The 139,544-nt window shown below is 34.2% G+C and overlaps 10 protein-coding genes and 2 long non-coding RNA genes across 16 annotated transcripts; 7 read left to right on the top strand and 5 right to left on the bottom strand.

The window, feature by feature from the left end:
* Window positions 1-6,108: 6,108 nt before the first annotated feature.
* Window positions 6,109-25,866, bottom strand: LOC101222230 (spindle and kinetochore-associated protein 1 homolog). The gene is made up of 10 exons (XM_004139578.3): window positions 25,709-25,866; window positions 23,184-23,327; window positions 22,966-23,090; window positions 16,370-16,485; window positions 16,172-16,250; window positions 15,458-15,522; window positions 10,092-10,197; window positions 9,971-10,000; window positions 7,342-7,455; window positions 6,109-6,700 (listed from the first exon to the last, which is right to left on the bottom strand). Exons 2-10 carry the CDS (start codon window positions 23,278-23,280, stop codon window positions 6,623-6,625), a joined length of 810 nt encoding a protein of 269 aa, XP_004139626.1. The 5' UTR covers window positions 23,281-23,327; window positions 25,709-25,866; the 3' UTR covers window positions 6,109-6,622.
* Window positions 25,867-29,616: 3,750 nt separating this feature from the next.
* LOC101222466 lies at window positions 29,617-31,213 on the bottom strand. Its single transcript, XM_011660889.2, has one exon. The coding sequence runs from the start codon at window positions 30,794-30,796 to the stop codon at window positions 29,729-29,731; it is 1,068 nt and encodes a 355-aa protein (XP_011659191.1). The 5' UTR covers window positions 30,797-31,213; the 3' UTR covers window positions 29,617-29,728.
* A 13,178-nt stretch (window positions 31,214-44,391) lies between these two features.
* On the top strand, window positions 44,392-47,802 carry LOC101222706 (pentatricopeptide repeat-containing protein At5g48730, chloroplastic). Its single transcript, XM_004139580.3, has 3 exons — window positions 44,392-44,884; window positions 46,038-46,444; window positions 46,840-47,802. The coding sequence occupies exons 1-3, from the start codon at window positions 44,465-44,467 to the stop codon at window positions 47,546-47,548; spliced, it is 1,536 nt and encodes a 511-aa protein (XP_004139628.2). The 5' UTR covers window positions 44,392-44,464; the 3' UTR covers window positions 47,549-47,802.
* Window positions 47,803-56,340: 8,538 nt separating this feature from the next.
* On the top strand, window positions 56,341-57,947 carry LOC116405007. The gene is made up of 3 exons (XR_004218059.1): window positions 56,341-56,909; window positions 57,003-57,130; window positions 57,884-57,947. It is a non-coding gene; the product is annotated as an uncharacterized LOC116405007 (long non-coding RNA).
* Window positions 57,948-61,702: 3,755 nt separating this feature from the next.
* LOC101221686 (chromatin modification-related protein EAF1 B) lies at window positions 61,703-79,438 on the top strand. The gene is made up of 23 exons (XM_011660888.2): window positions 61,703-62,034; window positions 64,966-65,122; window positions 65,234-65,288; window positions 65,412-65,509; window positions 65,609-67,055; window positions 67,166-67,285; window positions 67,437-67,592; window positions 68,895-69,083; window positions 69,314-69,394; window positions 69,700-69,757; window positions 69,856-70,334; window positions 70,449-70,502; window positions 71,230-71,287; window positions 71,369-71,565; window positions 71,657-71,710; window positions 71,793-71,873; window positions 72,085-72,222; window positions 72,350-72,466; window positions 74,570-74,658; window positions 74,832-75,044; window positions 75,154-75,526; window positions 76,500-78,231; window positions 78,811-79,438. Exons 2-22 carry the CDS (start codon window positions 65,034-65,036, stop codon window positions 78,147-78,149), a joined length of 5,796 nt encoding a protein of 1,931 aa, XP_011659190.1. The 5' UTR covers window positions 61,703-62,034; window positions 64,966-65,033; the 3' UTR covers window positions 78,150-78,231; window positions 78,811-79,438.
* A 3,032-nt stretch (window positions 79,439-82,470) lies between these two features.
* LOC101222941 lies at window positions 82,471-83,406 on the bottom strand. Its single transcript, XM_031889232.1, has 2 exons — window positions 82,917-83,406; window positions 82,471-82,655 (listed from the first exon to the last, which is right to left on the bottom strand). Exons 1-2 carry the CDS (start codon window positions 83,404-83,406, stop codon window positions 82,471-82,473), a joined length of 675 nt encoding a protein of 224 aa, XP_031745092.1.
* Window positions 83,407-85,720: 2,314 nt separating this feature from the next.
* On the bottom strand, window positions 85,721-88,671 carry LOC116405146. The gene is made up of 2 exons (XR_004218253.1): window positions 87,619-88,671; window positions 85,721-86,242 (listed from the first exon to the last, which is right to left on the bottom strand). It is a non-coding gene; the product is annotated as an uncharacterized LOC116405146 (long non-coding RNA).
* Window positions 88,672-89,037: 366 nt separating this feature from the next.
* Window positions 89,038-97,231, top strand: LOC101223175 (accelerated cell death 11). 4 transcript variants are annotated; one of them, XM_031888889.1, is made up of 5 exons: window positions 89,038-89,056; window positions 90,876-90,950; window positions 91,195-91,425; window positions 92,730-92,902; window positions 96,692-97,231. In XM_031888889.1, exons 3-5 carry the CDS (start codon window positions 91,237-91,239, stop codon window positions 96,942-96,944), a joined length of 615 nt encoding a protein of 204 aa, XP_031744749.1. In that variant the 5' UTR covers window positions 89,038-89,056; window positions 90,876-90,950; window positions 91,195-91,236; the 3' UTR covers window positions 96,945-97,231. The 4 variants fall into 4 exon arrangements, with proteins under 4 accessions (XP_031744749.1, XP_031744750.1, XP_011659189.1 ...); XM_031888890.1 differs by lacking the exon at window positions 89,038-89,056 and adding an exon at window positions 90,343-90,793 and having other exon boundaries at window positions 91,117-91,425; XM_011660887.2 differs by lacking the exon at window positions 89,038-89,056 and adding an exon at window positions 90,344-90,793.
* Window positions 97,232-98,726: 1,495 nt separating this feature from the next.
* Window positions 98,727-105,908, bottom strand: LOC101202907 (ankyrin repeat and SAM domain-containing protein 6). The gene is made up of 6 exons (XM_004139583.3): window positions 105,529-105,908; window positions 104,180-104,241; window positions 103,812-104,077; window positions 100,691-100,765; window positions 100,535-100,597; window positions 98,727-99,167 (listed from the first exon to the last, which is right to left on the bottom strand). Exons 1-6 carry the CDS (start codon window positions 105,633-105,635, stop codon window positions 99,123-99,125), a joined length of 618 nt encoding a protein of 205 aa, XP_004139631.1. The 5' UTR covers window positions 105,636-105,908; the 3' UTR covers window positions 98,727-99,122.
* Window positions 105,909-110,044: 4,136 nt separating this feature from the next.
* On the top strand, window positions 110,045-111,697 carry LOC101203142. The gene is made up of 4 exons (XM_004139584.3): window positions 110,045-110,493; window positions 110,683-110,817; window positions 111,060-111,176; window positions 111,296-111,697. The coding sequence occupies exons 1-4, from the start codon at window positions 110,190-110,192 to the stop codon at window positions 111,439-111,441; spliced, it is 702 nt and encodes a 233-aa protein (XP_004139632.1). The 5' UTR covers window positions 110,045-110,189; the 3' UTR covers window positions 111,442-111,697.
* An 8,515-nt stretch (window positions 111,698-120,212) lies between these two features.
* LOC101221913 (GPI transamidase component PIG-T) lies at window positions 120,213-126,697 on the top strand. The gene is made up of 6 exons (XM_011660886.2): window positions 120,213-120,577; window positions 120,687-120,941; window positions 122,470-123,732; window positions 125,261-125,407; window positions 125,507-125,687; window positions 126,240-126,697. Exons 2-6 carry the CDS (start codon window positions 120,705-120,707, stop codon window positions 126,419-126,421), a joined length of 2,010 nt encoding a protein of 669 aa, XP_011659188.1. The 5' UTR covers window positions 120,213-120,577; window positions 120,687-120,704; the 3' UTR covers window positions 126,422-126,697.
* A 6,539-nt stretch (window positions 126,698-133,236) lies between these two features.
* Window positions 133,237-137,454, top strand: LOC101203388 (probable myosin-binding protein 5). 2 transcript variants are annotated; one of them, XM_011660883.2, is made up of 3 exons: window positions 133,237-134,395; window positions 135,085-136,258; window positions 137,196-137,454. In XM_011660883.2, the coding sequence occupies exons 1-2, from the start codon at window positions 133,813-133,815 to the stop codon at window positions 135,951-135,953; spliced, it is 1,452 nt and encodes a 483-aa protein (XP_011659185.1). In that variant the 5' UTR covers window positions 133,237-133,812; the 3' UTR covers window positions 135,954-136,258; window positions 137,196-137,454. The 2 variants fall into 2 exon arrangements, with proteins under 2 accessions (XP_011659185.1, XP_004139633.1); XM_004139585.3 differs by having other exon boundaries at window positions 136,961-137,454.
* The last annotated feature ends 2,090 nt before the right edge of the window (window positions 137,455-139,544 follow it).

Genomic DNA, 139,544 nt, shown 5'->3' with positions numbered 1-139,544 from the left:
GAGTTCAGATGTGAGTCTTTAGTGGAGTGTACACACAGATAACGAATATTGTTTGTTTTGGCCTACATGCTTTTGTTTTGGCCTCTTTTTTCTCTAACTCAACCACATCAAGATGAACTTCAGGATTAGATGTTACAGTAAACTCAGATAATTTTTGACGAAGTAAGTCGTCTTCAACTTTGTCAACTCTGTCATTCTTTACCACAACAATAGGCCTTATTTCTATAGGTACACAAACCTTCTTCAAATTTTGGTCTCGTAAATTCAACTTTTGAGTCAATGTACATAAGTACTCAACTGATTGATTTAATTCAACCAAACTTTTTCAAAAAGATTTTGCACTCATGACTGTTGGAACTTGTTCTTTAGGCAAGTAAATGGATTGTTGTGTGTTAACCAACTCACCATGCAAAGTCTTTCAAAATTGAGCATCATACTTATAGGCAACCCAACAATTTTTGTCTTGATACAACATTCTCTCTAACCAAAAAGGATTTCACACACTCAACTCACTATTTGTTCACTCGGGAACACTCATGTTTGCATACAAAAGGTAGGCTATTTGGGAAAGTAGCTAAATTATGATATTTGGCAGGTCTATGCAATCTTTGAAATAGTGAGCTATTCAATATAAGCAAGACAAGATAATTATGAAGCTAACAACAAAAAGAACAAAAAAATGAAAGGTTCAAACAAATATGGAAGAACGAAATTTTCATATGAAACTAAACACAAAAACTGATTTGCAAATAGAAAGGTTTTAAGAAACGAATTTGACAAACTACCCTTCTTGGAAGTTGAAGATAAGAAGTTGATCTAAAGGATCTCTTTCGAGTGTAGGTTTCAGTAGTCATCTTCTATGCACTTGAATTCATGAACAACAAAGTTCAACATGAAATCTCTCACACAACATTTTTTTTTTTTTACGAATTTTCAAAATGATCACATTTCACATTGGAGGAAATTAAACTAGAAGACCTTGAAGAAAAGACATTTGTAGATCAGACTGGATCAAAAGCATTGAAGAAGACGAAAGTCACATTTTTTTAAAGATTATGGAAATTAAGAGAACATAATGAAATGGAAAGATATACCCGATCTAGAGCCAAAAGCTCTGATACCAAAGGATATGAAATCCATGAGCATTAGATCTAAGAACCATGTTAAACAACCAGGCTCAAAAGAACACAACCCCAACAGTCCCAAAACCAACTTGATTTCAACCCCTAAGATAAGCTAGATACAGATTGCTTAGATGATCTAAGAAATCAAGGATCGAACAAAGTTTTGAAACTTTCATCAACCCTCGATCTCCAAAGCACTCCACAAGTAAGAAAGACCAATCCTCACTTGATTACTCCAAATATTCCTGCATTATATCACAAGAACACACAAGAACAAAATTTTACGTTCTAGAATTTTCAGATTTCAATCATCCAAATTCTTCTTTTTAAAAATGTGGAACTTACAACCCTATTTATACAAATTAAAATATGAAATAAAAGGTCAGAACATTTAATTTTATGATCTTTCAACTATCATAATAAATGAAAACACATATACATAATTTCTTAAACATTTAATATTATGATTTTTGGGTTGCCAAAATAACTCTTCAACTTCCAACCATTGCATCTCTTCAACACGATCATTTGATTAAATTCTGGTTGCTTGATTCATATCAACTTACTCATACTCAAATTGGTTTTGAAAGTTTAGAAATTGTGTCTAGTTTGTGAGAGAGGTCTGCTGTTCAATTTGGATGATTGAAATCTGATTAGGTGAGGATGTCATTTTCCAAAAGAATTTGAGCAAGGTGCAGTTCTAGAGGGTTACATAATTCGCTTCTTGAAATTTTCCTTCAAAAATTTGAGATCAAGGAAGCTTGAGAGGAATCTCACAACACCACGATTGCTAAAGTGACAGTGAGTAACACCACGATTTTCAAAGGCTATTTATTAAACATGATTTCAAGCTCCACAAGCAATAGCTTGTGAGTAACATACTAATTTCAAAGTTATTTATTAAACATGGTTTCAAGCTTTACAAGCAATAACGTGTAAAAATGATTTATGAACATGATTTCCATGTTATTAACAAGTTATGATTTGTGATAAATGCTTATAAACTGTAATTCAAGTTACACCATGTTTTAATGATTTCATGATCAAGTTCAAGGGAATGTTTTCATGTTTTCAAATGATTTCTCCATGTCGAATATTTCATGAGACTTATTGTATACATGTGGTTAATTCCGTACTAATGATAGGGTTGACGAGCCTATAGTTTATGGGTCATCAGAAAGGGTATATTTTTTATGCCTTAAAGGAGGAGGGTTAACTACCCAACGACCGTTCTATTTTCGGACAAACGAGTAAATACTGCATGTGGCTATGGACGACTCTCTTCGAAAAACTATGAAAATGTTTCAAGATTCATGTTATGAAATGATTGTTTACTGATAAATGTATTTAAGCTTTGATTTTACATTAAAATATTAATGAAAAATTGATTCATAAAACTGTTGCTCACGAAGTCTTTTGACTTACTCTTTCAAAATATTTTCCCTCTTTCTAAGTACAGATTGTAGATCTCCATGTACTAAAAATACTACTGTCAGGCTAGCTTAATTTTCAATTAGGAAAATAAAGAGATTACTTCAAAGTATTACTCTGTTTAGTTAAAATATATATATTTCATGTTTTATACATTTATGAAAAGATTTTCCAGATGGGCTACACTACGATTTAAAAGTATTTCAAGTTTGTGACTTTCATAGGCAAATGTTTCATCTTTATTAAATTAAGTCTTTCGCTGTCAACTAATTTAACTTACATTATTAAAAGACTACCATTGTTCAAGATTTTCAAGCTTTCATGTCATGTGTCAGTTGAAGTTGTTCTGGAGTTTAATGGTTTTGGCTGACATCACGCCACATCTCAGACCAAGCAAGTAGGTGCATGGGGTGGGGTGTGACATGGTGGAAAGGCTACTCATTCCTATTAACTCCCTAAGGGTTCCACCCCACCTCTTTAGGTGAGTGGTTGGTCCACTTAGGCCTCTAGTGGCTAGTCCATTTAGACGTCTAGCCTTCTTTCATGGTAAAGATGGAGTTCCTTTTATAGGTAAATTTATGTGAGAAATCTAATATTCTGAACATGTCAGCGCCGAAACTTGTCCATCTTGTCAAGTTATCTTAACTCCATCTACCGCTTTTGTCTTGTAGCAAATCTCTTCTCACATTTTGATGTGGTCTTCTCGTCTGGTTTTCACGAGTTCCTCTACGATTAGCCAACTTCTTCTTTTGTTGATAATCCTACATTTAGACACTAAAAATAGGGTAAAGTAGGCATATGATAATCTTGCGTTTAGACACTAAAAATGGGATAAAGCAGACATATCGCTTAAGTAAAGTTTATTTCTAAATATTTATACATTTACAACACAAGCTACGCGTTTTGACACTCTTATCATGCATTTTGGTCCCATTATTCTACCTAAAAGTCCATAATAACTTGTATTTATACAAGTTATATCAGTCTCCTTACTCTCAAAGATGATTCTTGTGGGATACTCTTCCTTGATCGTTTGCTGTAAAGACAACCTTCACAAAATTGATCTGGATGTCTGACATATGGCAACCTTTTCACCATGTCCTTCCTAGCTAATAGTCTCAAGTCATCAAAGTTCAAATGCCTAAATCTCAAATGTCAAATTCAATTTGGATATTTGAAACATGACTTTAAACATTTAGCAATCATATTGTCATGATTATCTCTTATCAAAATACTATAATCCTTCGTCAAAATATTATAGCTTTTCCCTAAGAGTTGTCCCAAACTCAAAATGTTGTTCTTCATATGAGACACACATAATAAACATTAGAGATAAAATCATGTTTCTCATTCGTCAAATTGATCAAATATTTTACCTTTTCCTTTAACTAGAATTTTTGTGGCATCACCAAATACGATATCTCGACCAACAAATTCATCAAGCTCCACGAACATCGATTTACTTCCACACATGTGATTGCTCACCACTATTGAGATACCATGCATTGTTTTCACATGTTTTTACACCTTTGCATGTTGGAAGCAATTATGAATCACCATTTTCTTCGTTTTTCTCAACATAACTTGCATTGTCTTCAACTTTATTTATGCATTTCCAAGAATAATGGCTGAACTTATGAAAATTATAACAGTTAACCTGTCTTTTGTCATACCTCCTGTCATTATTGGACTTTTCTCCTTTAGACCTCAAATAATGTTGTCTTCCACAACCTCTTAATGAATTTGAGTTTGAATTACTCTCATCAAATTTTCTTTGATCATAGTTTCCTCGATCTCGAGCTTTGAAATCAACATGTCCACGATTGCCACCACGTCCTCGACCTCAATTGCCTTTTTCTAGGTTGTCTTTCCTTGTCTTTTAACTTCAAATTGTTGAAAAAGTTGTTCAGTCGTTTGCTTGTTCTTCTTAAGAAGCTTCTCTTCATGCACTTGTAGAAAATCAATAAGTTGATCAATAGATATTGTACTCATATCATTTGATTCTTCAATAGCTATGACGATGAAATTGAACGTTTCATCCAATGAGCACAATATCTTTTCTACTACTTGCTCATCACTTATTGTCTCACCATATCTTTTCGTTTCATTTACTATTGCTATCAATCTTAAAGTACAATATGCATTTATTAACTCTTAACTCGATCTACTTCTTTATACGTATTCTTCAAAATTTATCATGCTTGATGTGCAGTAGTTGTCGATCTAGAAATTTTTTCAAAATTTGAATCATCAATGACTTAATGAATGATGGTGAGAGCCTTTTGATCTTTTTTCCTTGTATTTTGTAATTCTCATTCAGTTTGACTCAAAGTCGGATAACTTTTTGGTTCTTCATAACCATTATTAACAATTTCTCAAACATCTTAAGGACCAAGTAGAGCTTTGATTTAAATACACCAACTGCTATAATTTTCTTTTGTAAGTTGATGCACTTGAAAGGGACTAAATTATTGTTAGCCATTTGGAAAAACAATTTTTTAAAAGTCCAAACTCAAGCTCTGATACCACTATGGGAAGTGTATGATGAACATCCCAAACTAATAATCATCAAATAAAATATTTGAGAGAAAAAAAAAAAAAAAACTTATTGGAAGACTTTGAACTTCTTTTCTGTGTATTCTATTTCACACGTGGACTAAAATACAACATACCAATCCTATTAATAGAGTTCTCTAAACTTATATAACTTCACATAACAATTAATTTTCTACTTAATTCATCATCGTATCTAATTTAAACAATCCTGCCAAACTATATATCAATTAATTATATATAATTTTAACATATCTTAATTTTGTAAGTAACTTATTTCAATTAATTAAAACATGTTTTAACTTTTCAACAAATACACATGCTGCAGTTTAAAAAGGTTTGAACTTTGAGATTAAGTGTTTATTTATGTAAAATATTAAATAATTGTTTAATTTAGATATCACTCTATATAACTTAATAAATATAAGACATCAAATTATCATCTTGAAACGTTAATAAATCAAATTATCATCTTAAAAGTTCTTTTATCTCCTTCTTTTATTTGATCTTTTTGTTCATGCACTAAATTTTGTTAATAAAAAATAGTTATTATATTTAAAATGATCATGGTTTGATGTTGGATTTCATGTATATTGAAACTTAATTTTAGTGTGTATTTTCAAATCTCCCATATTAGTTTACATACCTCTTCGTCAATTACTGCAAAATCTTTTTGTCCGTCTAGATTTTGAAATTCTTTTGTAACCAATTACACTAAATGTTAAATTCGGTTGTCTAAATTTAAAATCCAAAGTTTAAAAACTAAACTTGAAATTTAAAATTACACAGACTAAAGTTGAACTAGTTTTAAAGTATCAATCAATATGATATATGAACTTCATAATAAAATTATGGCTTCAGTTGTATGATAAAAGTCCCATTAATTAATTTATTCTATACACCCTCAAGTTTTCAACTCTAATTTCTAATCTTCTTACAGCAATTATTTTGATCCTTACAATTCTATCAATTTTCACTCATCACCTACTAAAAGTCCACATTAATAAATAGATTCAAACTCTTGTCAACTATTTGTTGAAAGAAAAACATCTTCACAGCAGCCTCTGTTTTCTTTGGCTTTTCGCCAAAACTACCCATTCTTTAGAATTTGCTTTCAAATTACATAAGTATGTCCCGAAAACTTCAGTATCTTAGAACTCTAATCTTAACGGCACAAGAATGTAGGTACAAACGTTGGCCTAATTGAAAAGAAGTCACGTTGAAAATCTAAGCAGAAATAAGCTCCTTGCAACTGATTACAAGCAACCATTAAACTATAGAGATAACAACCTCTCGCTTCGATTTGAGAATTTTTTTGATGATAATCAAAGACAGGCCATATAACTCAGCATTCTAAGATTGTCTAACCTTCTCCAAAACAATCGGTTGTACTCATCTGCTGACAAATCCTTGAGAAATGGATTGCTGGAATTGTACAGTGGATTCTCTTCTACAGGCTATACTCTGTTGATGCAAGACTCGGTAGTCTTGTGTCCACCTAAATCCTAGGTTGTTTATGATGGTTTTAATAATAAGATTACTCGCTGATGTCCAATCCGAGTCTCGCTTATGCGTCCAAGGTGACGTAAGACCTGTAAGGGTAGAAAAGTTGATATATTTTAATCTGCACTGTATATCCTAGGTTCATTATTATATGAAATCGTAAATGAAACCATTGTTTCAAACATTGACAGGAAGTATTATACCAGTCATAGTATACACAAAGACCTTATTGATATCCATGTTCTTTTTAGTTTTATGTTATGAAAAATTAAGTTTATAGACGCTACTTCTACCTATAACTTTCTTGTTTTATTAGATAATTTTTAAACCGTTTTATAAATAAATAAAAATAAAAAAAAACCAAAATTTTAAAACTATAAAAAGTAATATTCAAAAACTTAATTATGTTTTTTTATTTGAATTAGAATTCAAATCCACTTTTAAAGACGATGAAAAACTTAAGGTGTGTGTGTGTGTATATGTATATATATGTATATGTGTATATGGATATGTGTGTATATGTGTGTGTGTATTTTTATATGTATACGTGTGTATATATCTATATATATGTGCATAATTGAGAGGAAACAAGTATAATTTTAAAAAACTAAAAAGAATGGTTGTCAAATAGAAACAAAACTATGAGTTAGATGAATGAACTTTTGGTATTATCTCCAAAATAGCAATGAATCTATGATGGCTGAGAGCTAATTATATTTAACAAACTTACAGTTAGAATGGCCTTTCCAGTATTGTCAAGTTTCAATGAAGGTCCTTTCATGTCTGTTTCAAGAAAGAAATATTTTCCTTTCACTGCATTGGTTGTTGCAATATCTCTTAGCTCCTGCATGTATCAGAAATAAAAACATGGTATCTTGAAGAAATGGACAAGGAGGAAAAGAAGAAAAACATGGTTTCAGGTCCCTGACACCGTGTGGTTATCCATAGGAATCCCCAGTTTGACCAGATTGGAGAACAATGTTGATATTTTTTCTTTTTTTTCTTTTTTGTTTTTGAAAGGAAATAACACTTTTCAATCATATGGTGGAAAGAACAATGTTGATATTTACTTCTATTAATTTAACCACTTTTTTGGCCCTTTTTATAATTTTATTTGCTATTGTTATTTCAACTTTGAAACTCTAACCCCTTCATTTCTTCCCATCCTACATTTTTGTGTATTTTCTTTTTTCCCCTTTTTTTTCATTCTTTAAACTTTGTTTCTACACTTTTCACGTGCCAGAAGAGATTTGAGGACTAAGAGGGATATTACTACCAGCTGCCACCTGCTGTCGCCCATTTGCCAATTGCCAAACAGTATTATTGTTTGCTTTCTCCGACTCACCAAGCACCATTACTGTCGCTCGCCAGGCATCTGCATCTTCTACTTATTTCCATCACATATTGCTGTGTTTACATTCACCAACATCATTTGACCCCATCAACCACTGGTTGTCACTCAGTATGGTGCTGAAGGAATTTTCTCCCCATGAAATACCACACGATCAAGGATTTCCCATCAAATTAGAAACAAATTCCTGCCCTGGGCTAGAATTTGCAACCATCCACAGGCACAAGGATAGGAATCCTTTTGTCGTTGGGAGTGGGTCAGGGCCGTGATTTTGGACAAACAATTGGCTTACGTTGTGCAGATTAGTCCCGTCAAGGGTGAGGTGACAATACTAAAAGGTAGTGATAGGGGTGTTGTAAGACAGCTCAAACATGCTTCCCCACGCACTTAATTAAGTCTAAACCTTGATGACGTTTTCGTATGGTGAGAATGCCTCAACTGTTTATTTTTATGCAACCCTTAGAGAATCATGCAGACCTACCTGGTCCATGCTATCTCTTCTGTCGTTCTCTCTTTTCAATTGAATCAATCACCCCAAACACTTAAAAAAGTGCTGCATTTAAGGGCCCCGTTGGGACTAATTTAGAGAGAATTCAAAGTGATTATGAGAGCCTTTGGCAGAACTTCACGACAGGAAATGTTTTTAGAGAGCAAGGATAGGGATGGGGAAACCTTTCTCATCCTCCTACCACCAATTGAAAAAGTCATTCATAAGCTCTAGCCCAGCTAGGTCTAGTCCGGCGCAAAACAGAGTAAGTTGGCCATATGTGATTTGACCAATCAGCACCGTAGCCACAAGTGAACCAAATACTGACTTGAGGCCATCCAATGCAATGTAATCATCCTTAATCTAGCATAACGCTTAAAGTGACAAGAGGGGTGCTACCACCCTACTATGATTACTTAGCTACACCACCGTAGTAACCTCACCCAACCACATGCAAAGCACCATCAAGTAGCTGGTCTTTAATGGTGCTGCTCCAAGCCCCATCTCTGTATAAAGAGCATTGAATAAAAGCAGAGGTACACTCTCCACCACATCGAAACATTGTACAGACTTGAATACTTGAGCATGTTGAAGAAAATGGCACAAATGAAACTAAAACAATCACTTGTAAGAAAGAACCTTTTATCAAGAATGTACACAGATTGACATTTTTTAGAGAATACTTTCCCTTCTCGAAACTCACACTCACTTTTCACTCTAAGTTTATCTAACTCGCTTTCTTTGCTTTCTTTCTTCCCATAGTCATGAGGATCCTGAAGCCCAAAGTAAAAGAATCTCCCTGGGTTCTTAGATTCTACAAATACTCTAGATGTTTCTATGGATTGTCCTTATCTAAAAGAATTCTACATGATGCCTAAAGAAACCCAAAGATATTTCTATATTTTTCTATGAGATGTTTATTTACAATCTTCTAGATAAACCTAGAAGTTTCTAATATTTAAAGTTAAGCTATATGTGTAAATATTTCGTGAATTTTCTAAAATTGTTAGTGTTTGCCTTAAACTTTTAGAGGGTGCCTACAAATATAAAACCAGACTAATATCTAACCCTAATATTTTACAGGCAACTCTTCATCATGATCTTTGTTGCTACCTCCACCATCCCCACCCCATCTCCAAGACTGGTATGCACACGATCAAACAACTCGTTACTCCTCCAAAATAATGCTCCGCTTTACAGTTTTTTCCTCCATACAACTTTGCCAAATTGATACAGAGAGATTCCCAAGTTCTCGAGTAAAATGGGCAAAATATTTCATTTTCTGGATGGCATCTACTTGAAACTCAGGCAGAACAGCCATCTGATTCTACAAGTTCCTTTGATGTTTTACCTTTAAATAATATTTTAATATTTGTAAATAAATTATGCAACATCTTCAGTAGCAAGTCTGCCTAGAACCTACATGCCTACAGTAAGTTTTGCAAGCATCAATGCAAAAACGAAGCAGAAACGAAGAAGCAAATAAAAAGAGATGTGGAAAAAAATTGTTAGTGAACTTACCAGGGCCTTTTCCCAAAGGTTCTCTGCCAGCTTTAGAAAAAGTAGTCATTGTCAGCATATAACTTATAAGTGAAATGGTGGTTATCAATATGCTTTTTAAATGAGAGAATTTGACACTAACTTTTTTTTTGGGGATGCCAATAAGTTGGGCATTTGCTTCTGCATATGTTGCCATGTCATAAACAGCAGCATTGACCTTGTCAACTGTTAACCTTCCTCTCATATATCTGTGGTTGGTGAGACTTAGTAAATAAACCAAGGATTACAGGCAACTTTACAGGGAAAACATAAGCTAAAGACATTTGCAATAATCTTGTATCTTTGATATTTGAGTTTTTCCTGCTCTATTTAATGCACTTCAAACACCAAATTACCGGTCATGAAAATTATTTTAAGGTTATATAACACAAAATGTCCCTTGCGTGGGTTTCACTTTTGCCCGTTCAGAAAGTTTCAACTTTACCTTTAATATTTCATTTGTTTCATAAAAATCGTTTTTAACGTTAGGAATCTCCATTAAACTGACCAAAAGAAAATAAAAGAGCGAGAATAAAAGTATAACTGTAGAAAGATAGGATCAAAATCGAAACCAGCCATATGTATTTGGAACATTTTGTACAATTTATTGAAAACAATAAACATGAAACCAAAGCTTACGTGGAAACTGGAGAACAGGAAGAAAAACCAGGAAGTTTTTAGTTCTATTATTTTTCTGATGAATGAATACAATAGGTACAAAGAGGGAGAATAAATAGAATATAATAAGGAGTGAAAAGGGAAACAATTTAGGAAATAGGGAAAATCTTTCATATTCTTTCCAAAAGTATTCTAAGGGTCGAGCCCACTAATTCTAACACTCTCCCTCAAGCTGGGATGTAAATATCAATAAGGCCCAACTTGCTAACACAAAAGTTGAAGTTTGGTTTGAGAAGCCGTTTGGTGAGAACATTAGTGAACGGTTGGCTCGAAGGAATGTACGGAATGCATGTGCTCCCATTGTCGAGTCTTTCTTTGATGAAATGCCGATCAATCTCAACATGTTTAGTTTTATCATATTGTACTGGGTTGTTAGCAATACTAATACCAGTTTTATTATCACAAAACAACTTCAATGGTGTCTCACATTCCTGATGAAGAATTGACAAGAATTTTTGGAGCCAAATTTCCTCACATATTCCCAAACTCATAGTTGTGTCTTCGGCCTCAACGCTGCTCCTGGCCACTACACGTTGCTTTTTACTCCTCCAAGTTACAAAATTGCCCCAAACGAAGGTACAATAACCGAAGGTCCTGCCTCAATGGCTAAATTATAGATCCTACACAGTTCGAATCAGTGTATGCCTCAAATGTCTTTCTATTTATCTTTCTATATATCAACCCTTTATAGGTGTCGTTTTCAAATATCTCAGAATTTTGTTGACAGCTTCCAAGTGTTCCTCATAGGGAACATGCATAAATTGGCTGACAACACTCACAGCAAAGGAAATATTGGTTAAGTAAATCAATTTACCCATAAGACACTGATATTGTTCTTTCTAAACTGGAACGTGGTCATCAGAGTTTCCTAGTTTACAATGAATTCAATAGGAATGTTGGAATGTCAGCAAGACAACATCCCAACATACTTGTCTCAATTAGCAAATCAAGGGTGTAGTTTCTTTGAGACACGGAGATGCCTTCTTTAGATCTGACCACCTCCATTCCAAGGAAATATTTCAGATTTTCCAAATCCTTGATTTCAAATTCATCACCTAATTTTTTGCTTTAGTTGACTAATTTCTGCCTAATCATCTCCATACAAAACAATGTCAGCCACATAAACTATCAAAACTGCAATCTTCCCTGTCTTAGAAACCTTTGTAAATAAAGTATGGTCAGAATGTCCCTAACTGTACCCTTGGGACTTGACAAAAGTAGTAAACCTATCAAACCATGCTCCGAGTGACTGTTTTAGACCATATAGAAATTTCTGGAGTTTACATATCTACTGACCAAACTGGGCTTCAAATCCAGGCGAGGGGCTCATGTAGACTTCCTCCCCTAGGTTTCCATTCAAAAAGACATTGTTAACATCTAGCTGGTATAGAGGGCAATCTTGGTTCACAGCAATAGATAGCAAGACTCTCATAGTGTTCATCTTAGCAACTGGAGAAAAGGTTTCTGAATAATCAACACCATAGGTTTGAGTAAATCCCTTTGCAACTAACCTTGTCTTGTGTCTGTCAAGTGTTCCATCTGCTTTGTATTTGAGAGAACACTCATTTGCATCCCACTGTTTTATGTCCCTTAGGCAGAGAACAAATCTCCCAAGTTTTATTCTTTTCAAGAGCCTTCATCTCTTCCATGACAACATTCTTCCATTCAGGATACTCTAAAGCAGTGTAGATACTTTTCGATATTATGGTAAATTCAAGGCTTGTTGTAAATGCTCTGAACTATGAAGAGAGATATCATAGGAAACCTAGTTACAAATGGGATGTTTAGTACAGGACATGGTACCTTTTCTTGGAGGAATGGAATGTCAAGAGAGGGATAATACTCATCAAGTTTTCCTATATGAGCTTATTCAGCTTCATTATTACTGGTTCATGCTCTAACCTCAGTCTCATCACCACTGTTCTTTTCTTTCACATTTTCAAGAATAATGACACCAAACATGTGATTCTCACTCATCTCTTATTATCAGTACAAGGTTCAATAAGGTTTTCCATCCCTTGATCTCGAGGAGGTTCAGAGTCTAGGACTGGAGCCGGCGATTGACTAGTAGAGGGCACAACTTCCTTTCTCAAGTTCCTTCAGTAATATGTTTTCCAGGGAACTTGGTTTGTGGGTAGGACAATGAGATGAGGATTGAAGTCAGACACAGTACTAGGAGTAGGTTCGATAAACACAAGGTACAGTTAGACTCTTCACTCACTCTTCCCTGAAAATGGCTAACGGGAAAGTAGGGTCGGTCCTCACAAAAAGTAACATCCATAGTAACAAAGTATTTCTTGGACAGGGGATGAAAACATTTATAACCGCGCTAATGAAGGGGATACTCGACAAACACACATGCCTGAGCCGGAGGGATAAATTTGGTCTAATTAGGGCCGAAATTATGGACATAAGTGGTACACCCAAACACACGAAGGGGAACCTTTGAAATTAAACGAGAAGACATTCTATTGATTAAGTAAGCTATTGTAAGAATAACATCTCCCCACAAGTATGGAAGGAAAGGAAGTAGATAGCATAAGAGAATGGGATACTTCCAGAAGATGACGGTTTTTTCGCTCAACCACCCCATTTTGTTGAGGAGTACAGGCACACAAGTTTTGGTGAACCCCTTGGAGGCTAAGAATTCACTAAGGTTATGGTTTGGAATTCTCGACAGTTATCACTCCAAAGAATTGCAATTTGTGTATGAAATTGTATTTCAATGGAGTGATAGAAGTTTTGGAAAATAGAGGAAACCTCATATTTATTGGCGATAAGGTAGACACAGGTAAGAGACGGGTATGATCATCAATGAAAGTTACAAACCACCGTTTCCCATATGAGGTGGTGACCTTGGAAGGACCCCAAACGTCACTATGTATAAGGGTAAATGGTCGTGTGGGTTTATATGGTTGTGAGGGAAAAGAAACCCGATGTTGTTTTGCCCGAATACACACATCACAATATAACAAGGAGACATCGATTTTAGAAAATACATGGGAAAACAAATATTTCATATAAGTAAAGTTCATAGTGATCCAACCGAAAATGCCACAACATAAAGTCATGTTCAGAAGTGCTAAAATAGGAAGACAATAAACTAGTCGTAGAAATAATACTAATACTACTACATGAGGTATCCTCATCAAGAATGTACAGTCCCTTGCTGTACCGAGTAGTGCCCGTCCTCCCTGAATGAGTCCTTAAAACAAACAGATTCAAGTAAGAAAGTAGCTTTACAGTGTAGCTCATGGGTGATCTTACTAATAGATAACAAATAGTAAGAAAGCTTAGGCACATGCAAAACATTTTGAAGAGAGAAACTGTCAAAGAGAACTATTTGTCCTTTGCCAACAATCGAGGCTAAAGAGCCATCGGCTATCCAGATTTTCTCATTACTGGCACATGGGATATAAGAGACAAAGTGCTATGAAAAACCTGTTAAATGATTTGTGACCCCTGATTCCAAAATCCCGAGATTCTTCCCATCAACACTAATAAGGCCAAGGGATTGAGGCATACTTGACTAAGCAATGGCACCTAGAAGAGGAGGGCTGGTCTAGCTAGTAGTAGGTAGGGTCAGTTGACTGAGAGGTGCTAGCGGTCTCTCTAACATCGGTATCCGAGTTCTGTTACTCGTTGGAGGAACGTTCGTTACCTCTTGGGAACCATATTAGTTATATAATTGCACTGCTCACATATGAGGATTGGTTTTCCACTATTCTTCTCTTTATCATGGGTCAAGAATCGAGCATTAAAGGCAACAAGATTAGTTATATAATTTGAAGGTACATTAGGGAGTGAAGTTACCGGGTTCTTTGAATACATTGGTAGAGCGGTCGATTTAGACTGGGCCAAGGATACACCAACTTCAAAAGCAGCTCTGCTGTAGATTTGGTTGATCCTGGAACCACAAACATATGGCTGTTGTAAAGGGTCAAATGACACCGACGCGTGGAGAGAAGGATTTCATGGTTGTCCATAACTAGAGGGTGTCGGCGACTCGTAGGGCTGCGAATGACCGAAAGGGTGAGACGTTTGGACAGGCGACGATGCGTAGAAGCGTCTGGGATGGGCGGTGAGATGAACGAACGGCAGCGCCTGAGCCCACACGCTTGACAGAGGCGGTGCGTGAGGTACTTTCTGACTATTTGACTGCACAGACGACGTCGAGGGTTGGCCCACTGTGTAGATCGACGGCTTTTGAATTCGGTAGAGTAGTTTTTCTATGGCGGCGGCGATAGCCTCTGTTTTGGTTTGGGGTTTTCCTAAACTGTTTTCTAGGGTTTCGTTGTTACTTTGCTCTGATACCATATTGAAACCAATAAACATGAAACCAAAGCTTACGTGAAAACCCGCGAACCACGAGAAAAACCAAAATGTTTTTAGTTTTATTATTTTTCTAATGAATGAATACAATAGGTACAAAGAGAGAGAATAAATAGAATACAATAAGAAGTAAAAAGTGAAAAGATTTAGGAGATAGGGAAAATATTCCGTATTCTTTCCAAAAATAATCAGCCAGCCCACTAATTCTAACACAATTATTTTGGTTTCAAATTTGTCCCTAGAGTTTCAAATTTAGTGATTCTGTAATTGTAATTGGAATGGCTAGTCAATGTTTATTTTTATAACAAATCAAAATATTAGATTAAAATTGTACAATATAGCTCAAAGGCATTTTGTATGAGCTGTGGTACTGCATTTTATTAGGTAGTACGTAAGTCAAACTAGTTATCACCTATCAGTTATTCCCAAGTGCTTAAACAAAAGGAAAGAACAACTCACGAGGATAGTGAATTCAGTTCATCGATGGTTATGTACCAAAGTGGAGGAGAGGAAACTTTCTTTTCCTGAAATTGACGTGGTAAAGGTCAGTTCTACATTAATGAATAATTATGGGAGAAGTCTAATTTTCTTAGCATGGCATGAAAGTGTTAAAAATATAAACAAAATATTAAATTTACCAAAATCCATCAACTCGAGTTTCTATCTGGACCCCAATAATCTCATTTCCTCTCTAATTGTCATTCAATGAGCATAGCGCTAATTAAAACCAATAAGTGCTGAGAAATATTAAAAATAGAAACATAATATTAACCTTATCTAAGCTAGCAAGTTTTACATAATATTAACCTTATCTAAGCTAGCAAGTTTTCTTTACGAAGTACTGAATCTTCAAGAGAAAATGAAAGGATACAACAGGATAAAAGAAAAATTAAAAAGGACCAACTAAAACAAAAATGACTTCAATTGAGCAAATGAGACCTCAAAGGTAATTACAAAAAGAAATAGCAACCGAAACCCAAATAAAAACAGGGAACCTAACAAACGCTCACACATCCTCCTTGGTTCTGTCTAATCCTGTAAACACTGAAGTTATTGGCTATTAGGTTCACCAAGATTTTAACAGCTAACTTCAGCCCAAATTGCTAGTTTATAATGAAATATGTACAGTGCATTCATTTAATGTAAACATGATGAAAGGAACAAAATTCTGACCTTAGGTAAGACTGAAATCACATTCTCAGCCTCTCGCGAGCCCAATTCAGTACCAGATGCTTTGGCCTCTGAACAAAGACTGAAAACAAAAAGCCATCGAACTTTTTCATGAATCACATCTATGATACCATAACATTAAATGTTGAAGCTACGGTTCAGATCATAGAACTAGTATAAAATTTAAACCAAATCAGTTACCTGGTATTTAAGTTCAAGGCAGAAACTCTGTCAGGCAGAATCTGATAATATGTGGGAACATGAAGGGAGATACTTTCTAATCTCTTCTGCTGCTTCAGAGATGCTTCAATAAGTTTCTGCATAGTTTGGTGAAGGTTGGAATTAGTGGGTTGGGCCTTAGGGTATTTATGGAAAGATTATGGAAATATTTATCTTAATTTTTAAATCTTTTCCTTTTTAATTTCCTTGTGTTTATTCTCCCTCTTGTACCTATTGTAAAATTTATCAGAAAATAATAAGAAGAAAAATATCGTGGTTTTTTCTCCCGGTACTCGGGTTTCCACATAAATTTGTAGGTTTTTTGTCTCCACTTTCAATATGGTATCAGAGTGGGGCATTGAACAAAAACCCTAAACAACACAACCAGTGATGAAATCAAACAAATGAAACAGCCACCAGTTTTAATGTCATCATCGATGCTCGGATCGGTGCTGTCATGGACGAATGGTTCCGCCGCCTCCAGACAACGCCGGAAAATTTGTCAATTCCACCATCGTCCACACCGCCAAAACCCTCTCACGTGCCGCTGCCGGACCTCCACGCGTCGGTCCATCTTCCTCAAACAGTTCCGACCATCCCATCTGTGCAACCCTCTTTTTCACATGTGGCCTATATTGCTCCCCATGCCCTGATTCATGTTCTGCCACCTAATTCTAGCCGACCGCCACCGGTTCTGCTGTCAAATCGGTATGCTCTGCCACCCACTGACCTTAGTTATTATCTCGATGTTAAGAATCCTCAAATTCATTCAACATTTGACGTTGGTGAATGTTCAGCACATTCCAACCCTAACGTGCAAACTTCCTCTTCGGGAATAACTCAACAACAACTAGAAGGGCTTCAAAAACAGATTGTAGCAATTGAGGCTATAATCTAGAATTCAGAGAAGTATATTTCTTCTACATCTTGAGTCAAAGAAAAGTTACATAATTATATAGAGAACAAAATAAACCCTAAACACTATGTACAATTACAATAAAGGACATATGTTATAACTATATATCATAACACTCCCCCTCAAGTTGGAGCAAATATGTCAATCACGTCCAGCTTGTTGCGCAGATAACTTATCATTCCTCCATTTAAAGCTTTAGTTAGAATATCTCCCAATTGTTCTCCAGTCATTACATATCCTATGGACACCAACCCATCTTGGATTTTCTCACAAATGAAGTGACAATCCACCTTAATATGTTTAGTTTGTTCACGAAATACTGGATTAGATGCAATGTGAAGTGCAGCTTGATTATCACACCATAATTTAGCTGGCACTGTAATACTGAAGCCAATCTCAGATAATAGTTGGTGAATCCATACTATTTTTCTTACTCTTCCATGAGACTAAGTTTCCACCTACAAAGACACAATATCCAGAAGTTGATCTTCTATCCTCACGAGATCCCACCCAATCAGCATCAGAAAAACATTCAATTCTCGTATGTCCATGATCTTTGTATAAGATCCCACATCCAGGAGCAGCTTTCAGATAACACAAAATCTGCTCTACTGCAGCCCAATGATCCGCTGTAGGGGAAGACATGAACTAACTTACAACATTTACACTTACAGAATAAGCAATGTCTAGTCGAGTCACTATTAAGTAGTTCAACTTCCCAACTAATCTCCTATATCTCTCAGGATCTTTACATAAATCTCCTTTAACAAGTTGTTGATTTGGCATCATAGGAGTGCCACTTGGTTTGGCTCCTAATTTTTCTGTTTCAGACAACAAATTAAGTACATATTTTCGATGAGAAATAAATATCTTTCTTGCTTCTCATTACTTCAATGCCCAAAAAATATTTCAATTGACCCAAATCTTTCGTATAAAACTAACCATGAAGGAAAGTTTTGAGAGACAAAATACCCGATGCATAATTTCCAGTAATAACAATATCATCAACATATACAAGTAGAACTATACCGTTATCAGATCGGCGATAGAAAACTGAATGATCAGATGTACTCTTCTGCATACCAAAGGATACAGGAGTTTGACTAAACTTACCAAACCACGCACAAGGACTCTGTTTCAAACCATACAAAGATTATTGAAGGTTGCATACTTTATCACTCTCCCCCTGAGCAACAAACCCAGGTGGTTGCTCCATATAAACTTCCTCTTGAAGATTACCATGCAGAAAAGCATTGTTAATGTCAAGTTGATGCAATAACCATTTATGGGTAGCAGCCATGGAAAGAAATAGGCGGATGGAAGTTAATTTGGCAACTGGAGAAAATGTATCTGAATAATCAGTTTAGCATAAGCTTTGGCAACAAAGCGAGCTTTCAATCGAGCCACTGTTCCATCAGGATTCATCTTGACAGCAAGCACCCAATTACAACCAATGGTCTTCTTTCCTGCAGGACGAGATACCAAATCTCAAGTACCATTATTCTCTAAAGCAGTCATCTCCTCAATCATTGCATTTCGCCAGTTAGGATGAGACAAAGCTTCATGAACAAAGTTAGGAACAAATGTGTAGTCAAGAGACGTAACAAAAGCATATGTGAGGGGAGACAAGTGGTGATAGAAAACAAAGGAAGAAACAAGGTAAGTACACTTGCTTTTACCTTTGCGAAGAGCAATGGGAAGATCATCACTTGGCCTTGGATTGCATGATGAAGGAGGCATTGATGGAGGACATGAGTCTGAAGCTTGTGGTGGAAGTCGTCGGGAGTAGACTCGAGAAATCAGTGGGCGGAAAGGAGGCGTATCAGTGGAAGAGGATGGTGTGGGAGAGGTAACCTCATATATAAAAAGATTGTCATCCTCCCCTTGACATGAACTCGATGGTGATGAAATAAAAAGGTGTATCCTCAAAAAATGAAACATCAGGTGAAACAAGATACCTTTTAAGGGTAGGACAATAACATCGATACCCCTTTTAAACTCGCGAATAACCCAATAAGATACACTTCAAGGATTTGGGATCTAACTTAGTATGATGAGGACGAACGTCACGAACAAAACAGATACAACCAAATATCTTAGGAGCAATAGGAAACAAATTTTTGGCAGAAAAAAGAACACGGTGGGAAATCTTACCATTAAGAACAGAGGAAGTATTCTATTAATAAAAAAATAAGTTGTGGAAACAGCATCTGCTCAAAAGGTTTTCGAAACATGCATTTAAAACGATAAAGCATGGACAGTTTCAAGTAAATGCCTATTTTTTCGTTTTGCAACACCATTTTGAGATGGAGTATCAGCACATGAAGACTGATGAATAATGCTATGTTCACACAAGTAAGAGCCAAGAGAATGAGAAAAATATTCACCCGCATTATCAGTGCACAAAGTTTTGAGAGAGACATTAAATTGATTTTTTATTTCAATATGAAAGGCACAAAAGTGAGATAATAACTCAGAACGATTTTTCATTAAATATAACCAAGTTAGACGAGAATGATCGCCACCAAAAGTAACAAAATAACGAAAGTCTGTTTAAGATACAACTAGACATGGACCCCAAATATCAGAATGAACTAACTCAAATGGAGCAATTGCTAGCTTTCAATGAAAAGGACACGAGTGAAAGCATCATCTAATGATGGAATCTTAGAGTCATAGAGAATTTGTGCCTTTGCCATTCCAAATTCAGGTAAGAGTCAATTCAAAAAGATCATAACAGCCATCTTCTCTCGTTAAGCTTTAACATCAGGACTAAAAGGTAACAACAAGCCAAGGTCAGCAGTTATCTTCTTAAGTCGCATAAAGTAGCTGGTGACAAACTCAACTTTTTGTTCAGCACGAAAAAATTGCATACAAACCTCAAACATTTTATGTACTTGCTCTTTACCTGAATATAGAAAATCTAAAAATTCCAGAAGTTCTTTAACAGACTCACAGTGATCAACCAATCAAATTATGTCACTCTCAATGGCGTTTTTGATATGAAGATATAAACGGGCATCATCACGAACCCAATCCTTCTTCTGCTTTGCATCTTTTGGGGGATCTTCGGTCATGTGATCATCCATATCAGTACTTCTAAAATAGAACAAAATTTTCTGACGCCATTCGTAATAATTAGATCCATTTAACTTAAGTTTTGTGATCTTAGAGGCTAAGAGAATAACGTTGGTGACTACCAAATTTTTTATGTCGGCCATATTGAAGTCACACATTGATTGTAGTACACACAAACAAAGAAAAAATCAATTCAAATCGCGGTAAAATTGGAAGAAAACCCTAAAACAATGGCGTAGCCTTCAATTTTCAGCAAACTCGAATACTATTTGATAGACCCAACGACAGAGACTGATAAGAAACAGAGGTTCGAGACAAGCTCAGAAGACGGAGGTCAAATCAGAGTTCTCACGCGCTGGCACGTGGGTGATGTGCAAGGATATTCCGATGGCTCGTGAAGCTCACGCGCAGTGTTTCCCAATGATCGGCAAAGACAGACTTGCACAGACGGAGGTGGCACTTCTTACAGTATGGTGTCGACAAACGGTCAGCAAAAGGTAACCTAAACTTAAGCCTAATGGAGGAGGAAGCCAATGACCATTCAAAACCCTAACGGCTCTGATACCATGTAATCTAGAATTCAAAGAAGTATATTTCTTATACATCTTGAGTTAAAGAAAAGTTACATATTTATATAGAGAACAAAATAAACCCTAGACACTATGTACAATTACAATAAAGGACATATGTTATAACTATATATCATAACAGAGGCTACCCTAGAGACAACATCCAACACTCTTGTACTGATGTATTCTGAGAATCTAATAACCTCGTTCCTAAATTTATCGTCTTCCCATGTGAGTGAGAATGCTAGTCCAACCACTATAAACCCCGAATCTTAGTAAAACGTAAGTCCATTGAAGTTATTGGAAGTCTAAGTATTTTAGGAAGTTAAGGATAAAAAGTGTCATGAAAGGTGTGACATGGTTATGGAAAAAGAGGAAAAGTTTTGGCTAAAGTGTTGAGGCTTAAGGGCTAGGTGTTTTGGAGGTTATTTTGGGGTGTAGATGGCCAAAAGAAGGAAGAAAACTTCTAAAGGAGTGTCATTAGGCGTTTAGGCTTGGCTAAGTGGCTAAGGCATGTTGGAAAGACACTAGGCGAGAAAACTTTTAAATGGTATCACGGGCGGCTAATAATGTATCCTTGGCTAGGCAAGAAAGACGGTCCTTAGAGGTTATTTTAAGTGTTGGGAGGTTAGGCGAGAAGGCTGGATGGCTTAGTGTTGGGCGAGAAGCATGGCATGCGAGAAGTCTTAAAGGTTAGCAAGGGTTTGACATAAGGCATTTTGGCTTGGTGAAGAACAATAGGTGTTTTGGTTGGGTGAGATGATGAAGAGGTGGAGTCAATGAAGTACTTTACAGGTGTCCTTGCATGCTTAAGTTAAATTTCGGCTAGTAGGAGGTGTCAATAAAAGTTTTGCAGGGTTCAGTATAAATAGGTTACTTTAGATGGACATTTCTCTCGATTCACTTGTGCGTTTTAGCTGAAATTACTCTCAAAAGATCACAAACCGAGTCTAGTTTTTAGATTAGGGTTGTCGGACGAATTTGAGCAGAGGAGGGTTGAGTTTGAGTTGAAGAAATGAGGAAATGTCTTTCGGGTGAATCTTGGCAAGGTGCACTTCCAGAGGGCTACAGAGCGCATCCTTTCAAATTAGAAGCTGAAATTTTGAGGTAAGAAAGTTAAGACGTTTTTAAGCATCTTTATAGAAGAAAGTTTCTTGAAAAGAGTTGTGGATTTTTTGTTACGATTTTCCAAAGTTGGGTTATGTTTCTGGACAAGAAATGAGTTTCTGGACAAGTTGGTACTTGGCCGAGTGACGGGGTAAGTTAAGCGAGATGGGTCTGCATTTTGGTGAACAAAGAGGCTAGTGGTGTGTTGAGGCTGGTGCTGGACGCACAGCCTGCGCACGGTAAGCAATGCGCAAGACGCACAGCCTGTGCACAACAAGGTTTTCTTTTGCATTAAGCTCACCCTAAGGTTCGAACTTGTGACCTCAAGTGATGAATGGGCTGTTTATTGTTCACGAATCTGTGACTTGACTCTTGAGTTATCAATTTTCATAATTTTATGTTAGATACATAGATTAGTATAGGGTTAGAGATATAAGGGTAATTGGATAAGATAGGAAGTTACTAGTAGTTATTGTGTAAGTGTGGTTACAACTTGATATAAATAGAGGGAGGGTAAGTGAGAGTAGGTTGAATCAGTTATTTTGTGAGTGGTTTCTGCAAGTTTCCTTGAGAGAGAGGAAAGGCAGTGAGGGAAGTCTTATTCGTCTTTGTTCTTAGTTTTTTGCATTGTTCTTACTTTCTACATTTTATTTCCAGAATTGAGATCATCAATTCTATATTGTAATAGTTGAAGTTCATATCAATACAATACAAACACAACTCCCCAGTGTTCTAACAGTTTGTCAAAACTCTCAAATGGAATATTTTCTTTATTTTAGGTCAACTTATTTTTAAAACAGTTTGTATCTAATTTCTTAAGTTTCCACATAACGATGCAGGAGAAAAGAAGCGAACAGAATTGAATATAGAGTCAAAATAAAGATTGTCTAATGAAGGGATGAATATACTTTTGCTTTCGGAATTGCTTCAGCTTCTTCTCGTAACTGTTTCTTGATCGCCTGTACCTGCAATTCCATCACCTTCAATGATGCATCAACTGCTGACAAATCAGGGAGACAACTTGCAGGATACACTACAAACAAGAAGTCAGTAATGAGGTAGTGACACGTCATCAAATGAAATTACAGCCAAGAAACTGGATAATAGCTCAAATATTTCCACTCACTGTTTCGTGCAATTACAAGATCCTGGAGCTCTGCGATCCGGCCGTTGAAAGCCACGATTAGATTATCAAGCAATGAACCAGCTTCCTTCAATTCCATCTATCTCCCTAGTGTGACACTCACCTCTTTGTAAAAATTCTTGAAGTCTGAAGGTTCAATTACATAAATTTGTTAGTTTGTTATTCTTTAAACAACATGAACAATTACAAATTTAAAACTTGAGTCTGGAAATTAGGCCAAAAACCCTTACCACGAAAGCTTATGATAGTAAATAAATCAATTTTCTTAAGAATTCAAAAGATAGTCACTATACAAATTTATTTTTTTTATGAAAACAACTTTTGTTGAGAAAAAAATTAAAGGACACTGTACAAGCTTTATATTTGACATAAAAAACAAACAGCTCTTAAATAAAATTAATATCTAAAAACAACTCAATACATCATAAGTTGACCATAACAACAATATACAGAGCAATGTGTGAGGTGAGCCATATTAATGCATATGCAGTCTAATTAGAGACTAACAAATTTTAAAATTTAAAATTTAAAACGAAAATTATTCAAAAAAAGAAGAAAAAATAAGAAGCCAAAAAATGTACTGATATATGCAGTGAGATCTAAAACAAAATGAAAATATCAAGTTAACAGACTTGAAAATCCAAAACAAGCTTCACAGAGAGAAGTTTCTTTAGACCAGCTCCAGGACTAAATCTTGAACATCATGAGCAATAATGCTGAGAAACAAACCGACCCAGATTGGCAACGAAGACAATTGGATGTAAAATAAACCAAGTAGGACCTTTCGACCTTGATTTTGTTTCTTTAAGAGGTTTGTTGTTCTTCAATTACGATGCAGATCATAATGGAAATTGGTAAAGCTTCTAATGCTCATAGACCTGATGAAGATAAAAGGGATATAGCCCAATAACGAGTTCACAATAAGTTGCTTAGCTAATTGATGCAGTAATTGCAAAGCTTAGGAATTTTATGAATAATACTTTTGATGATGATTTATTAATGAGAGGAGAAGTCTTTTTATAGGCTGGAAGTTTACAAGAGTTGTTAGAAGTTAGTTATTGTAGAACTAACTTGGAGTTGAGTTAGTTTATTTATAACTAATACAAGATATAAGATTAATAACTCAAGATAAACAAGTTTTAACTAAAGAATAACTAATCATAAAATACAAGAATGGTAATTCAAGATACTCAAGAATTAGCTAAAGAAATACTAAAGAACTTAAAAGAAACATCAAGAAAGGAGGGTGTTCTACATCACTAATGAAATCAGATCGATGTTTTACTTTAATCGGTTGTTTGGTTTTCTTTCACTCGCTTTGGAAGATTGTATGAACATTTTTCTACAGTTTCTTCTACCAATGAAAAAGTTGTTTAATGTTCAAAGAAACACAAGTATTCTATTGGAAGCCAACACATTTATCCTCTCTTAATTACTTCTACTAAATTATATGTTTCCCCTTTCCCCTAACAACTTGAAAATTTTCAGTTTAGTTTTGTTTCTATAAGCATCAAACTTTGATGAATAGGTTAGGAAGGAAAATAAGCAGCATCTTTTAGCTTCCTGGAACAGGAAGAGAATGAAGAACCATTAATTGGACCAAACCAAAAGCCATACAATCACGGTTCTTTGCTTTATTTGTAGACCATTTTATTTTGGAAGTTTCTATTATTTCTAAATTGCTAGTGCTACGCTTTGAATAATTTAATTCTATAGCAGTTTTTAGTATAATAATGAAGAGAAAAATCAGTAAATGCACTGATTCAACTAACATGATATAGAAGGGAATGAAGGAAAATATAATTTTCATCTTATTCCAAGAAGAGATGACCCTCAGTTAAACACAATGTGGCATTGAGTGGCTGGGTAAAAAACTTTCAACTAATTACAGTTTTTAATAGACCATCCAACAGCATTGTATTATAATACATGCCAACAACACCAATACAAAAAAAATACAATAGAAATATGCTACAATTTTAGTAAAATAGTAGCAAAACTGAAGAACTTAAATACACTTGAAATGTTATGATGAGTTTAAATGCACCAGAAATGCTAGGGTAAGTTCAACACTTCAGCTAACATCAAATTATCACCAACAATACAAAAGTCTAACAAAATATGCTAAAATTCTATTATAATACTAAAATCGGCGAATTAGGAAACATTTTTGGTTACAGTTTAAACATAGATGCAAGTTCAAGAGTATAATACTGAAAACCAATTCAACTAACATGAGAACTTCGGTTGAAGAAACAGAATTAAAAATAAAGGCTCTCATAAAAAAACTAATGTTTTCTAACAGAGTAACAACGGTGCATGCAGCAGCTCTGTAAATCATTCAGAACAATAAACGGAAATAAAAACTGAAATTGAAAATCTCAATTGATGCATTTCTAACCAATCACTTGTGAGGAAAAAAAAACTCCGAATCAGCTAATTTACTCCCCTAGATGCGACCAGATACCAATAATTGTAGGTTGTAGAAATTGAATCTTAACTCGTACCGATTGAAATAGGAGAAATTTGAGAATCAATTGTCGAGTATGTATGAGATTGCAAGTGAGAGAGCGCGGGAGGTTGCTGAGAAATGAAGACAAGTCGAATTTGAAAGATGATCCTCAAATTCAAATAAAAATGCTACTTTATGATTCAAAAATATATTTTCATACTTTACAATATTACCCCTCCATTTATAGAATTCTTCTAGCGGTTTGGATTGAAGATAACATTAAATATTTGGAACTTTACATATTTGGATTTGTTTGAATATGGACCATACTCTTTAGAAGTTAAATATGGAGGAATTTTTAAAAAGAATAGATTTTACAAAATATGATATTTTAATTTATTTTGTTATTTTTAAAAATGTTCATTAAATATATTTGTTTATTTTTAAAAATGTTGTTTAAATATATTTGTTTGATTTAATCAAAATTAATATTCCTTAATTAAATGTAAAACAACTTTTGATTAATTTAGTGCTATTTGATTTATTGTTATATTATTGTAGAGTTATTATAAATGATAAAGGTGTTAAAAATATTTACAAAATGTAGTATCATATCCACGTTGGAAGATAGAAATTTATAAATATCTATTAGTGATATATACGAAGTTTTTGCTATATTTTACCAAATTTTAATTTACTTTCGTATGTTTGAAAATTGTTTTATATTATATTATTTAATCACTTTAAAATAATAAAAAAAATTGTTTTTCATAAAGAAAAATAAAGGAAAATTGTCAAAAATAACAAATTTGACAAAATAGTTACAATATATAACAAAAAAATTTCAAATTCTATTAATAATAGACATTGATAGTCATTAATATTGATATATACTTCTATCAGTAGCATTAATAGACAATTATAAAAGCCTATCAGTTTTTATAATCGATTGAATCTAAAATTTTAATTTATTTTACTATTTTTAAAAATATCCAAAATTGATTATTTTAATTATTACTAAAAATAATAAAATAAATATAAAGTAATTAAAATATTAACCATTAATAAAAATTTAGTTAATTTTCATAAATATAACCAATCGTCCAAATATTTAGGGTTATGTTACAAAATGAAAAAGCACACCTGACCATTTTTTTAAAAATATTTCAGGTTTTGCCATCTTTTTTTCTCCTAATTTCTTTTTCTTTATATCGTCTTTTTTTCTTCTTCTCCAATTATTTCTTTCTTTTTTTCAAATTGTTATTTAGTTCAATATCGTGTACCAAAAATAAATAAAAAATTTAAAATTTAAAATATTAGAAAAAAAATATTTGCGATATTAGATGGTCAAATTTAAACTATGTTGAAAAATGTTTAGATTTGAGTGTAACAAACATTTTAGATTTCAGTTGAGCAAATAATCTTTTTAAACTAATTGTACCGGAGAATCTTTAAAACCAATACAAAACAGTGATCAACAAAGAATGAAACTTGAAACAAACTGGATAATTTATCTCTATACTGTGAAAATTTACCAAGGTTACTTTTTATATGGCTACGTTGATTAGACAATAACAATCTAGCTAATCCAGTCAAAGATGTAGAGAACAAAGTAAATAAAGAAGAATAAAAGTGGATCAATAAAAACAACAAAAGTCTAGAGAAAGAACCTAACTATGATCGTTCTCAGAAGAACGAAGAAATTCCATTTGGAATTGAAGCAGATTGAGCCCAAAAATGGAGGACAAGGAAGCCAATTTAGGCTTCAGGAGATGGGATTCTCTTGGTTTTCTTCTTGTTTTCAGTAATTGCCTCAGCAAAAGCCTCCACAACCCGCTGCTGTGAATCCATAATCATTTATGTTCGTTTAATCTCCATCTCCATTCTCATAGCTTCCATCTCTCTAGCCATTTCCATCTTCATCCTCTCCATTCTCACAAACCCATCTCCCAAAGATGAACGATTGTTAAATAAATCTAAGTTTGGTAGATGAACTATTTGGTGAAGACTTTTCTTTCTCCTTTTTCAGACCCACATGAACAAAAGACTGTGTTACATTTGAACCGAACCGACTCAGTTCAATTCGATTCTTCGGTTGAGTTCGGGTTTTTTCACTACTGAGATTTAGAACATAAAAGACTTATTTTGAAGGTTAGTAATCTAACCAAATTTAAACCAAAATCAATTAATTAAAGTTAGATACCTAGTAATCAAATTTATCAAATTTGTAAGGTTTAGTTTGATGAAATTGGAGAATTAAAGTGGAAAAGGGGAAGAAAAAAAATTAAATCTGCCTCACTTATACATTTTTTGTGTGTGGTTATATATGAAAAAAAAAAACTGGAAAATGGGAATGTTGGAAATATATGACAATTGAAGATTATGAAATGATTGTGCTTTGTAAATGCATAATAATAAAAAAATATTATTGGAAATGAAGATATATGGGATTTTCCCATTGAATCTGAACTTGAAAAAAGTGATAAGTTTGAAAAGTATGAATGGTTAGAAATGAGGGGCCAGATACTAGAAAAATGGAAGAAAAAATTGGATGGCATGATCAAGATCATGAAATTCAATCTCATGGACCAACCAATACTCCATAAATTAAAATCCACATCTTTTCTCAACATTGTCGTGTACTTCTAAAAACCCATTCTAAAAGTAAAAGAAAGTTATGAAAATCAACTATATTTAGGGGTGGTTTAGTAATCATCTTTTAAAACTAAAATTTATGCATATTACTTTTACCTTTAACTTTAACTTTTACCTTTAACTAAAAAATTTATTGATTGTTTAAAAAATCAAATAAAATTTGAAAACTATAAAAATAGTTTCTAAAAAATTATTTAATTTGAGTTCAAGGGTGGTATTTAAAAAAAAAAAAGATGCAAATAATAAGAAATTAACTTAATTGAAAAATAAATCAAGATGTTTATCGAGCCTTACAAAGTTAATACAAGTGGAGTTTGCAAAAATAACAAAAAAATAAATTATGACAATAAAACCTATATCACAATATTTTTTAAATCGTAAAACTAGCAAATTTAAAAGTGGATAACTAGCTCTTTGATATTCCTCTAATAGCCATCTGATGGTTGTCTAATATCATAAAGGGATTTTTGCAAAAATAGCAAAAAAATTATAATCACATAGATCATGTCACAACATTTTCTAAATTTACGAAAGTAGCAAATTTAAAAGTGATGACCATCTGATAGCCTTATGATTACCATATGATAGTCCTATGATTATCGTCTGATATCATTAATTTTGTCATATTCGCAATATGCAAAAAATTTAGTATTATGAGCTGTTTTTTTCTTAATATTTTTGTCATTTGATAAAATTTCCCTATCATAAATTATTTGTCATATTTTCTATATTTGCAATATGCAAAAAAAAGTATTGTTGGCTATTCTTTTCTAATTTTTTTGTTATCTAATACAATTTCCCTTCGGACAATATAGTTTCTTTACCTTGAAAATATTTATGATGTTTTACTTGGTAATCGTTTTTATCCTAATTTTAAAAAAATTAATATAAATTTTATAGGATTTTTTTAACAAACGTGCAAAATATTTATATTGTATAGAACAATTTTGAGGACGGAAAAAGCCCACAGACTTGGGATACGTGATCGTGTAGAAAATGATACACAATGGTATAGATAGTATCAACACCGACCACACACGTGTCTGTAATGTTCTTATAAATGATCAGGTAAGAAATGATACAAATCGTGTAGTTCATGATATATGATCGTCAGTCAACAATAAATGATAGTTTTTAAAAAGTCATGGAAAAATAACATATCAACAACTAGGGCGGTAATATTTTGCTATATTTGTATTTAAATCTGAATTGGTCCACTTAAATCTTTGCCAATTTTCCTAATTATTTCCACCAAGTCAAACACACAAACCAGTGAATGAGAACCAAGATATAATATGAAGCTAAAAATAAGAAATGAAAAAACTTGAAATGGTTTATTCAAAGAGTATTCACAAACATTTCAATAAGCCACTGAAAAAGAAGAAGAAAGAAGTTTAAATTTCATTTGAATTTGTGAAAATCAAAAGATGTCAAGAATCTCCAAAATGAAGCCATTGCAAAGGGGACAGTTCCCTCTACTGACCCAAAGCTCTCTTGAACAAAGCCTACAAAAGGTGTGACCGCAGGGGATAAATGCTGCCCCTTTATGACGTACCATGCACACGCAGCAATGCGGTTCCGTACCCCCACTGCCTCCTCCGCCGCACACGGTGGTGCTCACCTCATTCTCAATTTCTTCCTCCTCGTCTTCGTCTTCTATTCTATATGTTGACCCTTCAAACCCCATTTGCCTGTCCGTCTCTTCTAAGAGATCCATCAGCGACATTCTTACCGGCGCCGGCGTGGACTCTGCTACTTGTTCTTGTTGCTGTTCTTCTTCGTCGACGGTGGCTTCTGCGTCCGCGGCTTCTTGGGCCGTCACCGCTTCTCTAGCTGACATCGATCTTTCCTCTGCCAACGCAGCCGAGAGGCGGCGCGTGCCCTCACGCGTCGGCTCCGTCAAGTCCGTGAAACTCTCACTTCGTTCAACAGAGAATCTCGTCGAGTTGTGCCGCGACATTTGCGGTCTGAGGAGGCTCCGGCCACCGCTGCCGGATGCGGCGGCGGCGGAATTGTTATCTGGAGAGGCATTGGAATTTGTAGCCTCAGACGATGGCTGGACGCTCGGGTTTAACCGCGTCGAATTCCGCCGTGATATCTGCCTGAGAGACGGAGCGGCGGAGACGGCAGCAGTAGTGGTGGGTTCCGGCGAATGTTCGTCGTTTGACATCATCTCCGCCGACGTAAGACCGGGAAAACGAAGCGAATTCGACGGCGGAATTTGAGATCTGATGCTCAAACGAAGACGATCTCTGAAAAACTTCCAAGATGTCCTCTCTCGGTTACTAACAGGGGATTTTCCTACGTCGTCTCTAATGATATCGAGCAAAGTCCGGCCGTGTAATCTCACCGCCGGCGAAGAACTAGGCAAGGCTCTCTTTTGAATGGCCAAAACGTCGTTGAGGGTAAAACCACCGGCAAGGTCTCTGCCGTCGCTTACCGCTAACATCTGATCGTAAAGCGTAATCCTCCGGCGACCACCTTCCATTGATTAGCACCAAAAAAAACCCAATCAAACAATAAATCAAAAAACCCCCAAATGTTCAACAAGAAGAAGAATCCAAAATTTCTCGGGAAAATAAAAAAAACAATTGAATCCCAAACGGAACCATCGAATTCTTTTCACAGATCCGAAATCAGACCCAGAAAAAAACAAAGAAAACCCCAAAAATTTCCGAGAAAACTCCTCCAAAAAATAATTCCGAGAAAAAACTTCTAAGAATCTCGGAAAAAGAGAAGAGGAATGAAGAAATTGAGAGCTTCAAGATCTCTACTTAAAAAGGGCAACATTATCTTTATATTAAAATATATATATAATTGAGATTGCAAGCTTGTGTCTGTACGTAACTGGAAAGACGAAAAAGAAAATTTAATATATATATGTGTGTGTGTGAAAAGAAAAAGGAAAAATTAGAGAGAAAAATAAAAAAGGGCATTGGATACCTTCTTGGTCTGACGAGTATTATGGTCAGTAACTTCGCAGCAAAATTTCTTCATCTGCCTTTTTCTTCTTCTTTTGTTTTCACTGTTGGATTAATTTGGATGAGACAAACAAATAATACATTCTATTCTATTTCTCGTCTGATCAGAAAATCACAAGATTAAAAAAAAAAAAAAGGAAAATGATGATCAGATGGGTTTCAAATTAATATTTTCCTTTTTTTCAATTTTTTTATTTGTCTGGATTTGTTTTTCCCTATTTGGTGCAATGATTTGTGCTTGTGTGAATAAAAGTTGATTTTGTGGAGTGGAGCGGTTATTGTGGGTAAAATGTGTTGTCTTCGTCCCTTTCTTTCAGATAAACCATAACCATTTATTATTATTATTATTATCATTATTATTATTATTATTATTATTATTATTGTTTTTGTTTTCGTTTTTATTTTATTTTTACCGATTTTCTAGTTTTTTTAATACATAAACACATGAATTTCATAAATAAAACCTATTTTTAGTCCCTATAATTTTACTTTATTAATATATTGACTTTAACATATAGAATGGTTTGGTACTTTGTATAGTGGTGGGTCATGTGAATGTGTATATAATTGGGTTATTTTGATTTTAGATTGTTCAACTTTTTTTTTTATTCCATTAGTTTTTTTTTTTTAAATAACATTTGATTTTAAAGTTGCTTATCATCATTATATTTTTCGGTAAGAGTAGTACTTTAATAACCTATTATGTTTTACATTATTGTGTAGGAAATAATAGAGTACAATATTTGAACTTATATCATGGAAAATGACTACATGCTAATTAGTAGCTTAACTATGCTTACTTTTCCAGCTTTCATCTATTTTTTCATTTTAAAAGTATATATTTTTTTATATAAATTTGGTATTAATAAAAATTTGTTAATTAAACTAAGTCTAGTTTAGTGAGGTAAGATACACATACGTTAATATTATTATCGGAAATGATGACTATTTTTGTATTACTCTCCAAAAAATAGAAAAACTAGATCTATTTCACATACAAATGATTATTTTAAACACGATTTTGGTCCTTATACTTTCGAATTCATTTAACTTTGGTCGCCCTTAAAATTACCTAAATATTTGTTCTTGTATTTTTGCCTATTTAGTAGCATTTTTTTCATAATTAACACACGGTTAAGTTTCGGTTTGTTTTGTAATTATTTAAGAGAATTTCTATATTGCACTCCACCAAAACAATGCTATTTATATTCAAATCTAAAAGGGATAATTGCAAATGTAGCAATTAAATTCAAAATAATTAAGTCTATAATAGCATTTTAAAAAATTTGCAAATATAGCAAAATCTATCAAAGTCTATCACTGATAGACCATGTTGCAAATATTTGTCTATTACCGACAAATTTAAATATTGTTATATACTTAATTATTATTTTTAAAATTATCACAAATTATAATTACCCAAACTGAAAAAGAAAAATGAAGAACTAAAAGATGCAAGGGCATGTTTGGTCCGTGGGATGGAGTGTGCTATTATATCTCACTTTCAAGTCTGGCCCACCAATTAACATAAATGGGGATAAAGTTTATTATAACCCCCGAGTGTTCACTACTCGCTCTCACTCCTTCCCTCTCCCTTACTTCTCTAAATCCCTCCCTCACTCATCTAGTTCTATGCTTGCATTGCTTCCTCGTCTTCTACTGTGTATCAACCTTCAAGAAGAACCTTATCATTCGACCTTTACTTATTTATCTTGTTCCTCTTCCAACATGGCTAGCACTGACGCAGATGCTCTTGCCTCATCTTTTTCGGTAGAGAAACAATTTGAGCATTTCAGAGCTCAACTTCAAGATTCTGGGAGCTTATGTGACTGCATTCGAAGTGTGGCTATGGAGATCGAGTCATCCACGAGGTTGATGCACGCTAGCTTGCTTTTGATTCATCATTCTCGTCTCACTCGTGGAATTGAATTTTTATTTGCATGATGATGCATTGAAATATAGTTGGTTGGAATTCATTATAGTTAGATTACTCAAATCTGAATTTTATATTTTCCAAAAATCATCTTTTAAGAACCTGCTTTTAGAGTTCGATAAAGCAAGTAATGAAGCTTGGAAGGATTTCCCACCACCCAAAACTGACATTAACTCCAACCAAAAGCTAGAAACCATTCTTTGGGTATAAGGTAACGAAGATTGGGGAAAATTGTCACGCCCCGTTCTAGTTTTTCCTTCTAACCAAGATCCTAGTATGAAAATAGTTTTTTTGAAAACAACACTTTTCAACCTAAATTTCTACAAAAATTTTGATAGTAACTCCCATAAAATATGAGTTATATCAAGTTCATGCTAAAACTTAATGGGTATTCAAGAACCGTAAGTGAGCTCACTAAATTTACCTAAAACATTATCAACTTGTCGAAATTACCTTGACAACATATTAATGACTTTCTAAATTAGAATCTAGTACCTAGAACCATTTATATGTTTCAAAGCTTACGTAAGTAACACCCAAGTCAACTCCAAAGTTAATGAAAAGTTAATTTTCAACCTTTAACATTCAACTCAAGGATCCGAGTAACATGGGCAAATGAGTATTTGAGAACTATAAGAAAACTCAACGAAATTACTCTAAAACTTGCCAAGTAGTTAGTAAAGTAACCTTAATTAATTTTAATGAATAATCCTCTAATGACCTTCAACTATCAAATCCTAACATCCAAAAACTATGAGTTGTTCAATAATAACAACGAAGCTCGGTGGGTACTCAAGATCCACTCAATCAAGTTTAAAATCTTACTCAAGTTCTAAAACGCCCAATTTTGACCTTTCTAACGGTTGAACAACTACTAAAATTGTTCAAGAATCCAAATCTAACAACGAAATATAATGGTATTATTAAACTCAAGCTTAACTTAATGGGTAATAAAAAAATCACCTCAAAAGACAACCTTGAATGGTAAGAATCTTACTCTAAGCAGTGGATCTAACAGAAGAATGGACATAAGTAATGGCTAGCTTAATCTTTGGCGAGTTACCGCGCACAACAGTTGTAGGGGCGACGTCAAAGCAACTCATGGCTGGTATGAAAGGTGTCAAAATTGTTGTCTCCACTCGAAATGATGTCTCACATTGGACGTGAACGACAGATGCAACACGAGTTGGACGACGATGACTCCACAACAGATGATGTCAATGATCGACAACAACTTTGTGGTGGCGTGGTTGGATGGTTGAGGTAAGAAGAGTTGAAGGTGAAATGAAGGGGAAAAATTGTGAGGGGAGGTAGGAAGCCGACCATAAAAAAAATGGAGAAGATTTGGGGTGGTGCTCGTACCTCCAAGAAGAAGACCCAATGTTCATGGATAGTTGCAAATTTAGCCATTAGATGCAAAATAATTAAGTATGTAGCAACATATTAAAAAAAATTACAAAAATAATAAAATTTATCGAATTCTATAACTGATAGGAGTCTATCACTAATAGACCATATCATAAATCATTCAATTATTAAGCTCGACTTAATTGACAAATCAAATTTATAGTGTGAATCTCTTATCTCAATTGTATTTAAAAAATACATGGAAACAATCTCTTAATGCTTTGTAAATATTTATGAAAGAATTTTCTCTTAATCCTATTCTTACACGTAATAATGAGGTTTGAATTTACACCCCTAGTAAGAATTGCTTTACATTAATAACACTCATATTAGGTTAAAACACAAAGAATATAATAATATGGTCAGCAATCCGTATAAGATGTAAATATATTGAGGAGTGTTGAAAACATTTATGGAAATCGTGATTGCTATTTAAAATGATAGATAGGAAATGGAGGAAATGCTTGGTTGGTTATGATTTTTTGAGTAATTGATTCAAGGGTTGAGTAATTAAGGGATGGATTTAGAGAATTATGCAAGAATTTTGGTGTAGAAAATTTGAGTTAAACGCTCTACACAGTGGTGAGTATCGATGAAGAATTTGTCTCGAGAAATTGGAAAACTTCCTTCATAAATATTTAAGAAAAATGAGTATATTTCATGTACCATATACATATGTATGGTAAAAAAAGAATAGTGAAAAATGTAGACTATAAAAATATGCTTTTTAAAACATAAATTATAATAATAGCATGTACTCCAAACACACGTTAACATATTATTATAGCTTACACAGTATTATAATGTAAGAATATTATAACCAAATGTTATCAAAACATTTCCATAATATTTGTGAAATTAAATGTGGAATTTATGATTCATAAAAATATTTGTGAAACTAAATGTGGAATTTATGATTCATTAAAAAAGAGTGCGGAAAATTGAATGGTTATCCTTTTTATTTATTACAAATAAAGTTCTTACCAATATATATATTAACTTTACAATAAATTACTTATTTTCTTTTCATAAAAAGTAATATAAATTAGTTCTTGATTTTTCCATCGAGATGATACAAACTTTGTGTAAACTCATTTTTGCCACTTATTATTTTCCATTCACAACAATAAAAATATAATATTGTTCTTTTGAGAAGTATTTTACTTTTACTCGGACAATTAATTGAATAGTTCAATTAGACGTCCTCAAATTTACAAATTTCTCAACTTAGTGTATCAATTTAATAGAAAAAATAAAATAAATAAAAACACTCCAAGTCTAGATTAAAGGAAAAATGCGTTTCATAATAATAAATAAATGAAACAATAATAAATTTGTAATAATAGAGAAGAACGTGTCCAACTATTAGAAAGATCTACAAATCAATGTGGTACTCTTGTCATTTGAACTTTGATACTTTAAGTTAGAAAGTATAACTGTGTAGTGACTAGAGAGTTTGAATATTAGATGTGGAGGGAGTGCTCTTGAAACTAACATAATGTATTTGTATTTATAGGTATAGTTGAGGAAGAACTTCCTTAAGTTTTAGAGTCACATCAGTCTTATCCTTTGTCTTAGTGGGTTGGGGTATAAGAGCAGACTGTGCTCTATTTGGTATTTTCTAGCAATACTTTGTCTTTTGGGTCTACAATTAATGATAGGGTCGGGGCATGCATGAGACATGCTCATTAGGTCATTTGTGAGGCTTGGTCTTGGGGTCTTGGCTAAGAGACCAAACATAAGGGTTGTTGTACTATTTTTCTAAGTCCATTTTGGTTTTAAGTTGGTCACTTTTTTTACCTAAATTATGCTATCTTTTAAATTTTGTTGTTTTCATTCTTGGTACATGTCCAATTGTATTGTTTTAATCCAAAATTATCCGTAACACAATTAATTAAGTTTTTTAGATTGAAACTTTGATCAATATTTATGTAATAGTTGGACAAATAATTAAGTTTTATTTATAACTTCACATTTTCAATAGGATATGAAATTAATATTTTGAAGTTACAATTTACTAAATTAAAGTAAAAAGTGGATGTATTGTATAATAGTAATGAATTGTGTATACAATGTAAAAGTTTATAAATTTTATCCGGTGAATGCTAATAATCTATCAACTTTCATATACTATAAACGATTTGATTCTTATGCTTGATATATCTATAGTTTAGATCACATCCATATATATATATAAAATGATAGACCACCTTATCATGTAATCCAAATTGATGTAACACAACAAATGATGCAATAATCCTTTGAAACATGTGTTGATAGTTAGATGATGCTATTTTATATTCATGTGTTAGATGACACTTATCCACAAAAAGATAAATAGAAGATGTAACGACATAATGTAAACGTAAAGATCTCCATAAACTCTTAATTGTACTGTTACGCTTCAAATGTTTTCGAAACGATAAATATATAGTCGATATTCTTTTTATTACTTTTACAAGGATACTATTGTAATGTTACACGTATTACAAAGCAATGAGATCCTTGTTCGACAAAAATAACATGGTTAGTACGTAGTGTTACACTCTTTAAAACCTTTTGCAATTTATTTTTTTCACAAACAAAATTATAATTGAAGCAAGATAATTAATTATATATGTTTTTTAGTAACTAAGAAGAAGAGATTGAGTATGTATAAAATTTGGATTTTACCATATACTACAAGTGTGTGGAACCCCACAAAATAAAACAAAAGTTCCATCATAAAGACAAAACCAACATGCACCATAAGTTGTGTTTGGCAAACCTATTTTTGCATAAATTGGTGGTGGGATCAAAGTATAAAAAAAAAGTTGGGTAGTTGGAGTTGTAGAGCTGCATAACATATAGGATGGGTGGAATATTTAAAAAGGAATTTACCTAAGAAAAATAGATAATGTGGTTTGAAGCATTTAATTGGTTAATGGTTTTGATAGAATGAAGCTATGTAGACACAATTCAATATTAAATAATACAAATAAATTCATTGTTTTGGTATTAGTTGGTTTGCATTTGTTGACCTGTTCTTATAAAAGTATAAATATTAAATAATAGGTTCCTCACTAGTGGAAGAGTAAGTAACAAGGGTATGGTTGGTTTAATTTTAGTTCATTTTCATGAATATAACAAATGAAAAAATTATTTATAACAAATTCTTAAACCCGTTATTTGTTCAAAATATTTCACATTTATTATTCTTTTTCATTGGCTTTCTTCTCTTCATCTTTTACAAAAAAAAATTCTTTCAATAGTCTTTTTTTGCAGTTTTTATTATTTTTTTAAATTGTTATTTGGTTCGATCGTGTATTAAATATAAAAGATCTATATTTAAAAAAAAAATTCAAACTATTATTTGGTTGTTCCACATATAAAGATTTTGAAAGAAAATCATTGGAATATCAGATAGTCAAATCTAAACGAATGTGTACACAAAATATCCAAATCTAAACGATTGTGTATAAAGAATTCTAAAAAAATTGTTTAGATTTGGATAGCAAATTTAAACGATCGTGTATCAAATCTAAACTATCATTTTTTTCAAATATAAACGATCGTGTATAAAAAAAATAATGAAAAAAATTATTTAAATTTGGCTACCCAAATTTAAAAGATCAAATCTAAACTATCATTTTATTAAATATAAACAATCTTTTACCAAAAAATTATGAAAAAATCGTTTAGATTTGGCTACCAAAATGTAAATGATAAAATATAAACTGTCGTTATCAAAATCTCTTGAAAAAAAATTGTTTAGATTTGAGTCGAAAAGAATAGTCAAAACCATTAACCAGCACAATCACAAGCACGAAAATAAGTTCGAATACGCTTAAACAGGACAATAGGCTCACGAGTCTGACCACCATGAAGACGATAATCATGCTCCTTCTAAATAAAATAGATCGTAGCACACCAGAGAACACGCCACAACTTCCTTCTCACACCCTTCCAAATACCTTGATGATAAATTCAAGACAACTCAACCCCTCAACACTCATCCTATGAGAGGAAGCCATAATCTGAAGGACTAGATATCAAATATCACATCCAAATGGACACGAAAAGAACAAATGATCATGAGACTTAAAACCCCCCTCACAAAGAATGCACGATAGCAGAACTGAACTATCCCACCTTCGCAACCTATCTCTAGTACTCAATCTATGTTTGAAGGCCACCCAAGCACAAAACGAATGCTTGGGAACATTGCCCCTACCCCATAATAAACCCGTCCAACAAATCCGAACACTACGAGAACAAATAATATCCCACTCACTCCCGATCGAAAAACCACCCTAACGACCTGGAGCCCAGACCCACCTATTCTCGACACTCAGACACAAACAAACAACCTAAACATTATATGGTGGAAAAATGACTTTTCCCATTTGAGGGGCATCTACTGCCATTTCTCACAGGCCCTATCAAAGCAGTAGGATGGAAAGATTTTTTTTTCGAGGTAACTACGGTTCGGCCTGAAGTAGTGGACATGTTTTACAATGGCAAGTTCAACACTGAAAGACGTTATGTCATTGTAAAAAGGAAAAAGATAAACTACGAACAAAAGACCATCAATGCGTTGCACAAATTGGAACAAGTCGCAATTAGGGCAACCAATTTCCAAAGACTCATCACCTTGCGACATGCAAGATGCATTAGATATCGTAGTTCGGTCCGGTACAACATGGAATGTGACCCCAACGAAAATTATCAGCTCTTCCTGTGCAATCTGAAATCAGCAACAAGTGTTTGGTTGGTGTTCGTTAAAAAGAAGTTGATGCCCATGTGCCATGGCAGTACAATTTCACTTGAAAGAATAATGCTCCTTTATTGTATAATGAAGGTGATACCAGTGGACGTGGATGAAATAATTTGTGAACATATAGAGGCCTGGTTGCACCATCAACGGGAAGCTAATCCCTTCTCACATCTTATTGAAAGGCTTTACTTGAAAGCATGCCCAGAATTAAAAAAATTCCCACAAGTCGCGTGCAGTCGAGATGGTATGTGTAACGCAGTCAATTTAAGGCACATTAAAAACAAGAGATGAAGAAAGAATAAAGCTTGACCATAAAGTGAGGCGAAAAAAAAAAAGAAAAGGAAAAAGAAGAGGATGGGGTAGAAGAAATAGAGGACAAGAAAACTCCTTCTTAAGCAAAAGAGGTGTGGTAAGGAGGAGGCCTCGCGATAGAGAGAGAGAGAGAGAGAGAGAGAACTTCAAAGGTCAAGGACTCTAGGGAACCATAGTCTCTTGCTTCCATTTAACCCACTGCCACCACTACAACCAAGTCCCCATCTAAACTCAAATCACCAAAGTCCACCTCGTAGACTCACCAACCAAAACCCCTCAAATCCAAATCGCCAATCTCTCCCCAAATCTAAATTGATTCATCCCCTTCAAGGCAAGAACTTGACAACTCCCGTGCCTTAGTACAATTTGACTCAGTTAGCCAAACCAAATTGCCTGATCATGAAGATTCAAACCAAGAAGAATATCAAAACCCTCTCATTGCCCTTAACATGTCTAGTGATGATGCATTCAACAAGCAAAAAGATGGGGCAGACGACCCAAACCTGCCCCAAAAAGGAATAAAGTTCTTGAGGAACTGATTGATGACCCACTCCAAAAGGAAAAAGAAACAGTTTCTAAGGAAGTTGGCGAGACACACCTTCCTTCACTACCTATAAAAATTGTAGAAGCTGCAGTGCAAAACGATAAGAGTAAAGAAGCACTAAAGGAAAAGAATCATGAAGTTGTTGACAAGGATTATATATTCTATTTTATAAATCACCACGTATGCAAACCAATGGAAAATGGATTTGAAGATATGATTCAGTGGCAAAGTAATCTTCAAGAAATGCAATTGTGGAGTCAAAAGCAGTTGAGTGACTTGGAACTTAAAGTAGACAATGCAAATGAAAATATTTTCTTTGAGAGAGCATAAGACTCTTTTGGAACTTGGAACTATTTGTAGACAATATTTTCTTTGAGAGAGCATAAAACTCTTTTGGGAACAAGACAATTCTAAGCCGATAAAGTACTTAGCTTGTCCCAAATCTTTGAGTTTGAAGTGTCCTTTTAAGACACTTTTAACTGAGTCCATGGCTGAGGGGATGGTCTAGTTAGTAGTATATCATCAACATACACTAACAGTACCACAAAGTTGTCTTTATTGCCTAATCAAGTAACTAGTGAGTAGTTAGGTTTTGATTGGTGGAATCCGTATGATGATAATGCTAATACAAATTTGACAAACCATTGTCTTGAAGCTTTGTTTGAGACCATAGATTAATATGTTTAGTTTGCAAGCTAGTTTCTCACTTTTTCTTGGTATTTCAAAAGTTTTGTAGCCCATTGGTAGTGACCTGTAGACATCTTCAAACAAGTCTCCATTTAGGAAGATGTTAATTATGTCCTTTTGAGCAAGGGGCCAATTGTAAGATGTGAAAATAGCTAGAAATATCTTGACCGTGACAATTTTTACAACTGGTGAGAAGATATCATAAAAGTATATTCTTCTTTCTAGTTGTATCCTTTTGCCACGAGGCTTTCTTTGTATCTATCAACTATATCGTCTAGGTTGTATTTAACTTTGTAGACCCATTTGTTGTCAACTGTGTGATGACTTTTCGGTAGGGATATAACCCTCCATGTTTTTTATGCCAACATTGGTTTTATCTCTCCAGCTATAGCTTCTCTCCAGTTTTGATATTTTACTACTTGGTGGTAATATGTTTGTTCATAGACTAATGCAACATTTAGTAGGTAGTGTTTGTAGTTTTGAGAGTATGCATCATGTGGGATGTCGTTAGTGAAGGAGAATGGTGTTTGGGGTGATACATTTCTTTGGCTATGAGATTTCAATGAAAGTCTTTTAGGTAGGAGGATGAACAATGGTGACAAGATGACCTTCTTAGTACTCTATCTTCCAACAACTTAATTTTGTTATGGAGTGTAAGGGCAAGAGAATTATGTGTAGTACTAGTAGTAGCAAAGAATTCTTTGAAGTTTGGTTTGAAGACATTGTTAGAACGAAATGTTTTGATTTCTTTTTAGAATTGAGTTTCTATGATTTTAAAGAAAAGTGAGATGATTCACAAAACATCACTTTTATTTTTTAAGAGGTAGATCCAAGTATATATTGATTTATCATTAACTATAGTGAAAAAATAAGAGTGAACATGTGTTTGAGATTTAAAGGGCCTCCATATATAATAATGCACTAGCCAAAAAATATGTTAAGCAACACTATTTAAAGCATAAAAGATAGACGGCGTTGCTTAGCCAATAGACAAATGTGACAAACTTCTTTATAATTCAAGGAGTCAGAGATTTCTAGTTTGAATGATAGGTCTTTTAATCTAGCAATTGATGGATGTCTCATTCGTTAGTGCCAGGTGGATATTGATGCTTTACATATCAAAGCAGTATGTTTGGTGAAGTGACTTTTAACCTTTTTGTGATATGTATTGAGTAGGTAGAGTCCATTGAAGAGTTCAACCTTCCCAATCGTTTTCAAAAGCAACTTGTCCTAAATGAGTCAATTAGTGTTAGAGAAGTAAATCGAGTATCTTCTATCCTTGAGAAAAGCACTTACTAAAAGCATATTATACTTAAACTCTGGTATGTAAAAGACATCTCGTAGTATCACATTTGTAGAGATGTCACTCATGAATTCAACTATCAGTCGTGTTTTAGTGGGAAAAAGTACAAATATATTCTCAGTACTGTGAAGGACATTGAATAGAGATTTGTCATGAAAAATGTGTGTAGATGCACTAGAATCAATGGCCTCATTTAGGTGTTTCCTAATAGTTGGTGAATAAAGTAGAGAAGCAAGTACTTGTTACATGAGTGGTTTCTCTTTTAGAGCTTTCGCCATTTTGAGGGGTGTTGAGGTGGGTTTGCAGCATACTCAGAAGTTGTGAGTATTGGTCATTTGTGAGGCGAGCAGAGAATGCAAATTGATTTGGCTTAACTACTTCTGTTCCTTTTCCATTTTCAACTTAAACATAATTTTATTGCATTTGTTGATGCTCTAAATTGTTGTTTGCCAGTCCATACCTAGGTGGATATCCATGCAACTTGTAGCATTTGTCTACTACATGGCCTTTGTAACCACAATTGGAACAATTTCTTGTAGTGTACAAATTCGATCGATCAAAAGGAGGATCTTTTGTCAGCATTGGCCATCTGGGTGATGCTCTCAATAGATGATGATATCCCAATGGATCTCTGCATTCTTCTTGAATGATGAGGGAAAATACTTTGTTTATTGGTGGTAAGGGATCAATGTGGAGAATTTGAGTCTTTCGAAAAGTAGGTTGACGGCGAACGAGTCGATTGCTAAATATTTTTCTTTAAGCTCTTCCGGTGGGTATTCCTTTGGCCAACCCTTCTACTCTAAAAAAGCCGCTAGTATTTCCATGTGAGACTTCTTTTTGCTTTTCTCGTGCTGTTCATCTTCCCACAGATTTCTAATAATGTGGTACTTGTTGAGTAGTTGGCTCGCCATTTCGGGGTCTTGCCTTAAGTCAAAGAATTCTTCACTTTCACCGACCTTTCATAAAGTCTTTGAACCCTCAACACGGGAAGGATAAAGGCACTCATCAATTCTTTACTTAATTATTTTCGCCTTCTTATTTTCTTGGCAACGACATTAGCCTCATCTAGGATTTGATGCAGAGAAAACTGCCCCCAAACATAGCTACCTTTATCCCCATGGAAGAGGGAAGGTCATACCTTTGGAAATGAAAGATCACAGCTTTCCTAATCATAAAAAGCCTTTTGGATAAAAAAAAAAAAAGGTACCAGTATACCTGCCAGCCGTATTGACGACTATTGAGTAATTAATCTGCACCTTCTTTTCAGTCTCAATGATAATAGACACATAACTGAGCGTGTTCTGAATTCGTAGAGCAATATCCTGAGGAGAAATCACTTCACGGCTCACAAATCTAGGAGAATGATTCATTTTATCTCATGAGAAAGATCATTACAAATTCAACATTTAGAAATTCTATCATCTTCTTTGATCCATCACATATGCACTCATCAATATGGCGATACTCGACAAGTTCTTGCCATATGGTGGTCACTTTGGCATAATACACTTCTACTGAGAGATTTTCATGTGTAGTAGTTACGTGGTCTTTCAAGCGGATTACACACGAGAATGATGAGGATGTCTGAAATACTACCAACAGGGTTCTTGAAGAATATTGCTTTGATACCATATCAATAGTGGAGTAGAGGAAGTTATCTTTAGTGAATGAATAATTCCACTTATTATTAAATATCGAGATAAGTCCTTTGTATAGAGGTACTTGAATAGTAGTTTACATCTAACAACTTCTTAACAAACTAACGAACTTTCTTTTTAAAATAATGTAAAATTTGAAACATATGTCAAAAATAGGGTACACACTTCTTCTAAAAACACCTATTTTTGGAGTATGTGTGACTCATTCCTATTGTATATAAATAATGAAAAAAAAGATGAAAGTGTGAAAACCGAGCATAATATATATATATATATATATAATATAATAGAAAATTGGAAGATGTGAAACCCGTGTATGAAAGTCGAAACACCTATAATTTTGTATCTAACTTATTTTGGACGTATGTTTCAAAATTTAGTTCTTTCTTTTTAAAGTTTGAAAGTAACTAAGTCTGGTTAGTTAATAATATGTCTTTTTAGTTAATAATAATGGTTATGGTTAAAGGATTAAAAAAATTAAAATATTTCAATATATACATTCATCCGAAATGAGAGATATTAATGCCGCCACGGATTTGAAGCGAATGGCCTGAGAATCTCATCAGAGCTCATCCATGGCCGCCAACCCTCTTCCACCCCCAATCAACCATCCAAACCCTACTAATAACCGCCTTTATCTTCGTCGACAACAACGCACCCATCCCAAATTCCAATCTCCCGCCCCCTCCTCCTCCTCCTCCTCTTCTTCTTCTACTACTACTACTGCAGATGGTAAGCTCATGAAGATAAGTCCTCACGAAGGACGCATGGACGTTGCAAAGCTGAAGGCTAAGGAAGCGAGCGAGAGAAAGGAAGAGGTCAATCGGAAGATTGCTTCTCAGAAAGCCATTTCGGTGATTTTGCGCCGAGAAGCCACGAAGGCCGTCATTGAGAGGAAGAGAGGCCCCAATAATTCTAAGAAACTGCTTCCTCGGACTGTTCTTGAAGCTCTTCATGATCGAATAACGACCTTGCGATGGGAGTCTGCTCTCAAGGTTTGTTACTTTTGGTCTTAGGCTGCCTCTTCCTTTGTTTTTGCTTTGCTCCTATTCATTTGGAAATTTGTTGTCATTTTGGTTGGATACTATTGGACGAGGAAGGTCAAGTGTTTTCTTCCTTCCCCTTTTTGTGATTCTTTTATGATGACTGAAATGGCTCTATTGGGAATCCTGCAGTTTCCTTCATGTTTGAGTTTAATCTAAGTTTTAGTTGTGGTTTCATATGTTAGAGTTTCCTGGATACCCAAATGTTGTTGGATCAGATAGCACCTTCCTAAGATTAGTTGATTAGTTGTTAGTTGAGGTGCCAACAAGCTGGTCGGTCATTCACAGTCACGGATATCCAAAAATAAGTTGAGATTTAGTTACTCTGGAGCTGTGTTCGATTTGACTGCTTTGAGTGCAAATGAACATCAATTGAAGGTCAGAAGTTGGTTCTTTTTTTATTTAGGAACTAGGAAAGGAAACAATTGTATCTTTTGTTTGAATCAATCAGTACGCAAGTGCAGAACCGAAAGAGAATAAATATGTGTGATATTGGTACAATAAAGTTGAGACATGAAGAAATTATCTTCGAAGTGTCGTTTTTTATATTATCTTCAAAGTGTCTATTGTTTTTGTTGTTGTCTTGTTGAGTCAAACATGGAACCTAAAAGGTTAACCTTGGGGTAAGAATAAATTTGATTTAAAGCAACAATTTGGCATTCACCCGGTAGCTTTGCTTGTGCATTAGCGATCAACTGGAAAAGGACATGTTGGTATCTTGTCTTTCTGACGCACATCAGCCTCTGTTGGCCCCCAATGATTTAAAGTTTTGGCTTGTCTTACAAGTTAAATATAGGCTGCTGTTGTAATTTGAGTTTGGTGTCTGTCAGACTCAGAATATAGTGAGATGATGATTGTGTTCAAGTGTAAATTTGGATGCATGAGAAAACTTGAAGCTGGACTGCCGATGAGCATTCTATACTCTACTATAAGGCCAGCAACTTATGAAAGACTAGCACCATTGAGATCTTAGGGATTGTTAAATTAGCATACAATGTTAAATTTGATTCATTATTAAGAATAAGAAAAGTTTAAAACTTTGCCAAAAACTACCATGATGAAGCTAATTTGTCTTCTTAGTTGTGCAAGTTTCTGTGGATTTCAGGTTTTTGAACTACTACGTGAACAGTTGTGGTACAGACCTTATGCTGGGATGTACATTAAGCTAATTGTCATGCTTGGAAAATGTAAGCAACAGGAAAAGGCGTACGAGCTGTTCCAAGAGATGATTGAGGAAGGCTGTGAAGTTAGTCATGAGTCATATACTGCTCTCTTGTCGGCCTATAGTAGGAGTGGTCTTCTTGACGAGGCATTTTCAATCCTCAATGAGATGAAAAACAGTCCCGATTGCCAGCCCGATGTTCACACTTACTCTATCCTTATAAAGTCATGTTTGCAGGTGTTTGCATTCAACAAAGCACAAACTCTACTCTCTGACATGGTGACTCGAGGAATAAAACCGAACACTATTACATATAATACCTTCATTGATGCTTATGGCAAAGCAAAAATGTATTCTGACCTGCCTGCCTTTTGAGAACATAATAAATTATTCATCTGGTTGCTGAGTGAACTATGTTTAGATTTGAAAACTATAGATGACCATTGACCTTTTAGATGGAGCTTATATCTTTCGATGCAGCCATAAAACCTACCACAACCAATTCTCCTTATTTTTAACTCCAAATTCAACTGCTAGAAGCTCAGATTGATTGTAACTATTAGTTGGAGCTGACATGGGGTGTCACATTGTGTAGTAGCGGGGTTTGGTCTTTTAGACAAACCAGAAATCAATTCTCTTTCTATTATTTGCATTCTCCTATCAAATAATTGGCAACCAGATGAATGTGTCTATTACTTTCATTGCAAAAAAGTAATTTCTTTTTATATGTATATGTATTCTGCAGGTTCGCTGAAATGGAGTCCATCCTGGTGGACATGTTGAATGATGATGGTTGTAAGCCCGATGTTTGGACCATGAACTCGACACTTCGGGCCTTTGGCCGCAGTGGACAATTAGAGACCATGGAAAAGTGTTATGAAAAGTTCCAGGAAGCTGGAATCCAACCAAGTATCCAGACCTTCAACATCCTTCTGGATTCATATGGCAAAGCTGAAAGTTACGAAAAAATGAGTGCTGTGATGGAGTATATGCAGAAGTATCATTACTCATGGACAATTGTAACCTACAACATTGTTATCGATGCATTCGGTAGGGCTGGGAATTTGAAACAGATGGAGCATCTATTTAGACTTATGAGATCAGAGAGGATCAAACCGAGTTGTGTAACACTTTGTTCACTTGTGAGAGCATACGGGCAAGCAGGAAAACGCGAAAAAATTGACAGTGTACTGAACTTAGTTGAGAATTCTGATATAATGCTTGATACTGTTTTTTACAACTGTCTTGTGGATGCTTACGGGCGATTAGAATGTTTCGCGGAGATGAAGAAGGTGCTTGGAATGATGGAGCAGAGAGGATGCAAACCTGATAAGACTACCTACAGGACTATGGCTAGAGCTTACTCAGATGGGGGAATGGCTAACCATGCTAAGGAGATCCAAGAACTTATTACCACAGCAGAACCAAGTAAGAGAACTCGACCTGATTTGTGATATTAATTTCTCATTCGATTTTATGGTTTGCACCTTTTTGTTATTTGTAGTTTCAAATCTTAATATGATGTAATGATATTAAAAAGGAGGAATATTTCTGCTATATTGAAAAAAAATCAGAACAGTACAGTTCTAGATTGTAGGAGAAAGGAAACCATAGGCTTTCCATTCTTTTTATACTTGTGAGTTTGTAGGTCGACTTACACACATTTTAATTAATCTCCTATAACAACCACCCAATTTAATTGTTTCAAGTCAATTGGTGCGGGTGAGATGGCAAAAATTTAAAATAAAAACGGTTAAGATAAGAAGTCAACAATTATTTGAATTGTTTGCATCCAGTTTCTTGTAAATAATATGCTAAAGAGAAGTCTTTAATAACAATGATTAACTTTCCAACATTGGAAAAATGATAGTAAATAATATGCTAAAGATAAGTCTTTAATAACAATTATTATCTCAACGAAAAAAAATAATGATTGAAAATATTTCTTATTTTTTATAGATGCTCGAATACTAAAATAAATTGATGGTTAAGCTTTAAAATCGAAGTAAAAACATAGTTTTCATGTTTAGGTATATAGTATTTGATGCATAGAAAATTTTGTCTATTGCAAAAATAGTAAAATAAGTAGCAAATAGGAAGTTTTGAAATAACAACTATCAAATATTGTTATTGTTGCTCCTAACCCCTAATTAGATAGAGTTGAATACTACTTTGTTTTAGTAAAGTGGATGAAAACCAACTCCTACTTGAAAACGTTCTCTCTACCTAACTGACTCACTTAGTTAAATAATTAAAGGGTAGTTTGGTAGCTTGCAAATAAAAAAAAAAGGAGGACGAGCTTGACACTGAACAATTTAGGTACGTTTAGGGAAACCTTGTTTTTAAAATTTGAAGAAATTGAATGAAAAAAAAAGTGTATTTTGTTATGGTTTATTTCAAACGGTGTTTTTTTGTTAAGAAATAAAAATTGAAGGAAAATTGAAATGGTTTCGAGACTGAAATGCAATGAACATAAATAAATTTCCACTTATATTATTTCATCAAGGTAGGAAGGAGGATAACAAAAAAGATGTGAAACGAAATATTTGAGGGGTGCGCCAGTCCAATGCAGACTATGCAGTAGTGCAACGCAAAGGCGACCTCCGAAAGCCACAAGCTATTGTGTTGGGCCTTTCCCTCTAAAAATTAATAAAAGATTTAGAGAAAACATCTCATTTTTATATTACACAAATATCCTAATTTTTTAATTATTATCTTGGTAGAAATTCGTGATATTTTAAGATAATTTTAACATTCATTTAATTATTTTTATTTTTAAAAATTTTAAACAATATTTCCTTAATTATCAACAACCATTATTAATTCTTATATATTTGTATTTATTAATGCAATATTTAGTATTTTTGCAAAGATTTAAGTACGGTATAAATTTTATAACCTATATCCTAATAATATTTTTTGGTTATCCTATAATTATTTTCAATTTAATGTCCAAACCAAAAGTTTTTTTTCAAGTTATCATCAATTCCGACGCTAGATTTCTTTTTGGATTTTTGAATTCGGTTTTTGTTCATTCTTCTTTCATTCCTGTTTGGTGATTTTGAATTGGTTAGTCTTTATTCATTATTGAGAACTTATATTATTTATTCTTTTATTTTTTAGCATATATTTTTTTTCCTAAAAGAATTTATTTTTTATTCTTCCATTTTGTAGCATATATTCTGATCATATTTCTTAACATATATTATTCAGTTCATTCAATTTCGGTATACATAGATTATATATCCATTATTTTTTATCTTATTTCATCATATTCGACAATATTCTTCCTCTTGAATATTCTTTCTCTTCTTCGCCATCTTCCTAATCTTTGACAATCAACGTTGTTTATATTACTCTGTTAATATTGTTGCAATGAACTTGGTTTTTGTAAGAATTCTAAATATCGTTTTTGTCTAAACTGTTTAGATGATTATAAAATTTTGTTAAGAATTGTATCTTTATATATGAAGATTTTTTTTTTGTAAGAATTGTAAATTTTGTTTTTGTTTCAAATAGAGGATTTAAATATTACTATAGAAATTATGTGTTTCACTATGAAGATTGTTAATTTAAAAATTTTCACGATCATTTACATCAGAAACTAAGAATTTTATATTTCATTATGAAGATCATTTTTGTTTTTTTTTTTTTTTGTTTGTGGTAAGAATTCTAAAGTTTTTTTTTTTTTTTCGTTTCAGATGTTTAGAAGATTTCAGTATTATTGTAAGAATTTTGTACATTATAAAGATCGATAGTTCGAAGTTTTCACGATCATTTACATTAAATTACATGATCATTTACCAATGTCAACACGATTGCTTATCAATATAAACATGATCGTTTAACCACATCAATACGATCGTTTACAATATTCAATACGATCAACATGGTCAAACGATCGTTTACTTCACTCAATACAATCATTTACCATTGTCAAATGATCATTTATTAGCTAACATGATAGTTTAATGTATATTATTTTATTGCATGATCGTCTATTTATTCTTACATCGTATTTATTATTATTGTTTTGTACATTTTATTCTTTTATTCGGTGATAGATATCTATTTCTTTGGATGTATATCTATGTCTATCTATTTCTTTCTATCACCATTAAATACTTAATTGTATTTTTTTTTACAAATTACAATGTCTATTCCTATCGTTATTTTTATGGATGTCAATGAAATGGATGTAATGTTTATGAGAATTACTCTAGTTGCTGAAATTTTGGTAGATGTCCGAGTCAACTTTAATTCTCTGGTTGGTTTAATATATGAACAAATTCAACTGGATGACTCGGTAGAATTATCCGTTTTACTTGATTTTGGTAAAAACAATGTTGAAACTATGGTGCCAAAAAAGAAAGACAATGATGTTGCTTGGTATTTAGCTTTTTCTAAAGATACAACTAGTAGACATCCATTAGTTGCTCATGAAAGTGTGAATATTTTACGAAGGTACGTGAGAATGTTGAGATATCATTGAATATAGGTTCTCCTTCTTTTGTTTCAAAGGATGAAGTTATAAGAGACATTTCTTTTCATGGTGATTTGAAGAAAACAATTTATTTGAAAGTAAAAAAAGTGTTTTTGCATAATAGCATTGAAGAATAGCTTTTAAATTAGAACTACAGTATCAAATTTGAGGTTTCTTGAATTTTTGCAAGAAGGGTGCAATGGTATGTTAGGCATCTCGTTATAAGAAGAGTGAATTGTGGATGCTACAAAATACATTTTTGACCATGACTGATCATTGAATACTACCCAAAATTTTGCCATATGCAAGCTTTTTGCAACAGTAATTGGTAGTTGGTTGATAGATGATTTTAAGGTTCATGTCTACTATGAAGGGATAAAAGTCCTATGACAACGAAAGATTTGATAGAAACATTCTTCAATTTAATTTGAGAATCTCAAAATATCAGTACATTGGCAAAAATAATTAAGAAACTAGTTTTCTTATTAAGACTTAAAAGACTAAACATGCTTTCTAATTATAGATTAGAGGAAGAAAAAAACTTACTTGTTTGATGTCTCTGAATCTACAAAATAAATCTCCAAATTGAGACATCACTCGTCGTAGACCTTCCTTTCTTTTGGGATGAGATTTGTTTGTGGGAACCACTTGTAATAGAAAAAAATTTAGAGATTTTTTGGAGAAACTATTTTGCAAAACAAACAAAATTATTAGTTCTTATTTTTTTTGTTGATTGAATCCTTAAAAAAACTGTTTTATTCTAGATATTTATAAATCTCTTTCCTTCTTGGAAGTAGGAGAGAATCATGAGATTCTATTAATTTAAAAATTATTAAATTAATAGAAATTTCAAATCAACTAATTAATTAAGGAACAATTTTAAAAATAGCAAAACAAATTAAAATATTTATAAGCTATAGCAAAATTTTGGATTCTATCACTATAACATATCAATAACTATCAGTGATAGAATTTGCTATAGATTGTAAATATTTTGTAAAATATACTATTTTAAAAAAATTTCCATTAAATAACTACTAATCAATTAGTTAATTATTAATTAAATCATATTTAATTAATATTTCATTTAAATCTTAGGTAATGAATATATGTTTAATATCTTATACTTTTATATTAATTTAATTAAATAATATTAAACAAAACTATTAATTAATTCTTCAATTAATTAATAACTAAATTAAATATCTTATATTTAAATTAAGTTAAATTTGAATCATATTCAAATATAAATTTCTCTCCTACCCAATAATTTTATTATGAATCTAATTCACATAAAATTAATATTTGAACACATTCACATATTTTATCTCTCATAAATTAATTTTGAATCATATCCAAAATTAAATTTATACAGTAAAGTTTGATTGACATATAAACTTTATATTATACTGTATCATCATACATTATACTAAATTCCAAAGTAAATTTGAACATTTCAAATTATAACAAATATAAATAAATCTTATTACCCTTTACGAGCTAGGAGGTGAATCTAATGGACCTACAAATCAGAAGCTACAACGATATGAATTAATTGGCTAAACTCATTAACCACATTAATCAATATTTAATAACTGTGTGTACACTCCACTAAAGACTCACAGATGAACTCTTCTCACCATAGATATATTTATGTGTCTACTAATATAGACTAATAACAGTAAGTTAGTTCTTCACGAGTGTTCGTAACATCAGCTAGGTCGAATTACCGTTGTACCCCTGGGTTACCTCTAATCCTTAAATACTAGTGCTCTTCTAATGAACAATCTGTTTATGGTCCTACCAATAAACCGAAACCCCTCTCATGCCATAGAGAGGGTAGAGCCATTTGTTCAAGTCCTTGAGGCACAATTTAAGGGGACACTCATCTACTTACCCTAAAGTGGGGAAGTGTGAATTTCATCTTGTGTAATTATGTTTCCAGCTCCCCACTCGATCTTGTCCTCAAAATGATAAACTTATTGAGTCGACGATCTGGTCACTCTCACCCGTACAAATCAAATGACCATCTCTTGTGAACAGAAGTTCATAATACACTCAAGATTAAGACTAAGTTACCTTACAAGCATCTCTTAACTACATTTTAAGGCAAGCAACTTCTCAGTGTATTTCCATACTTACTTGCCTTTCAGGATGTAAATACACAAGTTAAATGATGCATATGGCGACAAGAGTGCATTGCGGCCCTCTTCTCGCCACTTGCTTAGTTAAATATGGTTATTACACATTTAGTACTTACAATCTCTATTTTTGCCCTTCTCTCGAATGAGAAATGTTGAGATACTCACATTTAACTAAACAAAACTCATACAACATTCATCATGACTTTCTTAGCATTGACTACATTGTTCATTCCTACTTAACTAATCAACCACTTGCATAGTAAAGATATGAAAAATTGGAGAATGGAAGAAGAAATGCATTGCTTTCATAATTAACACTTTAGGTCTTTTGGCCATGAAGTTCTGCTTACAAAACAATACAATATAAGAAATAGAAAATGGAAATACAACATGGGGTTATGCCGCAAAGTTTAATCTCTCATATTCTTTGGCTTTTATTTTTTTTGCCTATAGCTGAGGGAAAGAAGAGAAGGGTGACTCTCTCTTTCTTCTAATTTAAGCTCTCACCTAAAACTCAAGGTAAGAGAGAAGAATGGATGATATGAAGAGCTTGCTTTTCAACCAATTTTTGTGCACGCTTACTTTGGAAGTGAAAAACTCTATTTATATGCAGGGAGTGATGCTGACAAGTCGGCATGCGTCATTAAGATTTATGAAAAGTTACAGCAACTACGCAGTCTAACTTATTTGTCATTTTTCTGATTTTTCCACCAACCTCTTTTGTTTACTAGCGGCTTGATGTCTTAGCAACTACTTTCTCGCCCTTGAAAGGTTGGTTGGGTCTCCTTGTATTTATTGTGCTATTCATCGAGTTTCCCTCTTCTTCGTCTAGAATCCTGCGATAAGAGTATTAAAACATAGTAAAAGAGGGATCAAGTTCTTTTGCATTAGGCTTTTCCTGAAGTAATCAAATTAACCTTTTTTCTCTTTATTTTCTTTTCTTTTCATGCGATGAGACTTCATTATTTTACTTAGAAGGCTACAATAACTTTTATTTTTACAAGTTATCAGTACGACATACTCATTTCATCTTGGAGGTTTAAGAACTTTATGAAGAAAAAGATGTTTCTTATTTCCTAAAAACCCTAACACTTTTCAATGAAGTCTACCCTTGGCTTTAACGTATAATAAGGTCAGAATACCTAACATGTTTGACTCACGCCTTCTCATAGAGTCTTTTTACTGTTGCCTTACTTTGTCGGGTTATAACTTTGCGGTATACCGCGCGATCCCCATTATAAGATAGGATATACAAAAATCGAATACAAAATTCATGTATAAGTATAAGAATACTTACAGAGGTATGAGGGTATAAGTAAGTAAGTACACCAATATAAGGATGCACTTCTTAATAATAATTTTTTTTTTTTAGAATTATACATTACAGATGCATCCATGCGTTTAGGTTATTTGGCAAGGAAGCACTCTGGTATCATCGCTTCTACTCTGCATACTTTTCCTCACCGCATCATTCATGAACTCCATAGATCATTCACATCATGACTCTCTGCATCATGATTGCACATCGCAATAAGTTTCTGCTCACAATCATTCATCATAATGCCCAAATGACCTTTCTTGGTCCTTTCCTCGGGACTAGGTGACACATGAATCTCATTAGATTGATGCGAGGACACTTTCTTTGACGAGTTCATAGAGGTTCTCATTTTCATTTGCGACTAGCCACATCCATTAAGATTTCTCTTGGTCATCCACTGAAAGATACCCTGATTTTGGGGTTGGTTCAAGAAAATACAGACTACTCTAGTACCTTGGATCTCTTCACGCGATTTTTGGCTAATTGTGTGATTCACCAAGATCAAATGTTTTACCCAAAATTAAAGTAAGACTCTACTCTAATATCTAAAAAATCAATTTCCCGACAACGAGGCCAAAAACTTGGTTTGTGGAGGACAAACTAGGACTTAGTAGTTTTGCCTTTGTATAATGCAATTGTAATACGTCATGACACAGGTTCATCGTGCATAAAATGATCACCTTATCTTTCTGTATTGTGTGATTAAATCTATGCAATAAGTCATATCAATCGCGTAAAACAAGCATGATACTTATGTAATATATATTTCTAATTACTTATATATTTAGAACGTAAGTTACGCGTTCTGATCATCTTCTTATGCGTTTTAACCTCATTATTATAACAAAAGAGGTTATAGTAATGGGTATATCTACATGTTATCAATGTCACAGCCCGAGGGGTTCATAACCCAATGTCAGAAGAAAAAGTTTGCACACTGAATCGATCCATTTATGAGTTAAAACTAGCATCAAGATCTTGGAACATTAGGTTTGATACTACGATCAAATCTTATAGTTTTGATCAAAACGTTGATAAACCTTGTGAATACAAGAAATCAACAAAGGTAAAGTAGCTTTCTTAGTACTTTACGTGGACGATATCCTTCTCATTGGAAATGATGTAAGATACTTAATGGGTGTTAAAACTTGACTAGCAACTCAATTCCAAATGAAAGATTTGGGAGAGGCACACAATATGTTCTTAGGTCCAAATCGTAAGGGAGCATAAGAACAAAACACTGGCAGTATCTAGGCAACCTATATCGAAAAAATGTTGGTTCGATATTCGATGTAGAACTCTAAGAATGTTTTATTATCTTTTAGGCATGAGGTTCACTTGTCTAAGGAACAATGTCCTAAGACACCTCAAGAGGTTGAGGATATTAGACATATTCATATGTCTTAGTTGTGAGCAACTTAATGAATGTTATGCTCTACACTAGGTCAGACATTTATTGTGTAGTGGGAATAGTTAGTAGGTATCAGTCCAACCCATGGTTAGACTATTTGACGGTGGTTAAAATTATTCTCAAATATCTTAAGAGAATGAGAGACTACATGCTTGTGTATGGAGCTAAGGGTTTAATCCTTACAGGATCCATTGACTCTGATTTCCAAACTAATAAGGATTCTAGGAAATCTACATCGGGATCAGCGTTTACCCTTAAAAGAAGAGTTGTGGTATGACATAGCTTCAAGCAAGGATGCATTGCATACTCTACTATAGAGGATGAGTATGTCGTTGCTTGTGAAGCAGCAAAAGAAGTAGTTTGGCTTATGAAGTTGTGTGATTTGGCAGTTGTTCCAAACATGAATATGCCCATCACTTTATATTATGATAACAATGGGGCAGTAGCCAATTCTAAAGAACCTCGCAGCCACAAATGAGGAAAACACATTTTGAAGAAGTATCATCTGATACGGGAGATTGTGCAATGAGGGGATGTGATCGTCACGAAGATCACTTCGAAGCAAAACATTGTTGATCCATTTACGAAGACTCTTACGGCTAAAGTGTTCGAGGGTGTAACGCCCCAAACTTGAAGGTAAATTATTTTGAGAGAATTATTTCGATTTGTTCAAGATTTTTTTTTAAAAATATGTTGAAGGGGAGAAAGAAGATTTGAAAATGTATTAATATAATTAAATATATATGTATTTAATTATATTTTTATTATTATATTTATTCTACATTTTATTAAATAAAAGAAAAGAAAATGAAAATTTTAAATATATATATATATATTTTTTTTTTTATTATAATTATTTTATATATTTTTTAAATAAAAAGAAAAAGAAAATGAAAATTTCTTTTTTTCCCTTTTCTTCTTCCTCCCGTGCGCGGCGACCCTCCTTCCCCTTCTCTCCGTTCGTGCAGCAACCGCCCCAACCGTCCTCTTCTCCTTCTGTTCGTGGCCAGCCGCAGCCCAGCCACAACCACCACCTCTATCTTCTTCTTCCCGTCCCGCCGCAGCCAACCGCAGCCAGCCGCCGATCCTTTCCTTCCATTTTCTTCTTCCGTCCGCAGCCCCGCCGCGAAGCAAGACCGCGCCGCTGCCAGTCCAGATCTGCAGCGCCGTTGCTCTTCTGCCGCTGCCCAACCGTCTCAGCCGGTTCTGTCTCTGTCGAAGCCACGGTTCTGGAACCGTCTCCGCCGTCTCTATCTCCGTCCGCGAGGCAAGTCGCACGCCTCAGTCACGAACAGCCTCGCCGATGCAGGTCACGCCGCATCGCACGAGTTCGGCTACGTTGCCGGGCTACTCCCGTCCGCGCGTAACTGCTGTTGAACGTCCAAAACCCTTCTGCCTTCGTTTGCAAAACGTCGCGACGTGAATTCTGCCTTCTAATCGTGGATTTGACCTCCAAGTTGTGAGTTGATTGGTATCGTGGATATAGTAATATTGTTCTTGGCTAGTAAGTTTTAAAAACTGGTTAATTGATTTGGGTAATGCTGATTTTAAGGTGATACTGAAGAGGTCGTGCTTAGATATCTAAGTTCCAACGTGAGCTTCATTGGAATTGTTGCTTCATTCTACTTGGAATTTGACTTATTGAATTTAGCCCGATTGAAAAACTTACATAACCTTGAGGTAAGGGATTTTCTACTGGACTCAATTGTGATTGTGAACTGTGATTGTGAACTGCATGTGTGTTGAATGTATATTGTGGGCTGACTGAAAATATATATGAATGTATATGAATTGAAGTAGACTTGACGTCGAATGTATGTCGTGATTGTGATTGTCATGAAATCTATATATAAATGTGTGTATGTGGACAGGACGGAGATTGTAGATTGTGTTTGTATGAGATTCTCGTTTAGATTGGGTGTATGATTACGCTAAAGTATGACTGTGTGCTGGTGAACTGAGGGGTGCATTGACTGTATAGTGGATTGACTGATGTATTAGCATATTATTGACAGACATATGACTGTAGTAAAATAAGTTGACTGTTAGGATGTTGAAAGAAAGAACTTTGTGACTTGAAGTAACTGAAAGATGGGTTGAATGAAATGAGGGAATAAATTGTTAGATTGTATTGGGATGTTTACCTTGTAGGTGTCCCACGGGATCACCAATTTATTGTGCACCTTCGGGAGCATTTGACTGATATGTGTTTCTGCAGAACACTAGACTGATATGTACGTCCCTCGGGGCGTTAGACTGATATGTACGTCCCTCGGGGCGTTAGACTGAGATGTGTATCCTACGGGATCACAAGACTGCGACTGTACAGGGTGTTCCAATAGAACTTTAACAATTTATTTTCCCCTGACGAGACCAGTAGAGGGTCTCTTACTGAGTATTGTTATACTCACCCTTCTTATGTTTAATTTTCAGGCAAAGGAAATAAAGGTGGCAAACCGGCGAGGGGCAGGAAGGAAGCGTGATTGCCATAGGGAATGTGTCATTTTGCTTCCGCTTATGGTTTCTTTTGAGGTTTAAGATGTACTAAAAACTTAGTTTACAAACTTTTATTTGTAAATAGTGTTATTTTTAAGTTTTCTTGAATATTTGAAAATCAGGCCTGACATAATTTGTTTTTAAATTGACTTACGTTTCATTTTGTATCAACCAAAGTCTTTTGTCAAAAATTAACGACATCGACTTACCCAGAAAAGTTGGGTCGTTACAGAGGGTCATCTAGAAAGTCTAGGTCTACGATATTAATAGGGCAAGTGGGAGATGTGTAATAGGTATGAGGATACCCTACTTTATTGTATTTATATATATACGTTTTATGTAATATACTTTTACATTTTACCATTTCAAATGTTTGAGGATTACTTTATTATGTATATCCCATAGACACTAGAGTTTTAGTCCAAGTGGGAGTTTGTTGGGCTTTATGTCCTAAAACTCACATATAGTAAATATAATATATTGACAATTATTAATAATATCATTATTAATAAAGTGTTATTATTTCAATACACATTATTGATTATATTATTAGTTTTGTCTTAATAACATAAATCCAATAAACTAACATTTTAAGCTATTTGATGACTATTGAATAGTATGTAGAGACATACAAAGATCAATTTTCGAGATAAAGCTTAAATGGTCTATAGTAAAGGGATAATGTTAGGTATCTTATTATGGTAACACTATGGATACGACTCACTTTGTATTTGATACAAACACAATGATTCAACATGTTCGTGTAGGTGACATGCGAGTGAGGGTATCATGTGCAATGAGTTTTCATAAGACTGTACCACAAAATAGTAACCACTAGATGTAACTCTGTTAACTAGTTGAGTTTCTATTTCATTATAATGACCTAGGTAACGTAGTTTTAATCTTAAGTGGATCATGAACTTTTATTCACGAGGGATTGTCTTTTGATTTGTATAGATGAGAGTGATCAGATTACTAACCAAGTGGGGAGCTGGAAACATAATCACACAAGATATAATTCACTCCTTATCGACTTTAGGGTAACTAGATGAATGCTTCCTTAACTGGTGTCTTCAGGACTTGAACAAAGGATCCTACCCTATCTATGACACGAGAGGACTTTCTGTTTAGTGGTTGAACCATAAACAGATTGTTCATTAAAGGAGCATTGGTATTAAATGACTAGAAGTAACCTAGGGTAAAACGATACTTTGACCCAACTGGTGTTACAAACACTTGTGAATGACTAACTTACTGTTACTAGTCTATATCTGTGGACATAGAAATATATCTACACTGAGAAGAGTTCAATTGTGAGTCTTTGTGGAGTGTGCACACAGTTAACGAATATTGATTAATGTGGTTAATGAGTTTAGCCAATTAACCTTATATCATTGTAGCTTCTGATCTGTAAGTTCATTAGGTCCCCTTCTTAGTTCGTAAAAGATAATGAAATTTATTTATATTAGTTGTAATTTAAAATGTCCAAATTTACTTTGAAAATTAATATATGTATGGTGATACATTATAATATAAAGTTTATATTTTAATTAAACTTAATTATATAAATTTAAGTTTGAATATGATTCAAAATTAATTTATGAGAGAATAAAATATTTGAATGAGTTCAAATATTAATTTAATGTGAATTAGATTCATATTAAAACTATAGGTTAAAATTTAATATGTATATGATACATATTAAAACTATAAGTTATAAGAGAAATTTATATTTGATATGATTCAAATTTGTTTTAAATTAAATATAAGATATTTAATTTAGTAATTAATTACTTTGATAATTAATTAATAGTTTAGTTTAATTTTGTAATTAAATTTATTAAATAAAAACTATAGGGTATGCTAGACATATTCATTTAAATATGATTTCAATCAAATATTAATTAATATAATTTAACTAATTATTAATTATTAATTTTAATATTAATGTATTGTTATTAAGGAACGTGGGTTGTTTTCCCATGTTCCTTTATTCTCTCAACTTAGGGTAAAACGTAGAAAGAACAAAAGTGAATAGAACGGTTCTGGCATGTTTTTTGGTGTGCGACAATTCTCTCAAGAAAAAATTATCTAAAAACATTTTTTCTTCCAATTTGATCCCACAAACATTTTATTTATTGATGTACTGATATTTTGGGATTTCCAAATTAAATTGAATGATTTTGTAAAATCTTCTTTTATGAAGGGCTCTAATTCCTTCAAAAGTATCCCATGAAATGATTTAAAATGTAGAGTTTGCATGGGCATTTTATCCCATGAAGTGATTTAAAATGTAGAGTTGCCATGGGCATTTTATTAATGAGAAGGGTGGTGGTGAGAATACACTCGGCCCAAAATGATAGCGGAAGGTTTGCTTGAAAACAGAGTGCTCGAGCTATGTTGAGTGAGTTTCGATGTTTGCGTTCGACTATACTGTTCTGTTGTGGTGTTGATACGCAACTTTCTTGATGAATGATTCCACTATCATGGAACCGTTTTTTGAATTTATGTTCCATTGTCGAATAAGACACATTGAAACCAAGTTAAATGATCATCCTATTCAACTTTGACCGGTGTAGAATAAATCTACCTTAAGAGGCATGCTAACTTTGTTACACTATAAACGAGTACGAGACATCAAATGTAGTCATTTGTATCAATGAAAGAGATGACCACGAACATTAATTAAAAAACATAGTTGCTAATAAAGCTTCAAATTTGTAAATATCAAGTAGAAACTAAGATAAGAAAAGGAAAGTTAAAAATATGATTTAATTGGAAAGTGTAATCTTAAATAAGCTTACAAGGATTCAACAATCAAATTAACACTCTTCCTAAAATACAAACAATTTTGCGATAAAGTTAGAAAAGTTGTTCAAAATATTATAAATTTTAGGAGAAACGGCACACAAACCCCATTTTGAAAGTCCAAAATGACAAATGATCCAATTTTTGAAAAGAAAGTCAAATGCCAATTTTCGAATTTCATAACCATGTGCAATTACAATATTGATATTTCTCATTGATTTATGATCTTTTTCCTTTCTCCTTCGAGCACTTGTCTTCTTCAAATCACCTTTTCTTCTATGGCTTCTACTTCTTTTCCAGCATGATTTCTACTTATTCTCTGGCACGACCACTACTTCTTCTCTAGCTTTGGCGCTCGTCTTCTTTCAAGGAGTGATTTTGAGAAAGCTAGAGACATAGAGAGCGAGATTTAGAGAGGAGCGAGATCGAGATGAAAGAATAGTGATTTTGAGAGTGCGAGATCAAGAGATGGACAAGGTCGAGATGAAAGAGAGTGTAGTGACTGAGAGAGAGTAGTGATTTGTGAGTGAGAAAAAAAGAGTGAGCGAGAGCGAGACGAACATGATGCTTATCTGCGTGCTGGATAACATGTTTTGGTAATTCCACTCGAATTTGACGTCATCAAACGATTATTTAACATTTCTTTTTCAAAATCTGAATCATTTGACATTTTTCTCCAATTTTGGAATCATCCATGGAAAGAATCTAAAATTTACAAGGAAAAATGCTTATAAATTACAAATGAAATAGTCAAGGTGTTTAATTCACATCTCAAATTAATTTATTGATTATAAACATTTCCTACTCATTCCCAAAGCTAATATTTTGAAGAAAAAGAAAAACAAATAATGAAAAATAGTGATGAAAATAAAAATAAATATTTATTTAAAAAATAATATATTTATAAGAATTAAAAAAAAGCCCAAAATGAATACCCATATTTTCAAAGGCCCCCTTCTTCGTCGTCTTCTTCATGCCCAGCCCACTACTCGCAGAGGTCGCATAGTCCCTCATTTTCAACTCCATCGAAACCAACCTCGACGTTGGAGACTCAGTGTGACAGAAATTAGGGACAAATAGGGTTTCTCAACGATGCTTCATGGCTGACATTTGCAGGGACGTGCTGTGTTCTTGGCCAATTTTCCTTCCATTTTAATTCAACCAACTTTTTTTCCCTCGCACAAAACCCTAGGGCACACCAAGCTGAGGGAACCAACTCTCTGTCTTCTCCAATAATAGCCTTCCCAGCTTCCAATTTCTTCACTCTCTTGGAAATTCAGGTGATTATTTTCTTGCTTGCTGGTTTTCGGTTCAATTCTCCGAAACCCTAGAATTTTAAATTTGGGGATTTGCCAGGGGTGCAATGATTTTGGGTTATTCGACGTTAGGGGATTTAATGGTTATGTGATTGTGTTTCGTATGGGTTATGCAATGTGATTGCGTGCATCGAGGCTAGTGTTGCTGCCCTGTTAATTCATGATTAATTGACATGGGCACGAAAATTTATCGTGTTTGACGCATATGTATAGAAAATTCCATTGAGCTTTTTGAAATGGTAAGTTTATTGTGTCTGAATCTTCATTTCATTCGTCATGGACACACACGTTTTGAAATTTACAAGACAATTAGTTGTAGCTGCCATGCTTTAGCTCCCACGGTAGCTGGTTTTCATATTAATATTATGCTTGTAACCTTACCTCTTTATATAATTCATTTCATCTGTCTATTTAGTTTACTCGTTGTCATATAGTTGGTGGTGCTACAGATGCTGGCTTCAGAGTATCCGTCTTTCGCTCAAATCCTTTTGTGTCTGTGTATGCTCTGCACTGACGTATATTACCTTTTAGCTATTTTAAGCAATGGCGTTGTGCTTATTAGAACAGCTCAGTCGTCTTTTGTTCCTTTTCTATGTGTGCGTTTCCTGTTAAAGGCATATCTTAAAGTTTTAACCAAACTACACTTGGTAAAAGGATGGAGCACATTTTAAGGATGGGAGGCATTGTTGATATTGGAAATTAAGTCTAAGTTGATTAGGTACCTACTTGCTTTTCCATGGTTGGGATAGTGATCAATAGAGACAATTAGAAAATGTAAATGGCTTAGGGGGTTGGATTTGAATTTGTTGGCAACCAGATGTAGAAGAGTTTGGTGGATGTCTTGTGAGTTTGCTAGTATAATCAAGGTCTTAAGTTGGTATGGACACACATAGACATCTAGTTTAATCTAATCCGAGCTTATGGTTTTAGACCCCTTGAAACTACATGCTAGATATTTTCTAATATTGAAAGATCTAGTATACGTTTATAGGCTATTCTCTGTTAGGAACTTTAGACTAGTTTTTCTACCAAACATCATAATACCTTCTGAATCTAGTTCAGTAGTAGAAGGACCTGCTACCCAAGCTTCCAGTCGTGGGTTCCAATCTCGCTTCTACCGAACATCATAATCTGTGTATATATAATATATTCCCCCGCAAAATACATAATTTAGTCCCTAATGCTTGTTTCATTTTTTAGCTTCATCACCGATCTTTTAGAATTGCAATTTGATCTTTCATATATTGAACCTTTTCAAGTAAGCCATTAACACTTAAGAATAGTGAAGCATAAATAGTTAGTATAATTGCATTCCAATGGGTTCATTTTCTAACAGCAAGCTTTTTGATTTTGAGTTGGATAAGTTGCTCTCTAAGAAGCATGGACATAGATGACACGGATACGACACGACACGGACGCGGCGACACACCATATTTTAAAAATCTAGGATATGACACGGAAAGGACACATTTATTAAAATATATATCATTCTTACAGTAAATGAATTGATGCATTTATATGCTTAAAAGAATTAGCTTGATGTGTTTAAGGCAAGATCAAAGGAAAAGCAACGTAAGGGCCAGGGAAGAGAGAACCCCCTCCCCTAGGAACCAATTATATTTTTTCCCAAATTGTTTTATATCAATTCAATTGGGTAATTAAAAAATAATTGGTTATATCTATGACCAATTTTTCTGTAGTGTGGTTGGTGTATTTTCGGGAAGATTAGTGGGTGGGAGGTAGTCCCTTTGCTCTGTGTACCTTGTCTTTATCATCTTTCCTCCTTTAAAAGTTTGTTTGATTTTTTATCTTTGTGGTGGAGTTTGGTGTCCTTTTGTTTTGGGGTTATTCGCTTTTTGATCGATAGGAAAGCGACTGATGTCATTTCGTTGTTGGCATTACTGGAAGTTTAACACTAGGTGTGGGAGAAGGCATATGCTTATTTGGAATCCCTTTGGATGGTTTCTCTTCTAACTCCTTTCTTTTTGTTGTCCGCTGGACCCTTCTTTTTCTAGGGAGTTTGTTTTCTTTGCTTGTTGGAGGATTGAGATTGCTAAGAAAGTGAAGTTTTTTATTTGGCAAGTTTTACATGGATGTGTGAACACCTTGGATCGACTCTCAAGGAGGATATTGTTGTTATGGGGTCCATTTTGTTGTATTTTATACCGGAAGGAGGAAACTTGGATCACATCTTTTGGAGATCAATTTTACATTTTCGGTGCAGAATCTGTTTTTCTAGACTTTTGGCTTGCATAGGTCTGTCAAAGGGATGTCAGTGATATGATCAGGGAGTTCCTCCTCCATCCGCCTTCCTGTGAGAAGCTTGCTGCTCCTTATGGTTGGCGGGGTGTGTGTTATCATACAGAATTTTTGGGGTGAATGACCAATGGAGTGTTTGGATAAGGAGCCTAGATTCTTGGGCCCTTGTTAGGTTTCTTTTTCTCTTCGAAGTTTCTATTAGATAGGCATTCTTTTGCTTGCTTGGTCCCATTTTTGTGGAGAGGGCCTCTTTTTGTGGGTTTTTTTTTAGTGCGTTTATGTTCTTTTATATTTACTTGATGAAAGTAGTTAAGCAGTTATGTTCTTTTGTGACTGCAGTCATTCATCACACACTGGACAATGGAATTGCTTTCTGTAATCTTCATTGCTATATATGCTTATTGACAATGGTTTGCTCCACTGTGTTGTGTGCTTACATTTCTGGTGGATATAGTTCAAGTCATCATGTGCATAGATTTGACTAGTTCCATGTGGTGGTTGATGCTGAACTTATGCAGATTTCCAAACTTGATTTAGTGTCTGATTTTTTATTGTATTCTACTATTTATTTTCAAGTTTTGAGCATTTTCTTTATTGATTTTGATGGGTTTGATTGATGAGAGAAAATTATTGTAGGTAATGATGCAGGAATGCATGGATGCTGCTGAAGCTCTGCTTTCTTAGTAAATGCTGAGGCTGATTCCATGGGAGGAGTTGTTGACGGTGGAGTTGGAATTGGTTTAAATACCTCTCCACGCAGAGCAGCAATTGAGAAGGCTCAAGCTGAGCTTAGGTAACAGTTTCCGTTTTTTTATGTTTATACTTATTTTCAATTTTGGACATCACAAGTGCCTAATGTATAAGAACATAAAACAAATTTTCGTGTGCTGATGGCTGATGACAGACAAGAGTATGATGTTCGTGAGGAAAGGAGGAGGGAACTTGAATTTCTTGAGAAAGTAAGCTTATCTGATATTTTGCTACATTGTTTTGCTTCATGGTCCCTCTATAATGATTTATCACCTTATTTTGAAAAATAAAAAACGGAGAATGTCTCTGAAATTCTTTTCTTGCTTCTTTAGGGTGGAAATCCGTTGGACTTTAAGTTCGGGAATAATACCACTTCCGTTAGTCAGTCTACTTCACTTGCTGATCAACTTCCTGACCAGCTTGGTAATAGGTATATCTTTTTGTTTTCTATCAGTGGGTGAAGTGTTTTCCATTACTCAACTGCATTTCCCTTTTCTTATTCCATGTTTTTTTTCTTTGTATATTTCAGTGAAGCTAAGGGTAGTTTTGTGTTGACTGCTTCACCTCATGGGGATTCTGTTGAAAGTAGTGGTATACCAGGACCCCCAACTACTTGTGAACCAAATAGTGCTGATAATCTTTTGCTCTTGCGTGGTGCTAATGAGCTATCTGGAGGGGAAAGGACCTCAAGACGCCCTAGTTCAAAAGCTGCTGTTGCTCCATCTGAACAATCATCACAGTTGGATGGGAGCCAAAATAACAAGGAAACAGAGGATTCTGCTATTTTTAAACCTTATGCTAGAAGACACCGATCTAAATCAAATAGAGATGGTGGTAGGTCTAGTTCATCTGATATAGTCAGGAGTCATGGTAGTAATACATTGTCTTTAGCAACTCGTCAGGAAACACGGGAACTTAAGGGGACGTTACCTGAAACGTGCAATGAAAAAAACCAGGCTCTTTCTAATCCAAAGTCCTCAAGTTCAAATGGTGACAACATATTAAAAATGGTAACTGTTGATGGTCGGTTGGATATGGAACTGAATGATGCTCATGATCATGACACAACTACTGCCACAACAAATGGCAGTCCCCCTGAAAGTGAGTTTAACAATTCAGCTTCGAGATGCCTAAAGGACAATTTGCACAATCAGCAATCTCAAGTCATAGCCCAACAAGCACGTACAGGAGTGGGTTCTCAGGGACCTGATGTTGTTGGAGAAGAAAGAGAGTTGGTCCCAGGCATTGTTGAACACCCAAATTCTGTGGCTGCAATCAAAGTTGAAAGTGAAAGTACATCTGCTAGTGTACATGGGTGTAATGAATTGACAAAAGATAGTAAATTGCCTAATGGAGATCAAAATGGAAATGTAGTATTAGGGAAAAAGCAATTAGATTCGGTGTCTTCTAGCAACAAAAATAGACTAGGTTTAGATGTAAATATGGATATTGATATGTGTAGTAATTCAAGGAAAGTTGATTTAAAGAGAAATTCTATTGAGAAGTTATCAAGTTCCGATCAAACATCATATCAGATTGGTACTGAAGGGATGCTGAAAAAGGAGGTCGTGGCTTCAGACAGTACTCCTGTTACTCATGATGGTCACATTGTTAGTCATCTGAACATTTCTAGCAATGGTTCTGTCCCTAGAGATGGAAGGGACAGTCATACTAGTAGACCCAACTTACATAATGAAGTCAATATCGTATCTGATGCAAAGGAAGTGGAACAGAGGGGCAAGAATGAACTGAGAACTGATGAAAAGAAGAATACTGTCTCAGGGGAAGATTCTAAAGAATGCAAAGAGAATCTTTACTCAGAGCATCCTGAAGTCCCTCTGGACTTGTCCAAAAATGAGATTCGTGAGCATACAATGCCGGGTAGGAATTCTTCTGCTTTATCTGATGGCCGTGAGTTGAAACAGGCAGACAAGGCTTATGAAGATTCTATTCTGGAGGAGGCAAGGATAATTGAGGTGTCTCATTTTTCTATTTGGATTATATAAAAACTTGGTCTCTGCATAACATGGAATTGTATGATTAATTGCTTTGCTAAGTTTTTGAGGATTGGTTTTGATGCAAACAGGCTAAGCATAAGCGGATTGCAGAACTATCTGTTCATACACAACCATTAGAGAATCGGGGAAAATCTCACTGGGATTTTGTCCTAGAAGAAATGGCATGGTTGGCTAATGATTTTATGCAGGTAATTATATTGATATGATAAAAACATTGAGCCACATGTATCTGCAGAGTTGAATCAAGTGTTCTCATTTTAATATTATGCATGAAAGATCCACTAGAAAAATTATGATCTCCACTTGCACCATCTTACATCTGTTATCTTTTGCTTGTAGGAACGCCTCTGGAAGACAACTGCAGCTAGTCAGCTATGTCACCATGCAGCTTTTGCTGCTCGGTTGAGAAATGAAAAACTGAAAAATTGTGGGCAGATAAGGGAAGTTTCCCATTCCTTGGCGAAGACTGTAATGCAGTTCTGGCACTCAGTTGAGGTGATTTTATATAATGTCTCAAGAGTATTTTTAAAAATCACGTGGTTTATCTGTTTGGAAGATAGTGCTCATCATTTCTGCACTTGAATGATGAGTATTTTCATGGTCTACCATCTTCATTGTATATTCCAATCTATTAGGAAGATAATATAATCCTTATAAGTTATAACGAAGTTTCTCATTTCAAGACTGAAAATTTCCTATTGGGATATAAGCTGTAATTTTGTACTGCTTTCTGTTTTTGTAGAATTTGTATAGCCACTTACATTGACTCTTTGAGGTCGTTTGGACGCCAGTTATGTGATAGGCTGTAATGTAATGTAATTCAAAAATCCATACTTTGATTGAGTGTCTTGGGCTCGATTTGTAATACCGAACTCATTCCGTGCTGGCTTTCCCACAATTTTCAACCCAACTGAGTTTTCCACTGTTTTATGCTGATCCCAATTCCATTCTGCCCTTGATTCCTCATGCATTCTAACACCTTCCATATCCTCAGTAATCTTGATTACGTTCCATTCCCCAAATATTCTTTTTATTTAAAGTTCCTGTTTACTGCTGCATTTTATTAACGTTTTTAAGCTGTTCATATTTGGCCATTTATTCTGGCATGCAGTCTCCACCGTTAGTTTATTTGCATCTTTCGTCTTGTATGTCTTATAGCTAAAGACCAGTACACACGTAAATTCTATAGTCAGTTTCTATGTTCCTTAATAAATGACTTTGACTATCAATACATGCATAGCTTTTATCCATGGATGTGCAATGTAATGCATGTTTTTATGGTATGTGTGTTGTCATGGTATGTTTACTGTTAGATACCTAGATTAGTATACATGGGTTTATCTTATATAAGGGTAATTAGATTAGTATAGGGTTAGGGGTAAAGGGTAATTAGATACTTAGGAAGTTACTAGTAGTTATTGTGTAAGTGTGGTTACTAGTAGTTATTATCTAAGTGTGGTTAATAGGGTGGTTACATCTTGTTGTAAATGGAGGGAGGATAAGTGAGAGAGGGAGGGAGGTTATTGTGTGGAGTGATTTAGGGCTTGGGTGAGAGTACTCAAGAGGGAGGTTCCTAGTGCTTTATACTTGCGTTTATCTTGTATTTTCTTACGGTTCATTATAATAAATTAAGATCTTGTTCTTGTTAGCAAGTGTTCTAACATTTACATTGTAGCTTATGCCTCATAAGTAATATAACTTGGGTAATCAGTATTTTTAGAAAATTGTCATTTTTTATTGCTCAACTTTTAAACTTGTTTTATTTCCTCGTAATTTTATGTCACAATGATATGCCAGGAGCCAAGCAAAGAGGTGGAACTGCAACGCCCAGAAATTAGGATCTCTACATCTCTGAAGGAATATGCTGGGAGGTTTTTGAAATGCAACAGTTCTCCTTGCCCGCAGCATGCAGAAGCACCAAAAACCCCTGACAGGAAAGCTGACTCATGGCATCTTGAAACGCCATCGGAGGAAAAGCTGAAAGAAGTATGGTCTATAATAATAAAAGACTTAGCTTTTCTTTTTGTTACTACAGTTACACCCATCATTTAGTCTGTCATGTCCTTTAATCCTTTCTCTCTTGCATATGCATGCCTGACGACCCTGGTATATGTTGCATGTTTCTTTTCTTTATTCTTTTAAATTAAGAGGATGCCAGATTAGCTTTACGATTGATTATTTATGAAGTATTTATGTATTTAGCTTTGACTTCATAGGTAAGCCTCTTTTATACAATACCAATTGGTGCGATGGATACATATAGGAGATCTATTGAAGCTCTTCTATTGCAGTGTGAGGTCAGTGTCTCTATCATTACTGTTCATGTGATGTCTGCCTTCTTTTCCTGTCGAAGGAGAGGGTAATTGCGGATGACAAATAAGTTGATTCCCTCTGTTTTTTCTGTTTAACTTTTATACATATAACTAGTGTTTGTCTGTGCATGACCGTGAATTTATTTCGTTACTGAAAACCAAGGCATTCCAATTTTGTTTCATGGATTTTTAACTTTTAACGAACTTCTTAGCAACTTAGTTTGCCTTAACTTAATATTTAGTCTTTTGGTTTGTTAGTTCTTGCTAATTTTCTAATATGAATTTTACAGAAAATTGGTAGTTGCTTGCAGGAAGAAGTTGAGACTTCATTTTATGATACTTTAGCAGGTAATGTTAGTAACTCATTATTTATTATTCGTTCCTTCATTTTGATAAATTTAATACAATTCTGAAGTTTGAGTTTTGAATTTCCTTTTGACATTAAGATAATGCATATGATGAGGAAGGAGAAGCATGTATGTATTTTGAAAGTAGCAAGTCATCCAAATTTGTGCAAAAGAAAAGAAAACACTCCACTAAATCATACACTGGGAGACAGTTCGAAATGGGAGGTGATTTGCCTTATGGACGTGGTGGTGCAAATGGGACTCAACAGTCTATGTTAATAGGAAAACGGCCTACTAGTCTTAATGTTGGTCCAATACCAACAAAAAGAATGCGTACTACTGCATCAAGACAAAGGGTTGTTAGTCCATTTAGTGGTGGAGCTGCCATGGTTTTGCATGGTCAAGCTAAGACAGATGCTTCAAGTGGAGACACAAATTCTTTCCAGGATGATCAAAGTACCTTACGTGGTGGATCCCAACTACAAAAGAGTTTGGAAGTTGAGTCGGTAGGGGATGTGCAATATGATTCTGCAGAAACATCAGTGAAATATAAGAAGAAGAAGAAGGCAAAGCATCTGGTATATATAATCTCATATATTCAAAACAAATGGTTTCCTGCTGGTACAGGGGCAACCATTCCTGTTTTTTTTTTTTTATTGTTGTCTAAGTTGTTCAAGTCAATTTGGTTGCAGGGCTCCATGTATGACCACAGATGGCAGTTAGATTCTACTGTTTTCAGTGAACAGGTGAGTTGATGCTCTTATTCATCAAAGTTTACACTGGCGTGAATACATTGTTTCCTCATCTTTTATTGATTGTGACAGCAGTTAAGACACCCCCACTAATGTGGAGATTTTGTATTAGTTCAAAGTTAAAATCAATCCTAGGAAACTTGGAGAGCTCACGGAAAAATGCCATGAGGGAGCATATTAGGTTAATGTGAATCGATTTCTCTCCTACTGAAAGTATAGCTAGTTTAGATGGAAACGTTGCCTTGAAGACTTCAGATCTTGTAAACGTATTAAAAGTATGGTGTGAATTAAAGCTGATTATCAATGCAATGCACTGTGGGCAATTGCAATTGATACCAAGTATAGCCTTCTCCTCTGCCTTCTTCCCAGGGAACATAAGATGAATATTATTTTTTATTTGGGGGGATTCTATTTATTGTTATTAACTTGACTATACTGTTGTAACTGTCAAGCAGTTGACTCCTTAACAAAACAGCCTTATCCTTTTCTGGAAGGTAGAATAAAGAATGCACTGCTCGATGAATTGGGGCAGGTGCATTTAGTTAGCAATTAGGACAGGATGATTTGTTTGGTTTTCGTTTCCCTAATCTCCCCCTCTTCTGGGGGGTTAATCTATAAAGTGAGGCTGGTAGAGGGTGATTGGTAGTGCATGAGTATTTATTGGGTTTGTCTTGTTATGTTTTGGATATTGACCACCTTCATGGTTCCTTATAATTTGCAGAGGGATAATTCCAAAAAGAGATTGGATAACCATCATTATGAATCTAATGCAACCAGTGGTAAAATTTTTCCTTCTCATTTTTTCTTAGCTTGTATGATATCTTTTTAATTTAATTGTTTCTTGTTCTTGGTCTTTGTAGGGTTACATGGGCTACATAATGCCAAGAAGCCAAAGTTAATGAAACAATCACTTGATAACACCTTAGACAATATAAATCCAGTATCTGGATCCATACCTTCTCCAGTAGCATCCCAAGTCAGTAATATGTCAAACACTAATAGAATCATTAGACTGATTGGTGGTCGGGATAGGAGCCGAAAGCCTAAAGCCGTGAAGGTACTCTTAACCTTTTTTGGTCCTGCACATTAATTTAAATATTGGAATCTTTTTTGATACTTTAGTTTTTCAACCATGGGGTTCTTTTTAGATGTCTGATGCACAGTCAGGTTCTGGAAGTCCATGGTCACTATTTGAAGACCAGGTATCTTCGTTATTACTCAAAAACATGCTATCTGCATAGTTGCATCTAATTGAATAGTTGATGACTTTTCTGTTTATGTTAGGCACTTGTTGTGCTTGTACACGATTTGGGTCCAAACTGGGAACTTGTGAGTGATGCCATTAACAGCACACTACAGTTTAAGGTAAAGAGGAACTTGATTTACTTTGTTGCTTTTGCTAGTTCTCAATGTATTAGGGTTCCATTTTTTTGAAAAGGAAACAACCTCATATATTACAAAAGCTCATAGTACAAGAGAATTATACAATATGTATTTGGGTTCTTAAAGACAAAATGTTATCTCCGTTTGCTTTTTTATTTTATTTTTATTTGGGTGTTTTCTTCCAAAATGTTAGTGCATATATCGCAAGCCTAAAGAATGTAAGGAACGTCACAAGTTTGTTATGGATAAGAACTCTGGAGATGGGGCCGATAGTGGAGAAGATTCAGGCTCGTCTCAGCCTTATCCATCTACATTGCCAGGCATTCCAAAGGCAAGTATTCACCATCTTCCTTACACGTGCACACACAAACACCCAGTAGGAAAAGGGCAGATGCAACCCAAGGGTGAAGTAATACGGAACATGTCCTAAGTGCCACACTGCTGGTTGGTTCTTGCAGGGAAGTGCAAGACAATTGTTTCAACGTTTACAGGAACCTATGGAAGAGGACACTTTGAAGTCACATTTTGAAAAGATCTTCAAGATTGGGCAAAAGCAACATTATCGGAGAAGTCAGGTTTGTTGGATTTTGCTTACATGTATTTCTAGTATTCTTTACATAGGACTGATCTGGCAGTCGTTACCACTCTTCTTACAAACCCCAATTGTGGAGATCATAATATGCATTGTAAGGTAAAAAACTGGGTTTCTTTTCTTGGATAAGAATCCACAAAATATTATGCTCCAAACAGTTTTAATCTATCTGAACCTTTTCCAAACATGTTGATGTTTGTTATATTCAATGGAAAGTTCTTAGCTAATTACTTTTTTAATAATAAAAGAATTAAACCTTCATCCAAATATTTTTTATGGATTTTTTCTTCAAGTTTTTGACGTCCTTCTGAAGGTACCTTTTTGGGGATAAGACCTAGTGATTGTAGAATGTTGAATGAGGGAAGATAGGGTATAAGAAACTTGAAGAAACATTCCATCTAAGCACATTCATCAGTGAGAATAACAAAAGCCATACAGAAAATTCACAATGATCATCACAAAGAGGTGCTGCCCAAGATAAGGACCAAATAATTGAAATCAAACTAACTGACAACAAAGAATCCTGACTCTTTGTAATATTAGAAGCCTGCACTTACTTTTGTCTCCCAGTATTTTACCTATTATCTTATAAGTGCTAGGGAATAAGCCAATGTATGAACTCCTTTACACTTTGGACATTTTCTTTTCTATTATGAAACTGAAGAAATATTTTCACAACAGAGACAACAACATGACGGAGAGAGACCCTCTGCAACTTATTTGCTGTATTTAGGCCTCTATACATCATGATCCGCTGAAAAACCCTAACTGTTTTAGGGGTGGAAGCCTTCCAAATCAACTTTGGCCAATGGGTTTTGGCCTTTGGGAGCCACAGCAATGCGTCTGATTGAGAGAAACCGATTCTGATTTTGGAGGAAAAGGATCCACTTGAGACTGTCTTCCCCCTGCTTATTTGTATATTTTCTACTTTCCTACAAAGGGCTTCCCATTTATTGAACTCCCAGCCATAGATGCCTTTTCTGAAATAAGGTCTGAAGTCTGCCACTCCCACCTTCGACAATCCATTACCATGGTCTCTTTTCTATTTGAAAGGGGGAACAAATTTGGAGAAGTCACAGCAAAGAATTTGAGTCTGCCAGGGTATCCTTCCAAAACTGGAATGTTTCTACCATTTCCCACCATGAAAGATACCATATTGAAAGATCCATGCTGAAAAAAAGATCTATGTTATATGAAAACACAATTTCCTTCTACCTTCTTATTTATCATTTTGGTCATAGCCATTGGAATCACACCTTTGATTGCAACAATCACTTCCTCCAAAGAGGCTCATTTATCTCTTTGGGAATTAGAGAAATGCGTCTTGTTTATGGTAAATCAACGAATCATGAACACCGCTAACACCTATTGAGATCATTGGGTGTCTACTTGAAATAAAAAGGAAACCACAAAAGACTTTCGTAAAGGAAAAAAAACAAGTTTTGAAAGCCAGGTAATATTATGAAGGCAGAGGTTTTTGTTAGTTTCTTTGTTTTTTCCTCTCTTTTTGAAAGGCCAAGTTTCACTTTTTCTAATGAAAGAATACAAAAGCATAAAAAATGTCCACAAAATGGAGCACCTTAAAGAAAGACTTTCCAGTCGAGCAAAATAAGACCAATTACAAAAGAAACTTGTCACTATCGCCCAAGAGAGAAGTTCTAAAGGCAGAACCTTTGTCGGTGCTGTGCCCACTGCATTTTGTATTTGTACATTCTCTTAAATTTTTTTTCTTTAAAATTAAGAACACTACATCTTATCAAAGGGAAAAAGGGATATGGAACACAAATCATTAATGTTGATCTTTCATTTCCTTTCTCTGCTACTACTTTGCGCTTTAGTTGGAAAAACCTTGCGTTTCATGTACAAATGAAGATTTTCCACTGTCCAATTATCGGTGCTAATCTTATGATGAGTCCATCTGAGAAGTTATTTATGACATGGCCTGGTGGCCTGGCTCAAAAGCATTGTCTGTAATAAGCATACTTGTTATTACCTTTAACACTGCACATTTGTTAAAAATTGTGATATTACCTATTTACTATTTGGTGTATTCTAATCTGTATTATGTGTGAAAAATGGGAACCAGGAACCTAAGCAAATAGTTCAACCTCATGGTTCTCATGCTATAGCTCTTTCTCAAGTTTTCCCGAACAACCTGAATGGGGTGATTTTAACGTAAGTTTTGTTTAATTATACACATTGGATATCTGTACTCCCCTTTTGCAACCGTGTTCCTGCTGTTCTTTATTCGAATGTTTTACAGCTAATTTGATATACTAATTTGTCTTATTTTGTATTGTCTCTGACTAAGAATAACCCTTTTTCCTTTTTTTATCTGTTTGGTGAAGGCCACTTGACCTATGTGATGAGGTGACAAGCAGTCCTGACGTTCTTCCAGTTGGTTATCAGAGCCCTCATGCAAGTGGATTATCTATATCAAATCAGGGTTCTGTGGGATCAGTTCTTCCCAACCCGGGAGTGAAGGCTTCCTTACCCTTGTCTTCTGCAATGGTTCAAGGGACTAGCTTAGCTGCTGCTTCTGGTTCACTCAACAACACCAGGTATTTACCATCACAGTTTTAAAGAGTCAGATCTTCTATACCTTTAATGAGTCACTTCATATTCTTTAATCTCACGATTGTGGTACATGACACATAATATACTTTACAGAGATGGTAGATACAGTGTTCCGAGGACATCATTGCCAGTGGATGAGCAGAAAAGAACTCAACAATATAACCAGATGCCGTCTGGGAAAAATACTCATCAATCTCACTTATCTGTACCTCTGACTCATCCAGGAAATGAGCGTGGGGTCAGAATGTTACCTGGTGCAAATGGTTTGGGCATGATGTGTACAATGACCCGTTGCATGCCTGTGTCAAGGCCAGGATTTCAAGGAATGGCCTCATCACCTGTGTTAAATTCTGGGAGTTCGTCCAGTATGGTAGGGATGTCAGTCCCAGCAAATATACATACTGTTGCTGGCTCTGGCCAAGGAAACTCAGTGTTGAAACCTCGTGAGGCATTACATGTAATGCGGGTAAGTGTTGAACTTTCATTGATTCTAGATTGGTTGGTATCCTTTACCGATTTTGTTCGATTTGTTTTAAGCATTTTAGTTGTAGGTTGTAAACTCTGTATCACAATCTGTTGGTGGCCAGTATTGGGACAATTTATACCCACTCGTGTTGTTAGAAAATATCATGATAAGTGTTTTGAGTTTTGAAGCAGGCTTTCCCCAATGCAAGGGATTTGCACCTTGCTTCTCCCTCACTATAGTGCATCAAGGTGTGCTGCTGGTGCAAGTTGCATACTCCATTCTGCTTTTGACCATTTAATTTCTTAAAAGTAAAGGATCTTTTAAATAGTATTAGGAAATCTCCTTTTTGTTCCCAGTTTTTCCCCAAAACTTTATATTCCTAAAATTTTGATTAATTTATTACTCATTCTTCATTTTTCAATGTTTTAATAAATTATTTATTCTTCTCAATTATATGCTGCACGAGAACACCCTTGTTTTTCTTTCTGTCTTGCATTCAGACTCCATAAGAATATTACGCTTCAGCGTGCCTTAGCTTTAAGAAACACTGATGGATCATGATGTATGATGCAAAGAACTTCTTTCTGCTTTTTTGCTGGTCTTCAGTCATCTTGGTGCATTTTTTATCTCGATGAAAGGGTTCTTATGTAAATAAGTGATCGTACGGCCAGATGACTTAACAATAATTTCTTCTGTTTATTTGTTTCCATCTAGGAAATACAATGCCATAACCTATACCTGATTGTCGTGGCCCAGTTTTCCAATTCATTAAGGGATACATCTTGAACTGAAAATGCCTAATGTTTTTATAAATTGAGAAACACAATTCATTTTCATTATTAGTTGGAAATTATTCAGATTAGTGTTTATTATGAATCTTTTTCATCTCACTCATAATGTTCAAGAGAGTAATTATTTTGTAATTCTTGCACCTTGTTATTTAGACGTTCTCACTATTCTTCTCTGTTTCTAGCCTGTTCAAAATACAGAGAATCAAAGGCAGATGATGGTTCCAGAACTTCAGATGCCAGTCACTGGGAACAACAGACCATTAAATGGTTCAAGTTCTGCCTTTCCAAATCAGACAACACCACCTTCTATTCCTCCGTATCCTGGCCATCTCCAGTCGCAGCATCAAATGTCCCCACAACAGTCTCATGCTCATAGCAGCCCTCATCATCCACATCTGCAATCCCCAAATCATAGTATAGGTCCACAGCAGCAATATGCAATGAGGTTGGCCACTGAAAGGAAGCTGCATCAGCAGAGGTTCTTGCAGCAGCAGCAATTGCAACAAAAACAGCAGCAGTTTTCTACATCAAGTTCTCTAACACCACACGTCCCACCACAGCCCCAACTTCCTATGACCTCTCTAAATAATACCCCACAGGCTCATCTGCAAACTTCATCGCCACAGGTCTCTTTGCCCCCGCTAACCTCATCGTCCCCAATGACACCCACATCATCACAGCATCAAGTGAAGCATCATCTCCCACCTCATGGGTTGAGCCGGAACCCTGGAACCAGTGGGTTGAACAATCAGGTGGTGAAGCAAAGGCAACAATCTGCTAGACATCATCCTCAACAGCGACAGCAGGTTCAGTCTCAACAACAGACTAAAATTATGAAAGGAGTAGGAAGAGGAAGCATGCTGGTGCATCAAAATATCACTGTTGATTCAAATATTTTGAATGGTCTTAATGTACCTTCTGGCGATCAACCCTCCGAAAAAGGGGAGCAGATCATGCAGTTGATGCAAGGTCAAGGATCATATTATGGATCTGGAGTAAACACTGTTCAACATTCAAAACCATTGGTCCCTCAGTCATCAAATCATTCTCAGATACAGAAAAATCTTGTTTGTACTTCTGGACCACCTTTATCAAAATCAATCTTGCAGATGCCTGCCCATTCCGAGAAAAGCTCTCAAGGTCAGGTTCCACCTGTGTCCTCTTGTCACACATCGTCAACTTCACAACAGGATTCTCCTGCATCAATAAAAGCGTCAAACCACCCTCCTTCACAGCCACCTCAGAAGCAGGTGAATCAAACACAAACAAGTTTTGAGAGATCCCTTCAGCAGAGTTCTCAAGGTATCTCTGATCCAAGAATGAAGGCTCAGACTGATCTAGCTCAAGCTGACCAGCAACCACACAAGCAAGCTTCTCAGGTAGGTACGGATAAAGCAATGCCTCAAACTTCTGCCACTTCAACTGATACAACGCCAACTACTTCTGTTTCTTCTCAGTGGAAACCATCTGAACCTGTGTATGATTCTGATGTACTGAAGTCAAAATCTCAGTTGGGGTTGATCGGTAGTTCACCTCTTACGAACTTTCCTGGGGGTGATCCTCTACCTAACAACCTTGGGTTGGGCCCTAGGCAGTCCTCTCGTGCCTTACCATCTCATGGACATAATGCTGGGCTACAGTGGCCACAGCAGGTTCCATTGCAGCAATCTCCAAATCGATTTATCCCATCACAGCAGCAAGAAAAGCAGCAAGACCCCTCATTACCCCAACATCATCAATCTCTGCAGCAGCAAGCTCAGCATCAATCACAGCACAAGCAAGCAGAGCAAGGTAGTTTGTATTTGAAGTCTGAAAATGCTAACATGGAATGAAACAATTTGGTGATAGGGTAGTGCTGAGTCATTTGTCCGACGAGGGTTCGGTCAGCATGCACTCTGTAAAGGCAGTGTACAGGTATTATGACTATCTTTCTAGACCTGTAACTTTCTAATTGATACATTATTATCCTAGAATAAAGAGGCAGAAAAAGAGGCTGCTTCTTGTTCCCTTTCCTCTCACATAGTCTTTCAGTGAAGCGTACATTTTAAAAAAATATTTCATCAGGTGTTCTTTCTTTCATAACTTTGTTTGCAACATTTTTTTTTCTTAACAATAAACCAAAATTTTCATGGAAGAAATGGAAAGTGACTTCTGTTTAAAGAAATAACTACCCAAAAGGGTGGAATGAAAAAGTACGAAAAAAAGCTGATCATAATGTGGTATTTGTAAAGGTGAATTTTTAAATTATTTGGTGAGAAGAAATATCATTATGAAAAGAATGAAGAATATATGAGTTCAATTTTGAACCTGTAATTTTATATACCAAAACTTTTCAGGTACTTAGTCATCGTTTAATCTTCCTTAGTTCCACTTGCACATAACTTAAGGCTTTACAATCGGAATAATCTTCTGGCTTTAAAATTTTGTTGTTTCCGACACTTTGTTGTAGAGTGATGAACATGATTTCATTATTTGTTTGTATTATTTTTGCAGATGATGCAGGTTAATTATTCATGATTGAGGGCTTCGCAAGAGAGGAAGTGGTGGAACACGTTCTACTTCACAAATTAAAGTTTTCATATGGGGATAAATTGTCACTCTATTCATGAGACGCATCCCTAGTGCAGTTCAGGCGATGGCCCTTACCCTTTCCCTTCTCGTTTTCCTGAGGTAAAAGTGAGGATGGGAAGGATGATATTTCTCCCTTGTGATTTATGTATATTACCACTGGCCTAGTTTTGGGAAGATAGAGACAGATGTAGAGGTACGTGTACAGGGTCTTGTCTTTCCTTTCTTATAATTCTCTATTTTTCTGTTGTCTTGAGGTTTTTCTTCAAGTCACCCGTCCTTTTATTAGAGGGTCTCATTCCTTTCGGAGTTGATAGATTAGTGCATGTATTGACATTAATAACGATTAAGAGGGTAGAAATCATTTCTGAGGGCAAATGCTCCTTGGAAAATTTTGTGAATATTAGGTTTCTGGCACTGCATTGTCAGTGCCTTTTAAACTAACCATCTATCAGTGCATTGTGCACCTGTAGAAGTATTGTATTATGTAATGGTGTACCCAATTTTATAATGCAACAAGCTTCAGTTCCAATCCATTTATTTTGCTCATCTAGAAAAAACTTCTCTTTGTGTCACGGCTGCACCATTCTCTGAACTGTTTCTTTAAGTTGTTATTTCCTTTTGTTCTGTCCTTTCTAATTTGTTCTTATATAGTAAGTTTGATGCGGCTTCATGTGATTCCACTGTCAAGATGGTCTGTGGTATTGAGCTGTCTTCTTTGAAATCATTGTTATAAATTTTTTGCCTTCTTTCTAGATACGAGACTTCTAGGAGGAGATAGTTTTGCTAACTTTGTACTGAGCTCAAGCCTGAAAAGTTTGGATCTGTTTAATATGTTTGAATTGTCCAAAGAACTGAAACACACAGAATCTGGGTTTGTATGACTTTGGTATCGTTTATATAGATCTTATGATTTGTAAAAGTTTGTATATAGTATAAAAGGGGAGTCCATTAGTTAGTATGACGTAAATTCTTGTGACTTGTGATGGATAAAGCCAGATGTCAAATACAAACTTTGCTTCGTATTCCTGAGCTTCACAAACTCTACTTCGAAGTCCTCTAAACCTCAAGTGATTTTCAAAACCTTCTCTGCTGAAAAGGAAAAGGATTTGAATCTGTGATGTGTGATTTACATTTAACTGGTCTCATTCAGTTCGGTTCAGGTTTTTACACTCCTAATCATTGTTTTGGTAAGAAATAACCACATTGACTTAGGTGCTTTGTGCCATTTACTTTACTATGTTCTTTATAGATAGAAAGTAGGGTTTTGGCCTTTGGGTTTTACAAAGGATTGAAAGCATTTTTCTTTTTACTGACACTAACTGGTGTTCATTTGGATTGGCTGTGCTTTGATGGATTTGGTGAGGAAGCAATTTATTGAAGCATTGATTCAGACAGCTAACTGTTCCATTTTTATTTACTTATTTTATGGACTGGCCAAATGATAAGTGTCTGGTAAATAAGTATTATTTGTGTAGAACAACATTCATGGGCATTCTATTTTTTCTTATAAAGTGTGTTATAGTATGAAGCCATTTTGGTTATTCTCATCTCCAGATCTATGAATTGAATTATATTTTAATTCCACTCCCAATGATCTAAAGCTTTTGAAATGCTGCAGAGTTCTTATTACTCAGGGTGTCTGTCAATGGCTACAAGAAGTTAAACTTTGATCTACATTCAAGTCCAATTTCTGTAATTTGAGGCATTAGATCTTTAACTCAATCGTCCAAATTTATTCAAATTAATGCAGATTTAGTCTTCAGAAAAGTAATGTTGAAGATCTACATTAAGTAGTAATGTTGAAGATTTAGTCAAATAAGTCTTCAAATAAATGTAATCTGAGGCTCTCTCTAGATCTACATTCATTCATTCTCTCCATTTTGCTTTCCCATTTCTGTGTCACTTCTCAGCAACGGTACGGAGATTCTCTTTAGTAAATATGACGTTGCCTATCACTTTTACCAAATTAGATTTGTTTATAACTCAATCTCTCTTGAATTAAGCAATGGGAATGAATTTCAAGCAGCTGTCTGTTTCAACGTTTGCGTTAATGTTGATGCGTTCAAACTGAAAGGTTTACTTTTAACGTTACCTTAATGTAAGTAAAAAACTTAATGTTTTCATTTGCCCTTTTTTTGGGTTAAAAGCTACTTCCCTACACTTTTAAAAGGCAACAACATACATCTTCAACATTAGTTGCTCTTACGTTCTTTTAACTTTAATAAGAAACAAGACTTTGAAATATTTTAATTTTATTTTGTTTCGAGGAGATAAACCAGTTAGGAATTATACTAACAAAAATTGGTATTGAAACTGATGATGTAATAAGGCTAAGAGCTAATTGGACAATTAGGTATATTCTAGATTAATTCCTGTTTTACCCCACTTGTAATAGACCTCTATAAATAGGAGTTATTCTTCTCGGGTACGAAATACATTATTAATTCTAATAAAGAAAAATCCATATTGGAGGATTTCTCCACGAAGTTACTCAGATTTCATCACAAAATTTACGGAAAGTTTTCATGATATATAATAGATACCAAAACTTTCAATTTTGTATTTGATTTCGACCTAGTTTTAATTCACGAATATACTGATTAAACATGTGATCAATTATTAATTATTATTTTATATGAAAAATTGAATTTCATATGCAAACTTGGAAGTGTAAGACTCATTACACAAAAAATTTATAGTGGAAGCCCTAAAGAATGTTTGTGAGTGATTTCAATAATACATGTTTAATAATTAAAAATACTTCAATATTTTATTTACACCGTTAAATGTATTAAAACTATATTTTTGAGTGATTTATGAAAAATCAAAATTGATTTATTCCCAAACATGAAACATGCCTTTGTGAAAAAGAAAAAGAAAAGAAAAAGAGAGTTTATTTATCAATCTATATTTTATTTGAAATTTCTGTTTACAAAAATGAGGTGTAGGAGTAAGGAATTTGAATGAAGAGATAGTAAGATGAATGTATAGTAGAAAAGCAATCGTCTATGGTTTGGGACACTTTAATCTTTTGAGTAGAAACCTTTAGTGGAAGTGGAGCCAAATTCAATTGAGATCAACATTTTGAATCGTTGTTTATTTATTAATTGTTCAGTTGAGAAAACTCTGTTTCGCTTCTTCCTTAAATGGTTCTTATTTTTGGAGGAGACGAACTAAGTGTTCATAATCTAGCAGTTTTTTTTATTTCCTTTTAGAAAAAATGTAGTGGAAAAGAGAAGGGGAAAAACATGAGAATTAGATATTTGTTAGTATGGATGAAATTTGATAGGAAAAAACGAAATCTGACAGAAAGTGGGCTGTACCCAAATCACAAAATGTATCAACCAAATAAGTGGATGAATATGTGTCTCTGAAATTTTGAATCAAGAAAAGGAATGATGAACACAAATCCTTCTTCTCAACCAAATAAGTTTAATTTGGACAGACAGAATCGAACAAACAAACAAACAATGGATTGATGGATGAAAGTTAAATACGAAATTGTTTACTTTACAGAGTTAGAAGAACAACCGCATCCCCATCCCTTTTTTAGGAAGAACAATGAACCAAGAACTAATTTCTTCAAGAATCATGACCGATCTTCAACCTCTTGGAAGGAGGACAACCAAAAGCCTTCGCAATTGAATTCACAATCTTCTTCTCCGATTCCAAAATCATCTCCATCCGCTTGTTCTCCATCGCAATTCTGTTCATTTCCGCTTCCTTCATCATATCCATCTTCCAATTCTCCATTCCTACTAATCTATCTGCGAATAATCGGATCTCCGCCGCTAATTTTGAGCACATCTCTTTCCCCTCCTCCTCCTCCGCCGTCGCATACTCCTCCCGAAACCTAGAAACCCTAATGTCCCTTTCTTCTTCTTCTCCTTCGTCTTCATTGTCTTCTTCTTCTCCTTCGTCTTCATTGTCTTCTTCTTCTTCTTCTTCTTCTTCTTCTTCACTAGAATTTCTAGTTCTCCTAGCAACGATCGGCCGTCGGAGTATGTTGCTTATACTCTTTGATTTACTGCGATTATTCCTCTCCTCTTCCTCGTAATCGGAGTTGTAGTTATCGGATTTCTCAGCGATGTGATCATCTTGGTCGTTATCGAACGGAATGGAAGACATCGGACGAGCGGAGATTGGGAGCGGACCGCGTAAGAGGTTATTCATGAGGTCGAAGTAGAGCCAACGCGATGAAGATTGAGTACCGGTGGAGAGACGGTGTTTTTCAGAGCGGAGACGCTGGCGGAGCTTCTCCATCTTGTGACGACATTGGACGGAGGTTTTCGATGGATCGAAGTGGCTGTAGCCGCAACGGGCGGCGACGGTGACGGCGACTTCCTCCCACTGGTTGGACTTCAACTGGCCTCTTTCGAGAGAGTACCATTTGTCTTGGTAGGCGTGGATGAGATGGATGGTCTCCTGGTGAGTCCATGGAATCGGGTGGGGTTTGTCGGTGGAGATGGATTTAGAAGAGGAGAGTGATGGTAGAGGAGGTGGACGAGGAGTGGACATGGTGATGTGGATAATTATGATCGGCGGCGACGGAGGTCAGAGGAGAAGCAAGAAACTTGACATTAGAATAGAAGAGTGTGAGTTGCAAAGTAGAGTTCTTCGAGTGCCTTTCCAAATAACCCTATCTTAGTTTTGTGATTCAATAGAACTTCCAGTTTACGATATATATTTTATATTATAGGATGTAGGAGTCTCTATTAACACTTATCACTAATAATTACATGTCATATTTGTTATATTTGTAATATTGAAAAAAGAAGTTTTATGAACTGTTTTATTTTTATCTAAATGTTTTTGTTATCTAATGCAATTTTCCAAGTTCATTTACACTAAGCATGATCTCAAACGTATGTGATATAATTATACTAAACTTGGTCATCAATGTTTGTATCTCATCACTTGTCAACTCTTAAAAATTGATCTATTTTAGCAAAACAATAAGTGAAGTTCACAACTACACTTTCCTCAAATCCTACTTATCAACTCTTTAAGCCAAACAACCTTAAGTCTACTGGTCACTCTAATGTAAGTTTTGTCTTGCTTCCTTTTTTTTTTTTTTCAGTTTAGAAAAAAAATTAAGGGAAACTACAACAGTTGAAAAAATCTTTTCCAAAAAAACAAAAGCATGTCATTAGATTTTCAATAGTGAGTGAGTGTGTGAGATCCTTTTTAGTCAGAGAGAATATTTTATCAACGAAAAAAATTGTTGTGTTGCCTACAACTATGATGCTCAATTTTGGAAGTCTTTATGAGGTGAATCGGTAGACATGACAATCCATTTACATGCCTAAGGAAGAAGTTTCAAAAATCATAGGTGCAAAATCTTTTCGAAAAAAAGTTTGGTTGAATTAAATATCAATCAGTTGAGTACTTATGTACATTGACTCAAAAGTTGAATTTGCAATACCAATATTTGAAGAAGGTTAGTGTACCTATAGAAATTAGACCCATTGTTGTGGTAAATAATGACAAAGTTGAAGACGACATACTTTGTCAAAAATTATATGGGTTTATTGTAACATCTAATATTGAAGTTCATGTTGATGTGGGTGAGTTAGAGAAAAAAAATGTCAAAGTATGTAGTTTGATTAAAAATGAATCTTGCAAGAAAAAGTGTGAGAATGAATAACATGAGGATAGTTTATGACCTAGAGAGAAAATTGAAAGAAAAGTAAAAAAGCAAAGCAATTGTGAGAGAGTTAGGTGATGTTAAATATATATATTTTTAAATTTTGAAAAGATAATATAATTATTTAACAACAATGAGGACCTCACATCGGAAGGTTAAGGCACCAGAGCAGGAAACACTCACAAACACAGGAAGAACAACAAAAACACCAAAGAAAGAACATCCAAAGCACCAAAAGAAAGAACAACAGAAGCATCAACAATAGTACCCAAAAAAACAACTCAAACAACCCCACAAACCAGGGAGAAAAATAACACAAAGAGAACAACCCCATAGCCTGAGGACAAGTAGACAAAAAAAAGAAAAAGAAAAAAAGAAAAACAAGCTAAATAAGATTTTGAGCATCCTCATGCCAAGATACAACACGAGCAAGAACAAAAGTCTGAATAAGTTAAAATAGGATAATGGATTCACAAGCTTGACCACCATGGAGACGATGGTTTCATTCCTGCCAGATAAAGTAGATCATAGCACACCAGAGAACACGCTACAAGTTGAGAAATGTGCGCTAGTAGTAGTGGCGAGTTCATTTCACCAGCAGTAGTAGACACTTTTATAAGTTGAAAAAAACTTTATGTTTTGTTATACTTACAATTCTGTTTTTAAGTCTGATCATCTTTCAAACCTATAAGCTTCTATTTTGCATAATCAAATGGTGGAACTTCAGTCTCAGCCCGTTCTAGAGGGTTCTCAACCACTAACTGAGGACGAGATATGCGAGATAGTTTTGGATAGACGACTGGGCTACTCAAAGGGTCTTGGTTGGGGCCCAAAACCCAAGTTTAGGATGAGTGCCGCTTCATCTTCTTTCACCAATATAATATGTATGACTACCAGACACACATAGCAAAGGTTAGCGAACTAAAGGCGAGCCTTAAAAGTACTAACCGAAAGATCGAAGAACAACGTCTTAGGGAGGAGGAGCGAGATCGAAAAATGGCAGACCATGCACGACAAATGGAGGAGATGAAGAAGATGATCGAGGAGATGATTCAGGCGCAGAGAGGCCTGTGATCACTTGGGTTACACACTTTTCAATATTTAATTTGTTTAATTTTGCATATGTGATATTCTAATTATACTTTTATGTCATTTGTAGGTTTGACGTATGTAACTACAGCGAACTAGAGCATTAACTTTCGGGTGTGTTTTTTTATTAATGTATTTCTTTTGAATTATGTAATTGTTTTTTTGTGTTGAACATATTTCATATATATTGTTTTGTAATGAATGAAAATATTTTCATTTTCATCATTTTACAGCAAATTTTACTACGTTGTAGCTTAGTTAAATTAACTAAAACAATGACAAAATAAATATTTAAAGCCTTTTCCGATGCCACGTCGCGAAAGTTGTTTGCGACGTACTGCAACGTGTGTCGTGGAAATTTTCGCCATCATTGACGTGGTCCGCATTGGGAAACGTATCCCTGATGCCCTTTCTCCGACGTGCCTGCCGACATTGTCCATGACATCGCAATAACCTTCCCCAACGTTGCTTAGGGTTTTCGGCAACGTATTGCTGCGCTAGGAAAAACCTTATTTCTTGTAGGGACTTGATCTTCAAATTACTCGTTCTTCTTCATTTGGACTCCATTTTAAATGTTTTTCATTGCATTGAGTTCATAACAAAGTCTTCTTTCATATTCTGCCCAAAATATCAAAATAATGAATATATGTATGTTATGGGTTGAGAGTAAGGTACAAATAATTGGATCAATAATTGCCCCAACCCACAGTGTTGTATGGAAAAAGGAAAAGAAAAGCAAGGGTAATTTACCATTTCCATACTCAAAATATACACGTTGAATATAATAGAACACAAAAAAAACCAACATAAGACTCAGAATGTAAGTAAAGTAGGAGAATAAGGAAGCCTTAGAGGAATGAAGTTCGTTCACGTATTCGAACTTCGATTTCATTTTCATGTACAAGAGAAATTATGCAAACCAAAAAGTAACAAACAATATGGATAACTTCAAATATTTTTCTAAGAATGGAATTTATGGAAAGCAGTGACAAATTACATTCAAATGAAGAATTTCGCTTCAAAGATGAATTTGAATGGAATGACTAACAAACATAAAAGGGTATAGTAATAATAAACATACTCAACATATAATTTTATTTTGCAGAAACAAGTCACCAAAAGCAGTGAGAACATTTTTTCTTAAGTCCTATAAATGGAGGCAGTAGCAAACAATTCACATCAACCTAACGTGTCTCTTAAATGGAGGTAATAGCAAATAATTCACATTAACCTAGCATAAGTCCATTAAATGGAGGCAGTAGCAAATAATTCACATCAACCCAACTTAAATGAAGTACTATTTTGTAAAGATGAACATCACTGAAAGAAGAAATAATTAACTTAACAGAGTGGTGGACATACTAAAAAAGTGAAGATGTTTGTGCAAAAGAATAAGTGAGGATACAATGGAATGTGACATCAGACAACATACTTATAGTGCAGGGATGGTAGAATTTAATGATGCACAACAGATGAAGATTTTAAGCAGTAAGCAATCGGTAAATCCCAAGCAATAATGGATTAGACATGATTAGTTGACAATCCATATCAAAGATTGAAAAGAAAGTCAAAGGTGGTACAACAGAGGTAAGCTTAGGTATGAACATATCAAACAAGTAGGCAACAACAAAGGTAAGATTACTATATGATAAAAAAAAACAAATGTGATCAAATAAGCCAATGGAGTAAAAGTAGAATCAAACAGATTTACAGACATTAGTGGGCATGAATAGAGAGCACATAAATGTGAAAAAAAAAATGCATAGAGAAGCAAAATTACAGAACATGGAAAACACAGAACTCAGAATGTTTGCAAATGGAATGCACGAAAATGGTTAAAAAAAATAGAGATCACATAAAAACACATATGACCTAAACCCAGACAAAAAATACTTTGGATTACATAACCAGAAGAATGCGATTATATAAAAAAGGACAAAAAAAAAAAAAAATAGCACCACATAAAACAATAACAATAAACATGAAAATCATACCTCATCATCGACTTTTAGGAAATGTGTACAAATCCGAGAAAAATCGGCGACCCCTAGTGCTCTGTCGATGCCTTTACCATACTCACTTATAGCATTTGCCCTTTGAAGGCCATTTCAGTGTAGCATTTGTCCCTTAAAGGTTGTTTCCGTACACATGTACAAGTGACAAAGTGGAAATCAGAGTGACAGTAAGCCTAGCCATGCAATGAACTAGGGAAAGAGAACAGTTTCAGAGGCAACACATGAAAACGAAGCCAGTCAACGAAACCAGAGAGTGGAAGGAGAAGTGTTTCAAAGGCAACACATGGAAACACAACCATCAATGAAAATGATTGAGATCTGAGATTCGAAGAAAAGACAACAGGATGCGTCACGACAGAGACAAGAGTTTTAGAGATAAAAATGAAATGGGGTTGGAGGATGTGAGGACATATCTGAGGTTGGGAGAGGAAGACGAAAAGAGGGAAAACATAGGAGATAGTGTAAATTGGAAGAGGAAAACAAAGGAAATCAATACATGATTGAGATTTGGAGAAGAAAACCAACAGAGAAACAAAGAAAGAGGAAAAAGATGAATGAAAATGGATGAAGTTCAGAAAGGATGAAGGGGGTTTTCAGAAGGGATTACGACAGATAAATGAGGGAGTAAGAGACGTGTAATGGGAGAGTTGAGAAGGATTGAGAATGAGTAAGGGGGATTAGGACTAATCCCCATTTTTTTGTTAGTTTGAGCCCCAAACAAGGAGTAGCCCACTCCACTCCTAGTATCTTCCATATGGAGTGAATACTAATGTTATTACTCGCATTCCGAAACGATGTGGGGCTTAATGTATAGAAGAATTCATGCCTATTTCTTGTTGTATTGTGATTTACAAATATATTTCTAAGATTTTGGTTGATAAGCTTCATGTGTGGCTTCCTTCTTTTGTTAGTGATAAGCAGTCTGCCTTTATTCCTGGGAGGAGTATTATTGATAATATTCTTCTTTGTTAGGAGTTGGTTGGGGATTATCATACTAACTCAAGTAAGCCTCGATGTACTATGAAAGTTCATCTTCAAAAAACTTATAATTCTGTTAATTGAGACTTTCTTTTCGACTTGTTGATGGCTATTGTCTCCCCATTGAGGTTTGTGAGTTGGCCTAGAGCTTGTGTTACCTCTCCAATGTTCTTCATTATTGATTAATGGCTCTTTAGAGGGATTTTTTTTCATGTGAGGAAAGGTTTGTGGCAGGGTGATCCTTTATCTCCTTTCCTTTTTGTGATGATTATGGAGGTTCTCTCTCGTATGTTGAATCGACCTCCTTAGAGTTTTCAGTTTCACCAACATTGTGAGAATGTTAGTTTAACTCATTTGACCTTTGCAGATGATCTTATGATATTTTGTGCAGCTGATGAGTCCTCTCTAAATTTTATCAATGAGACTCTTCGTAAGTTTGGTGAGCTCTCATGACTATTTGCTAATCTTGGAAAAAGTTCTATTTTTGTTGTGGGGGTTAATAGTGAGGAAGCTTCTCGTTTAGCTGCCAGTTTGGGTTTTGTCCTTGGGTATCTCCCTGTTCGTTATCTTGGGCTTCCTTTACTTTCTGGGTTGTTACAGTCAACTGATTGTGCTCCTATTATTCAACAGATTACTAGCCAAACTCATTATTGGTTTGCTAGAGTATTATCGTTTGCTAGTAGACTTCAGCTTGTTCATTTTGTGCTTCGTAGTCTTCAGGTTTACTAGACTAGTGTGTTTGTGCTGCATGCAAGCGTACATTACGAGGTTGATAAAATCCCGAGGTCTTATCTTTGGAGAGGTAAGGAGGAAGGTAGAGGAGTTGCTAAGGTGGCGTGGGTTGGGGTGTGTCTTCCTCTTGAGGGAGGGTGGGCTTGATATCCGTGATGGGCCTTCTGGAATATTCAAGTACGATGAAGATTCTTTGGTTGATGCTGGCGAATTCGGCTTCTTTGTGGATTGTTTGGGTGGAGGCTTATATTCTTAAAGGGAGGTCATTGTGAGTGGTTGATTCTGGGGTTGGTCGGTCTTGGTGTCTTCGGACTATCTTGCATAAGCGAGATAATCTGAAATAGCATGTTAGGATGGAGGTGGGGGATGGTAGGCGTTGTAGTGTGTGGCTGGATTCAAAGGGAGGTCATTGTGAGTGGTTGATTCTGGGGTTGGTCGGTCTTGGTGTCTTCGGACTATCTTGCATAAGCGAGATAATCTGAAAGAGCATGTTAGGATGGAGGTGGGGGATGGTAGGCGTTGTAGTGTGTGGCTGGATTCGTGGTTGTAGGGTGGTCGTATCCTTCAACAGGTTGGTGAGAGGCTGATTATTGATGCGACAAGTCGGCAGGAGGCTAGGCTTGCTGAGTTCATTGGTCTGAAAGGGGAATAGAGGTGGCCGCAAGTTTCTATGGAGTTGATTGATCTATGAGATAGGGTTCAGGGTGTTAGTCCATGTTGTAGTGTTGAGGATAGATGGGTTTGGGTTCCTGGTTGCCATGGTGGTTTTTCGATCGCTAATGCGTGGGATACTATTCATCCTCGTAGTGTTAGTATTCGTTGGTCGGGTTTACTGTGGGGTGGGGGAATGTTCCCAAGCATTCCTTTTGCGCTTGGTTCGCCATCGAGACAGATTGGGTACTAGAGATAGGTTACGTCAATGAGGCAGGTCGGTTCCTTTGTCTTGCATTCTTTGTTGGGGGGAGGGGGTTGTTTTTGTTGTTGTTCTTTCTTTTGGTTCTTTATTTCCTTTCCTTGTGTGTGAGCTTTCTCCTTGTTGTATAATAATATTACATAGCTTTTGAAATTTGTTTGACTTTTGAGAAATAAGAGACTAGTAGGAATCAATACTCTAGCGGTCCAAACCAAACCAATGGAGGTTGTTTAAAAGAATAGACTACTGGAAATGTATGAGAGTTTATATTGCTTCACCGAATATGCGTATGTCCAGCTCTCTACAGAGAGGTTCCAATAAAAATAGAAGAAGGCTGAAGAATAGTTTTTCTTCTCACTTTTTATCTAAAGGAAAATGCTCACGAATCTTAAAATAACAGCTTAAATCCCAACATTTTTCTTCTTCTTTTTCTTCACAAAAGACCCTTTGGCTGCTTCATCTTCACTATATTTCATTGGCGCAACCAGCCACTAGAGACCCACGCTGCAAAGGAACAAAGGGGAAAAAACGGTTAAAAAATCAATTTTCTCCTAATTACGTACTTCTTCACAACTCTCAGCATTAGTTATATTTGCGGCGTTGTGGGTCGTAGGTTTCAGAGGAGGAGGGCTGCGGCTTCGGTTTCAATTTTCAAAGGACGACTAGGCGTTGGTTACGATTTTCAGAGGTAAGGGTATAATTTTAGATTCCCAAAAGGTTTTTGGCTTTGATGATCAGAATGAGATTTTTCTAGGGCAAATTTCTTTCTGATCGAGAAACTTTTCATGGGGTTTTAGTGTGGTTACTGGTTATTTAAATTTGATTTGTAAATGTTTGTTGGTTTCGATTCTCAGATTGCTTTAGTCTCATGGTTAAAAAAGCTGTGGCTTTGGAAATGAAAATATGGCTTTTAACTTTGGAAGATGATACAGGCAAACTGCTCGGAGTGAGGGACGGGCACCTAGGTCTTTCTGATGGGGGACCTTGGTGAAAAGCCGCTGCAGAATATATCGGAGTCGTTCAAAGCCCTTGCAGCCAATATAAATTCTGGAAACACCACGGTCGAGGTTGCACCGTTTTCTCGAGCCTGCTCCTTCATTTCACCTCTTTTTGGTTGCTTGGGCATAGCATTCAAGTTTGCAGAAATGGACTATGTTGCTAAGGTATTTTTATCAGTTTCTATCTTAATTATCGATGTTGTAGCTGCTGTTTGGTCTTTAGGAACTATGGGAGATGAATTGGTGTAAAATTGGTTCTAGAATTTTTAGGTCTGTTGGAGATCGAGTGACATTTGGAACTGGCCAAAATGTTTAGGTTGTGGCAACAAAATATCTGTTTTGCTATTGTTGGATATTGTTTTGAGGAACTTTTCCATTCTTACGTTGTTTGGTGAAACCTATAAACAGGATAATGAAGTGGAGGCCTAGTTTTATGTTTCAAATTATATACTACATGCAAAGAAGATTACTTGACACTAAGCTATGTGATAATGGACTAATGAATGTACACAATTTCTTAAGCTTGAATTTGTGTTTGTTGAGGCAATTGCTGATGAATTGGAATCTTCTGCTCGTCAGTTCACAAAAATTCATTAAAAGTTGCAACATTGGAATCTTCTGCTTTACATACCCAAGTAACACTTGATGAATCAAATTTATTTACAAAGGGCTTGTATGTTATTAATTAAGATTGGTTCTTCTTTCTGCATTCTTTTTCAATATTTTAAACAATGAAGTGGCTTTGAAATAATGAGATTTACATTGTGTCAGATACTTAGATAGTGAACATTTGTTTATAGTCGCAATGTTATGCCTGATAAATAGACCCTTACAAGTTAACTTATACATGTACAAAGATCTTGTTTGAATCTTTATGAGTCATGTTGGTAGAATCTGACGTGTATCAGTTATGTCACGGCTAATGCTACGAAATGTTCATCTTCTTATTCCTTTTTTCTTTTACTCTCTTATCTCTGTGGTTTTGCACCTACAAATGATTAACAAATTCAATTGTCATTTTGATTGCATAATATAGAAGAATGCATGGAAATTTGGAAACTTTCTGTGAAATCTACAAATTTCAAATGTATTGGCCTAGCATATGTTTTTTCTTTGTTCAATACAATATGTTTTTTAATTCTGCCGGGTACCTGGAAATTTGAAGTCTTTCTATGAAATCTACAAAATTTTGTGTTTTACTAGCATATTGAAGCGTGATTGAACGCATTTTCTTAGAAAAAAAGACATTTCACTCTTGAATTCTACTTTTATTCTTTTAGTGTAAGTAGCTTGGAACACATAAGGTTGGTATGCACATCACATTATTCCGGTTGTTTAAATATCTCATGCAATTTACTCTTCTCATAAAATAGAAGGGAAAAGTAAAAGAAGAAAAAATTTGCATGTTGTTTACCATTTTGTTGTGTCATGTTTGAGGTTTGATTGCTTATGGACTAAACTATCAATAGGTTAATGATCTCGTAGAATCATCCAAGTCAATTGTATCTCTACAAGCGTTGCTGGACAAAGATATTGAATCTGACTGTGTGAGGAAAGCTGGTAGCCACTCGAGAAATCTCTTGAGAGTGAAACGTGGGCTTGACATGGTCAGAGTACTCTTCGAGCAAATTCTACTTACAGAGTATGTATATCAAACATTTTCAATATCATAATGAACACATGTTTTAGGTGAATTTTAGCTTGAAGTAAGCAAGGGAAGGCACGTTGATCAATTTCTTTCACATTGTTACAAGGGAATCATCCACTAGTTTTTGGATTGCCTTTTTCATTATATTGTAGTTAGTCTAATTGGACGAACTCTTTGTTTCTGTGTCTTCCTCTACGCTCTAGCAACAACTATTAAATCTTTCTTGCTCTAGATTGGTCTCAAAGAAATATAGCTTGAATCAATATAATTTGTTTCCCATTTGAAGCTATAGTAAAGCTATCATTCATAATCTTCCTTTTTTGTCTTTTTTACTATCTATGAATGTTTGAGTCAACTTATGTTGTGCACCTCAACTAATCTCACGGGACTACTTGCTTAACCTTACAACATTTGGATATCAATGAACGATGTAATAAGGGCATTCCTCGAGACATTCCTGGGATGGAAGTTGTAATACAAACTCTAGACACTCCCGGGTGACTACTTAGCTATTTAGTTTAAAACTGCTTGTACACATTTTCACCTATAAATAAACACCTCCTACTCTCATATTGAGGGAGAAGATATTCATTCATTCAAAAAATAGTGTTTGGTATGACAACAATTGGTATCAGAGCACCATAAGCTCTCCGACCTATGGCTCTCCAGCGAAACCAACCGGCGACGGCACAACGATCTACTCAAAACCAAGAGGCGGAAGAAATCCCCGTCCTCTCTCCAAGAACCACATCGAGACGCTTGTTGTCCTTGGAGGCTTCGGTGGAAGGAATATAAATTGTTTGATAGTATGGGTTTCCATCTCAAAACCAATTGACCATGAGAGGAGTAGCCCATCTATCTTATATTGAGTGTGAGTCTCTTTGGATTTTTCAATGTGGGACTGTTAGCATCTTCAACATGCCCCCTCAAGATGATGTCTCCTTGGGTTCACCTATCTTGGACCGCATACCTGTTTGGGTTTAATGGGCTTTGATACCATATTGAAAGTAATAAACATGAAACCAAGGCTTACGTGAAAACCTAAGAACCGACAGAAGAACTTCCATGTTTTTAGTTTTATTATTTTCCTAATGAATGAATATAATAGGTACAAAGAGGGAGAATAGATAGAATACAATAAGGAGTAAAAAAGGAAAAGATTTAGAAAATAGGAAAAAATTTCCATATTCTTTTAAAAAAATACTCTAAGGACCAAGCCCACTAATATTAACACTCCCCCTCAAGTTGGGACGTAAATATCAATGAGGTCTAACTTACTAACACAAAAGTCGAAGTTTGGTTTGAGAAGCCTCTTGGTGAGAACATCAACAACAACCTATTGGCTCGAAGGTATGTATAGAATGCATATGCTCCCACTATCAAGTCTTTCTTCGATGAAATGTTGATCAATCTCAACATGTTTAGTTCTATCATGTTGAACTCAGTTGTTAGCGATACTAATAGTGGCTTTATTATCATATAAAAGCTTCAATGGTGTCTCACATTCTTGATGAAGATTAGATAGGACTTTCTGGAGCCAAATTTCCTCACATTCCCAAACTCAGAGATCGAGATTGGTGGCAACGGGGCATCTGAGGGGCTGGAATACATAGAGTTAGGCGAAATCATCAAGAAAGAAGGTTTGAAGTGCAATAAAGGAGGAAACTAGTCCAAGATTACCAATAACCCCATCCAAGAATTCAAGAATACTACCAAATTCATCAAGAAAAGAGGTTTGAAGCTCAAGAATGTAGGAGACCTAATCAAAAGTATCAAGAAGTTTCCCCAAGATTTCAATTGCTTTCAAAATTTTGCAAGAACCACCTGTTAGTATAGACAAGAAAATGAATTTTACTTCCATCAATAATGCTAGAGTTCTAATTCAAGTAATTTAGAAGAATTTCAACCTTCAAATTTTGGTCATGCTCAATTTTCTCAAAGAACCCATCATTATCCAAACTGGAAATTTGATTCTAGTGATTCTAGTGACTCCGATGATGTTTCTAAGACAGTTTGGGACAGAATAAGAAGGCGACCTATTGGAACATTTCCGATCAATCCGAGAAGGCTCAATTTACCGCAGATTTTTTGCAATTAAGCAAAATTCAACGGTAGAAGAATATCAGAATCTCTTTGACAAATTAGTGGCACCATTATGGACTTACCTAATAGAGTTCTGGAAGAAACATTTATAAATGGATTAATTCCATGATATCACACTGATGTGCAGGAAATAGTACCATATATGTCTGAAAATCATGAATGGAAAGCAGTGCCAGAGGAAATATTTGGCTATAAGAAAAATGATGCAGGAGCATGGGAAGTTTTGATAAGCTTGAAAGGATTACCAAGACGTGAAGCGACTTGGGAGATTTATGATGATTTCCCGCAGTCATTTCCTGATTTTCACCTTGAGGACAAGGTGGATTTGGAAAGGGAATGTAATATTAAACCATCGATAGTTCTACAAGTAGAAAAGGGAAGAGGGGAGTAGTACGTGTAAAGGAGGGACCACGGTGAGGGAAGTGGGTTATAGAAGAATAAAAAAAGAGGGAAAGTTAGTTGAAGTTTTAAGTAGAAATTCTGTTTCATCTTTGAGAGAGAAGATAACAGAATAAGTAAAGGGTTTTCTGTATTTCTCGAATTGATACTTCTATCAATTCGATTATTCCTTTCTATCGTAATTCCATTTCATTATTGGAAATAAAAATGAATTGTTTCATTGAATCTATGTTGGAAATCGAGTTCCATCATCTTTCTTTCATTATTTGATTCCCTCAAGTGAGTCGATCATTTTGGTGCTTTGGAGGATTAAGGTCCTTAGAAAGGTTCATTCTTTACTTGGCAGGTTCTTCACGGTTGTGGTAACACATTTGACAAGCTTGTTAGGGAGTTGCCATTGCTTATTGGACTTTTTGTTATATTCTTTGTTAAAAGGAAGAAGAAGACCTAGACCATATTCTTTGGCGTTGTGTCTTCGTGAGTGGTGTCTGGGATTCTTTTTTCCAAACGTTTAGTATATGATGAGTATTCATCATAGAGATGTCAGTGCTATGATGAAAGATTTCCTCCTCAATCTGCTTTTTGGGAAGAAGGCTAGTTTCGTTGGCTTGTTGTGGTGTGTGTATGGTTTTATTGATTTGTGGGGTGAGCGGAACAATAGGGTGTTTAGGAGAGTGGAAAGGGATCCAGGGAGCTTTGGTCCCTTGTTCGTTTTCATGTTTTCATTTGGACTTTGATTTTAAAGACTTTGTAATCAATGTGTGATAGTTGGAGTCTTTTCTTGTAAATGGAGTCCCTTTTTTTGTGGGCTTAGTTTTTTGTATGTCCATGTATTCTTTCATTTTTGTTTCTCATAGATAGTTTGTTATTTTCTTCCAAGAGAGAAAAATCAAGGTCATCTTCTCCATCTTCCACTAGGCCAACTCATGATGGTTTCATCCTTCACAATCATATCCTATAGAAACATGATTAGTGATTACAACTCAAAATTTCGACATCTACCATTTTTATGATTTTTTTGGACTTGTTTGGGGAATGCAATGGCCTCTTTTCCGAGACGTTTTCCTCTTTTGACTGCTTTTTGCACCCTTTTATTAATTATAGTATATCCTTTTAAAACTCCAATTGGAGCCTTTTGTTTTAATCAATCACATGTTTGGGGTTTTCTCCTTGTTTCATTTACGAATGAAATGGTTCTTTTACGAATAAAAGAAAAAAGAAATCATCCTCTGATGTAATTTGGTTGCAAAAATGTTGAACAATAGTTCCTGATAATGGCAGAGGCAATTCCTTGAGAGATCCAGCTTCAAAAGCATATGCACAGGTATTTGCTCCTCACCATGGGTGGGCTATCAGAAAAGCTGTTGGGGCAGGGATGTATGCTCTTCCTACAAAGGGACAATTACTAAGCAAGCTCAAAGAAGATGAAGCCTCAGCCAGAATCCTGATGCAAGATTATGTGGCTGCTTCTGCTCCTGTGATTCAGTATGTTGAAAAGCTCTTCTTCTCCAGAGATTTGGGCATAGATTGGTAATATATCAACTACAGATTATTATCTAAATACTTTGAGCTCTGTATATGTAATCTATTAATGTTTCTTGGCCCCTCACCCAGAAAGGAAAGAAGGAAAAATAAAAATGCAATCAACTAGAAATCTTTCTTTTGACTTTTATTGATGGATTTGTATCATGGAGCGTTGGCCTCCTTCCATTAAAGATTAAAAAACAATACATGGGAAAATAATGCCATGGTTCGTATTGTCACTTCGAAATATGAGTGGATAAAGAAATTTCTAATGTCATGAGTATTATTGCTGACTAACCGAAAAAATTTATTTGGATTTGGAGCTTATCGCATAGTTAGAAGTTTGTTGTTGAACTTGGGATGTTCATAAATAGATTTTGAGATAATTGCTCGAGAAAACCAGTCAAACTTTTGTTTTTTTTACTAAAAATTTAGTTGCATATACAAAAACAATTGAAATTTTATTTTGTGCATACATTGTGAAAAGAAACAATGTTGGTAAAATCTTCTCGATCGAGTAAGATTTGTTCTAAATTCTCCTGAATTTGATGACTATATCAAAAGCACTATCAGTGATTCACTGATCGTGCTTTTGCAAAATGAAAAAAAAAAAAAAACAAATTCTAGGCTTTGAATTTTGATGTGATGCATATAGTTCAATAGTCACTAGCTGAACATTTTATCGAATATTCCATTTCTGCAAAACTATAGTTTTACAATTTGCTGAATTATATATATATATTAAAAAATCCTTTATCATTTGTTCAAAAAAAGAAGAAAATCTCAACTTTGTAATACTACCTTTAAAAAAATACTTTGAACTGATTTTGAAAACATGAAATGAAGCAGCAATGACTTGTAGCAAAAGTTTTGGTCATTTTCAAAATTCTGATTTTTAATTTGAAATTCCAAAGGAATTATATTCATAAAGGTATTCTTTTTTTGAAATTTGAGATGTAATAAGGTAACTTTAACAATATAAAAATATTTTAAAACAAATAAAAAGTTTAAAGACGTTTTTGTTATAATATAATTTGAAAAATATAATATTAATCCAAATCTACCTCAATATGACACTTGCTACTATCTTAAAAGTCAATAGTGTGATATCAAAACCTTTTAATTCTTCAACTTCATAAATGAATAAATAAAAAATTGATTAACCACGAAACTAACTTAAATATTGAAAAGTGATTAAAAATTCACAATTTGCTCTAATAAATCCAAATGGACCTAAAGCTACACGTACAATATTAGTTATGAGACAAGTCATGCCTCAAAAGTGATTCAACCCAAAAGTAGTCATCTAAGAGATTTAGGATGAGTCTTTCGGCAGGCAATCTAAAATGAAGAACATGAAGTTATATTTTACATTTTTCGAATGTGTTGGAAGAACATTCAAAATCAGATTTCAATTTAAACAAAGGTTCAAAATTATGTGTTTGATAACCTAATTGTAAACGATAAAATTAATTGTACTTATCAATTAAATATTAGATTGAATATAAACCATTAATAATCAATTTATAAATGTGTTTTTTTTTATTCTACAACTTCTTTATCTGTTTTCATGTAATCACTATACGGCAGAAACACACACACACACACACATATCGTCAATAATTTTTAATATATCAGGGAAAAGAAATGGTTGCTGCTTTGTTCTTCCAAGGTTCAAGTTCAACAAAATTACAATTATGGATCTAACTTTCGATCTTATGGGGAACCTAACAGGAAAAGAAATTGCCACTCCTCAGAATTCCAAAGAATAATAATAATAAACAATAGAAAATATCCTAACAGCAGCGGTGGTTAACACTTAACATTTATGGAAGTTGAAACTTTTGAATAAGTCCAGCATATTTGAGAACTGAAAGGCACCACCACAAAAGCTGGAGGCCTGGAAGTGTTAAAAGAGTTACATAGACCTCAGCTAAGACATACCCATTACAACTACTAAATCCCATATTTCCATCCATAGCTAAACGTTTTGAGGTCCTTAACAGGTTACATTAACATGAGTAATGAAATAGAAGAACGCAAAGGAAAAAAAAAAGAATGGATAAAAGGGGCAAGAGTTACAATGGTTTGTGAAAGAAAGACAGCCCTACTTGTTCATGGCAGTCTCACAGCTGGGTATAAAATCAAACATCCGAGAGAGGGAGTTGCTCTAGCCACTTTTCATGATTCATACTCTTGATTCCAATGCCAAAAGGATCTTCTTTCTTGGCCCCTGAAATCAGAGCTGATAACTTCAGTACAAGGTTCTTGATTCAAGACCCAAGCATTAAAAGAATAAATGAGTTAACAAACACGACACAAGAAATGCTACTTTATTGGATCTGCTATACTCATGAACACTGCTGACAATATTCTTATATTTTTAAGTTATTCTCACATGAAGGGTAAATTATAATGTATTTGGCATATGATGTTTCATTTTCCTGCAATATCTTGCTATCAGGAGGATCTGAAAGCTGGCTGTCATCCCCGTCCCTGTCAGGAAGAAGCCAACCATCTCTCTCCTTTGATCGAACACAAGAAACTGGCAGTCATCTGTAAGACCCCCAATTATCCATACTTATAGGAGGAAGGGTAGAAAAGTAACTGCACAGGGAATTATTATGGAGAAATGATTGGAAGGACGTTCTGAGTGGTAGGGCCCACTGGGCTGAGGAATATGTGAGTCTATAAATAGGATTATTAGGTTGGAGTAGCTAGGGTATTTTTAACTTTTAGGAGGTAGGGCTACAGCAGCCACCAGGGTCTCTTAAAACCAAGAGGCTGGTATGATCTTTTCTGCATTTTTCCTTGTTGTTTCTTGTTATTTCTTTTCATCTTGTGAATCTGGATCATTTGGCTTTATATATAAATAAAGTAAACCAGAGTACCGCCTCTGTTTAAGCCATTTATACAGTCCTTTCAGTCTAAATTATTGTTAGTATCCTAACATCATCCAACTGATAACAGGGAACTACCTTTTCCAAGACAAGAAACTGTACAGAAAACTAAAAGGATTCTTCTACAAATCTTCTCCACAGTTTGGACGGAAGTTTTGATTTCGACAAAGTTTGAAACTTCTAGAAGCAATGTTAGTTGCCTATTTGTGTATAAGCCAGATCAGATCCACCTGGCTCTTTCAGTAACTCTATAAAATAACCTGCACCTCACACCTCAGCATTGAAGTAGAATTAGTAAGGTGAGAGAGCTAGCACGCGTTGTCTACATGTTAACTATTTCTTTTGATTGAATAATAACTGACAAAATACATTCTTATCTGAGCAGCCACATCCTGCTATTAGTCCTAGTTGTGATAGGTCGAAATATTAGAATTTAGGGAACTAGCTGCTTAAGAAACAAAAATACCACATAGCTTCAACATCTAATACAAGAGTGAAGAAAACATTTAAAAGTTCTTCAAATATTAATAGCTAAACACTAAATAGTGAATTCAAACCAGCTACTCATGTAAAAACACATTACACAACTGCCCATGTAAAAACATACAATGCTAAATAGTGAGTTCAAACCGGCTAAAAACATACAAGCACATAACTAAAAAGTAAAAAACATGAAATCAAATCAAGGCCTTGAGTTTACCATTGGTACTCCTAAAGCCTTGAGATCATCATCTCCCATGTGTACAAGCGCTGTCATATCAACCTATATGAACCATGTTGAACGAAAACCAATTAGAGAAGTTCAGCTGAAAGCTTCAAAAACAGATTTTATGCTTGGAAAGATAGATTTTCTTACTTCCTCTGCTTGAAACGTAATGGAATATTTTTCGAGACCCAAGGACTGTAGGAAGTCATCCACTGATGTATCACTCTGCATCAAAACTCATGTTTATCAAAAAAAAGAAAAAAAAAAGCAAAACATAAAAGTTTCAATAGTTCACAAGGTTACTCAGCCCATGATGGCCATCAACTACAATATAAAGTTGCTTATTCCAAGTTTGGATTACTAAGATTCTAGGATGATCCAGTAAGGCTACTTAAATTTTTATTCAATTAAAAGTGTGTCAGGCTACCAACTAAAATACCCAACAATGGCTAAACAAAGGCAATACTTTGATATTCTTTATTTATGTATAAGCCAAAAGATGTCTACAAGTAACAATAAAGAAATATAACAAGGAAAGAAAACAGCAAAAGAACATACCAGCCCCCTTTACACAAATGGTAACCCTTTTACGGCTACAGCAGCCTACCCATCATAAAGATGACAAAATAAAACCTAGCTATCCTCTCTCTATCAATCACTATTTATAGGCTTCCTAAATTCTTTTCCCAGTGGGGCCCACTCTCACGATCTCTTTCACCAATCATTCTTTCTCTTTAATAGACGAATTCCCCTTTTTACCCTTCCTCACATATGTGTGAATAATTGGGAGCCTCACAAAGTGTTGACATAAATAACATGCATTTGGCTTACAGATAGGACTTCTCTTCAGTTCATTAGCAAAGTAGCATTAAATACCATGAAGGTCTAACTGAGGGGCTACAAGAGAATTTAGAAGCCAACAGAGTGAGAAAAATGAAACCTTCCATCAAGGAAAAGAATAAAAGAATAAAAGAGCATACAGAAAACCAAGCTCACAAAAGAAGGGAAGCACACTAAAGAAAATGCTCCAACAATACAAAATAGTGTCTAAATAGTTGCAAAAGGTCTTCAAAATCGACGTCTAAAGGAAAACATAGAATCTAACAAGAGACCAAAGACAATTAGGATATCTCTCCATCTGTCTAAACACTCCCTGTCATTCCAATCCTGCCAACCATAAAAAGCAATCCTTCATATAAAGGGGCAGAGGAGAAGAAACTCTCTGGTCAGAACACTCATGTCCCTATGTCGAGCTAGCAAGAAACCACACATCTGACAGAAGTAATCCTGAGCAAAACTCGCAAACTCACATCTCCAGAGAGTTAGAGACTATGGTACCAAGTCTTACTCTGTCTTTTGATAGAGATTACAACCAAAACAAACCAACTAATGAATGCAACTTCCTCATAAGTCAATCTATTGTGTTAGCAAGACCATGTAAAAATCTATACTTTCCACAACATCTTAATCCTCTAAAGAACGAAAAATGCTAACTCACCTACAGGAGATGGATTAATCAAACTACGAAATAATTTACACAAGAATCCATTTGAAGAGTTGGGACTCCACACCCACCAACCTCTTCTCCCAAGCCTAAAGTTACAATCCTCAAGCAAAGAAAAAAGATAGACCAGATCCATCGCTTCCCTAGTGGATAGACAGACAAAACCCAAACATCCAACCTAAACGTGAGAAAACAAAAAGAGTAGATGGAGATCCCCACCCACTGATCTTCCCAAAAAAAGAATTCTTCCCCTCTCATACCACACAATGAACAAGGGGATCTCCTAGATATATCCTTCCATGAATTCTGATATGAGCCTTTAACCCCACTGAACAACCATTGAAAGAATAAGGACCATACTTACCAGAACTAACTTTGTGCCAAAGAGAAATTGTGCTCAAGGGAGAAACCCTAAAGCCATTTGGCTAACGACGCTTTGTTGCAGAATTTTAAATTCCCAAGTTCTACCCCCAACCCCAACCCCAACCCCAACACCACAGTGATTAACCAACCCATGGTCTCCCATATGACGAAGAACCCCTTTTACTTTTCCTTCTACCACCTCTTTTCAAAGAAAATTGCTCATAAGCTTCTCATCAAAAGTAAATTATGGTTTATGGCTTATTATTATTTTCCTTTTTGGTATTTTCCATTTATGTATTTTCCTTTAGTTGTTTCTTTGAGGTTGATAGACCACCAATTGTAATACAATATGGCAGAAGGAAAACAAGTGGAATGGCACGTGCACCGGTGATCGAAGTGGAGGAAGTGGAAACCGCCTTAGTGGGGACCATAGTTAGTTACATGGGGGGAGGTTGAAAGGGAGAGATGGAAGGAAAGATGGGGGTGGTTAATCAGTTTCTGGAAGTGGAGGGGCTGTTGTTTCTGGAGAGCAGAATTACCGAAGTTGTTCAGTTACTTTAATTAGAAAGTGTTTTCCATTATCGTAAATTACTTTTGATGTTTGAATGTTTTATTTTGAACTTGGTTATTGTCTGTAATAGTACTTGTTTGTTCTGTGTTTTCAAGACTGGTTTGAGTATTGTATTCTGTAATAGTTTGGTTGCTTAATGAACAAATAGAACCATTACTTGGTGCTCTACCAAAGGTCTATTTATTTCCCAATGTAAAAGGTCATTATGTACTCTAAATTATTCTGAATATTCAACATATTACATAAAATTATCACTTCTCAATGCTCTTGCCAACCTCACTCAAACCTCCATAAAGTAAGGGTGAAGTAATAGATTGGGATGACACTCATTGACCAAATGAGACCAAGTCAGAAAAATTTAAAGGAAAAACCCTTTTTCCATAAGGCTAATCTTTTTCCAAACTTCATCCACCACCAGACTCCAAAAAGATAAAGTTTTGGTATCATCTGAAAATTGGAGATGGGAGAGACCCACCCTATCCTTACCAACTTCAACGGGCTCAAGGACTTTACCACCAACACATCTATTCATGATTTTGCTAAGGACATCGACCACAAGGAGGAACAGAAGGGAGGTTAAAAGGTCTTCCTGCCTAAAAGCTCTTGTGGCCAAAATATTATCCCGCGAGATCTCATTATTGAAGAAGGGTTTATTTAAACAACTATCTTCCAGAAGATCTCCCAACCAACCAATGTCAACGTAAAAAATGTCAGGTTCTCATATAAGAAAGTTTTACTAGAAAAAAATTGAATGCAAAAATTGCCAACCTCCATCATTTAACAAAATACATATTTTCTAGTGAAATCAAACAAAATAAATGTAAGTTCCTTGCCTTCTGAGCAGCCTTTTTCCTAGTAGCAGACTTGGCTACTGCTTTTTGAGTGGATGAAGTATGAGCTTCAATAGCATCATTTTTTCGAGGTGCTTTTGTAACTTCCAATTTTGGTTTTGGTGGATCATTATTTGCAGCTTGTGGTTTCATTGTACCAGATAACTTTTCACGTAGATCCCGCACTCCTGAAAAAGGTGCATTTCCACTTTGCTGTTGGCTTTTCTTTTGGAGCTTCAAGCGAAGATCCCGAGCACCAACTCTGCGATCTTTAAAGCCATTAGAACATAGTCAAGAGCTTATAAGGTGGATTAGAACCATCTAACAAAAGAAGGGTTTAGATGTGCAATACAATTACACCCAATTCATACTTGAAGTTTGTGGTTCATCATTCTCATAGAGATCATGCTCCCATTTGTCATCTTCTCTCTGCCTGGAATGCATATGATATGGATAAAATATAATCAAAAGATAAGACTCAACAAATAATAACATGTAGATCATCGACTGTATCGATAACAAGAGAATCAAATACTTCCATAATAAGGGAAGCAATGTTGATGGCTCTCCACAAAGTTGATAAAACAAACTTCAGAAACCAAAAGACCAAACTTAAAAAGAAAGTCCATACTACATTCACATATTGCCATCTTACTTTAAAAAATGAAAGCAAAAATAAAACACATATTCTAAAATACTATGAAAAGTTCACACATAAGCACCAAATTTTAGAAAAGTTTAAATAGTCTTATTCTTCATACAGAAGAGAAGATAATTTATGCATGCATCAATCAAATTAGTTTCCAAGATGGTAAGTTCAATCTAACATCAAATGAAAAAAAATGTGTCTAATGCATGAGCTGATGAGCATGATCTTGGAGGTTACTTGCTCTTGGATAGAAAATTGGAGTTTCCTTGAGATGCTGGGAAGCTATAAGAAACTAAAAGAAAATTCCCAGAGAAGTAGAGGAGTTAATTTAAAACTGAAAAAAACCACAAGTCAGCGTAGTTGGTACGGTTAATAAGAGCTGGTTAATTCAACTATACAAGTTAAAACCGTGAATGTCTCAGTTTTTAGCTAGGAACCAAGCTAACTGAGCCACTTACACCCTTTTGTACACCGGATAAGCATAAAAACCATATCCATCTCAAGATCTTTGACAAATGTAACAACCAAGTAAATTTTCGCCTTTTTGGTGATGGTAAATTCAATAACACATTAAACCAAAATACAACGAATGTGTGACAAAGCTTTAGCATAATCTTCGAACTTGGATCATAGAAAACAAAATAACGGCCCTAAAGGATGAAGCCAAAATAACACGAGAACAACCACAATTGATCCACTAAAGATGAGTGATGACCTAATGCAACCAAACACTTTGCATTCCAAGGCAGCTGCAACAGCTCAATGTGCCGTAAATACACACAAATCTACAAGATTCCAAAAACAACTCGAACGAGAAGAACCTCAAAGTTACAACCAAATTAAGCAAACACCATCAGTCTTAAGTAAATTAAAAATAAAAAATAAAAAATCCCAACAAGTTCAACAACAGAAAAAGGCCACAACAGAAATGACTTAGTTCTCAATTCCACCAGGGTACCAAACCTTGCAAATGACACAAACTACAACAAAAAAAAAATCCCAAAAGTAATTACTTCCCACATCTCAAAAAACTTCCAAAAACCCAAAAGAAAGGGAAAAAAGACAACGAACCTCTTCCCAGTAATCGGCCGGCGGCGGGCAGAAAGGTCAGAAGAGTTTCCATTGAGTCGGTCCTTTATAGACCTATGGTTATCGGCCTCCAATCGATCAGCATACATGTTTATAATTAGAGGAGGAGAAATGAAGAAACGAACCCTAACCCTAAATCCTGTTGGAGAGGAAAAATCCGGAGCAAGGTATGGTTGTGATTGCGATTTGAAAAATGTATTGAATGCTGAAGAAATCGAAAGAGAGTGAGAGACGAGAGCGCGGGGTGAAACTGCAGTTTTGGGGTCGCAAAAAGAAGCTTTTCTTTTTCCTTTTTCTTTTATTTTTGTTCCTTCGTTGCTAATGCAAAATCAAAGTTTTTGTCTTCCAATGAATCGTTTGTCCATTTGGTATCTATTATCTTTTGCACACAAAGCCAACATTAAATTCCAATTTTTAGATTTTATACACGGTGTTTCAATAAAAATATAACAAACCACTCGAATATTTAACGTAAAAAAATAAAAAAATATAAAAAATATTTGAAAACGCTTATAATATATATTTGAAAATAATCGTTTAGATTTAACTATTCTTTTTTACACGATTGTTTTTTCAAGATTTTTTTATCGTTTAGATGGTTTAAATTTTTGTTTATATATATACACGATTGTTTAGAGTTTATCACACTCTTGTTTTTGCGACCGCAAAACGACCATGTGGAGTAAATTTACCCTTGCGATGTGATTTGGGGTAAATTTACTTCGGCAAAAGAGTATGGTAAACACTTGAACTGAGAACAAAAGGTACAAGTGTATAAACCAATTGTGTAGAATGATTATGTAAGATGAATAATCAGTATGCTTAAGACATGCGAAATGAAGAATTGCAAAATGATAAATTACTTTTGATATAATTGATTTTCTCATGTTCGATTATGAGGCCACTCGACAACTTAATTTGTTTAATAGTAAAAGAGATTTCCTCCACTCACTAGAAATTCTCGTCTAACCTTTCAAATTTTTGTTTTGTTCCCCCTCTCCATTAGTAGTGAAGGACATCGAGCGTTGAACTTGCAGTGTGATCGTCTTTTGTGTCCTAAAATCACATCATTTTGGTAGTGGCCGTTGTCTTTTCGCATAGCATGTAGGGGTTACGTGATAACTTGTAGAAATACAAGTTATTATAACATTTTAGATAGAATAATGAGACCAAAACGCATAATAAATGTGTCAAAGTGCGTAGCTTATGTTGTAAATTCATAAATATTCGAAAATTCACTTTACATAAGCTTTCATGCCTATCTTACCATGTTTTTAGTGTTTTAACACAAGATATGAACAAAAAAGAAGTTTATGAATTGTAGAAAACTCGCATGAAGTCTACATGAGAAGACCTTGCCTAGCAAGTACAGTTACTAGGCGAGATTCACATCAGTATGTGAGCATAGGTTCACTAGAAGACAGAAATGGTAGTCGGAGTTGATGTGACTTGACAAAGTTGTTTTCGGTGCTAACATGTTTAGAAGAATAAAAGCTTTATGTCGAAAGTTGCCTATAAAAAGAACTTCATCCCTACCAAGCAACAAAAGGTCTAAATGGACCAAGTGGAAGGTCGGCTAAGAGAGAAGCCAAACGTCTGTATGGACTGGCCTAAATCCTAGAGAGTGGTAGAAATGAGTAGATTTTTCACCCTCTGTAAAAGTTTTTCTTCCACTTCTTTAGTCCGTTTGTAGGTAAAAGCTCAAGATCTGAGTAGAGATGAGTACATCTTCCATTTCCCCCTAACTTGTAATGTCATTTCTATTTTTTCCATTTTTGTATTTCTTTGCAATGTATTTTTTCATATTGTATAGTGGCCAAATACCTACATTCTTTAATACATTGCATATTTATACCTTTTCAATCCATCATGTCTTTACCTTTCATCTGTCAATGTGTTATTTGTAGTTTAAGTTTGTGATAATTTCTTGATAAGAAGCTTAGCTTATACCTCTTATTGCGTTAGCTGAGCTATAGTCATCACTTGGCCAGTATTTATTGCCAACTACTCAAGAGGGCAAGTAGCAAGGATATGGCTAAGGTGCATAAGGAAGAGTTTAGAGACAACTTCCATCATTTGTGTCCCAAGAGGAGAACAATGGTGGGTGACCATTGAGAGGTTGTCACCCTTAAAGGAGAAGCTTTATGAGGGCGTTCGACGCACAGATTCAGAATCAAATGTCTGAAAATTAAATGACCGTGGACTTATTTGATGGAATTTTGATGCGTGAGAATTACATATGTCTGCGTTTGGGGTACAGAAATTGTGTAGAAATTGATATATATATATATATATATATATTTTTTTTTTTTTTGTCAATGGTACAATCTAAATTTATCATGTATAAAATATTTTATTGATTTTTTTTAATATTTTGTACATATAATTCAATTTCTTGTCTTATTGATTTTCATGACAATAACCTAAAAATAAAAAAGTTTAACATTCAATAACAATAATTTTGATTACAGTTGCACTAACATGAATAATCTAATTAGGATTATTACAACCTATTTACAAAATATAAGAAGTTATGTAATCAGATGAAGTTTACAAAAACTTAAGTTAAGCAAAACATTAAAAAATGTCTAATAGCTAAGTTTCAAAATAAGCATAGCAAAAGGGTCATGCAAAAACGAAAGTCAAATAGAGTTATATTTAGTGATAGTTATGGTTGACTTTCTATTATGCACATGTAACGTAATATTTAAACAGCAAAAGAGTTTAAATAAAAAAGATTTTTTTTAAAAAAAATATCTTTTTCTTAAGTCAATCCAAATAAGTGATAAGTCTTTTAGTTAGAGTGACCAAAGAAAAAAAATGAAAAATGTATATTTAAATCCTATTTTGTATGCTAGGTAACATACTCTTAAAATTTAAAAAATTTAATTATGTGTTAAATATATTTAAATTTTTGAGCTCTTTCCATTTATTTTCTTCAAGTTTTACTCGAGAATGAGATTTATATTTTCTCCATACAAAAAATGATAAAACAAAGATGAATAGGAAAGTTTTAATGTGTTCATTTATTTTTATTCTTTGAACAAAAATATACTATTTTTTATTTTTTTATTTGAGTAATAAAAAAATGTTTTTATTTTACATATACAAAAAATAAAGAAATTCTATATTTATTTCCTTGAACAATAAGAAATTACACTAACTATTTTGACTAAAAAAATCTTATTTAATACATAAAATTATAAACAAATTTTTAATCTCGTTGAGTCAAACCAACTCAAATTATTTCAATCTTTAATTTATTTGATTTGTTATTCAAAGATTAGGGCAATAATTTCTAAATGAAAGTGACATTATTAGTTTAAATTTGATAACTAAAATTTAATTTTTTTAAAAAAAAACCATGAATTTACACTGTCTATGGTTTTACACAATGGGCCAAACATGGGTTTGGCATCAAATGTCATGCCCACTTGATTCCAAGCTAGGGGCCCAAGCAACTCCTATAAGTTTTATAGTAAAATCTTCTAGATACATCTTGCTTAATCTAGTTTAGTCATTTGCAACCCGAACAAGTATGGCATTTTAAGACATCAAGAGGTGCTTGCCTTAATTATAGGTTAGTTAACTAAGATTTATTGCATCATGACTTAGCATGGTTTAATCACCTAGTAGCACAAAGGCCTTTTGTCACCATTTCTTTTATACAATTTAGTTCAGACCTCCATCTTACTTTCATTTTCCATCACCTTGTATAGATTTTCTAGTGTAGATAAGTAGATATAGTATAAACTTACACTTCATTATACTATATAGATAATTCTTCTATATTGCTCGAATGAGGAATAAACCCTAGAACTAAGCTTTGATATTAATTTTCTGTGTTCGGCCCTAGATTATCTAGGCAATCTATTGTTTCGCTTAAACTTGGGCAAACAATAAAAAAACTTGTACTCAACGTGAACTTAGTAATAAATGATGAAGAGATACGTAATGAGCATATAGTATGAAGTTACCATGATCGATGACTCACCATGTAGAATTAGATACAAATGCACAACAACATTATTCCCTAACTCCGACCCAAAACTACCAAGTTTTTAAGACAATCATTACACGAGTAAGTCGAGTAAGACAATATTTCATTTCTTTTAAGGGGACTTAAGTACCCATGGTAACATGTACTATTATAACCACATTAATGAAGTATCCTTCATTTCTTTAAGATAACCTTCCGCACATAAATTTTAAATTGATGAGTTGTTCTACTTACTAGATGTTTGGCACGTCAACCTAAAGAGGGAAGATGCGTTGGGTGTCTAGGCAACACGTCCTCCATTGTTCGCAAGGTGCGACAATCGAAGAGGGTGTGACAAGGTATTTTACATCGTAGGCCGGTTAATTTTATCATTTTTCAAAATTGTTGTTTTATTTTTTTAAAAATATCCCACATTTTTACCGTATTATTGAAATAATGTTTTTTTCAAAAAAAGAAAATTTCATAAGAACCCTATTTTAATATATACTTTTTAAGAGAGATATGTGTCCACTATCTCGTGTCTCCACGAGAGCCCGAGAGTCCGAGACACTTCCAGAGACCATTAGGAAGCAAATTCAACACATTCCGTCGCCAGCGCTTTACAAAACAATATGATAATACCCATTTAGAGCTTCAGATTGCGATGGAGAAGACACTTCAGAAACTCACAACAATTCATTTATTTTGCCCTTCACTCTCCACCTTTGCTCCATTCCTAGCTTCCCAAGACAATCCCATCGATATCGGCTCCATAGCCGCCATTTTTGGCCTTGACCCTTCATCGCTGAAGCTCAATGGTCACTTCCTCAGCCGTGGCCGCGATCTCATTTCCTCTGTTACTTGGAACTCTCTTCTCTCTTTCTTCTCTACTAAACGCCTCCCAATTGGCAGCTCCCAGCATGAGGCTCTTCTCGTTGATGGAAAGCTCTCTAAAATTGGCGCCAAGAGTGAGTTCTCTTTATTCTCTTCTTCCTCTGGCTTTTGTTTTGTTCCAGGACTCTGTTTCTACGGATTAGGGTTTCTGTTCTTTTACTGAGAAAGCTGAAACTCGAAATTAGTTATCTTTTTGTTTTTTTTAATGATAAACTGTTTATTAGGTTGTAATTTTTTTTTTCTTTTTTTGTTTCTCTTTTTAGGGGTTCATGGTTCTCGTGAATTTGTAAGTGGAGATCATTATGAGGCTGATGAAGAATATGGTGATGTTAATGTTGGGAGGATAAAACCAGAAGGCAACTTGGTCAAGAGCAAAAAGATGAAGTTTATGGACTTAGGTAAAATCTTTAAATACTGTATGAAAGAAGCTTAAAATTGGGATGATCTTCAGTTGGCTTATTTTCTGACTTGAATTATTGTTAAATGGGTAGTAGGCACTAAACAAGAAGTTCAAGAACTAAATTTACTTTACACTGTAAACAAATTAAGGAAGGAAAAAAAAGGCAACCTTTGGAGATCTTATGAGTTTGAAGAACTGATTACATTGATCTGGAACTTATTTGTGTTTGATCTAATACAGGAACCAAACATATGGATTCTCCATCATCCAAATTTAGTCCAAATAGTTGTAAAAGAAAACAACAAATGGAAGAAGTCATCTTACTCAAGAAATTGAAGTTAAACGAAACCAAATCAGGTACATAGTCAAGAGTTAAGACTAGTTTTGTGGTGGCTTTTCCATATATAATCAGTTTGCCAAGTGTTGTTACTTGTATTCTTTTGTGTCCTTGACACTCGAATGATCATATTATTCAGGTTTCGATGGATTATCGGACGGAGGAGTGAGCGACACACCCAATGTTGGCCAACGGATGACGTATTCGTGTAGCTTCAACAGTAATATGAAAAGAATGAGAGAAGAAGAAACACTTGTTTCTGTTTTATGCAAGAGAAGTAGATGAGCACATGGTTTCCCCAAGCCAGTCCACCCTATTTCTAACTTTTTCTTCGTTGAGGTTTGTAAATATGAAAAAGGTTACTGTGTTCTACGGTGATTCTCAATATGTAAATCTGCTGGTTGGTATAGAATTGTAGTTTTGTAGTTTTGTAATTTTGTTCAACAATCTTATATCTCATTTACCCCAATTAAAAGGGGTGTCTTGGGGATGGAAAGGAATAAAGGCGGAAAGGATTATGCAAAGGAAAATATTATTATCATTTTTGTTTGGGGAAATACTAGGAGGAATACATGAAATAATCTCAATGAAATAATCTTTGTTGAAAAGAAATAAGGGAGAAGGACTATGATAATTCTTTTTGGGAGGAAGGAATAAGTGAAAATGATTATGACAAAAAGAAGGAATAAGTAGAAAGGATTAAGAAAAAAAATTATTATTTTTTAATTTGTACTTTTGTGTTCTTTTTTAAAATTACAATATCAATAAACTAATATTTGTATTTTTAATTTACCAAAATTTGGAATTTCTATTGTAAAAATCGTTCCATTAGTTTTAGTAAATAATATGTAAATTTTGAATGTTTTGGATGTAATTTTTTTCTTCTATGGCAGGTGTCAAAGAAATTATATCTATTTTTTTAATATCAATTGCAATATCTGAAAATGTATTATTTTTTTTCATTTTAAGTTCATAATCTTGTAATTTTATTAGTCTTTTTAATTTACCGAAATTTGAAGTTTTTATCAAAAAAAATATATATTTGATTGTTTTTCGTAAATACGATCTCAATTATAAATGTTTTGAACGCAAATTTTTCATGCCAGTAAATTAATTTACGCAAATTTTTCATGCCAGTAAATTAATTTGTGCATTACATGTAAAAGAAATTATATCTATTTTTAAAAAATTAATGTTGTAAGTGCATTTTTTTTTTTAAATTCGTACTCGTATTTTTCTTAAAAATTGTAGATCCAATATACAAATATTCGTATTTTTAATTTACCAAAATTTGAAAATTTTATTGAAAAATATTTTCATAGTTTTTGTAAATACGATGTCGATTTTGAACATTTTGTATGTAAACTTTTTGTGCCAGTAAATTAATTGATGCGATACATGTGAAAGAAATTATATCTATTTTCAAAAATTGATGTTGTAAGTGCAATATAAAGAAATTTTATTATTATTATTTTTTTAATTCGTACTCGTGTTTTTCAAAATTTGCATTATAGATCAAACGCACAAATATTCCTATTTATAATTTATCAAAATTTAAATTTTTTTAAAAAACATATTCTACTTAGTCCAATCAAATCATGTTACAATTAGGTTGACAAGATATTTTGAAGTAAATTTAAAGCTAAAGTCTTTACTTCTAAAGTAAATTCAAAGCTAAACTAAATTTAAAGCTTGAGAACTTTGTTCTTTTGGAATAGGTTCTACAATAGAATATACAACATCTCCTCTAAAATGAGGGACTTCGAAAGTTAATTGAAGCATTGATGAAGAAATTTCACATTTCAAGTAAAATAAAATCAAGTTAGTTTAAGAATGTTCGATTGTAAAAACCTGTATTTTTTCGTTGTAACAGAGGGTTCCTGAGTTCCAGATCCCGCTTCACTGCACTTAAAATTCTTGAAGATTTCAACCCTAGAATGGAAGGGTGACAAATTGAAATGGTAAAGCAACTCTAAGAGGGAAAGAACATTTAGAGCTCTCTTTCATCCCTTCTGACAATGGAAGTTGACTTGCTTCATTCTCTCATTCATCCAGTCTTCTTTCCTTTTCCTTTTCATTTTTCCTTGTAACATTTCGTACTCGAATTCTCAGTTCTCCCTCGACCCAAACTTAAAACATAATAACAAAATTTGCCCAATTCTGATAACAATGCTTCAAGATCTAAAACTTGTGGATTTTCTCTATTCACATATTACAAAATCATATTTGTCCAAATTTATCCCTAATTATTATATACTCAATGATGATCCCCTTGTTGCTTAGCTTTTGGAAGAGAACATCTATTTATGTTCATGTATTTTACCCTAATACATCACTTTTTTCAGGTTCTTTACTTTAGAATCTCTTAGAAGATGTTTGGGGCGTAGAGTGAGTTATTATAATTTGTGTTTACTATAGTTTGTGGGTATTATAATAGTCTTTTGATTATTATAGTCTGTGTTTGGAGTGCAGGTTATTATGGTCTGGGTTATTATAATATATGTTTAGAGAAGTGAGAATAGTGAAACGAGAGAATAAGAAATAGTGAAATAGAAGAGATGAAAGGTGAGGTATAGTGAAAGGGGGAATAAGGAATACTAACATAGAAGAGATAGCATGTAACGCCCGAGATTAGAAGGGAGACATGAAAGAACAAATATCACATCTGAATGAGAGAGATCTTGAAGACATGAAATGAGTACATGTAAGTAATGTTAAGAAAGAGTTAAAAGAATTAAAAGTTACTACCTATACCAACAATGTGCACATTCCTTTTTGGTGGCTTGATCATAGAAACTCCAGAGTTAAGCATGCTTAGCTTGGAGCAATTCTATGTTGGGTAACCTTTTGGGAATATTCCTAGAATACATGTGAGTGAGGAGCAACTTTTGGGAATATTCCTAGAATACATGTGAGTGAGGAGAAAGCAGACCATGCCTTTTTGAAGGAAGAAAATGAATAAGGGAAAAAGGATATTATGAAAAGGAAAATATTATGATAATCTTTGTTTGGAAGAATGAATAAGTGAGAATGATTATGACAAAAAAAAATATTTCTTTTTTTTAAAAATATTGTACTATTGTATTTTTTAGAAAATCATATTGTAAATTCAATACACAAATATTCATATTTTTAATTTATCAAAATTTAGAATTTTTGTCAAAAAAACATGCTCCGTTAATTTTCGTAAATATGATGTTAACTTTGAATGTTTTGCATGCAACCTTTCTGTGCCAATAATTGATGTGTTACGTGTGAAAACAATTATATCTATTTTTTAAAAAAATTGATGTTGTAAGTGCAATATCGAAAATTTTTATTACACTACTACAAATTTGGTCTTTCTTGACGCACACAAAATTTAATTTCTTGATGGTCATGGCAAATGACCATCAAGAAAAATATTTTTCTTGATATAATGTTTATCTTGACGATCATATACATCAAGAAAAGTCACCTTATTTTGTCGAAGAAATACGAAAAAACGTAAAAAAAAAATGTGGATTTTTTTATTTTCTTGATGGGCAAAGTTCTTTTAGTTTTGTTGATGGTCCACAAACGTCAAGAAAATTATTTCTCGATGGACGATAAACATCAAAGATAATATATTAGTTGATTGACAATGTCTATCAAGTTAGATAGGTTTTCTTGATGGACGAGACCCATCAAGGAATGAATTTTCTTGATTTGCAATGGCCATCATCGAAAAAAAATTAATATATTTATTTTAGATTTCTTGATGGGTCCTAGGGTTTCTTGATGGACAAAGACAAAAAAAAAAAAAAAAAAAAAATCATGGCCAAGGTCCATCAAGAAAAATGATATCTTGATGAGCATTGTCTATTAAGAAAAAAATTATAATTATGGGTTTAGGATAAGATCATGGGCAAGACCACCCATCAAGAATAAATGATTTTCTTCGAAGCATGAAATTCGGACCCTCGTTAACGGGTTCAGAAAACACAATATTCATCAATAATATTCTTAAAGTTTTACTATTTTTTTCCAATTATTACTCTCTATACATCAATAATACAATATTATTTTTTTAAAAGTTAACTGTTGTAATTATAATTAGATTAAAATAAGTGATTTTATCAAAATTAAATTAGTTATTGTGTTAAACTTTAATGAATTGAATTGAAAGTTTGTAATTTAGGGTTTTTAAAATTTGTGGAAGTTATGGAACGTGAGTTTAGCTCAACTAGCACTTGTATATATTTGTTACATTAAAATTTGTAGAAACTATTTATAAATTTGGATATCAATGTTACAATTGTTAGTACAATCCTCATTGAGTAGGAAATCAAGATCATGAAGATGATAATTAGCCCGAGAAGATCTATTATTTTTTTCTTTCATAAAATAGAAAAAATGTTTTATGAAAAAAGAATAGGTTTTTTATTACATGTTTTGGTCATCGATAAAACTATTTTCTTGATGGATTTTTCAGTTTTTTTGATGGACAAAAACATCAAAGCCTCATTTCTTGATGGTCAATACCATCAAGAAAGAGTTTTTGATGAGATGTTTTGACTGTCAAGAAAACTGATGGTTAGGCTTTCTTGATGTCTGCCAACTTGATGGGCAAAGACCATCAAGCTAAACATTTTTTGACGTGTTTTGCAGGCCAAATTTGTAGTAGTGTTATTTATTTATTTTTTTAAATTCATATTGTAGATCCAACACACAAATATTTGTATTTTTAATTTACCGAATTTTGAATTTGTTATCCAAAAACACTTTCAATTAGTTTTCGTAAATACGATTTCAATTTTGAAAGTTTTGCATGCAAGCTTTTCGTGCCAATAAATTAATTGATGTCATACATTCAAAAGAAATTATATCTATTTTTAAAAATTGATGTTGTAAGTGCAATATTGATTTTTTTTTTAAAATTCGTATTCTTATATATTTTTTAAAACATTTGTATTGTAAATCTAATACACACATATTAGTATTTTTAGTTTACCAAAATTTGAAATTTTCATTGGAAAACATATTCCATTAGTTTTCGTAAATACGATGTCAATTTTAAACGTTTTGTATGCAAATTTTTCATGTCTATAAATTAATTGATGCGTTACGTGTGAAAGAAATTATATCTACTTTTTAAAAATTGATGTTCTAAGTGCAATATCAAGAAATTTTATTATTATTATTATTTTTAATTTATACTCTTGTATTTTTTTTAAAATTCGTATTATAGATCCAATACACAAATATTCTAATTTTTAATTTACCAAAATTTAAAATTTTTATCAAAAAACATGTTCCATTAATTTTTGTAAATGCAATGTATATTTTGAACGTTTTGTAAGCAAGCTTTCTGTGCGAATAAATTTATCTATTTTTTTAAAATTGATGTTGTAAGTGCAATATCAGGAAATTGTGTATTGTTAACAATCAATTTAATCAAACAATGACGAACATAATAACAATGAAACGAAATGAAATATAAAAAAAAGAATTATTTGAATGCAGTTAAACGATGAACGTCAAGTACATTGTACATCAGGATAATGCAAAATAATAATTGAAACCAAAACAAAAACTGGTGATGCGGTTCAACCGAACAGACAACTAGGAATATTTAATTTAGAATTGATGGTTTTGTGGAATTAAAATTAATTAAACATTTGTGGGTTTAATATTTAATTAATTATTGAATTTAAATTTTGAGTGTCGTTGGATTCAAATTTAATTAATTATTGAATTTAAATTTTGAGTGTTGTTGAATTTGAATCCAGTTAAATATTTTTGGGTGTTTAAATTGAAACGTAAAATTTTGTTAGAAATTTAATAATTATATGTATACATCGATATATATATATATATCACAATTAAAATATAATTATATTTGTTAAAACATAATTATTAAAGAGAAATATTTATATTTTGAAAAAAGAGAAAAGTTTGATGTGATTGAAAAATTATTTATGGAAAAAATAGAAGAATTGAGAGGAGGAAAGAGGGAGATTGAGAGAAAGAGAGAATGATTAAGAAGAAATAGGGCGAGAATAAACTTATTCCTTTCTCCTTCCTTAATCTTTGCCCGAAAAGTGGAAAGGACTATCTAATAGAAGAATTTTCGTTTAGTTTTCTTTCATTTCCCTCCCCCAAATAGTCAAGATAGGCTAGATTCAAGTTATGTAGTGATCTAAAAAACAGAGGGTTAGACAAAATTAGAAACTCTCATCAACCCTCGATCTTCAAAGCACTCCACAAGCAAGACAGATCAATTATAACTTGAATGCTCCAAGTATTCGTGCATTCTACCATAAGAACATACGAGAACAAAATTCTTCATTTTACAATTTTTAGATTTCATTCATCAAAATTATTCTTTTTAAATGTGAAAATTACAATCTTAATTATACTAACTAAAATATTAAATAAAAGGTTACAACGTTTAATTTTATGCCTTTTCAACTACCTTAATAAATGAAAACATATAAATACATAATTCCTTAAACATTTAATTTTATGACTTTTGTGTTGTTCAAATAACTTTTCAATTTTCAAGCATTGCATCTCTTCAACTTTTTCATTTGATTCAATTATGATTTGTTGGTTTGTACCACTCATCACTCTCAAAGTGAATATTCAGATAATTTTATACAACATTCGTGTTTGTCATATCGCCCAAATATAACTGTCACAATCTAAGGGCTTTTATCTTATTCAAATTCAATAGTACGTCTCGACCTATATCTCAACCTCATGATAATGTCAAAATCTTCTTGCTTGAAGGAGACCTTCTCACCAAGTAATTTAAAACGGATAATGTTCTCAAGTTCATCCTCAATCCCTCTCAATAAGATGTAATTGCACGAAGTCCATTGAACACCAACTTAACGTCCAAGAAATGACCAAACATGGTTTTTCCAAACATATACATTTGCCTAGGTGATAACTTATTTCTAATGTTCGGGATGGCCTTAGCTAAGTGTGAACAACACATCAAATTTGCAAGGAAGAATTCGACACAATGAATTTTGGGGACAAAAGCATCGTCAAACGGGAAACACACACAATAGAATAAAATAAGTAATATGTCTTAAAACTTAAGCAATCGTGAGCCAATCTCAATCGAGAATAACATGAATTATTAATGTTACTAGGTCCTTTGAACTGAGATGCAATGAGATTGTCGTTTTATATGCATTGTATGATGAATTTTGGGTGAATCTACCTTGAGAACTGATAATTTGTAGAAATACAAGTTATTATGGCCTTTTAGGTAGAATAATGGAGTCAAAATGAGGGATAAAAGTGTAGCATTGCTTTCATAGAAAATTTATAAAGATAAGAGAACATAGCTTACATAAGTTTCCATGCCTAATTTACCATACTTTTTAGTGTTTTATTGTAGAATAATGAAGAAAATAAGAAATATAGTGAATCTCAGAAGGAACACGTGCAAAAGCTTACGCAAACAGGAAGATATTTCGGTGATTAAAATTACCATGCAAGATGTCACGTCATCACGCGAAGAGATTCACTAGAAGACAAGAATGACAGTTGGTGTTGATGTGACTTGACAATACTGCATTCGGCGCTGACATGCATAGAAAATAGAAGTTTCTCATCTAAAGTAGCCTATATATAAAGCCTTCATCTCTACCGAGATTAGAAAGGTCTGAATGGACCAAAACTAGAGAGCTCTGAGAGGTTTGTCTTTGTGAGAGTTGGTGGAGAGAAATAGTCGTTCCACCTTCTATAGAAGCTCTTTCTTTTCTCCACCTCTTCTTCAGTCAACCTTTGAGTGAGAACATAGTGGGAGATTAGAGAGAGAGAAACCACAAACGTTTCTCCGTAACTTGTAAAAGAGCCAAGGAATGCACTTCTATGCATTATGTGGCTAGGCTCCTTTCCTCTTTGTCTATATGTGTGCTTTTGTTGTAATGTTATTGACTTTTATATATTCTTATGGTCGAAAGGCCTACATCAATCAATAGATTATACTCTAGTAACTTTATTTTCAGTTCTTTGTTGTTCATCTTATTAATGTGTTTTAAGTAGTTTAAGTTTATGGTTTGTATTTGATAGAGATTCTTTAGTTATAATTTTCATTGTGTTTAGTTGAGCTTAACTCAAGCGATTGGCCAGTGTTGGTCTCCGACTGCCCAAAAGAGTAAGTAGTTAGGACATGGTTGAACATGCACAAGAAGAAGTTTGGAAACAAACTCCATTCTGGTGTTTTGGCTCCAATCACTTGTATCCGGAAAGGAAAACAAATGGTGTTTAGGCGTTGCAAGATTGCTCACCTTAAATATAAGTTGGTCAAGAGATCTATATCATATCAAGGACAAATCACATGACTTAGATCACCTAGAATACTAGAACTTTCCTTCATCTCTTTGAATGCAAGTTAGTTCACTTTCCACAATTACATCATTCCATGTCACCTTCTACAAAATCTCTAATGTAAATAGTAGACTTGATATACACTTATACATGTACTTCATACTGTAATAATATTATATACTGCCTAGATGAAGAGTAGACATTACAACTAAATTTTAATAGAAATTCCCTGTGTTCCGATCTTGGCTTACCTAGGAAACCTCTCGCTTCGCTTACACTTGGACAAGCGATATGAAAACTTGTACACATGCATATCATTAGGAATCAACAACACATAGGTAAGAAAATGCCTCTTTTATCGCATGATCCTGACCTAGTTGCCCACTAAGTCACTCACTTAGAGTTTAACATAAAACATTTATGAATGATTGTTGCATGCACATACATATAAAAAAGTCCTACTCATCAATTTAAAGTTTGATTAAATTGATTGTTTCATAGTCATACTATTAAATTAATTATATCTTTTAGCTCATTCACGCATCTAACCAGTGTTGAGTAAAAAATTTATCTAATAATAAATGTGAAAAATGTATTTTCAAAAAATCATTTCAAAAAAAAATATAATTTAGAACAAAAATCTTGCAAACTATTATGACAAACAAAAAAAAAAAAAAAAAAATACTAATTTTAAAAAAATGTGCTGCTTTACTACTACTACTGTATGGATTTGAGTTCCTATAAATTTTCTAAAATGGGGGGTTTTGCAGTATTCTCCGTGAAAAACTCTTCACTTCGCATCTCCATCGCCACCTCCTTTCCCCATGCCATTGAAGATGCAAAATTGAACTTCAAATTCATACTTTACTGAAAAAGCAGCAAGAAATTACTATTCCTTGCCTGGATTTCTCCGTCGTTGCTTCCGCCGTCGCCGGGAAATCCAAGCCAGAGCCCTGTCTGCTAGAAATTGATCGCTATCCCTCGCTCCCTGATTCCGTCACTCCTCCACTCATTTTTCTTCGAATTCCTCTGCGCTTTCCCCTATTTCTCTGATTATTTTTCTTATGAAACCGCTCACATCTCCGCCTTCAATGTCAACGGAGGCCATCGGGTAATCTTTTTCGATGAAGATGGTTATTAAAGCTGAGTTTTTAAGTTACAACTTGAAGATTGTCTGTTTTCTTGTTAATTTGGATCTCTGGTTTGCTTCTCATATGCAGGATCCGGTACTGAAAGCAATGGCGTCATTTCTGCGATTAATTTCTTTGCTTTGTTTGCCAATCCTATTTGCTGTCTCAGTCAATGGATCGGTATCTGAGGGTACAGAAGAAGATTTCTCTGAGGACTTATTGCTTAAACCCTTGCCTGATCGCAAGGTGTTGGCGCATTTTCACTTCCAAAGCAGAGCTCCTTCGTCCCGCTCTAACTCCTATGGTCGCCACCACCACCTATTCCCTAAGGCTATTTCTCAGCTGGTACTTTTAGTATTTCATTCTTTCTTTTTTCCTTTTCTATATGTGTGTGAGATGTATCAACTATTTTCTCCTATGCCGTCTCGATTGAGTTCCTTGAAATTTGTCGAGAAGTGATTTTTGTAGTTCTTTGTCTAAGCATAGTCAAAACATAGTGTTGCGAGGCACTGTAGGGGCATTACTTTAATTTCAAAAATATGAAAGACCTCAAAAGGGCCTGTGAATTGGGTAAAATCAAAGGTGTTTCTGGTCTCCTTGAGCCGGGTGGTCCTGTGTGGGAAAGTGTTATGCAGAAACAAGAATGAATTGCCACTTTGCATTTGGAGCTCTTTACTATCCCCACATTGAGCGCTGGAAGAAGAAATTGAGAGAGTTGAAGATTATATTTGTGCAAATTGATGCAAGGGTGTCCATGTGTAGCTAGCAATATTTGAAAAGCTGAAGAAAAATTACCAAAACAATTTATTCCTTTATTTCTTTATTTTGGCAGTGCATTTTGTAAAACCCCTTTTCACACAATAATTTGCCGAAGATCTTAATCCTTCCAGATGTTTTCCCTTTTATGAAACTGTTGCTTATTGATCATTTTGGTCTGAATTGATGTCACATAGAATAATTCTCCCCTTCAACTCGCCATTTTCATATAAATACTTGGTTGAGGTGCCATAGGATGAACCAAACATATGAGAAGGCTTGAACCAAACATATGAGAAGGCTTAATCATGGTTGAGTGCACATTTTTTCAAGGTTGTGGTAGAACATATTGTTCCAACGCTGGTCCTGGTTTGTGCTGGCTTTTGTGTGAATAACAATGACTAGAAGATTTTTTGAATGAGCCGAGGAGGAGACTAATAAACATTGAACATGTAGTTTCATGTTTCAAAATGAGATGACCTTGATAAGCTCTTTTGTAATTATACCTCTTTGTCGAAATGGTCAAATAAAGGCTTGCAACAATTGACATCAATTGTTTTCCTTGATGAACCCATCATGGTTTGACCTAGTGGTAAAAAGGGAGACATAGTCTCAATAACTAACTAAGAGGTCATGGGTTCAATCCATGGTGGCCACCTACCTAAGAATTATTTTTCTATGAGTTTCCTTGACACCCAAATGTTATAGGGTCAGGTGGGTGTCCCGTGAGATTAGTTGAGGTGTAGGTAAGCTGGTCTGGACACTCACGGATATAAAAAAAAAATGGTGATGTCTCAACCCCTAATATTTTGGTCTTTGCATTAGCTATTCATATTAATATTATTATAATTTTTGATTCATATTGAAGGAAAAGCTTAAAAGCTTGATAAATCTGCCTAATTCTTTTTGCATGAGAAAACCATATTCAGTCTCCCTCTGATTGTTTTTTCTGTCTTTCTTTCCATCATTTAAGTTTTCCCCTTTGCATCAATAAGGTTCTATGAACTAATAAAGTCTGGTGGGTGTAATTATACTAGTACTAATGCATGGATTCCTGCCAACTCTTGATAAGTCAGATGAGCTTTTTTGGAGAGTTAAAGTATAATTGCTTGTACAGGTTCATAAATATCGAATTAAGGAAATGGAACTGTCTTTCACACAAGGTCGTTGGCGATATGATCATTGGGGTGGATTTGATTTGATATCAAGCAGCAATGCGAAACCTTCAGGGGTTGAGTTGTGGGCTGTTTTTGATGTTCTACCAAATGAGGTTGATGCAACTTGGAAAAATTTGACTCATTCACTTTCGGGTCTTTTTTGTGCTTCAATTAATTTCCTGGAGTCTTCAACTTCTTACTCTGCCCCTAAATGGAGCTTTCATCCTGAGTCTGAGAATATGAGGTATGGTACATTGCCTCGTGAGGCAGTTTGCACAGAGAATCTCACACCATGGTTGAAGCTCCTTCCTTGTCGTGACAAATCAGGGCTTTCAGTATTGATGGATCGACCATCTATCTACAAAGGATATTATCACTCTCAGAGATTGCATTTGCTGTCATCTGAATTTGATTCAAATGCTGTGGATTCGGCCATTGTACTTGACCAGACACTCACGGTTGTTCTTCAGCCTCACAATCACAGAGGGACTTTAGGTTATTCAACTGCAACACAATTACAACCAAGCTGGTCTCTCAGCACAATTTTTGGGAGGAGAGTCATTGGAAAATGTTCTCTCGCGAGATCTAGTAATGTTTACATTCAGCTTGACAGAGGTCTCATGGCAGAACTGCAAGGCATGTTGGGAGAACAAGAGATGTTTTCAATTGCAAGAGCTGGCTTTGAAGGTTCTAGAAGCAACCCTGCTTTTGAATTGTCAGCTAATCCTGATAGAGTACACATGGAGATGAGCAGCAGGTATGACAAGCACGCATCTGTTCTTTACATGTTTATGGTAGCGGAGAAGTACGATGACTCTGAACCACTTGACTTGAGATTCACATGGAAAATTCCTGTAGCTTGGTCTATTCCACAAGCACCATTACACGTGACCAGGTTTTTACTGGGTAGTGGGAATGAAAGAGGTGCTATTGCCTTACAGCTAAAATCTACAAAACCAAGTGATCGGTTAATGCCTGATACTGTGTTTGCAGACAACTGTAGCTTGCTTGTTAGAGTTTTTCAAGTTGTTCCTTGGTATATAAAGGTGTATTATCATACTCTTCATATATTTATCAACGATCAACCCCATAAAATTAATAATGTTATTGAGAAGATGCAAGTATCACCTTCTAAAGACAAGGTTTCACCTGGGGTGATGGAGATGCTCCTGAAACTTCCTTGTGGATTGAAATCAGCTGCCCTAACCATAGAATTTGACAAGGTACTTTTAATAATTTTCCCCAACTAGTGTGAAATGATGTTGCTAATCTGACTTTTCCTCACTTTGTCTTAAGAGATCATTGAAAGGGTCAAAACCTAGGAAACATGGAACTCTACCATGGGCAGGGTTAGGTGTAGGTGTCGTTGATAGACACATAGGGCCCAGGACACATACGAGCTAGGTGATTTGTGTTGCCCAATTTTTTAATTGATTTTTAAGAGGAAATATAGGCGGGCTGGAAAACAATGGAGTATTTTTTCCACGGCATGTTGATGACATGTCATATAACTTAGGATGCATGGAGAATGTGTTGTTTAGAGAAAGAGAAGACTAAAATAAAGGTTAAAGTACCATTTTGGTCCCTATTCTTTAAAGGAAGTTTGTTCAGTTTTAGTCTATACTTTCAATTGTCCAATTTTAGTCACAGTATTTTCAATAAATTTATTCCCTCTAATAGAGAGATTGATTTTGGGATCTTCATTCATTAGATGCTGGCATAGATTCTTGAATGCTGGATTGTTTGTTGGTTAATGTTTAAATTACAGTAATCGTGTACTTCACCTCTTTTAATGTTTTTGCGCTTGTGTTTTCTTTTTTAGTTAAATTACAAATTTATGTTTAAATTGTTAAGTTGAGTCTCTAAGTTCCTAGAGTTGTGTTAGATCCTTAATGCTTGAATATTAGAAAGTGACTTGTAGGTGCACAAATTTTCAAATTTGTGTTGCTATTGGGCATGTTAGCCATGTGTCTATGCATCCAAACACTTGGCTGGCACAGATACTCTATGCAGTGTCTGGGCATCCTAGGCCCCAACATTGAAAAAATAGACAGACTCCCTCTCCCTTACTTTAGATAAATGCCATTGGAGGGGGAAAATTAGGGAGGGGAAGTTTGTCTAAACTCCTTCCATTAGAGTTTGGGGCAGTTTTCATAAACTCCTTGCTGTTTGTTTTATTTTGTTTCCATTTTTATGATGTTTAGTCTCTTGTCTTGTATAAGAAAAAAAGTAAAAGAACTTAAGTTATGCATGTCCAATAAACTTTTCCGGCTAGTTTCCATTTATTAGTTGGATATGGAATTTTTCCTCTATTAATTTAGAGTTTCATTTCTTGTGGTATTTATCGGTTGTTATTACATTTTGTTCTTTGCTAGTAATCATCTTTAGTTTGTTTCTAAGAAGTACTAGAATTTTCTTGTTTAGAAATAGACACATTTGTTCCTGAACTCCACAGTAGATAAAACCTTCGATTTAGCACCATCATTGTTTTCAAATATAGCAAAATGAATCAAAATATTAAATATTTCAGAATCTATCAATGATAGACACCGATAGAATCTGATACAGTAATGATAGTTCTATCGGTGTTTATCATTGATAAAATATGAAATTTTGCTATATTTGTAAATATTTTCAGCAATTTTGTCATTTACAACCATTTTTGAGTATTGTTTAGATATCTTTTTTTGTAGAGCTTGAAGTGTGGGGTGTTTGAACTTGACTGTCTCTGTTTCCCTGATGTCTCTCTAGGGTTTTCTGCACATTGATGAATATCCACCAGATGCTAATCAGGGATTAGATATCCCATCAGCCGTCATAAGTTTTCCAGATTTTTCCACAAGCACGCAGTTCGTGGAAAATAACTCCTCGAAATCACCAATCTTGTTGAAATGGCAGGTGATGTTTCCTGTTGCATCCTGTTAGCTACTGTTTTAGATGTGATATACGCTTTATTTGATTACTAATTTCAGTTATAATTCTTCATCCATAATGCAGGGGCAGAATCCCATTCTGTCTTACACAGAAGTATTGCTTGTTCCTTTTACCACTCCTGATTTTAGCATGCCCTATAATGTGATCACTATCACGTGCACGGTGCTCGCATTGTATTTTGGATCTTTGCTCAATGTCCTTCGAAGGCGTGTCGGTGAAGAGGAAAGATTTATGAAGAGCAAAGGTAAAACCAAGATTTCGTAGTCTAGCCTTGCTTTTCATTTTCAATAGATGGAATCAACAATGGTAAATCCCAAGCTAACTAAAAAGCAACAATTAAAATGTGAAACTGTCAAAAACTCAATTTTACGAAGATATTAATGAAATATATAGATACCAATGCCAATGAATATTTTGGGTAGAAATCAAGAAACGTTTACAAAATTATTTCTATAGTAGATCAGTCATTAATCTCTGTTTCATATCAAAACACATACATATACATACATACATACATACATACATACATACATACATACATACAATGAATTGTTGGAAATATAAAAAGGGCCATGAATGTTTGATTCCCACTTAATAACATAAATGATAGTATACACAATAAGAAAATGAAATCCTTCCAGAAAACTTGTTTCATCCCCTCGTCTTGTTCCCTCCTGTCTATATTTGAAATTCTTGTAACTTGGTTGTCTCCTTCTAAACCCTTGGATTTACGGTGAAACAGTCATTTTTAGGTCTTCTTTGAACTTGTTTCATTATTTTTTTTTTCTTGTGGCAGCTACAAGAAAACTTCGTGTTTTGCACCTTGTATCGAAGTTGTTGGCCAAACTTAGAGGAAGGCAGTGGGAACCCTCCGAGTCACAATCACCTTCTTCAGTCTCCAACTCAAAGTCAAAGCTACTCTTTAAAGTGATTTTGGTAGCTGGGCTTGCTGCTGCTTGGCAATATTATTTTGGATGAGGTAATTAAAAGAATTCAAGTTCTGATGTTCAATGTACCATAGTTGTCAATTAGGTCTTTCTTGACGCACATTGTGATTTATTTGCTAACTATACCCCTAATTTTTGTCGCAAGGGTAAATTAACACACTAGTCTGCTTGGCTTTAGATCATTTTCCCTCACGAATATGACATCTTTGAAAAACATTTGTAGGAGTTTTTTTGTTATGGCAACTACATTATTTTTTGGCACTTTAGATATTTAAGGGGGGAAGAGAAAGAGAAGGGATTGGTTTCATATTGTTTATCCACGGTGATTCTTTATAATAGTATCATAAGTTGTAAATAGGCTAATATAATTTTTTCTTAATACGGCGGTTCTCTATTTCATCGCTAGACCGTTGTAGTTAGGTTTATTTTGTTCTAGTTACGTTTATTTTACGGTGGTGTTAAATTTTAAAATGAGTTTAAAATCTAAACGTTTATATGTAGGTTAAATTACCATAAAAGACTATTAAATATTATGTATTAATTTTACAAAGAAATACACATATTCTGAATCATTTTTTTCAGAAATATATTTTAAAATTAATTGTACATTATCTTGAAATTATTAATTTTGTAGTCATTTGAAACCAAACATTAATTTCGTTTTGTTTGTATTAACTTTTTTTTTTTGGACCATTCAATTTTAAAAGCATGAATATCTTGAAATGTAAATACATAGCTATAAAAAAAATTGAATTGCAATAACACTATAAATAAGATAAATAATTTTGTTTAGACAATATAATATCAACTAGACAAAAAGATATGCAATTTGACTATGTTCTTCATTCATCTTCATTTCACGAACTGAACGATCATGTTTTTTTCATTGACATCCTCGTGATTTCTTTGTTACGGTGAAGTAGATTTGGCTGAAATAGGAATATTTGCAATTTTTTATATTTAAATGTATATGAACACATATTGAAAAATTATTCAAAGTATTTAGAAAAAGAAAGAAAAAAGGAGGACGAGTGAAAAATAGATATGAAAAAGGAATAGAAAAAATAGAGATCGAAAAATAGATATTTGGGAGGAGTTTTTCATTAAATACTAAATAAACATTTATTCTAAAATTTGATTGAATGTATTTTCTAAAATGATTTATTTCATAATCTCATTTTTCTAAAATTTATTTTAAACCAATACCAAACATCTCAATTTATCTTAACATAAATTATTTTAAAAATTAAACACTTCAAAAATCAATACGTTTAGTGAAGCTACAAATTGTTATCTAATGTGATCTTTATGATTTTCTATTGAGTTTTGATCTTTATTTCACTTTACTTCTCCAATCTACCTTGTTAATGTGTCCTCAGATATTTTTTTTTAATTCTCGGTTTACATGTCCTTTCGTTATAACATGGGTTTTATCTTTTTTAAGTTACATATGTGCTTGTTCATATACGACATTTGATGTAGTTTTATGTTTTTGTTCATATTGGTACAGTAGTGTTCATACGCAATTTGACGTAGTTTTAGTTGCGTATGCTTTTGTCCTCGGTTTATATATTTCCTTGTGTTCAAGTGCCTTCCATTTCTGGGCTAGCCTACTTTTCTTGGTTATGTGCATTATATATATATATATATTGATGATGGTCAACTTTTGTTTGCGGTAGAATATTGTTCTCTTTTTTCTTTCTTTTTTTTGTCCCTCTCTTACTTGTTTGATTATATATTGCTTTACTCCATTGGACTCTAGTTGTATTTATTTGGTATGGTTTTTAGTGGAGCTTTCACTTGTGATTTTTACTTAGGCATTTATAACTTTTGTGTTGTTGGCATGTATGGTATGAGGTTTATAGCTGCATTTGATGACATTGCGTACATGAAGATTATTGCATGTACATATGAAGTTTAATTTCCTAATAGTGAACAAAATTCTTTCCTCTAAGACCGAAAAAAAAAATTAATCGTTCTATTTTTTCTGTACATATATTTTCGGTGCATGTAAGTTGTTACAATTTCGTATTTGTCATGCGTATGCGATGATAGGTCTATAGTTGAAGGAATGCGTTCATGTCCCTTTCCATGTTTATCCTTTCACACATAAGTGGTCAACGCGGTTAAGGATTCTAATGGAAGTTTGTTTTCTTTGTTCTTGTAGTGCACTCGAGTACCTAACGAGATATATCTTAAGGTACTAGGGTATCAACGTCGTCACACATGAAAAAGGTCTTTAAATTTACATTTTCGTGGTTTTTTTTTTTTTTTTTGTTATGTTTTTAGTACATTTGTAATTAAATTCCGTGTTTAACACTTTTGTAAGATGGACTTTTAAATTAACTATGTTTAAATTTACACATAGGTTTTTGTTAATGTTTTAAGCATGTCGTTCACTTCATGCATGTTGCTCGTTTTTTGTTGGCTTTCCATGCGACGTTATGCATTGTACATCAACCACCATTTCAAAACAATAATAAGATTTTTAATTTCCAATCTACTTCATAAAACAAATAAAAGGGATAAAAAAACTCAAATATGTACTTTTAATTAATTGTTTTTTTTTCACAAAGAAAAAAAAAGCCTCCAAACTTTTCAATATTAATTTCATAAAAAAAACAAAATTCGACATGTGTACATGTTACCTTTTTTAAAGAAAGAGGCAGGAAAAAAATTCAAAACTAATGAACATAGAACAGATGGAAAATTAAAAAATTACAATTTTCAATAGCTTTTGTAAATGGGTGAAAATAATAGGGAGATTTTGAATGTAAATATTTTTTTATAATTTGTAATTGCTCGTCTAATTGTTACATTCCAAAAAATCATAATTCTATGATACAATAAACTTACTTTAATTAATCTCATTTCTACTTACATCTTTGTAAAATATATACGTATAAATAAAATGAAAATGTTGTCCATGAAATTTTAGAAAACAGTAGGGAATCTTAGGGTAAGTAATTTAGTTAAAAAAAAAAACTTTCATATGAGAATTTATAAATTAGTGAAAGTCATATAGTTGTTTTCAAAAATGAAAAAAAAAATCATCAAATCAAATATTTGATCTCCAAAGTAGTATGGTAAGGATAAGGAAGCTTCATAGGAAATATATAAGAGGATACTACAATTGCATTGCATGTTAGTATTATTGGTAAGTTAATTAAAAATGACATCCGAACTTAAATGCTTCGTTGATGTAATAAACACAATCTCAGTCGTTCACTTTAGAGATGACACTTACCCCTAAATCCCAAATCTATTTACAAATCACGCCACGTTTACATACACACACTCACATATGAGTGTGAAAACTTATACTAGGTGGAAAAAAAACAAGCTTCCTTTACAGTTTGTGACCATCTCCTCCACCATTAGCAGGTTCTCCCTTCATATTATGTGGAAAATGGACCCATAAGAAATTTCCGCTGTTGTATCTGCCTTCACAATCACCCAACGACAGATGCTCCTGATATTGGAACTCACATATCAGCCGACACTAGACATAGGATTAGACACCTAGCCTACTTCAACATGATACACACGTCTGACCTTGTGTGTCGGCAAAGTACGCAGATGGACATACATTGTTTCGTAATTTTGTGCCATCTACTACGAACAAGGGCCGACTTAGAATCGATGGAACTCATCAACGATGAGGAGATGGTTGCCATCTTCTTTCATGTGTTGGCGCATGATGTAAAGAACCGACAGATCCAAAGGGAGTTGTAAGGTCCGGTGAGACAGTTTTTTGACATTTTAACATTGTCTTGATGGCCGTTCTTCGTTTGCATAACGAGTTATTGGCTACACCACAGTCTATAACGAGCATATGCATAGATTTGAGGTAGAAATCTTTCGAGGTTAGGGCTAAACAACTTACCGTTTCCTTTTAACTTTTCTATTGAAACTTGTCGAACTTAAAAAACATCGTTCAATATTCGCTGCAACATTGGCTTGGGGCATTAGATGACACGTACATCAAAGTTAACATGAAAGGGAGAAGTGGCACAAATGTCCTTGACGTATTCGATATGAAGAGGGACTTCATTTTCGTTTTAGCTTGCTGGAAAGGATGTGCAGTGGACTCGCGTATCCTATGGGATGCAATTTTTTGACCTAACGGTATGATGGTTCTAAAGGGTGAGATATATGTTCCAATTTGTTAGTTCTTTCTTGGTTTAACCCCAGCCTTAGCATAATGGAACCTCATATTCCCGGGTTTTACTACCTGTGCGATCCGGGATACCCAAATGTAGAGAGTTTTCTAGCGCCGTTTAGGGGGCAACATTATCATCTATAGAAGTGTCGTGGTGTCGGAAACACTCCAACAACACTAAAGGAGTTCTTTATCATGAAACATTCTTTTGCCCAAAATGTGATTGAAAGAGCGTTTTACCTGTTGAAAGGACGCGTGAAAAATCCCACTACTTGGTTCAAATCCAATGTCAAACTATTATGACTTGTTGTATCCTCCATAATTTAATAAATTGGGAGATGACGAACGCTGACATATTGGATGACGAAGATGAGGGTGATTCGACACACGTAACTACTAGTGATGATGATATCACATACATTGAGGCCTCAAACAAATGGACTCAATGCTAGGATGCACTTATTTCGTTGATGTTCAACGAATGGAAGTTGCGTAATGAGTAGTAATGTTTGATTTGTAGTACACCCCCGTTATTGAAACGGTTCTAGGATTCGTATTTCCCTATTTCTTTGTTGTCCTCCTATTTTGTATAATGAGACTTGGTTTAAAAAAAGTTTGTCCTTCATGTTTACTCATTTTAATGTTTCGTCGGTTTATATGTTTATATGTTTTTTGTTTCGTACAATACTTGTAATGATTCAATTTTTTATCAGAATGACCAGTTCATCAAGGAACCGAAAGCATTCTTGGACACAGGCGGAGGAGGCATGCTTAGTAGACTGCCTCATGGACTTGGTTAATGCGGAGGGGTGGAGGTTGGACATAAGTCGTTTCAACTCTTTTGAATGTTTGTAACAAATATTCAGAAGTCGTCCATAGTAGATACAGAATATAAAGGTCATATAATATTTTCAAACTAAAAATTTGAAAACGTGTATCTAAAATCATTGATTTGAATTTAGTTTCACCATATTTCGTTTCAACTCTTTTGGTTTTGTGCTTATGTCTAAATATTAAATTTTTATCATCTAAAATAGTAGTAATTTTTAAATTTAAAAACACATTCTTAAAAAAAAATGTTAAAAAATTTAGCGTGTTAATCTAGACAAACATAAGAAAGAGATAACTAATTTAAGATAAATTAAAGACATATAAAAAAAAAAAGGTTTTTATGTCATTTTACTTTCTTAATTTAATTAGAAAAATAAAATAGAAAATAATGTGGAAGAAAAAATTTCATTCTACACATCTACATAACTAAAAAAAGAAAAAGAGAAAAATAGTTTCAAACAAATAGAAAACAAGAGAATATTTACAAGGAAAAAAGAAGATATTTGTACAGATCTCCAATACCGAATAAATAAATCTTGTTTTTTCTGCATTTTCTTCTCCTTCTAATTGACGATGTGATCGAGAATCACTATTTATCTTATCTTCTCATCTTTCTCGTTTTCTTGCATTTCCCTCCCCACTTGACAATGATTTGTTGCTTCAAGAAAGCAAATGAATACCATACAATTATATTGAATAAATTGTTAGAAAGTGTGAGTCAGAGTTAATTATCATACCTATAAAAATTATTCCACTACACATGAACTTACTCAAGGTAATAAATATTTTTCTATCAAATATAAAAGCAGTCAGGGAAATGGAGAGAAAGGGCTACCACTATTCATGAATGACAAAATTGTCCAAGAATACTTATAATGAAAAGAGTAAAATAATGGACTAAACAAATTTCTTCATGCAATTAATTATAAAATATCAAAAGTTTTTTTTTGAATGGAAGGATCAAATTTGGTTACATCTTTATTTTCTATGATAATATAAAATAGTTCAAGATTTCTTTCTTTTTTTTCTTCATTTTTTTTCTCTCTTTTTCTTTTTTTTAGAAGAAGATTTTTTAGATTTTTTTTTATCTTTATTGTATATTCTCTTTGTTTTAATTTTATTTTTATGTTAATTTTTTAATTTTAATATTTTATATCGTCAATCAATTAGTGGTAAATTACAATTTTCATAATTTAAATGTAAAATATGATAAAACTTTTGGGTATTGTGTTTCAAAATATGAAAATATAAATAATTAAAATTTCAAATTTCTTATATTAAGAATAATAAAAACAATGATAATAAACTAAAAAATGAATAAATATAAACAATAATAACTTTTTTTCATTTCAAAGAAAACAATTATAAATATGAGATTTTAAGGCTTTGAAAATGGAATAATTTTGCAATCTGTTTTACTATCTACAAAAAGATAAAAAGCTCTCACTATTTATGTCCTTAATTTAATTTTTTGTACCTATAATTTTCTTATCTTGTCTCCTTATATAATTATGAACTATAAATATTTTAGATACAATCATCTTTATACTTATAAAAAACAAATAGAAATTTGCAAAAATAACAAAGAAAAAAAAGTGTTATTAATTATTTTTAATTATTTTTGTCATCTAATATAATTTTTCTATAAGAAATTTAAAAATAAAAAATTTAAATTTAGATAACCAAATTTAAACTATGTTTATTATTATTATTTATTTTTGTACGAAGTCAAATAGAATATTTTTATTTAAATATTTTTTAAAAAAAAGGAAGACACGTGGGTCTCACGGATAAATAAGTTAATATTTAGTAATTATAAATGATTGTAATATAGAATCGAGAATCATCTCTAAAGTTTGGATGAAATCATATCACGTTCTGCTTTTTTAGCGGCAACACTGTGTCAACCACATCATTGCCGCATGTGTTTTCATCTTCTTCTTTTTTTTGCCCTTTTAATTTCTTCAATTCCTCCATCAAATCTTGACCATGATCCAACCATGATCCAGAAGACGACATAGCTTTAATCCTTGTCTTCTTCTTCTTCTTCTTCTTCTTCTTCCTCTTCCTCCACCTACTCTGCCCCTTCAAATGGACACCTGATTCAATTTCCCCTCTTTCCACCCCAACCCATCATCAATTTCCCTCGATTCTTACATGGGTTGTCCCAGTTTTGCAAATTTCTTCACTTTTTAATCTTGCCCATCTGTGTTATTCTGGTTTTCTTTTTTTTTTTTTTTTTTGCTCCCTTTTCGCCTTCTTTTACCTACTCTGTTTCTGTTTTTTCAGCTTCAGCTCTTTTTATGCAGTTTTTGGAAAGCTTTCTGGACGGTATTTGTTTCTCAACTCTCATAGTTTTTTGTTGTTTTTCTGATTTTTCTTAGTTGCTAAGTTATAGAAAGAGTTTGAGGTTTTGGTAATTGAAATCGATGTCTTTCCACGAGATTCATTCATGGACTTTATCTGGAATAGTTAGAGCTTTTCTTGACCTAGCTGTTGTTTATTTTCTTTTGTGTGTGTCGGCCACTATGTTTATCCCTTCCAAGATTTTGAAAGTTGTTGGGTTTTGCTTGCCTTGTCCCTGTACTGGATTTTATGGGAATCACAACACTAATTTATGTTTTCATAAACTCGTTGTTAATTGGCCTAAGAGGAAGATCTATTTGGTGCTCGATTTGGTCAAGAATATGTTTCCTTTTGATTTAATTTTGATGGATGATGAAAAAGTGGGGAATTCGAATAGGAATTTGTTAAGGGAGAATGGAATTTCTCGGTTGCAATCAGAAGTTTGCTGTAGTACTGCCCCAAGGTTACAAAATCTGGTTGATAATGATGGTGAACATGATGGTAAGGGTAAGAAGATTATGTACCAGAAGCCGAGGACTAAAATCCGACGGCGGAGGAGAGCTACCATTGACAATGGGAAATTGTCCAAGGGAGTCTGTGAGGAGAATGAAACGAGAAAGGGAAGGGAATTTGTGGCATTGGTTGAAAGACAAGACTTTATTACAGGTGTGTTATTTGATTAATTTCACATTCTTTCATCCTTTTTCTTTCTATTTATTACCATTTCTATATTTGTTTTTCTGGTTATGCACATATTTTTTTAGATTAACAGAACTGTTGCTAAATGATTTGATGGCAGCCTATTAAAGGACTTGAACGCCAGAGTAATAGTGAAGAAACATTGTCTAATTCCTTTTTTTCTTGTCCTATTAATTTATAGATGCAGCTGAGCTAGCAAACAAGAACTACAGCATGTTTGGGAGTAATTCTAGAGTGGTTAAAATAATTTTGTTATTCTTTGATATTGTTCAAAATCAATTTAATGGTATGAAAAAGGTGTTTGAAAGTGTAAAATTAAAAATTAAATTGATTTTGAGCGGCTAAAAGTGTGCTTTGATATGAGAAAAGTGAATTCAACACTTCAGCAATCACTCCCAAATATGGACCTAATCAACTCAGCTAACAACATTAGCTTATATCCATAGAAGACAACCTTCCAACTAGAAAGTAACGAACCCACTTACCCTATGAAAGAAATTGCTTGGAAGCTGTATTGAATTCATCGGGGATTCTCATCTCTTTTGCTTTGTTTTATTTTGTATGTGTGTGTGGATGGGGTGTGGGGTATGTAAAGGAGGGGTTCTATGTCAAATTTTTTGCTATATAATTATGTTTCTGTGACCTTTCCATTTCAGATGATGGTAATGAATCAAATCACCTGGACTTAGGTCAAAGAATCTGGCAAGGCTTTGAATCAAGTGGTTCACTTGGCGAAAATAGTTATATGAATAAAGGTTCTTCCACCGTAGGACAAGGTACCAGTAAAGCTGAAGAGAGAGCCATTATTAGAAATGAAGCAAGTACTATTAGATTGTTGGAGCTGGCCCTTGAAGAAGAGAGGACTGCTAGGGCATCTCTTTTTGTGGAACTAGAGGAGGAGAGAGCTGCTGCTGCTACTGCTGCCGATGAAGCAATAGCCATGATAACACGTTTGCAAAATGAGAAGGCGTCATTTGAAATGGAAGCAAGACAATATCATAGGGAAGTAGAAGAAAAATTTTCTTATGATGAAGAAAAGATGAATATCCTTCGAGAGATCCTTGTCAAAAGGGACATAGACTATCATGTTCTGGAGAAGGAAATAGAAGCGTATAGACAGATGGATTTTGCAGAAGAAGAACTGTTAAAAGGAAACCAGGATTTCATTTTGGATGAACATACAGAACTGTCTGCCACAGCTCATTACTCAAATGGAGATCCACCCATTGTTTATCCAATTGGAAATGCTGTTTCACTTTCTAGGAGAGCAAAGTTGAACGAACTGAGGGATAATAGCTTGTTATCTGATCATATTGCTATTGATGCAGCTCCACACTGTGGTGGTTTTGAGAAAAGCTTTCTTTCTCGTGGGGCACTTCAAAATTTGGAGCACATAACTCACGCAGTCAATGATTTAGGAGATTCTATCCTTGATATGGAAATAGATGTTCAAGATATTCATGTGATTGATGAAAAACTCCACATGGAAGGCACTAAAGTGGAGAGAAGAAAATTTGATAATTGATTCAGCTGGCATCAAATGGTCCTACAACTATGGCAACCTTTGGAACATCTAATGTCTAAAGTAGAGATTCACTGTATAGAAGTAAAATTCTAGGCTGTTGCAACGTGCTCCAGAAGAGTTTTTTTCTATGGTAAATAGTGGAAGGTCGTGTCATAGAGCTACGGGGTTGGAAGGGTCAGAACTTCTCCATCTGTGAAGAAAAAGAAAGAGCAAAATGGAATCTCCTGTTGAAATATCAAACTCCAATATATTTGACGATTTGGAGATGCTTTTTAACAGTTTTTGTTAGCCTCCTCTCTTTTAAGGTATGAATTATCTGTTTACTTTATCTCTTGAAATTGAATTTGATTGATTTGGAAAATTGCAGATATTAATTCCATTTTAGTGAAGAAAAAAAAAAAACTTACCATAAATTACTATTAGTGCTTAAGAAAGCAAATTATGAATCTAAAGATGTGACAGAACATTGGGAATGTGCAAGAAGAAAAATAGTGTAAAATCAAATCAACTCAATAGGAGCTATGAAATATTATCCAAATAATTTCCGCTAATTAATAGTTTCTCTTCCTGTGATTTCTTCTGCTTGTATGGTTGTTGCTGCAGCTTATCAGCATTCCTTGTTCTTTATAATTAGCTTTAATCATTTACTCAACATATTCAAATTTGTAGAAAATCAACTCGTTTATTGGATAAAAAATTGAACTTTTTGTTTAGTAGTATCTAATAGATTTATTACCCACAAAATTGAAGATGTGGACTTATTAGAACCAAAATGGTAAGTTTAAGGACATTAATAAGACACTTCAAACATTAGGAATTTATTTGACACACAAATGAAGTTTAGGGACTTTTAGATATTGTGTGTAGAAGATTCTCATGAAGGTTCTCGTTTGCATATCTATACAATAAGGGTCTTCTATTAATCTCTACTAGTTGAATACTAAATGTGTTGCATGTGTTTCATTTATGTCTATACATTCTTTTGATTACCTTTCATGTTCATGTAGGTTTAGATATTCTCTGTGGAGGATGGAACTGATGGATTTAAACTGGGTTTTATCCTCGCACTTTATAGTATATCGATATTGAAAAGTATGTGTAGATCAAGAACTATTGATCAAGGAACTCATAAAGTTCATTCCAAACATAAAGAAGCATGGAACATTATTTAGAGAAGTTAGTAAGTAGTAAATGTTAGTTCTTAGTATTTAGATTCCTATTAATAATAATACTAATTTTCAGGTCAGGAGGCCAAGACTCATATATGGATTGTAATTGCCATTCTGTGAAGAAGAATTTTGGGTATACTCTTTTTTTTTTCAGATGTATTATATTTGTAACAGTTTCGTTTGTAAATTAATTATATCTCAAGCTGAAGCTTCTTCACTTTGAGATAGATGCTATGTAAAGATTTAAATAGTGTTTGTGATTCTGTTGCAAAGATTTACATATTGTGTTGTTCTTTCAGACGAAATAAAAATTTGTTAGCATTTCTCCAAAATTTTCTTTTAACAAACTTTTATTCCCTTTGTCCCTAAACTATAAACTATACTTTTAGTTTCCATCTAAGCATTAGGAGAAGATTTGACCTTGTTAATTATTGTTGACATATTAATATTATATGATAACAGAAGAAATTTAGTAGAAATGTAATTATTTAGCTAACATGAGTTTATCTGTATGAGGTTTTTGGTTCAAACTTTTCACCCAAAAAAATTATTGTTGACATTTAGATATGTTGGCTTTGTTGCAATGTTAGAGTTCAGTTTTTGAATAGCACTTTGGTTTTAATTATTTATTAATAACTATGGTGAAGATATGTAATTAAATAAAAAATAAAAGAAAAGAAAATTTATGGTAAATTCTCCTCATTATGGTTGAATATGAAATTTTGATAAATTAGTTCCTGTCACGTCATCACAATAAAATTTATTATACTTATAATTTGATTGAGTTTTGGGTAGTCAGTTTTATTATCTCTAACCTAACTTGATTGGATTTTGGGTAGTCGAGTTTTATTATCTTTAACCTAATTCAAGCTGCTATGGAAAAATTGGGTTAAAGAATAATGGGTCTAAACTCGTCAAGTAAATGGGTCCATGTTTAACTCCAAGCCCAATGGGTAAGTGGGCTCAAGTCCAAGCCACCAAGAAAATTGGTCCAAGCCTACCTAAAATTCATGAAATTTTCCTATAAATAGAGACTTTTTCAAGATCTTTGGTTGAAGGAAGAATTGAATTTCTAAAGAATTGAAGACTCAAACTTCTAAAAGCATCAAGCGTGCACGCTAGATCATTCCTGTTACAATTAAGTAATAGTTTCATTTTTTCAAACTCGGTGTTGAAAAACGTCAAGAACGTCAACAATATTGACATGATCACCCATAATGTTGGGGGGAAGAAAACATCTAAATAATATATTATGTTTTCTCCAACACTTGTTGCATGGTGTCGGGACTACATTAGTAATATGTCAGTAATAAGGGGTTTTTAAAATCACATAACCGAAAGAGAAAAGAAAAGAGAAATTGCGTGAGAGATTGAGAAGAAGAGAAGAACAATCCATCGTGCTCGTCGTCGTTGTTGCCCGCTACCGTTCGTCATCGTCTGTCCCTGCTACTAATTTATGTAAGTTTTGGTTAGTTTAAGTTTTGATTTAGGTTTGAGTTAGTTATGGTATAGTTTTGGTTTTGGTTTATATTTATACTTAGGATTTAGAATTAGAATTAGTTTTAGGATTTAGTTTTGAATTAATTTTAGATTTTAATATTGAATTTTAATTTTAATTGGTTTTAGGATTTAAAAATTAATTTTTAATTGAAATTGAGATTGTGATTGAATTTGAATTTGTTATATTAATTGAATTTGGGGGGTTGTATTGAAAACTTGAGGGGAAGGGAGGTTAGGGTAGAGAGGTGGGGTTGTAATTGTTTTAAATTTTTTGTAATTTGTGGTTCAGATTTGTTTTGACTATCCTGCAATTATGGTAGGCCTTTAGTTTGAATTTAACTGTTGTTTATTTTTTAGTAGTTTGGTTTGTTGGATCGGTTAGGTAGCTTGTAAAGATTGAAATAATCTTGAAATAATTTGTGGTTCATTTTTTATGGTTATCATGCAGTTATGGTAGGCTTTTAGTGCAAAACTTAATTTTGAATCTGTTAGTAGTTTTGGGGTTCAAAGTGTTAGGTAGGTTGTAAGGATTGAAGTTATTTGTGGTTATTGTGTTCTGACTGCATCCTGCAGTTATGGTAGACTCTGTAGTTTAAACTTACCTTTAGTAAAAATTTTGGAAGATTGGACATAGTTTATTCATGGAGTAAGTTTAGGGTTTGAGACGAAGAATATATGACTAATCAAACTTATTTATGTTTTAGGTCTTTAGCGATAGACAAGGGTTGGATGGAACTTATGAATAAGTTCTCAGTTGAGTATATAAAGAGTGTCTCAATTTTTTGGGGTTGCCAAGTTCCATCTGGTATCTCGATTATTGTGTTGTTGACTCTGTATCCGGGTGGCTCCTTGAAGTAAACATACTTGAATATTGAACTACCCAATACTTAGCATATTTAATGATTCTATGCAACCCGTATTT

Source organism: Cucumis sativus, chromosome 7 (assembly GCF_000004075.3).
Source record: "Cucumis sativus cultivar 9930 chromosome 7, Cucumber_9930_V3, whole genome shotgun sequence".
NCBI lineage: Eukaryota > Viridiplantae > Streptophyta > Magnoliopsida > Cucurbitales > Cucurbitaceae > Cucumis > Cucumis sativus.
The sequence above is the reverse complement of the archived record's forward strand: the minus strand, read 5'-3'. Positions and strand labels throughout refer to the sequence as shown.

What these genes read in the sequence shown, in the direction of transcription:
- LOC101222230 (XM_004139578.3), bottom strand. Translation starts at nt 23,280, where the DNA reads ATGGAATTGAAGGAAGCTGGTTCATTGCTTGATAATCTAATCGTGGCT. An exon ending in TGATTTCAGTCTTACCTAAG is followed by an intron (nt 15,523 to 16,171) that starts GTCAGAATTTTG and finishes CGTCAATTTCAG; the next exon opens with GAAAAGAAAGTTTCCTCTCC. An exon ending in CTGGAAAGGCCATTCTAACT is followed by an intron (nt 6,701 to 7,341) that starts GTAAGTTTGTTA and finishes CTACCCTTACAG; the next exon opens with GTCTTACGTCACCTTGGACG.
- LOC101222466 (XM_011660889.2), bottom strand. Translation starts at nt 30,796, where the DNA reads ATGGAAGGTGGTCGCCGGAGGATTACGCTTTACGATCAGATGTTAGCG.
- LOC101222706 (XM_004139580.3), top strand. Translation starts at nt 44,465, where the DNA reads ATGGCCGCCAACCCTCTTCCACCCCCAATCAACCATCCAAACCCTACT. An exon ending in GATGGGAGTCTGCTCTCAAG is followed by an intron (nt 44,885 to 46,037) that starts GTTTGTTACTTT and finishes TGTGGATTTCAG; the next exon opens with GTTTTTGAACTACTACGTGA. An exon ending in GCTTATGGCAAAGCAAAAAT is followed by an intron (nt 46,445 to 46,839) that starts GTATTCTGACCT and finishes TGTATTCTGCAG; the next exon opens with GTTCGCTGAAATGGAGTCCA.
- LOC101221686 (XM_011660888.2), top strand. Translation starts at nt 65,034, where the DNA reads ATGGGAGGAGTTGTTGACGGTGGAGTTGGAATTGGTTTAAATACCTCT. An exon ending in AGGAGGCAAGGATAATTGAG is followed by an intron (nt 67,056 to 67,165) that starts GTGTCTCATTTT and finishes TGATGCAAACAG; the next exon opens with GCTAAGCATAAGCGGATTGC. An exon ending in ATTTTATGATACTTTAGCAG is followed by an intron (nt 69,758 to 69,855) that starts GTAATGTTAGTA and finishes TTTGACATTAAG; the next exon opens with ATAATGCATATGATGAGGAA.
- LOC101222941 (XM_031889232.1), bottom strand. Translation starts at nt 83,406, where the DNA reads ATGTCCACTCCTCGTCCACCTCCTCTACCATCACTCTCCTCTTCTAAA. An exon ending in AGAGGAGAGGAATAATCGCA is followed by an intron (nt 82,656 to 82,916) that starts GTAAATCAAAGA and finishes GATTATTCGCAG; the next exon opens with ATAGATTAGTAGGAATGGAG.
- LOC101223175 (XM_031888889.1), top strand. Translation starts at nt 91,237, where the DNA reads ATGGGGGACCTTGGTGAAAAGCCGCTGCAGAATATATCGGAGTCGTTC. An exon ending in AAATGGACTATGTTGCTAAG is followed by an intron (nt 91,426 to 92,729) that starts GTATTTTTATCA and finishes AACTATCAATAG; the next exon opens with GTTAATGATCTCGTAGAATC. An exon ending in GAGCAAATTCTACTTACAGA is followed by an intron (nt 92,903 to 96,691) that starts GTATGTATATCA and finishes TGATAATGGCAG; the next exon opens with AGGCAATTCCTTGAGAGATC.
- LOC101202907 (XM_004139583.3), bottom strand. Translation starts at nt 105,635, where the DNA reads ATGTATGCTGATCGATTGGAGGCCGATAACCATAGGTCTATAAAGGAC. An exon ending in TGATGAACCACAAACTTCAA is followed by an intron (nt 104,078 to 104,179) that starts GTATGAATTGGG and finishes ATGGCTTTAAAG; the next exon opens with ATCGCAGAGTTGGTGCTCGG. An exon ending in GGAAAAAGGCTGCTCAGAAG is followed by an intron (nt 100,766 to 103,811) that starts GCAAGGAACTTA and finishes GTTTTGATGCAG; the next exon opens with AGTGATACATCAGTGGATGA.
- LOC101203142 (XM_004139584.3), top strand. Translation starts at nt 110,190, where the DNA reads ATGGAGAAGACACTTCAGAAACTCACAACAATTCATTTATTTTGCCCT. An exon ending in CTCTAAAATTGGCGCCAAGA is followed by an intron (nt 110,494 to 110,682) that starts GTGAGTTCTCTT and finishes TTCTCTTTTTAG; the next exon opens with GGGTTCATGGTTCTCGTGAA. An exon ending in GATGAAGTTTATGGACTTAG is followed by an intron (nt 110,818 to 111,059) that starts GTAAAATCTTTA and finishes GATCTAATACAG; the next exon opens with GAACCAAACATATGGATTCT.
- LOC101221913 (XM_011660886.2), top strand. Translation starts at nt 120,705, where the DNA reads ATGGCGTCATTTCTGCGATTAATTTCTTTGCTTTGTTTGCCAATCCTA. An exon ending in CTAAGGCTATTTCTCAGCTG is followed by an intron (nt 120,942 to 122,469) that starts GTACTTTTAGTA and finishes TTGCTTGTACAG; the next exon opens with GTTCATAAATATCGAATTAA. An exon ending in CAATCTTGTTGAAATGGCAG is followed by an intron (nt 125,408 to 125,506) that starts GTGATGTTTCCT and finishes TCCATAATGCAG; the next exon opens with GGGCAGAATCCCATTCTGTC.
- LOC101203388 (XM_011660883.2), top strand. Translation starts at nt 133,813, where the DNA reads ATGTCTTTCCACGAGATTCATTCATGGACTTTATCTGGAATAGTTAGA. An exon ending in AAGACAAGACTTTATTACAG is followed by an intron (nt 134,396 to 135,084) that starts GTGTGTTATTTG and finishes TTTCCATTTCAG; the next exon opens with ATGATGGTAATGAATCAAAT.